At 40.6% G+C, this 144,179-nt stretch overlaps 3 protein-coding genes across 3 annotated transcripts; 1 reads left to right on the top strand and 2 right to left on the bottom strand.

Annotated features, from left to right (window-relative positions):
* Nucleotides 1-16,093: 16,093 nt before the first annotated feature.
* Epdr1 (ependymin related 1) lies at nt 16,094-45,398 on the bottom strand. Its single transcript, XM_052728121.1, has 3 exons — nt 44,936-45,398; nt 18,867-19,075; nt 16,094-17,777 (listed from the first exon to the last, which is right to left on the bottom strand). Exons 1-3 carry the CDS (start codon nt 45,211-45,213, stop codon nt 17,581-17,583), a joined length of 684 nt encoding a protein of 227 aa, XP_052584081.1. The 5' UTR covers nt 45,214-45,398; the 3' UTR covers nt 16,094-17,580.
* A 3,389-nt stretch (nt 45,399-48,787) lies between these two features.
* On the top strand, nt 48,788-59,270 carry Sfrp4 (secreted frizzled related protein 4). Its single transcript, XM_052728120.1, has 6 exons — nt 48,788-49,785; nt 50,968-51,048; nt 51,133-51,198; nt 53,152-53,350; nt 56,040-56,103; nt 58,425-59,270. The coding sequence occupies exons 1-6, from the start codon at nt 49,341-49,343 to the stop codon at nt 58,614-58,616; spliced, it is 1,047 nt and encodes a 348-aa protein (XP_052584080.1). The 5' UTR covers nt 48,788-49,340; the 3' UTR covers nt 58,617-59,270.
* Nucleotides 59,271-84,182: 24,912 nt separating this feature from the next.
* On the bottom strand, nt 84,183-126,522 carry Nme8 (NME/NM23 family member 8). Its single transcript, XM_052729487.1, has 15 exons — nt 126,490-126,522; nt 126,355-126,412; nt 126,077-126,183; nt 124,055-124,126; nt 120,218-120,334; nt 119,520-119,586; nt 118,045-118,118; nt 110,742-110,834; nt 108,428-108,624; nt 107,244-107,419; nt 96,028-96,172; nt 95,208-95,315; nt 94,316-94,467; nt 85,347-85,491; nt 84,183-84,417 (listed from the first exon to the last, which is right to left on the bottom strand). The coding sequence occupies exons 1-15, from the start codon at nt 126,520-126,522 to the stop codon at nt 84,183-84,185; spliced, it is 1,779 nt and encodes a 592-aa protein (XP_052585447.1).
* Nucleotides 126,523-144,179: the final 17,657 nt, after the last annotated feature.

Raw genomic sequence — 144,179 nt, 5'->3', positions numbered from 1 at the left:
TGGTGAGACAAAGTGGAAAGCTGACGCTGAGGCAGAGGGTATTGGCTTACTGAGCTGGTGGCACGCAGGCCTGCAGGTGCTTACTGTCAGCCAGGTGAGTGGGGTTCCTGGGCTTACCTGGTTTATAATGCATAGGCCTGGTGTCTGAAGGAACAGTCCCAGAGCTCAGCAGAGTCTCCTTCAGGATGGCAGAACCTGTATCACTCCAGGTTCTGGTGAATTCACCAAATCAATATCCAAGGTTTTCTGGAAGATTTGAAAGGACACAAAATAGAAAAGAAAGATTGATTTTGAACTTGTCTAAGAAATTACTGTTGTTCTTTTTTTAGTTTCAGGAGGTTCTTTTGTGGTTTGTAGTCTATACAAACAGATAAAAATACCCATGTCATCAAGCTGTGTGTGAGGGTTCTTTAGTTAGGGTTACTATTCCTGTGGTGAAATACTATGAACAAAGCAATTTAAGGAGAAAGGAGTTTATTTAAGCTTACACTTCCAGGTTACAGTCCATCTTCAAAGGAAGTCAGGACAGGAGCTCAAACAGTGCAGAAACCTGAAGGCAGGAGCTGATGCAGAAGCCACGGAAGGGTGCCGCTTAGGCTGGCTCACATGGCTTGCTCAGCCTGCTTTTCTGTAGACCCCAGGACCACCGGCCCAGGGATGGCACCACCCACAATGAGCTGGGCCCTCCCCCATCAATCACTAATTAAGAAAATGCCCTACAGCCAGATCTTATGGAGGCATTTTCTCAATTGAGGTTCCTTCCTTTCAGATAACTCTAGCTTGTGTCAAGTTGACAAAAAACTATCCAGCACAGAGGTCGAAATAAACTACATCTGTAAAGTGTAGCACTGTGGTCAGTATTTGCCACCACAGCTTTCAAAGAAATCATATTTTCAGAGCTCAGATTGACCTTACCATAGTGACCTTCAGATGCATTAAGTTTCTGGCTTCTTCCTACGCTATCTCAGGAAGGGTGATGCCCCTTGCCCACATGGACGTAAGCAGAGGGGATTGTAAGCCTGAGTCAGGGTCCCTTGGGGAAGATGAATGGAAACCTCATAAAACAAACTCTAAGCATGTGTTTTACATAATAGTGGCAATCAGAAGGTCAGACAGTCAGCTGTTTCCACAGATGGCTGGGTTCATTACCCCACCATTGTTCAAGACCTTTCATGGATGACTCATTCTCCTCTCTCCTATAGAAAATCTGTTTCAATCATCAAGATGATATGGATTTGCAACAACCTCTTCAAAATAGTCTGGGAGGTTCATGTAGCTATTCATGTGACCAAACTCATGCATAATTTATTTTACAAGCAAACAGAAAAAGGCAACCATAGTGCAAGGAGGTATCTGCATAAGGTTGGTAGCTGGAACCACACAGAATGATGAGTTTAAACAAGGCAGTAGTTTGGAAATCTGAGAAGATCACTTAGAGAGAGAATGGAAAGCAACAGGTAAGGAGAACGTGGCATTGAAAGGAACTGGGATGTGGGGAAAGAAATGGTGTTTTTAACAAATCACCACCATGAACCTGAAGAAGTCAGAGAGATCAGGGGCTCTCAGGATGAGCTGACATCAATGTGGATGAGACAGAGAAGTCTTCCATGGTTTCCATTTCCCCAACCCTAAGATTAAATCTGTCACAGTGCCAAGTGGCTTGCAGCCAAGCCTCATCTATAGTATTTTGTTGTTGTTGTTCTCTGACATGCAACTCTGGCTTTCTTTAAGTTCCTGTAACACCCTGGTACTTCTCCTACCACAAGACCTGTGTGCCTATGTCCCTCTGCTTGGAATACTCTTTACCTTAAGTTCACTTTATTCATCTTTCTAGTTGTAGGTAAAGCACTATATCCAATCCTCACCCAGTGATCTAGACCAGATCAGTATCCTTGTGTGTAAACTTTTTTTACAATTTTATTCTGTCTTAATATCAACCTCAATTTGTTTTTTCTATTCAAGAATTTATTTTAATGGTAAATTATTTTTTTTATGATGGCAAAACAATCTGATGTGTAATCTTCTATGCCAGAGCCTCCATCCACCTTTAAAACACTGAGGTGCCTTGCATGTCCACTGCTGCCACAGAAGATCTTGAAATTCAGAATGAAGGACTGATCTTCGTTTAAAGTTTGCACAGTACACTCAGTCAAGGGGACCCATGGTACCTTTGTTGAAAGGTTAACAATTGGACTTTAAAAAGCCATCCAGATAATTCAAATTCCATTTAAAAATTTAGAGATTTTTAGAGCAGTCAAAAGACAGATTTTGCCCCACCAAAATCAGTTTGTAATTATATATTCATTGTGTTGTCTGATAAGAATGTCTCAGTCACAGGAATGTAAAATTTATGAGAGTAGGACTCAAGTACTTTTTAGCACAGCTGTTTGGATTTCAACTTTAGTTTGTGACAAGTTGACCAAAAACTAGCCAGTACACAGACCATGAATGGTGCTTTTCAGTTTAACTTTTTTGTTTGTTTTTTGAGACGGCATCTCATGTAGATCAGGATGGCCTTGAACTCCTAATCCTCTTGTTGCCACTACTCAAGTGCTGGGATCGCACATGTGAACCACCACACTCAGTTTAACCTTCTGTGGAAATCATATTCCTGTGTAGACAACGCCCAAGTGATTTTGAAACTTTTCTGTTCCATCTTATTCTTCTTACATTGCTTCACCTTTGCTGTTTAGTTATGAGAACTCTGTATTGATTGGGTCAATAGGCACGAAGGAGTGGAAAGCTTCAGTCACATAATTCATAGTTCAGATAACCTAAGAATGACAGAGTCTATCATGTTTGCTGCATCTTTCTCACCTAGGGTCTCTGAACCCTGGTTAGGGAGTGAAGAAAGGACAGACACATAGACACACATACACTGAAACTGGGCTCATGAGGGTTCCCTAGCCGCTTAAGGCTCCACACAAGCATGGAACTTCAGCGTGTTTATTAGGTAGAGCACAAAGGGAGGTGTTAGCTGCTCTTGGTAGGAGATCTCTGCAGGTGAGCCTTCTCAGGATGTAAATATCCCTAAGAAGGAAGCTGCAGTGTCTAGTCTTTGCACACACACACACACACACACACACACACACACACACACACACACACACACACTGATCATGTTCATAAACACACATGCTGGAACCCCCAAGGGAAGCTTTGCCATTCCTCTTGAGCCTGGCCCATGTGGGTAGCAGCTTTGCCAATTTACCATGGGCCTGTTCTCAACAGGCCTTGCTTACGTGAAAATACATATCACTCAGGCTTTCACTGACTCAACAATTCCTCTGCTTCCTACAGATATTTGCAATAGATGCAGATTCCTGCCATAAATGACAATCAATATAACCATTCTGTTTAAAGTAACTTTGTTTAAAAAACTTAGGGAAAAAAATTTTTTTTTCCATTTGTCTCTAGAAGAATGTTCGATACAAGTTTATTTAGTAAAGTCAGAAATTAATGGTATAAATTTAAATGGTCGACATTTTGAAATAATACTAAATTCTTCTATTGAAAGCATAAGAGCTATATCTAATGAATGGATAATTTAGATCAGTAAACCATAGAACAAGAAGAGAAGATCTGAAAGTGCAGGCCTAACAACCCAGAATAGTGTAAAGCGAGAGTGTGGTCTCCTGGAGACTCAGACAGATGGGGACTGATGCGGAAGGATCCTGCTGAAGTGGCATCACTTTGCCTGAAGACAAGAGGGTTTTAGCAGATGGAGACCGATTTACATAGGGTTTAGTTAAAGAGTCTGAAACCCAGGATTTGACAGTGCTAATCTAACTGTATCCAGGAGAGAGAAATATGGAGTCTGGCAGCCATAGAGAGGACATTGGAGACAGATATAAGATTAAAGTCACATATTGTTGTGTTGGTCACAATTCAAGGAGTATCCAGATTCTACTTCATTCTCTCTGTCAAAGATACATAGAAAAATAAAGTTTATAAGGTCAAGCCAAGCAACACATTTCCATTGCTTGCTAGAGCTTTGGCCCCAGATATTTCTGTAGAACACTGGGGCTAGACTGAGTAGAGGCAGGAAGGGCCAAAGCAGCTGCCTGCCAGAGCAGGCTAAATTACCAAGTCTGTCCATTTCACCCCCCCAACTCAAGTGACTCATCTCAGAAATAGTCTACTCGTAACACTGAGTAGATTCACAGACAGCTGAGGAAAAAGAGATGGGGAGTTGAGAAAGCTTTTGATTTGGTGCCTAATGCTGCATCTCCCAGATCCTGGCTGATTCAGAGCAATAGCCACCTGCAGGAAGAGGAACACCCCAAACAGAAAATATTTGGCTAGGCCTATGGGTCAGGCAGAATTCAGTAACCTCAGAATTATCCCTCTAGCCTGTGGACACCCACCAAGGCAGGAATATCCATTGGCTCACTTCGATCTGCCAGCTGACCTGCTCCTGGCAATCAGCATACCTCAGCCTGTCCTCCATTGCTCCCATCCGTATCCATAAAAGTCTGTCCATCCTAACCACATGCAGGCATCATCACTCTAATGGGCCCTGCTATTTTTTTTTTACAATACTTATTAAAGACAGAGAAAATAAATTAGTTTCAGCTTCAATCTTAGCAGCCATCAATGAGCACTTGTTTGTGTGAATTCCTGTACTCTAGTTTTATGATAGTTATTTTACTTAATCTCAACAACTACCTATAAAACAGATACTATTATTATCATGCCCATCTAGTAGAAGACTGAAATATGTATCACATGTTCTGATTTATAATAACAATTGAAAATTTTTAACTATGATTTTATTTACTAGGTATATATTATTAGTGTATAATTTAGAAATTACATCTACTAGATGAAGAAAACACTGAATGAATGCATCAAAACAGAGTTATCTACAGCTGATTTTAAATGAGTTGAAAATAAAGCTGGGTTCTTCAATTTCACCTGTTTGATTGTCAGATGTGCCAGCAGATTTCTGTTACGGTAACATTTTCTTATATTTCCCAAACTTCAGAGTCAAATACCCATTAAATCACAGTAAAGTATAAAGCCATAAGGAAATAGTCCATAGGTCCATCATAAGTAGAGTTTTCTGCAGTACCCTTCAGCAATTTACCAACTTGTGCAAGAGTTATCTCTAGGTAGCATCATGGAGCCGAATTCAGCAAAGTCATTATCATTTCATTCCCAGGCCTTGCAAAGCAACAACACAAGCAGGACAAAGGTAGGGAGAAAGGTAGCCTTTCCACTATTACCACTTCCACCAGAAGCCAGAAATTGTCTCCCTTACTGGGAGAGAGTTGCATTTGGGAGCAATGTGAAATCCTCCTGTTTCATCCCTCAATAGTACCTGTCTTTCTGAATGAACTCATGGTAAACAGTTTCTAGTAGCAGTCAAGAGTGGAATAAAAGAGCTTCAAGGAAATCTCCAAACAAGGATAGTTTTCAGGCCAAATAAGTATTCATTCATTCAAGCATTACTGACCCCTCTGAGTTCAGTCATTATGTGTTTCTCTGAAAAATAACTGAGGCTAACAATTACAGAAGTTCAAGAGCATGGTGCCTTCATTCTGATAATAGCATTACTGGAATTTTGTGATGTGGCAGAGAAGCACAAAGGGAAACAGTCAAGTGCAGAAGAAGCCAAATGAATGAGAGGATATTGCTTTGTAACAATCTGTTCTAGCAAGAGTTGGTTCAGTCTCTGAAGCCAGCTTTAGCCATTTACAAGGACATTTCTCTATAACCTAGCTGCCTTTCATGGGGTCTTACCTTTTAACTGTTCCATAACCTCAACGCTGATGCATGGAGAAACAAACTTCCATCACAAGTGACCATTTGGTGGACACATTCAAACTGTATCCAAGCCATATACGTCCCTTCTAAGTTCAAGGCTGTCTTCTTGAAAGAGGGGATATAATCAAAGATGCGTTCCTGGTCTCACAAAGCCAGCATTGTGGTGAGGAAAGAAAGGAGATAATGCATCCAGCTTTAAAAAGCCGGAGTGGCAAAATCCACCTGGAGAATGAAAAGAAGTAATGGAGTAGACTGAGCAATTAGCCCTTTAGATAGAATGGTCAAGAAAGGCCTTTCTGAAGAAAAACCATGAAATTGAGGCCAGGCAGAAGATCCAGCAAGAAACATTCAACACAGAGGGAAAAGTCACAGCCAAGGCTTTGATTGCAATGAGTTCATCTTGTTTGAGAAACTATATATGCCTAAATAGAAAACCTTGGAGTAACATCTTCAGTCTTTGGGTCCAGAAGAGCTAAGGACAATGTGACCAGGTCCCATATCAGTAGAAGCAATGGGTGTAGACTTCAGTCTAAGGCCCACCTGAAGTTGAGGGTGTTCTGCAGAAAACTCACAAAATCTGACTTACATTTTAGTAGTGTCCTTTTGGTTAACCTGCAGAAATAGATGATAGGGCAGTAAGGAGAAAAGCAAGAGAGTGAGAAGACTGTTCCTGAGGCCCAGGGACCAATGGCCACTTGCACAGGTAGCCACTTTGGAGTGGGGAGAAAAACATTAAATATGATTAAGTAGTCAGCAAGACATGTTGATGGAAATGCTAGAGAAAGTAAAGGGGCAAACTAGTTCAAAGAAAGCCACCATAGGTTTAGTCACAATACATTTATCTCATATTCAAAGAACTAGATAATGATAAATGGATACAATCTTCTGTAACACGAATTGTTAGAGGGTCTTATTAATAAAATCAAACCTGATCCAGGTATTGGGGTGAATACTGGAGGATCAGAGAAGCAGAACAAGCCACAGCCACCTCACCTCGCCATTCCTCAGCTGATCCTATTTCCTCAGACTGGAAGCCACTGAGTCTTCATCTAGAATGAATCTCAGCTGAACTGCTGCTAGAAGCCTAAAACCTTAACCAGCTCTAGTTCCTGGTTTTCATGCCTTATATACCTTTCTGCTTTCTGTCATCACTTCCTGAGATTAAAGGCGTGAGTCACCATGCCTGGCTGTTTCCAGTGTGGCTTTGAACTCACAGAGATCCAGAGGGATCTCTGCCTCTGGAATGCTAGGATTAAAGGTGTGAGTGCCACCATTTTCTAGCCTCTATATCTAGTGGCTGTTCTGTTCTCTGACCCCAGATAAGTTTATTAGGGTGCACAATATTTTGGGGAACACTACCACCACATTTCCCCTTTTTTTCTAAAATTTAAAAAAGCTTGTAACTAATACAAGAAAAACTATATCCAATAAGTATATACAATATATACAGTCAAGAATTACATTAACGATGTCTAGTCCATTAACATTTGACAGAATCAGATGGAAAAACTCCATTAATATATAACAATGTCCAGTCCATTAACATTTGATAAACTCAGACAAAAAAATTTCATTACTTATCCTATTTAAAACAAGTAGTTCCTTTTTAAAAGTAGATTCAGTAATTGACCTTTTTATCTGATCATATCCATATTCTCTTTTTCTTTTCATAATAGATTGAATAATCTACCTTTTGTCATTTTTATATCTTCCCCTTTTTCTTTTTAGAGTAGATTCAATGATCTACCCATTTATCCTATTATTTCTTTATCTTTTTTCTCAGAGTAGAGTCAATGATCTACCTCATATTTATATTCTCTTTTTTCTTTTTCTTTTTTTTCAAACAAAAACTCCAAATCTAATCTCCTTGTTCAGCTTTTTTCCTGACCATTAATAATTAACAAGTTGTAACCAACCATCATAAACAATGACAATTATCCATAAGTCATTGAACAACCAAAAAACTACCCACCCCACCTCTTGGGAATGTGGGAGTTGTTTTCTTAAAATTACTTTCTGCTTTCTGGGGTGAAGGCATCTTTACGGAATCCTGAAAAGAAATTTTTTGGGTTAATTGTCAAGTCCTATATCATTTGTCCAGTTGTGGAATAATGAGAAAGTGCAGGGCTTGTTTCAAGTCCTTGTTCAAGTAGTCTGTCAGGCTGGATCATCTCAGCTAGCCATCTCAAAACTATCCTGAGTAGTTTGTAGTCCAAAGTCGATCTTTCTGTGATGTTAATCCGCTTAATGGCTTTACCATGGTCCATGTGGAATTATTTTTGTGGGGCCCCAGCATCCTTTTGAAGATTTCAAAGTTGCTGTTAGGCGTGGTCATGGTTCCCTACAGATTTTGTGTGTGTGTGTGTGTGTGTGTGTGTATGTGTGCCTCCTCTGTGGTTTGGAGCTATCACAGTCTGATAAATGTATGTCTCTCGGAACCATGAATGTTCTTCCCTAGAAGAGAAAATCTTCCCAGAAATTTCTCCCCACCATTTGTCTTGCCAAACTTTTCCAAATTGACCTTTGCCGATGCTTTCTTGTAACACAATGGTCCTGGCAATTCTTCTCTTAACAAGCAGCCGTAAGCCCTTTGTCCCAGGTAGCAGCATCACCACAGTCACCAACATGATGAGAAGCAGCCAGGAACTCAAAGCAGCAGCCGCTGCCTACATGGTCCCACTGCCATCGTTTGTGGCTCAACCCCAGCCGAAACTTCTCCCTAGCAAGCTTCCTAGGCCGGCCTCAAACTCGGGATCCTCCTGCCTCTGCCTCCTTCAGTAAATCCAACCAGTGTGCCACCACAACTGGCAACATGTAGTTCGGGTCTCAGCTGGGGCCCTGCAAGACCACAGGTAAGTAGTTTTTTCGAGAATTTGTACCCGACAAATTGGGTGCCAGATGTAACACAAATCTTAGAAGGTCTTATTAATAAAATCAAACCTGACCCAGGTATTGGGGTGAATACTGGAGGATCAGAGAAGCAGAACAAGCCACAGCCTATCTATCAGGTGTGTGTGTGTGTGTGTGTGTGTGTGTGTGTGTGTGTGTGTGTGTGTGTGTGTGTGTTTACTGCTATGGGTGCAAAATGAAGCTATGATACAGTGAATAACTTTTGCTCCCATTTCAGTTAGTATGTGAGAGGTCATTTGGTATCATTCTAATTCCTCAGCTACTCTGACAGTTATTTGCTAGTTCTAATGCAAGGCAGGTCATAGTCTTCAGGACAGACTTGATTTTCAAGGACATATCCCCTTTCTTTAATGTTTCTTTAATTTCTCATTGCTATTTTTACAGGTGAGTAATGGATAAAGACTTGCTAGTTGAATGGAATGAGCAAAACCAGCATACTCTAAAAAAGAAAGAGCACAAAGAAATGCTGGGAGCTAATAAGGAGGGTTGAGTTTTGGACTAGTGTTTGGTCTGGTTGAGGAATGTCACCAAAACCCCTCCCCTGCATCCTTCCTTGATTCTAGTTGTAGCTGTGGATAAGCTGGCTAAACTCAAATGTTGAGGATTTCTGTTACTGATGGCAAAGCTCATCTAATGCATCTGGATGGACTCTGCCTCTGGGTGGTGGAAACAAGGGTGGGAAATCACAGAATAAACATGGTGTAATTTAGGTCATCTGGGTCCTTAAAGGAGCTGTGAGGAAACCAGAGGGGTGTGAAAGCAAAAATAAAGGAATTATGTCTTATTGGAAAACACTTAAGAAAACTATTTCTCATGTATTTGCATCAAAAGTTTATCTCTTTTTTTTTTTAGTGAATTTTTAGAATGCACTGTTGATGCTCAGTGTTGACAATTCTTGTTCTGATGACTTTTAGAGCATTTTTTAGTTAGTGGTATACAGCTATTTTGTCCCAGTGACTTGAAAAGTGTCCTATTTTTTCTCTGAGGCAGTTGAGGCTTTGCTACTGTTTCCAGTATAATAATAATGCTGGCTAATTTGTATACAGCCCTTACTAATCACCAGGTGCAAGTATTCATTCAGTCCAAGAGTCTCATTAGGCATATGGTGCCCATTCATAGTAAAGAACTATGAAGTGAGATGAAGTCTCTTCTTCAATGTCACTGAGACAGGAAGGAATATAGCCATTCTCACAGTTCAGGCTATATTGACTTCTGAGAGACCCAACGACTTTGGGCCTTACCTGATGAGGATGAAAGTTAAAACAAAGTGTGTAGGAAAGCTTGCTCATTCTTCTATGGTCTGGAAGAGTTCTGCACAGGGTACCACTGCTCCACTGTTCACTGGGAGCAATTTGAAGGAGAGGAAATGAGACAAAGGCATAACTTAGAGTCGCGCACGGGCCTCCAGTAGGCCACTGTGTTCCGGTCACAGTAACAGCTCTGCTGTTTCCTGGGCTTCTGTTCTGAGAGCACTGTGTTAAATGACTCATTTATTCTTCACAGCGGCCCTAATTATCCCTTATTATAAGACCACTGAGACTCAGAAAGATTTACAGACTTGCTCAATTCCCGCAGCTGGTAATACCTTCCACTGAACTCACTCTGTCTGCAAATCATTATTGGCTTCCTCTGCTCTCAAGAGGACACCCGTGTCTACCATGCAGGAGTCTGCTCCCCCATGCTTCTGCCCTTCATGCCTGTTAATAGCTTATGCAGAATGGTGCTTATGGCTTCAGAGGGATTGCACTCTATCACCTCAGAGATTTGCCATGGACTCTCTGCCTGAATCTCATTTCCCACTTCCCATTCAGGGTAGCCATTACTCAGAATTCAGTGTCTCCTGAGGAGCAGTGACGGTCACCCCATAATTTGTTCTTACAGTCCAGAGTCCCCAGATTCTTTTACCATTTCATTTTACAGCCTTGTCCAGTGAAACATTTGGTCTCACCCTCTACACTGGAAGCTCCATGCTGTTAACCTCTGAAAGAGCATGGAACCTGGCTCCAGGTGGGTGATCAACAGTGCATCAGGAGGAATGAAAGGTTCCATTTTCCTTTACGTATTTTTCCCATTCTTATCACTATTCCCATTTTTAAGCCTGAAAATTCTGAAGTTTCTGCTCATAACACCGTCAGTCTGATTTAGTTTTAGTTGATTAACACAGTTTTTGTCTCTATCCTTTCCTAGCAAGAAAGGACATGCCTGTGTGTTGAAATCCTTGGTGACTACATGATTCCATGCTGCCATGGAATGAAAGAAAAAGCAGAGAAGACAGAGATGTCTTTCTACAATCCTCCTTAATTTTATTCTTTTGTTACTCAGAAGCAACTGAAATGTCTTTAAACATGGTCCCTCTTTAGTCCCTGGGAAGCCACACATCATGTGCTAGGGATCTGAAAGATCACACACACACACACACACACACACACACACACACACACACACACACACGCTCTGAACTTTTTCAAAAATTGAAAAGGATTACCATCTGTAGCTTGAGTTTTCCTGCCTGGCCCACAGTCAGGACAAATCTCTATCACCTGCCAGTCCCACAGCTGCTCAGACCCAACCAAGTAAACACAGAGACTTATATTGGTTACAAACTGTATGGCCATGGCAGGCTTCTTGCTAACTGTTCTTACAGCTTAAATTAATCCATTTCTATAAATCTATACCTTGCCACATGGCTCGTGGCTTACTGGCATCTTTACATGCTGTTTGTCATCGTGGCGACTGGCAGTGTCTCTCTGACTCAGCCTTCCACTTCCCAGCTTTATTTTCCTCCTTGTCCCGCCTATACTTCCTGCCTGACTACTGGCCAATCAGTAATTTATTTATTGACCAATCAGAGCAACATATTTGCCATACAGAACATCCCACAGCAACCATCAGAGTAAAACAAATGCAGGTCCTGCCCCCAGAACAGCTATACGCTAGATGTGGGCATTTGTCCATGGCACTAAAGCTTGTAGGGTCTAAAGTGAGGACAAATCATTTATTGGATGGATTATTATTGTTTTTGAAGATTTAGTCAAGAAACAAATGTTAAGTGAATAGTCAAGGGCCTGATCGGTGGCAAGCAGTCACAGACGCCAATCCTCTTCTTCCCTTTGCCCTTATCACAGGGGATTTTGAAAGAGGCAGACTTCAGAGGATCCTTCAACTCCTGGAAATCACATCTAAGTTGGTTATATCCATGAAGGATCTTATTTTTAGAGAAAATATATTTCCCAGGGTTGTCTTAACTAAGCACCAAACATCTAACCATCAGTAATGGACTAACTTAAAGTTCAGGAGGTTGATCCTCTAACATTAAGGAGTTGGCAGGGCTGGTTTCTTATATGTGCTCAGATGGAGAATCTATTTTAAGCTTCTTTCATAGACTCTAGAAGGAGACTAGATGGGATTCTCCATGTGACTTGTCTGTACATGTCCACCTCTTCACCTAACTTTCCCCTTTACATATCAATTCTACTGGATCAGGGTCCACCATGATGACTTCATCTGAGTCACCTAAAAATACTCTATTTCTAAAGAAGTTCTCATTTACACAGTTCTGGGATCAGAACTTTAGCATATCTTCTGAGGGTAAATGATTCAAGTCATAACATAGCCATAGCTATTAGATTTTTATAAGGAATCTATAATAGCTATAAATTTTCTTAAGGGCTTATCTTACCCACACCCTAAGCCATCAAGCCTGGAGGTTTTAAGATATGCCAGGGTATGTCTTGACTGTCAAATTATAGAGAAACCCCACAGTAATTCTGATGACTTTATTCAGGCACATGCTACCAGTTGATTATATCTTACCCAATATGCTTGGGACAAAAATTTTATGAATTTTAGATTTTTTTCCCTGATTTTAGGATATGTAAATAACATGTTTTAGGAATGTGACTCAAGTCCAAACATATATTTTTATATACCTTTCATATGTAGGTTAAAGATAATCATTTACATTGTTAGTACATTTATATCTTCGATATGACCTGCCACATAAGGACAGTATGAAATTTTCTATTTGTATATGTTGGTACTCAAAAATTTCAAATTTGGGGGCACTTTAGATTTAGGGTTTTTAGGTTAGGATGTTCAACCTGTATCAGAGAAGAAAGCACAGAAAGCCTTTTTCTACTCCATAGTCTACCTTAGTGGAGCATTTCCTTGAGAAATGATTGATGAGGTAGGGCCCAACCTAACATGGGGAGTGCCATCCCTGTGAAAGCAGTCTTGGGAAGTATAAGAATGATAACTGAATGTGAGCCTGGAGAACAGGCCCAAAAGCAGCACTCCTCTTAGGTCTCTGCCTGAATTCCTGCCCTGACTTCCACCATGATGAATGGTGATGTGCAAGTGTAAGCAAAATAAACCCTTTCCTCCCCAGGTTGTTTTTGGCTATTGTGTTCATAGCAGCAGCAGAAAGAAAAATAGGACACTTTGATTCCTATGTATTGAAAATACCATAAAAACAAACTTTAGTGGTTACAATGGATAATATAAAAGCCATTTAAAAATTAGTGGACTGAAAGTATGGGAGCATGATTCTGGGAACCTATATGATTTTTTTCTTAAAGATTTTTCCTTCTTCATTAAAGAACAACCTACACTGTGATATATGGTCCTTAGACATGGAAATGATTCTGAACTGCTAGCAGAAGAAGCATGTGGGTCATGGTTTAGGGAAGATCTTTCAGTTTGACCTACTCTATGGCACCATACCTTAAAAGAGGGGTACCTGAATTAAAATTTTCCAATGTGCTACTTTCCTAAGATCTGTGCTATCCTTATGATTGTCCACCAATGTGCACAACTCCTCTGGACTGAGAATTTATGATGCCAAATAGAATGTGCCCTTCTTCATCTCCTTTTGATTTCTTTGCTGTTTGGGACATAGGTATAGTTTGGGTTGTAATCAAAGACTTAAGTTCACATCAGGACTTCTACACTCACACTGTTGGCACTGTTGAGGTGAGCAAAGTCACTGATGCAAGTGATAGCAGAAGTATTGGGATCCATCTGAATTCCTCTGTAGAGCTATAGTTCACTTGTCATGGGGTATATGTTAGTGTCAGGGGTCTGTTTGTGGTAGGTATGTCCTGGCTGACTTTATGTCAACTTGGTATAAGCTAGAGTCATTTTGGAGTAGAGATCCTCAATTGGGCAAGACTGTGGTTTATTGTCTTGATTGATAGTTGATGTGGAAAGGCTCAGATCACTATAGGTAATGCCACTCCTGGGCTAGTGGCCTTGGATGATGTAAGAAACCAGACTGAGCAAGCCATGAGAAGCAAGCCAATAAGCACTCCTTCATGGCCTTTTTATCAGCTATTGCCTCCAGGTTCACGCCTCGAGTTCCTGTCCTGAATTCTCTCAATGATGCACTGTGATGTGGAACTGTAAGTTGAAGTAAACCCTTTCCTCCCCACTTTTGATCATAGTGTTTTATTACAGCAACAGAAACACTAACTAGTGCATGGTAGGGGAATGGGGAGAAGACAGTAGAAGGTGGCAAATGGATATTTTACCTGTAAGAAACTGAATAAAGCACATACCTATGTTGGGCTTGAACTGGTTTTCTGATTGCTTCCACAATGTTAATGTGTACAGTCACTACATTTCTTACAATCATATAAATCAGAATACACACACACACACACACACACACACACACACACACACACACACACACACACAGGCGTGCACGCACGCACGCACACACACACAGGTAGGTGCCTTGCACAGAACACAGGTGCATACACTCAAATGGCTTGAATGCTATGTGTGTTGCATTCACTGTAAATTATGCTTTAATTGATGGTACTAATCTACATCTTGCAACATTAAGTATGAAATAATTTGAAAGTCATGTGTCAATGTTTGCCCAAATAAAAAACAATATGTATTTAAAATTAAACCACTATAGAAATAAGCATCATTCTTCATGCATGAAACCCACAATGAGTTATCGGTTCAGTATTTTTCTGCACATGGTAGCTGGTAGCTGAGTTCATAATTCCACCTAAAGCAAACAAAAATATATTTCTATTATTACTACCCTAGCAATGTTTGTAAAAGAGATGGTTATTGACGCCAGGATGTCTATAAAATTCAATTTGATTTTAAAGTGGCATTTAAAAGTTATTCATAAATCTTTGGCTGAAGGGACTCATTCTCTCATCCAACTGAAACTGTGGAATTATTTTGACTAGAAATGAATGACAGATGCATTCTTTCTTCAGTTGAAGTACTTCTGTGGTTGAAGGAAGGCTAGATCTATGCATCTGCAGAAGCTGAAAACACCATGGGTGCTATGGGCAATACACAGGCAGGCACAGGGCCTGAACGGAGTCAAAGGGATGCTGAGGGTAGAGGTGGTAGAAGAATTCAGCAAGAGTTAAATGGGAGCTTTTGAGTGATGTGAACTTAGTGGAGTAGGGAATTGTGTGTGTCTCATGGAACATTTCCACAGAGACACAACTTTTGGCCCTCTTTAAATATTTGAACAATTTTTAGGTGTGCTCAGGTTCCAATTTTAAGAAGTCACATGTGGCAAAGTTTCCAATAAGGAAGTCATCTTCATAAGAGAATGACTGGAACCAGAATGACCAGGCAGGCACCAGAATGACCAGGCAGGTGCCAGAATGACCAGGTAGGCACCAGAATGATCAGGCAGGCACCAGAATGACCAGGCAGGTACCTTGACTTCCATAGTCCAGTGCAGAAAGCAGGTGATGGCTCTATGTCAGGGCTTTTTATTAGTTTCTGTGAAGGGCTTTAATTACTAGAATGGGTCAAATGAAAAAGGAAAACACATCCACTTTCTGTGTCCATTAATAAGATAGGTTTTACTTCCTGCTTTGAATGTAGATATGGCCTGGGATGTGACCAGAGTCTCAGGGCTGAGCAGAGATCTGTGGTTTGGACTGGACAAAGGTTATTCTGTGGGTGGGGATACAGGAAGTGGGCAAACACCGCCACAAATTCTTTGTAGGCTGGAACTCTTGGAATGCAGCTGTGCCATTCTCCGTGGTCCTTGGCTGGCCTTCTCTCTCCTTTGTGACGCCGGGAATCAGCACAGCTACTGTAGAGGGCAGGTGCTTGGTGCTGGTATATGACTATGAATGCATTACAGATAATGAGAACAGGCTAGTTCCCAGAAAACAGGCCAGAGAAAGGCTGGTAAGTGTAAATACTCCTCCCAAAGCCAAGGATGTCAAGAACTTAGACTTAGTGGTAGCTGAGGAGATGGATACAAGTGGTAGGTGTAAGAACTACACTCTGATGTTAGTTGGGGTCCTGATTAGTGATGAGGCCTGAGGGAGAAAAACAGATTAAGACTGGCTTTGAAGCTTCCTTCTGACCCACACAACTGAAAACTGGACTTTACGGAAGATGAAACTTAGGCTCTGAAGAGAGGATAACCAATCTGGTTTTTTATTATGGTAAGTATTTTATTTACTTATTACAGAAGAGTTTTAACTTCCTTATAATTGAGTTCATCCATATTTATTACAGAAACAAACACATCAAAGAACAGTTTGTGAGATGTCATTAAATTTGTTTAAATGTATAGATAAATTACAATATAGATTGTTTTCAGTATAAAGCAAGCATCACACATTTCTCTTGATAAATAAAGATGATACATGGCCAAATGAAACACGGACACAGTGATAGAAGACTCTATAATAGTAAGTTGTGTTACTGGAAGTCTCCATAGCAATCAGAAAACCCAACCCTGCTTAATAGATGAGGAAACTGAACACCAACAGAAGTGGTGAGCTCCACTCTACAAATATTGAGGGCACTGACTACGTGCCAGGCACTTGCTTGGTGCTGGAGATATTACAGTAAACAGAACATGGTACCCGTACTAAAGGGGCTCTTAGCCAGGACAGTGGAGGGCAGAAACCCTCACACAGCATAATGAGTATTGTGAGCAAGGCATGCCAAACTGCAAGGTGCAATGAATGCAGGTATGGGAGCAGTTTGCAGAGGTCACATGTGAGCTGACCTTGGAAGCATGAGCAGAAGTCATATTGACACAGCTGTAGTGAAATAGAGTTCCAGGGAAGTCAGGCAAAGGCTAGCCTAGTGCATTTAATACTTAAAGGAGTTAAGAGTAAAAGAGAATTCTAGTCCTGACTTAGAGGGCCTCCCAATTCAGTGCTGTTTTAGAATCCTGTCTATCCGCTAGAAAATGCATGAAAGTTCATCTCACTAATCTCACTCTAGCATAGAAAGCAGCACACACAAGGCTCTCACTTCATCTCATATGTAAACACTAAGATTATCTGAGCCTCCTACTTAAAACTTGCTTTTCCCTTCAGAGGAATCATTACTTCCTATTATAAACTTCCACCTCCTCGCAGAATATCTATGCCCATTGGGTCATGCAACAAAATTCAGGTCTAGAAGGAATCTTATAGGGTCATTCTACAGTAGCGAAAGGCAGGAGTGGGGTCAGTGGGAACTGTTGCCACTCTGGTGCAGACAAGCAAGGGACTTCCTTTGTAAGGAGAGAACTGAACTAAATCATTCTACATTTTATCATCATCTTCAGTTCTTAATGGCAATAGTAAAATGCCCATCCCTGCAGAGGCAAACTCCTTGTACCCACCCTCACCCCTTCCTACTCTACTGCATGGACTACACACCTGCACACAGAAAGGATGGCCCCAAACAGACATTAGAAGTGTGCAAAGTGTCCCTACCAGCCAGTTGAGACTGCCATGAGTTCTCCATTGAAAACGGAGCTGAGCAGCCAGAGTCAGATGTACAAGAAAACCCACATCAGGGTTTACCCTCCTAAAATTATTTTTATTTCCATTGAAGAGCTGCATCCATTTCCAGACAGAGTTACTAAGAGCCAAGATGGTCGCTTCTGTCCCGGCAAGTTCACCAGGAGCAGTCTTCACTCATCTTCTCTGGCTGTGCTGTCTGGCATGTACTTGGTGGGGTGAACACAGAGGGGTCCTTAATGCCTAGCTGCACATCAAAAAAACGTGTGGACAGGACCACGGTGTAATTCCTGATGAAGGTCTCCTGGACTGGATAACAATCCTTGGCTGTATAAACACCGATCCAGGTTTCATCTAAAGAGGAAAAAAGTTGACCTTTTCAGAGAGAAGATAGGCAAAATTGCTGTACTTTTTTTTTGTGGTAAAATATAACTTGCCTAAAATGCACCATTTAACTTTGTAAGGATGCATTTTGGAGACATTCACATTGTTTTACAATTATCACCACTTTGCAACTTTCCCAAACTAAAAACTCTTACTTGTTCAATAGTTTCCCATCTTCCTCTCCTCCAATGCTTTGCATCCAGCATGCTCCTGACTGTCTGATAGATAGATTTGGGTACTTCATACACACGATATTTATCATTTGTGACTGGCTTATTTCCCTTAACATAATGGCCTCAAGATTTATTTATTTTACTACCGATGCCAGAATTCAGACCCCTTCCTTTCAAAGGATGAAAATTACTCTACTGTAGGGATACATCACATTTTGTTTATCCACTTATCTGCTGATGGTATCTGGGTTGTTTCCAACAGTTTGATGCCAGGAATGAAGCCACTATAAACAGAGGTGTACAAATAACTGAGTCTCTGTAATCATTCTTTTGAGTATATATTCAGAGTTGTGTGTCTGGACCATATGACAATTTTATGCTTAATGTTTTGGTTAAATCCCATATGGTTTCTCACAGACTGAATGTCTACTCTTCATGTTGCAAAACAAGCTCAGAATTAAAAGGAATAGTTTTATATCAAAGCAGGCCTGTTTGTGTTTAGAATAACGGAGCAGGTCTGGACACTGCCGTGTTAGAAAGTCATGGTGGAAGGAAATGTTGGCAACTAATTCAGGAGGATTCTTGGAAAGAATTCCTTTCAGGTCACAGTCCTCATGGAGATCATAAAAAGTCTACAGTAAAGGGTGAGTCCATAAGATCCAAAGTGACAGAGACATGCAAGTGACACCAGGAGATGGAGGTGTTTCAAGACCCACTAAGAAAGCAGTTATACATAGTTGTAAAATACACAAGGGGGCTTACATGGGCTTTAAGACTCATCTAAACATGTAAGTTTCCCTAACAACTCCCTTCCTTAAGGGGCTTAAAGACAATATTCCCCAGCATACACCCTGAGATGAAATACATGAATCCTTTCCGTCCTTACAGGATCTGGCTGTCTTTCTGTCGGACCACTCCTGGACAGTGATCTGCTCCTGAGGCCCCCCAATGGAGTACTGATCTTCAAAGGTAGAATTCTGGGGAATGTCAAGAGGGTCCCAGGGTTCTTTCAAGGAGATCTTTGCACACTGTTTGGTAGCTTGTTCAATCTGAAACATCACTCCATCCTTATAGAGCAAAATGTATTCAAATAATCTGAAATGTGGATTAAAAGAAAACAGTTAAGAGCTTTTATGTTAAAATCATCATGTCTTTCATCAGCATAGAGCCCAAAGGCCTTTGATGTAAGTTATCATATAAATTACTTTAAAATGGTTGCAAATCATTTGTTCTTTACAGTAGACTTTATTCACGCCAAACAACCCAAGCATGGAAAAAATAAAATTTAGAATTAAACTTGATTGTTCATGAGGTGAATTCTTATCACTGAACAACTAAATGCTAGACCCCAGGCTTAGGCTACTGACATGAGGAGGACATGTGGGTTTCACAGCTGGCTTACGGTAGTTTGTTTAGATGGACAAAGGAAGACTTGCCTTTGGCTGGAATCCTGTAGCATTAGATCGAGGAATTACAGAAATATCCCTAAAGACAGAACTCACTGCAGGCATGGAGACAGAGCACCTGTACCCCACTGCCTGGATAACCTTCTTGAGTGACTTGCTCTGTTGACAGAAAACACTCTCTGTGTAGCCTGAGGAGCCTGGGGCAGCAAGGACAAAAGGCAAGGAACCTCCAGAGTAAATGACTCATAAAGCAAGCTTGCCAACATGGACTTGCGATCTCCTCTAATGACATCATGCGCTGGAGGTGCATGGTGAAAGGAAGGTATCCTGAGTCTAACATCTATGTCCAAGCCAGAAGTCTCTCAGGATACTCTATTGAACCTCTTAAAGCTAAGCAAGTTTGGTACTTCATAAAGCCTCTGGACCACGGTCAGTTCAAAACTCAGGCCACTGGTGCTGCTTAAGCAAATGGGAAGTGAAGCCACAACCTTAGAGAATGCTTTTCAAAAGTGAAAAGAGACTGCCAGCTATGGGCTGAGAGTAGAACTAAGTGGCAGTGCACCCGCCTGGCATGGGTTCAATCCCAGCACCACAAGGAAAATGGACAGCCAACCAGTGATGTCTGCTGAATGAGCCTGAGGCTCTGCAAAACATCTCATGGGGGACACAAGCTCTCTATTCAAAGTCTGTATATAAAATTCTTTTCTATACAACAAAGCATTATCAATAATGACATCTATTTTGTCAAAACAGTGTCACTATTAGTATTACACTTTGAGTTTCTATGGACTGGTATAGAAATATCATCATGACTTCATTTTATTATTTTTCCCCCTCCCCCCTTCATTTTATATATTACATATATCCTGCTGATTCTGGACCACATGTATCCCAGAAAAGCTATGAGCCAGCTTACAACGGTAAAACAAACAATGAATGAAAAGATTACATGCATTTAAAGGTAGGAGTCAATGTGAAAAGAAAATATGCATTTATAAGATACTGTTTATAAAGGGAGCTAATGTTGAGCTAGAGAGATGGTTCAGTGGTCAAAGTGTTTGTTATATGAGCATGAGGACTGGGGTTTGGACCCCCAGCATACAAATACAAATGGGCATGATAATGGATTCCTGAAACTCCAGCACTGAGTGATGCAGACAAGAGAGGTGGCTCTCTGAAGCTCATTGGCCAGCCAGCATAGCCAAGTCAATGAGTTTCAAGTTCCGTGACAGACCTGGTCTCAAAACTACGTGAAAACGGCTAAAGAAGGGCACCCAGAGTCTACCTCTGGCCTCTACATGTATGAACACACACACCCACATGCACACATGCACATACTTACACTAACAAATACATACACCACACATTTACCACACACCATACACATAAACATTGTTTTAAATGGAGCTAATCTCTTAGGATATGCATGTAGGGTCCACATAGAATGCTTAGCTTTTTGAAGTGTGGGGTTGGAACGCCAGTATTATTTCACAATCAGTTAAGTCTCCAACACAGTAGAGCCTAAACATTCATTGACTAAATTTAGAAATGCCAACAACAAATTTGAGAGCACAGTCCATGACTACATATAAGAACCTCTGTCCATAAGCAAATCCTAATCTATGGTGCTTTTAATGACAAGTTGGCCACCCAAGAAACACTCTGCTGTGCACCCTCAGAGATATACAGCTTCTCCCAGATGTTAGCATCATTCCATGCTTTTCTCAGGTCTGCAGTGTTCAAACAGCGGTAACTGTCTCCTGACGGACTTATATCCATGTGTATGGGGATGCCTTCTTTTTTTTTTTTTGGTTTTTCGAGACAGGGTTTCTCTGTGTAGCTTTGTGCCTTTCCTGGAACTCGCTTTGTAGACCAGGCTGGCCTTGAACTCATAGAGATTCGCCTGGCTCTGCCTTCCAAGTGCTGGGATTAAAGGCGTGCGCCACCACCGCCCGGCGATGGGGATGCCTTCTTTTTTTTTTTAATTTATTTTAATTTATTTTGCAATACAATTCAGTTCTACATATCGGTCACGGATTCCCTTGTTCTCCCCCCTCCTGCCCCCCTCACCTTCCCCCCAACGCCCCCCCCCATTCCCATCTCCTCCAGGGCAAAGCCTTCCCCACAGACTGAGGTCAACCTGGTAGACTCAGTCCAGGTAGGTCTAGTCCCCTCCTCCCAGGCCAAGCCAAACAATCCTGCATAGGCCCCAGGTTTCAAACAGCCAACTCATGCAATGAGCACAAGATCTGGTCCCACTGCCTGGATGCCTCCCAAACAGATCAAGCCAATCAACTGTCTCACCCATTCGGAGGGCCTGATCCAGTGTGGACCCCTCAGCCATTGGTTCATAGTTCATGTGTTTCCATTCATTTGGCTATTTGTCCCTGTGCTTTATCCAACCTTGGTCTCAACAATTCTCGCTCATATAAACCCTCCTCATTCTCGTTGATTGGACTCCCAGAGATCCACCCAGGGCCTAGTCATGGATCTCTGCATCCAGATCCCTCAGTAGTTGGATGAGGTTTCTAGCACAACAATTAGGGTGTTTGGCCAGGGGATGCCTTCTTAAGACCTCTGCCAACAACCCCCAAATCCACCGTCGCATCCATATTTCCCATAGAGACCTTGCCACCCTCGCCAGGACTTACTGGCCCACATGAGAACATGTACCTAGTGTGCCATATTCAGACTGCTCTGGAAGTGTAGAATGGGGACCGGATGCCTACTGGTCAGCGTCTCTATGTAACTGATCTGTCATGTGAACTCCTAAGCTGTGGAGGTGACTTCCACCATGTGAGACGAGAAAGACTGCAGAATAAAACAGCAGGAAGAATGATCGAGCAGGCAGCCTGAGGTCCCAAGAGGTACCTTATTTTCTGAGGGATTCAGAAACTCCCCTGGAGGGTTATGATTACCTTCCTTTGTTCTTACAAAGCTTCGTTTTTGACTGGTGATTTTGTGCTGTCCATGGCCAGTGCCCATTTCTCATAGAGTCAAGGAAAATGGGGGCTCCATGTAGAGTCCAAAACAAGAACTATATTTAGTCAGCTTTAGGTTGCATGACAAAGGTCATGTGAGAAAGAAAGGTCACTCTGGCTCACAGCTCCAGATATTTCAGTGGGGCTAGGGGACCTGCTGCTCTGGGAGCTGCGCTGAAGCAGGACATCATGGTAGGAGCATGTAGCACAGCAATTCATAGTTTAGAACAATGACTATTTCTATAGACTCGTGACAAATGGTTCCTCATGGGACATCCACACTGAACAACCTTGGAGTATACAGTCCCCTTATTGCATTTCTTTTCTGAATTTCTTGGATAGCTTCCTGGGGTGTCATTGAACTTGTGCCTCTAGTTTCTGTCACCCCACAAATGATATTGTATCTAAGGCTTAATGAGACTTTGGCTCAAGATGTTTGGAAAGAACACATCAGTGGTGAGGTGTGTGCATCCAGCGTTATCATGTCAGAAAAGAAGTGATCCAGTTGCTCACTGTCACTTTGTTAACTTTGATTACCAAGATATGTGATAACATAGATGTCTGCATGAGCAATTAGCCATCAATGTTGGATGATACTTTTGAGATGCAAGGAATATCCTTATCCAGTGTTGGTTTTAGACTTAATTGCTTTAAGTGGGTGCTTTAAAATTTATAGATGTATTTGTCTTATTTATTGCTCACATGCAGCTTGTTTGTGTGTGTGTGTGTGTGTGTGTGTGTGTGTGTGTGAGAGAGAGAGAGAGAGAGAGAGAGAGAGAGAGAGAGAGAGAGAGAGAGAGAGAGAGAGCTAGTTAATTTGTAAGTACAAGTGCATATTCCTACAGAAGTCAGAGGACAACTTGCTGGAATTGGTTCTCTCCTTCACCTTTTAGGTTCAAGTGTGAAAAAGCAAATGATTAGGCCTGGTGGCAAATGTCTTTATCTGCTGTAATATCTGGGTAACCTTCACCAGCAGTTTTAGATAAAAATCATTTCCCAAATCAACTATTTTATTAGGAGTTGGTATAATAAGACTAACGGCAGAATAAATGACACCTGCCTGTGTTGTCTAATCTGTGCAGGACAGCACTGCTCTCAAGGCTCTGTATACTAAGTGTATATGTACCGTCTCCTGTCTCCTGCTTAGTTGATAAGAATTCTTTCCAGCCAGTGTCTGCTCACACTGAACCTATCGACCTTTGAATGCTTGATGACTTTCCGAAGTAGTAGGGATCCCAGGCTCACTGTGGGCTCTCCTGGTCAGACTTGATGTGAAGCAATCTAGAAATCAGTGTGGGGCAATAGATGTCATTGCTGGGGTGGCCTTTCAGGTGTTAGAGCTTCTTACATTTATAAAATCATAAATACATATTGCTCATTCTAGTTGAAATATACAATTGTAGATTTTCATTATTACTTTTACATTTATCTATCTTTAAATAAAAAAATCATGTTTTGAAAATTATTAACAAAACTATAATAAAAATAAAAATGTGGGATAAAGTTGAAATTTCATCACAGGAATTTTGTCCTTAGACTGGAGTTTTTTGGGGGCTTGAAATCAATACTGTGCTAAAATGTGCACATGAATAAGCCGACTCCCTGTGTGGTTATGCTTCCAGATTAATAATCACTAGTTTCCTTTGTCCTAAATTTAGGAACGCTACACTCTTCTGTAGTGGGTAGCCAATCCAGCTTTGACCTAGAAGTGCCACCCCCACTGAGGCTTCGGTAACTGTCACGCCTACAAGGCAGAGCCGAGAGAGGACCCCTGAAGACCTGAGACTTGGATAGGCAGGCTCTCTTCATTCCTGGATCCTGGACACTGGAGGGAAACCACGCAGAGTTCTCCAGAGAACACCGCTGGACTGCGCTTCACCTTTCCTAGACCCTGTTACCTATCCCTTCACTTGTAAGTTAACCCACAAAATAAACCTCCCTTTTAGCTACGTGGAGTTGCCTTAATATTAAACCAATACTCTTCTCCTTTGGTTTAATTTTATTATTTAAACTTGATAAATGTCATGTTTTGAAACTCAAAATGCTCTAGAGAAGCATACTGGGGGAAATCTCTCTCCTACTCCAGTCTCTCCCCTTCTCATCCCTTACGGATAACACTTTTCATCAGCTTCCATCTTCCATTTTTCTGGTTCATTCCCATTCTTACATAGACAAAAGCACCACAACAAGTAACTCTGTTCTCTGCTGTTTAGGGGATGCAATGCCATCTGAAAGAGAACACCCAGGTCAGCAGGTAAGACCTTCTGTGGTTGTTTTAAACAGATTTCTCTCCCGTAGACTGTGCTGTTCTGTACTTTCAGCAACAACACATGAGTGTCCGCTTTCTTTACAGTCTTGCCAGCAGAGGATGCTGCCAGACTTGTATTTGTGCCTATCTGATAAGTCGGTTAGGGAATCAGAATCCCAAGGCTATGTTTTAGACCTTAAAAAAAAGTGCAATGTCCTTACAAAAGATGACAGAAACCTAAAGTGTAATGCTTGAGAAAACTTACACAGTGCATATTCTAGGAGCTCATACCCAGATCAAGGCATCACACTTCAGAAGGCAGGCTCCTCACCTTCCCAGACTCTACCCTTCTGATGAGTGGGTTGGTTTTTATTCATGCAGAGCAGTTGAACAGACTTTCACCTGCCAAAGCAACATCTCGCTTTATTTTCTTGTGAAAAACAACTATGTACTATCAAGTTTGGGGACTTTTTATCTCCAGTTTTCTGTTTGTCTGTTTATTTATTTGCCTTTTATGTCTAGGTTATAGATATTCTTGGCTATAGTTTTACAATGGAAAGAATTTTTACAATTAAAGTAAAATTTCTTTTATTGCTTCTGAATTTTTTCACCCCTAAAAAACTATCCCTGACCTCATGTTTATAAAAGGGATGACTTCGTGCTGTTTTCACTTCAAAACAAATTGCAGTTTATTTTTATGCATGGTATAATAGCTAAGAACTAATTTTATTATATTACAGTTGCTCCAACAGCACTGTTGAACAGCCCATCTTTCCTTGGTGATGTGAGATTTACCAGCATGTACTCAGTCTCCAACTGTACCTGGATCCATTCAGGACTCTTCTATACTGCTGGATTGCATGTCTGTTCACCAGAACCATATTTAGAAAAACTCAAAGTAGGTGTCAGCTACTGTTTTCTTCTTTGTCAGAGTTTTACTGGATATTTGGGATCTAACACTTTTCCAAATGAAGTCGAGAATTAACTGTTTAACTAATATCAACCAACCCTAAGCTTCTGGCATGTTTATCTTGCCTGAGTTAAATGTATAGCTTGTTGTTAAAAGAATAATATCCTTACCACGTAAAGTCACTCTATCCCTTCCAAATATGCATTCCCACTTTTGATTTTTATGATTTAGTAATACTAAAAAATTTTTTCCTAACAAGTTTCTCACTTTCTCACATTTCTTTTAATTCCTTTTTATCTTCTGTTTCTAGAATAAATGGAACCTTCCCTTCCTTGCCTTACCTGTTAGTTTATAGCAGATCATATATATATATATATATATAAAGATTACAGGCTTGTTTGTTTTTTTCCATACAGGGTTTCTCTGTGTAACAGCTCTGGCTGTCCTGAAACTTGCTTTGTAGACCAGACTGGCCTTGAACTCAAAGAGATTCACCTGCCTCTGCCTCCTGAGTGCAGGAGATTAAAAACATATGCAACCACTGCCCTACTAAGATTACAAGTTTTTATTGTTAAGTTTATACTCAGCCATCTTACTGAATTCTCTTATTGCTTAAATTCAGTTTTGATTTTTATTTTCAAAGCTGACTGCATCCATTTTCTTGAAAAATATGTCTCTTCATTTCTCTTTCCTAACTCTCATCCTCTAAGCATTTTCTCTGGTTATACTGGCTATAAAACCAACATCATTAAATAGAGTAGTAGTGATGGATGTCCTTCCTTGTCCTTAGCTGAGTGGGAGAAAGACTACAGCCCCAATACTAAAATGCATGAGTTGTTATTTATCATAGTAAGAAAGTGTCATTATTTCCTACAAAATACTTCCTGTCAATCATGTTTATTGAACTTGATCAACTGCCTTTCCAGCAGTCTAAGAATATTCTTACGCGCATCTTGTATTAAATGTGCTGAGATTTCCAAAAAAGAAACTATTTTTGCATCCCTCTGATAAATGTCTCTTGATTATGCTTTATTTTTTATGCACTATTGGACTCTATTTGCTAGTTAGAAATTTTTATCAACAGTAATACAATACTCATAATGGAAATCACAATGTTTTTAACAGATTTCCATTTATCATATATATATGTATGTATTAAGCTGGTTCTCAATTCACTGTCATTTGAATGATTCCCATAGTTCTGTTGATATCAATGATGATAACTACACTTTGGAGGCTATTAGTTTGTTTTATCTTCTTGTATTAAATACCTCTAATGGAAATGTAGAGGGATTGCTGGATCATAGAAATATCTTCTTTTATGGGATATTATTGCTTCCCCCAAATAGGTCTTAGAGTTTTGAACTGGAAGTGGAGGCTTACACATGTCTCTGCACCCAAGTGTGTGTTAGGTTACCCTATTATGAGGAAGGAGAAAACTCACTAATGTTTTACTTTGGTGTAAAGCTTTTGAACAAAGACACACCATTTGCTAGCCCTGGGTTGTCTGGTTACAATTTTAGTCTCCTCATTTCTAATATCTAAGTGTTCCAAAAATTTGAATTTCAGGGTGCTTTTATGAAGATATTGGAAACAATGGATATTAACTGGTTGTACAAATGTGAGCCATCATTGCGCTGATGGGAAAATATTGTCAGATTTGTGTATACTGTCACCAGCTAATATCTAACGAAGAAATCATTATCTAACCTGTACAGGTAAAATAACCTACAATGTGGCAAAAAAGGGGGGGTTTAATTGGTGTAGGTGAAATGGAGAGATGGAAAAACCATTCCTGACTGCTACGGCAAACACCTTCATAAGAACTACAATAGGCATTTCTTCACCTTCCCCTCATCTTCCTCTCAAACTGGAAGCTGAGGGAATCAAATAACTTATTCTTAGATGCCTTTTGGATTCTGGCCTTGCAGACCTTAGGGAAAGTCTCCAGAGAAAGGAATACTGGCTATTTCTCTCAGGAAAAAAAGAGGAGAGTGCCTTCCAATTATACTTGATGTACTTCCTGTCTTTGAATGTAGTTGGATACAGACCTGGTGCTTGTAAATCAATGTGCCAGCTGGCAACTCTGAGACAGCATTCTAGAAAGGGCATAGCAATAGACAGGAAAGCTTAGGGTTTTGAAGAAGCTTTTGCATGAAACTTAGGAATATGTATCATAAATATATCTCAAGGGTTCTGAACTGCAAATCTCTCCTGGTGTCAGCTTTCCTGACACCTGCTTATCATCACTATCAGGGTAGTTAGAAACTCTGCATCACAAACACTGTATATGGACCCTTATGAAAGTCACATGAGAGTCTTCCCTTGCAGAATAAGCAAGGCCCAAGCACTTGGGTAATCTTAGAATCTAAAATATTGAAGTCTAGCCTGAGAGTGAGTTAACCTAACTAGCTACTGCTTGAATATATAAAAAGGAAATTATTTTCTGGCTTCATTTGGGGTACTCAGGAGAAAGATGAAAGGCCTGAAGTGGAGCCTACAGATTGGCAAATTCAGCTGACTGACTGTCATTAGCATTTTTTATCTTTAAAAATATTAAAATATGTGTCTTTCGGCCGGGCGGTGGTGGCGCACGCCTTTAATCCCAGCACTTGGGAGGCAGAGCCAGGCGGATCTCTGTGAGTTCGAGGCCAGCCTGGGCTACCAAGTGAGTTCCAGGAAAAGGCGCAAAGCTACACAGAGAAACCCTGTCTCGAAAAACCAAAAAAAAAAAAAAAATATGTGTCTTTCAGTAGCTGCTCCCATCAGCTGCTGGAGGAAGCCTCTCTGACGATGACTGGGCTAGACCTTGATCTTATGAGTATGGCAGAATATCACTAGGAATGATTTCACTGACATTTTTCATTTTGTCAGTTGTGTTTGGTTCTTCCCTAGGCCTCTGAGCCATCCATCTTCCAGATCCTGGCCATCTAGGCAGTATTAGGCATGGTCTCCTTCTTGTGGTATAGGCCTCAGGTGAGACCAGTTGAGCACTTCCACAAGCTCTGAGACAGCAGCACATCTTGCAGGCAGGGTAGGTTGTGGGTCACAGATTTTGTGGCCGTGTTGGTGTTCCAGTCCCATTCCTGCAAGTCTAGCCTGGTTACAGAAGAAGGTTTGGTTCAGGCTCTTTATTCTCTTTTACTAGAAGTCCTCACCAGGGTCAACCTCATAGGTTTCAAGATGTTTCCACTGCACGAGATTTCCATACTGCCCCCTAAACGCCCACCTATTTCATTTGTTTCTCCCTGTACTATCTTCCTCCATCCCTCCCTCCCTGACCTGATATCTCCTGTTCTCCTGCCCTCTGTACCCAGTCTATCCACAAAATCTATTCTATTCCCCCTTCCCATGAAGATATATGCATCCAACATAAATCTCTCCTCTTTAACTTCTCTGGACCCACAGCCAAACATTAGGCAGCATACAAGGAGCCCTACAAAAGATGGAAAGGATGGATTGTAGAAGCCAGAGGTTTTGAGGACACCAGAAGAACACGGCCCACAGAATCAATTAAGCAGGGCTCACAGGGGCTCACAGAGACTAAAGTGGCAACCACAGAGACTGCATGGATCTGCACTAGGTCCTGTTGTGGGACATTTGTACACTGTGTGAAGATACACTGCTGTGACTGGTTTAATAAAGACCTGAAAGGCCAATAGATAGGCAAGAGGTATAGGTGAGACTTCCAGGCAGAGAAAGGAAGTGGGAGGAGTTAATCGAGGTGCAGAGGAGACACCGACAAGACATGAAGGGAGTTGGACGTACAGAATGAAAGGTAAAAAAAAAACCACAGCGTTTTCAGAAATGGGTTAATTTAAGTTAAAAGAGTTAGTTAGGAACAAGCCTAAGCTATAGGCTAAGCTTTCATAATTAATAATAAGTCTCCATGTTTGGGAGACTTATTATTTGGGAGCTGGCTGGTGGAATAGAAAAAGACTCCTTACAAGGTCCTCTGCATACATGCTATGGTTTAGCTTGAGGATTTTTGTTGGATTCCTTCCAATGGGAGTGGGAGTATCTCTGACTCTTTTGCCTGTTTATGAAATTTTTTTTTCCTCCTGAGTTGCTTCATTGAGCCTTAATATGAGGGTCTGTGCCTAGTCTTATTGCATCTTGTTATGCCAAGTTTGGTTGACATCACTGGGAGGTCTGTTTATTTCTAAAGGGAAATGGGGGAGCCATGGATCTTGGGGAGAGGGGATGTCAAAGGGAACTCGGAGAAGGGTAGGCTGTGGTCAGGATGTATTGTATGAGAGAAGAAAAAGTAAATAAATAAATAAATAAACAAAATTTTTAAATGTGTGTTTTAGATTAAAACTTAGTAGTGAATACCAGAATTAGGATTAGGCTCAAGGTCTGCTCATCTATCATCCTCTAAAGCTATGCCCTATTCCAGCCTCCACAAGGGAAGCAGTGATTCCCCATCTACTCAGAAGTATGTGACCATCTTAGATACACTAAATTACCAACAAGGGAGTGCATTCATATTATATTTTGATTACAAAAGAACTCTGGCCTTTATGGAAGATATTGGTCAAACCTTGGATATGTTTAACATGCAATATAATAGATTAGTAATCTTCTGACTCTCAGGAGGAAAGTCTGAGCTACAGCCACTTGCATTCTGGCATACATGAAGTGTGAGTTACACCCTACAGTAATTACAAGATACAAAAGAGAAAAACACTTGCAAAATTCACTGTGGACTCTCTGCCAATCACATATAAATATAACTACAAGAAAATTAGATTACTTAAGAATGCAGTCTGAGGTAAAGTTAAATCAAAGTATAAATTTATGTGTGTAATGTAAGAATCCATAGGTGACAGACCTTCAGTACTTGGACACTAGTTCAAAAGAGAAAAAACATGCTCAAGAAATTGAAGTGCTTTCTCTTCCAAAATTTTAGCTTGATGGATACTGGCAACATGTACGAATATTCTTTCATCTGGTGGGAGACAAAGCATTTTTTTCCTTGAGGCAATAGTTCAAGCTAGTTACAGACACTCAGAAGAATGGCCTCATTAGTCCTGAGAAGCCTACGCTGCCACGAGGCATGGTGTTTTCTATAGTTATGGCATGGGGTGGAGTAGGAAGGAGTTTGAGGCTAGGCTTGCAGTCAGCCCTGCACTTTTAAGTAGATAAGTGTCCTTTCCCATCAGGCTGAAGTAGAAAATCACACACAAACTTTAAGAGAATGTTTAATGAAACATTTTTTAAAAAAGTCAAGATAAAAATGCAGTGGTGTTAGTGTAAACCAATCCAGAGAAAAGAAAGAGGAAGCAAAAGATGAGGGAGGAAGAGGAGGAGGAGGAGATTTAGAGGGTATTATTTAAGTAACAGAAATTTAAAAATGAATAAATGGATGAAAACGTTAAAGACAATTTAATAAAATTAAAAATGCATGTAAGGAAATCAAAATATAAGTAGAGAGACTATTCAAAGAACAGGAGGGAAACAAGATTAAATCTCTAGAAATAGTAGATCGAGAGACAGGGAGGATAGCTCACTGTCTCTCATACTCAAGTCCTTAGGTTCAATCCAGAAAACTGCAAAATTTTAATTTGAAAGAGAAATGAGATTTAAAATTTTTATAGTGGAAGATATAACCTAGACATCAAATTCAAGAATAAAGTGGTAGATATAACCTAGACATCAAATTCAAGAATAAAGGGGGGAAAAACTTTCAAAATGTGGGCAGAGCAAAACATTAAACTAAACTCAGGGCTGGAGAGATGGCTCGTTGATGAAATGTTTGCTGTGCAAGAATGAGGACCAGGGTTCAATTCCCAGCACCTGCCCTAAAAAGCTGAGCCCAACAGAGTGTTTGTTTGTAATCCCAATGCTGGGGAACATAGGAGGATCCCTAAAACTTTCCACGTAGGCAACCTAGGTATATTGGAGAGATCCAAGTACAATGCCTCAAAAATAAGGAAGAAGAAAGGAAGGAAGGAAAGGAGTGAGGGAGAGAGGGAGGGAGGGAGGGAGGGAGGGAGGGAGGGAGGGAGGGAGAGAGAGAGGGAGGGAGGGAGGAAGGGAGGAAGGCAGGCAGGCGAGAGATCAAGGAAGAATCCCAATGTTGACCTCCACCTAGCTTCTATGTGTGTCTATCCACATGCATACACATACACGCACACCACAAATCTGAACTAAAGTTGATTTGTTATAAGACTTTGCTTCTAGAGCTGCATATGCCATAAAAATATTTTAGCAAAAACATAGCTTTTACCCTTTGAATATTATGTACCTATAACTACCAGTGTACAACAGCAACAAATAAATACTCTCAGACATTGACAATCTCTGACATAAGTGAACAACCACAGCACTCTCTGTGGAAAAAGTAATAGTAAATTCTTTAGCCGACTGAAACATGAATCAAGGCAGAGTTCAGATCCAGGGGAAAACAGGCATGGAAGACATTTCAATGAATAACAGAGAAGTCACATGGTTCATGCCTCTCTTCCCAACAGAAGACAACATGACTAGCCTCCTTAGACCTGAGAGCATACATACACTACAAAGAACCCTCTGTGTTATGCCCAGTGAAGGAGTTGACCTTTCAAAAGCTGGATTCAGTATGGTGAGAGAGGAAAGATGACAAACTATCAAAGCACTTTGAATTCTTTCCAACACACAAAGTGGGACTTAAATAAATACCTGCTTTGGTCAACAGGAACCATAGTGATATTAGAAAAACAAGACCCCAAATTTCCTTTTTAAACTCCTTAAGGAGAGTTAAGATCTCATAATAGTAGATTCTCTGGGGCCCAACCCAGAGCTGGGAAGAGGATCACTAACCATAATCAGAGTGTGTGACAGAATGGACAGATAGAGGGCAAAGATCTGAAATGGAAGAGCTCCCACGACCACAAAACATACAGCACAGCAGAGTCCAGTACCCAACAGGGCATCTCCATGGATGTCAAGGCTGAGGGCAGGTTCTTCCTTCGGAATTCTTTGCTCCTAAGGATGTGAGCCTGTAAGATCACTCCTGGTCCACTGTGTTCTTTCTTCTAAAATGGAACTTCTATCTTCTCACAATGGACTCCACACTTCCACCGGGACTCTGATAGCACTAGTGAAGCCCAACTTCTTCCTCAAAAGGTAAATTTGCCATTCTCTTCCTGAGTGCCACAATTCACCAGCATCTTGCTTGGGCGCTCTAGAAAGTAAAACTTGAGATACTAGGAGATTCAAGAGGCATCTCATCAAGATATGAAGTGAATGGTTCAGGAGCTGTGGAGTCCATGCAGATCACAACCATCCCTACAAGTATTTGCAAGGTCAGGTACATTATTAAGAAGAGTTATGCATCATTATCCATCCAAACTCACTTCAGGATAGTGAAGGTGATGTCATGTTAGGCAATCTTTTATATGAATCACCAAGTTGGCCATGTTCTGTCCACAGATTAGAATACTTTTCTTTATAAGATCAATCACTGAATTATTCACTGAAATGATCAATGTCCTTGTTAAACCAGTAGCCTTCCAGAGTCAATGGTGAGTTATAACCCTCCTCACCCTAGACAGCATCACACCACAGCAGTGTGACATCACCCTAGGTGTGCCATTCTGACCATCTATTTCTTGTTTATAGTATCACAAATCAGTACACATAATTAGACTCTTTATAGATATAATGTGGAAAGTTGGACACTTATATGCAGCTGGTGGGACTATCTATATGAACCAGCTTTTCTGAAAGTCAATTTAATAAATTGTTGAAAACTTTAAAAATGTGCAAATCCATTCCTATTATTTTCATATATAGGAACTTCCCAATATAAAATTTGAAATATTTAATATACATTGCATGAAAATATAAAGTTAAATATTTTACTGTCAATTATAATAGTTAAAAACAGAAGGTAAGGAAATGTGGTGGTCCCATGATAAGGGATTATCTAAGTAAATTATGTTCTGTCTTTAGCTAGTGGCTGATTATCATTTTTTAGCATAGGAAACATGAATAACGACTTTTTAAATTTAAAAATTGCATTGCATATTTTCATTTTACTTTTTTGTGACAGAGCTGGGGAATGAACACATGTAATGTAGACTTTCTAAACTGAAGTAGACCTTACCCTACATTTTCACTTTTAAAATGTGAATACAGGAATAGAAAAAACTGGGAAGCACATGTGTCAGGGGTTGTGAATTCTGTTGAAGTATTATGAATGAGTGAACTTCATTTTATTTGCTTTCACTGTTGTCTAGATTTTTTTCTGTCATGAACTTGTATAATGCAATAATACAAAAGTCATAAAACAATACATATCAAGTATATATTTATATCACATTTGTACTTGGCACATATTTATTGAAACTTACTCTTTGTCCAAAACTCCTTAGTACAGGGGATCCAATAGATATCAGGATAAACATGTACCCTCTCACTTCAGAGAAGACAGATATCACAAAGGCCAGGCACTTAACTGACAAGACAATTACAGAGCAGGACAGTAGCCTGAGGAAAGATGCATGTGAAGTGATGGAGAGGGCCTGGTGAGGAGGGTTGTGCTGGGTGGTTACAGAAGGCCTCGGTGAGGGTATGGCTGGCTGAATTCCGAAACAAGAAGGAGCCAGACCTCCAAGATGACAGAATCAGAGTAGTCAGCTTCAGTGAGCATGTACATGTACTACATCTGAAAAGCAGCCAATGGTGACATATTGTGCAATACAGGATGCATCCTGTGTGTGTTGTAAAAATCTCCTCAGATATTCAGGTGGCATAGTAGTAAATGTGCTACATGAGAAATTTTGGACAATTTCCATTATTGTCTTTCTGTTCATCTATTTTAGATATCCTTCTATCATAAGCATATAGAGTCACTATCACTCATTTCCTTACTGACTGGTTCAAATGATTTTAGTCCTAACTTAAGACTCTGGAGAGATAACAGAACCATGCAGAAATCCCTGACCTTCAGCTCAGACAAGGCTGATGAGAGAACAATAAAAATAATAAACAGTATTTTAGGTAATGGCAAATACCTTGACTGTGTAAGGCACTGAGGTAGGTATATGAGGACACTGAGAAAGGAGGCAAAACATTTGAGAGTGGAGTCATTCTAGAGTGAAAAGACTTTCTAGGTAAGTGGGAATTACCAATACAAGTTCCAAACAGATCAACCCACTGAGGCCATGGGCTGGCAATGAAAGCAAAGAGATAAGATGTGGAGGGCCAAGGAGTAGATCCCACACAGACACCTGTGAATAGGGGCATTGAATCAAAGGCACATGGGGTTGCAAAGCACAGCATTTATCTGAACACAATCACTTAGGTTACCATGCTTGAAAACAGACCAAAGAAGGCCAGAGAAAAAGTATGGGTATAATGGGATGATATTACAAAAAAACAGGTAAGAGACAGGAATGGTTGAGACTAGGATAATAGAGAAGGTGTGTTCAGATTTAGGGTATCTTTTGAAATTATAATCAATTGGATTTATATCATGACAGAAGAAAAGGATGACTACGTGGGTTTATGCTGACCAACCAGAGCTGCTGTACCTAAGATAGAGGGAGAAGTTTAGTTTATATGTGTTTCTTTGGTTTAGATTTAGTTTTGGTTAGTTTGATTATATGCAGAGGAAACACTTATTTTAGAGATGCTGAGTTCAGAATGACATAGATTCCAAAGGAAGACATCAACTAGGGAGCTGGATCCATGAGTAGAGATGTTGGGGGAGATCTCTGGACAGGAACTAAAAACCTGGGCAACCCTCATGAAGAGGTGACATTTAAAACCATGGCTTACATGACATCACCAAGACAGTTTAGACAAAAAATAAAGGGATGGAATGTCCAGCCTTCCATCTCTAACAGTATAGACAGCAAGAAGAGCAAAGCAGACTAAGGAGGTGAAATGAGGCACAGGAGGAGGCAGAGTCTGGTGAGATGGCTGGGTTGGGAAAGCGTTCACCCTGCAAGCATGAGAACCTGGGTTTGGAGCTCAACACCCACATAAAACCTGGCCATGGTGTCACACTAGGAACACAATGTGTTGAAAGCCAAGTAGAAGAGGCACATCTAAGAGGTGGGTGGGTGCTAAGTAGGAGAATCAGGGCTGATGAAAGAAGAGTTGAAAGGAGTTTGGAGCTCCTGGTCCTGCCCAGAGTATTCTCCATGGAGCTGTGTGACAACAGTTTGACTGGCAGGGTTTGAGAGAGCCTAGCAGGACCGAGATTGGACTTTGTGTGAGATATGTCTTAAAGAGAAGGGGGAGATGAGGTTTTAACTATTATTCTTTAAGAAACCTTTTTTCCTTAAAGATGAGTAAAATAAAAATTTGTGAAGGGAGGAAAGAGGAGCTTATAATGAATTAGGAAATACAAGACTATCGCATTTTTTTCCAGGAAAAATAAACTGCTAACTGATGGCATATTTTCAGATCTTTGGGCATGTGGCCCTTGACTACCTTCTTTATGGTCAGAATTATGAAGGAACAGCTCAAGGTTGTTGGAAAGATGTTTTCAGAAGAGTAGGGTGACCACCTCTGACTTCCATTCATAAGTTAGTCCTGATTTAGTCTCCTTTGCCTGACTATTCCTTTTACTCACTGCATATTTCTATTTCTCCATCCTTGAACTCCAAGGTCTCTAGATCCCCTTGAAGCAAACTCCAGTTCTTCCAAGAAAGTATCTTTTTTTTTTTTTTGAGAAAAACGTCAACATTGGAAATCAACATGGTTTATCCCATGAGACTCAAGAAGCCACAAACAGTCCATTTTTCTGAGTCAATAAAACAAAACACCATCTGTAGCCATCAGAGATAAAGAGGTGGAGCACAGGCCAAGGGAGAAGTCATACCCAAGCCTTAAAGTCAAGTCATGACTTCTTAAAATGAAAATCCAATGCATGCTGAACAGGGTTCATGGCAGTCTACCTCCCTAAGACAGACACTCTCTGTGGGCCTGCAATCATCATTGCAGGTTGATAAATTTAAGAGAAAACAAATATCCAGGGAAAATATAATTTGCCTTTCCTCTTCCTCTGCTTGGACAATACAGACTAATACCTTTGAAGAGGAGGCCCAAGAGTAGATTTCTGCAAGGCTGCTGTGGGGGACTGAGCCTCACTGTGGAGAGGGAACACCCTAGCTGCACAATTAGTCTTCAATGCATCTGAGGATGAGGTCTTCTTCATTCATTATGTGGGAAGGGAGCCACAAATTTGACAGGGCCAAGAGGAGAATGCACTGTGCTGTGTTGAATTGGAAATGGAAAGGGCCCATTGACATACCTTCATGGATAAAGACTGGAAATTTAGAGACAACGATTTAAATATGTGCATATCTGTGGATGAGTGCATGAGAGTGTGCCTGTGCATGTGTGTGCGTATGTGGGGTGTGTATCTATGTGTGAGTATGTTAAGACTCCTTGCTTTTTTTCCACTGAGCAAGCCTGGTAGCCCTGCTATCTGAGAGCAATGAGCACAACTAGACTACAGATTTGAACTTCCAAGTGTTTTCCTCCAGTATCAGTAACCAGGACTACTTGAGAACAGTTTATTCCAGGGAAAATACAGATGACTGTGGAATATCTTACTGTGCCTCAAAAGAATCAAAAATGTTCTAAAGAATATCAAAGCCAACTGGAAGAGGCTTCTCTGGCAAACTGGGAAAGCAAAACAAACAGGGAATACAATGAGATCTTTGAGTCTTACTGAAAGAAATAGTAAGTTTAGAGTTTGATGAAGAATTATAATGAACAAGATGCAAAAGTATCTTCCCAAAAAGTCACTTATCAATTATAAAGCAAAAAGGTGTCACTTCATGATGAAGCAATGCGACAGGTAACATTATGCAATGAGAATGATCATACAGGTGCAGTATAAACAGTGTTAGTTTTGAGACACCCCATGCCGAGTAACTTAAATGTAAATATGAGGCAACATAGGAACAGTGAACAAAACACCAGGACAGTCATCTTTAAACATACTAGCTTCGAGGAGACCTTGGGGGATTGTTCTAGACAGAAAGGGATCAGAGACTCAGTCCCTCGATGCTGTGCTGAAACTTAAACTGTATTATGTTGCTGTAAATAGTACACAAAAGTTAACCAACAAAACCTCAAGATACCTGCGTTTCAGATGGTTAAATTGAGCTAGTGTTGACTTTCTGATGGTCGTATTGAAGATACAGAGAAGGTTCTTGCCTGTAGGAAACACACAGTGGAGTGTCTGAAGATCATGAGCATATTTGGTTGCCAATGAACTCCCCAGTAGTTTAGGAATTAAAAGAAAAACCTTTCTGTACAATAAATATAAGTAGGAGATAATTTCAAAGTAAAGTGAGATAATGTGTTTGGGAAAGAATCAGTATCTTCATTCTCAAACACACAAGAATTGATCTTAAAGGAGCTTTCCTATAGATGATCCTGTTCAATTCTTATGATGATGGAGTAGCAGGGAAGAGAAGAGTCTTCTGAGCTCAGTGCCAAAGGACTGAATGGCCACTTTTTCTTTTGTTCCTGAGGACAAGCTTAAGTGAAAAGAAGGAGGAGAGAAAGAAGCTTAAATTCACACAAAAGGACAGGGTGGAGAAAATCTTTAGAATCTGTGCCAAGTTTTCCACAACATGGTAGAAGCAGTCAACTTGACGTAACAGAAGCACCAATATGCTTTCATGATATTGGCAATCCTACATCTCCTAAACAAAAATACTTAGAAACTAGCCATTATTGAAATTAAATGATTCACACGTCATGGCTGTCTAACATCATTCCCCCATAACCTCTAATACATCCAGTTAGTGTCATTTTACAGCAGAGAAGATAAAGGCTATTCTGTTCTCCAGGAACAACTAAGACAGACAGCCATGAATCAATCACAACTTGAATGAGAATCCATTTGCTACCCCTTCTGTGACATACTGACATACTTTTCACAACACTTATAAATAAAAATTTCTGATGGAACATATTAGATCAATCCCTGAACAGTCTATTAAAATATTGTATCGATGCATGTTCATTCAGTGCCTCTCTGCCCTCCATGTATATGTAGCTTCATTAATCCCAACACTGAAGCCACCATTTGTAAGCAACAGTATGTTATTGATGCCCTGCAGGATTCATTCACATCTACTTTGCTTCTCCTACCTAAAGATCACCATATTGACTGAATTATAAAAATAGCCTGCTTTTCCTTCAGCCTTTCCACTATAATCCCCATGAGTTTAATCCACTAATCAGAAGAAAAAGTTGGAACCAGAAAACAAAATAGTATCAATTACTAATATTTCCCATTCTTGGTTCAGGCTTGTCTTATCTGAAGCTCATAAAGTATTTTAATCTTTTCCATCATCTCAGGGAACAGAGATCCTGGAAAATCCTAGTCATTCCTCGGTAACTATCACTGTGATTTTCCGTAACTATCTGGATGGAGAAGAAGGCTCTTAAGAAGTTGATCCAATTCTAAATTTATGTCTCAACCTACTAGCAAATACAAAGAGACAACCATCCATATTTTCTTCAAATAACATCTGGTTGCTTGGCCATAATGTTGCTATTTGAAACCATTTTTTGAGTTTGTACCAACAAATCTACATTTAATGAATCTAAAATGTATTTATGCACTAAACATTCTTTTCTGCACCTGACTTAGTCCTTAGAGACAGGACTGTGAGAGAGAACTCAGCCAAAAACTTGGGAAGAAATGGAATGCAACTGCCTTCTGCAAGTCATACTATGAAACTATCATGCATGGTGGTATAAAGAAAGAAATGGGGATACACCATGAGGACCTGAAATCTAGGCCAGAAAGATTGGGCTGTGGCTTACAAGTACAGTGTACGTCTGAAACCTACTCATTAGTTATAAAGTTATGAAGGAAAGAGACTTCTTGACTCGGGCTTGAATGATGCCAACTTGTGTTCTGTTCAGAGTGGGAGGGACAACAGCAAGAACCAAGGAGGTATCACAACTGTGAAAATCAATGCACTGTTTCACCTTCAACCTCACCTGTAACTTAGTTGGAATTCGAGCTGCTTAGATAAAACACCATGACCAAATGCAACATGAGGAGGAAAGGATTTATTTCAGCTTACAGCTTGTAGTCCATCATCCAGGGAAGTCAGGACAGGAACTCAGGGCAGGAACATGGAAGCAAGAAGTGGAGCAGAGGCCATGGAATGAGTGCTGCTTTGTGGCTTGCTCCCCTATGGCTTGCTCATTCTGCTTTCTTGTTCTACCCAGGACTGCCTGCCGAGGGGTGGGCTGAGTCCTCCTCTATCAATAATTAAATGGAGAGACTGTCCCACAGACTTCCCCACAGGCCAATTCGGTGGTGGTGGGGGGAGCACATTTTATTAACTGGGGTTCCCTCTTCTCAAACGGCTTTAGCTTGTGTCAAGTTGAGAAAACGACAATTGATCTTTGTTAATTTGACACACCAACACACCACTATTCAACTACAACCTTTCTCATTTGTCCCAAGATGTCATGTTAAGCTTAACATCATAATATAAAATATTCCATTCCAACTTTTAAAAGTCCCATAGGCTTCAAAAATTTATGCAATTAAGAAGATTGGTCTCTTTAAAATATTTTAAAAACTCAAAGTTCCAAGCCTTCTAAAACACCTTGCCTCTAAAATTCCAAATTCTCTTGACTGTGGCCTCCTTTAAAAAAGAGGGGAGGGGGAATTATTTCAGAAAGTAGAGGCCAGGGCACAGTTACAACAGATTAAAGCAAAACCAAAGTCCAACAGCATAAAAAGTTCTGCGTGAACATGATTTCCGTGATTTCCTGGGCTCCTCCAAGGGCTCCATATCTCCACCTCTGCCATTGGCAGCGCACACAGCCTGTCTCATAGCTTCAGGCTACCTCCACTCAATAGCTGCTGCTGCTGCTGGCGGCCACGGCCATGGTACTTACATCTCCAAAATACTGCTGCAAGTGGGCTGCACCTTCACCAAGAGAATGTCTTCAAGGACTCTGACCCTGCCGCATGGTGGCAAGCCTCAATTTTTCTCCGTGATCCCTTTAATCCTAGAGCTTCTACTATAACTGGGACTGAACCTTCACCAGTGGCCTCTTCTGGCCTTTCACAGTGCCAAGCCTTAATGAACTGCTCTCCATAACCTCTTCATGCCTTCACAACCAGTAAAACCTGAGAAACTTTATACATTACCAAGTTAGGCGGCCAGCATGAGATAAAAACCTTGGCCCCCTCTGGACCACTGCTTCTGTGTGCAGAACTCAAGGAAACACTTCCCAGGAAAATTTACCTCAAAGATGCCAGTCTCTTCTTAATCACAGATGATTCTTCAGCCTCAGCTGACCAGTATCAATTGTAACAGCAAAGCAAAGGTTTCACTTCAGTTGTTATTAATTCAAAATACTCAACAGCCATAGAGTCTTTAAGGGACTCTCAAACTTTCTTCTAAAACCTGCATAAGCCAGGCCTCCATTGTCTATACTGCTCTCCATATTATGTTCTCAGTTCCCACACTAGCTCATTAAGCTCCAAGCATCTGATAGCACTTCTATCCCAAAGTTCAAATGCCACCACAATCCCCCCCCCAAAAAAAACCCAACAAACAAAAAAAAATATGGTCAGGTCTGTCCCAGCAATACCCTCCTCCTGGTGTAAATTTCTATCTTAGTTAAGGTTTCTCTTGCTGTTATAAAACAGCATGACCAAAAGCAACTTGGGGAGGAAAGGATTGTTGGATCTTACGTCTCCATATCACAGTCCATCATCCAAGTCAGGGTAGGAACTCCAGGAAGGGACCTGAAAGTAGGAACTCATGCAGTAGACATGAAAGAAATTGATTATCGGTTTGCTCCCCATGGTTTCCTCAACCCAACTTATTATACCACCCAAGATCACCTGCCCAGGCAGGGTGCTGCCCCCAGTGAGCTGGGCCCTCCCACATCAACCATCCGACAAGAAAATGATGCCTCACAGGTCAGTCGGGTGGGGGAACTTTCCCAGCTGAGTTCCCCTCTTCCCAAATGATATCAGCTTGTTTCAATCACCAGGCTTTTGTTCATATATTTGCTCCAACTCTTTGCTCATCACTTCCTGACCGTAATTTGGCTCCTCACATAGTTCTGAATACAAGGAGAGAATGATCTAGTCTATCTCTGTGGATTTGAGGTGACTGGTCTTCGTGCCAGCTATAAAACTTATTGAAATACAGTTTAGCCCTTGAGTCTGTATACTGAGTCAGTTCCCAGAGGGAGGATACTTGTGCGTGCTGCTAAATCAAGTGTGTAAGTTCCGAGGGGCTGGCAGTGGGTCTCTAACACATGGAGAACTAAATTCACCAAGATGATGACAGCAGGTGGCGAGCAAACCGGCTGTGATCACTCACTACACACCTTCTCTGTGCTATGAAATGAGACAATGTACTATGTGTTTTGTATATTTTACCTCATTGAATAGTCACAGCCTTCTAACAAATTAGTTGCTATAAGTATGCCCATTTTGCAACAGAATAAACTGAGTCCCATAAAGCTACAGTAATTTGCAAAATCTCACTTTCGGAAACGAGATCAGGCCTAAGGCTATCTGACTATATAGTCGAATTTCTTAAATAGTTAAAAATACTCCTTGAGTAAAAATGAACCCTCATCTTCTCCTGGTCACACTGCTTAGCATCAGCAGTGAACTCTGGTCATTCCAGCCCCTGTTCATCATGTCTACTCACCAACAGACAACCACTGCACAGTCTTCACAAATACACTTGAAGAGCAGCGTCCCACCCTCACTCTGCGTGGAGAGAGCAATCCCTGTTCCATGCCCCCAGTACAGTTGGTTCCAGGTGCCAATGGTGGCCACGTGCTTGACTCCTCCCTTTCCCTTCACACCCTGCGGTACCTCTGATGTCTTAGATATCACCCCCTCTCTATCACTTCCGTAATGCACCCACCTGTCCAGTGCTCCCTACAAGCCATTAAGAAACTCTTGAGTTTTTGCTTCTACACTCACTCACTGTTGCTCCAGCGACTGTGTACCTCCTCAGGATGAAATCTCGTTCACGCATCCAGTGATCTTTATGCCACCTAATGATGACATTCCATTGTTCAAACTCCTTCAGCATGACCTCTCACCACACCCCGTGCCTTCATCTCTCAGAGTGACTGGGCTGCTAGCCTCAAAATATACTTGGCCCTGCTTGTAAACTCCCAGAAGACAACATACTAAGCCCAGAGTATACATATAGTTATGCCCCCTGACAAAATAGTTTCTGTATGTCACCCTGGTGGATTCACTTAGGTTTGGGGGGGGACCATTAAACTGAGATATCACCTTCTCCAGGAAGCCCTGGTTACATGCCATCATAGCTGTATTCATCACACCTCTGCTAATCAACCCTTCATCTTACCACACAAGGATAATTAATTTATGAGACTCTACCCTCAGACTATTACCTCCTTTAAAATCAAGACCCACTCCATTGATAATTGACACCGTGTCTGCCGTGAACAAAAGCTTACTGGATGAAGAGTGGATGAAGGAATATGAACCTAGTACATTATAGATGTCAGAATCCATGCAGCTTTCTTAAGCCTCGATTGTGTGACAGAAGGAAAGTCTGTCAAGCTCCCTAGGTCTTAGTGTCTCTATGTGAAATGGAAATCATAAAATCTACCCTGTGATGTTGGGACGTCTAAACAAAATTATATAAAACATGCCAAGTTTCAGCACTAGTACACGATATAACACACTCAAATGATGGATATCATTATGTCCCTTGAGACCCAATGAAAAACATTCATTGTTCTTGAAAGTCTTTGCACATGCTCTGAATCTTCCATAAAGACACTGATGTGTCAGGTCTTCTGGGCATTGATGTAAAGCTGTCCCTATGTATCCAAGGAGGATTGGATCCAGAGTCTCTATGGATAGCAAAATCCATGGATGCTCCTGTCTTTGGTCTAAGAATTAAAAAAAAAAAATGCATGCAGCTTACAAATACCCTTCCAGATATTCTCGGTTGCTTACAATAATGAATATAAAATAAATGTTTCACAAGTCAGTCTTAAATTGTTTAAAGAACAATGATAAGAAAAATAGTATGTATATGCTCAGTACACATAATAGGATTTCACATATGTTCTGCCCACAATTGGTTGAATCCTCAAAAGTAGAATGCAGGAGTAAGGTGGGTCTCCTTCCTGCATTTGGTAATGTGTTCTTGTACTCTAAGTAGACAGTCTGAAAGGTTCTGCCTTTTCCATACTTTAGCCAAGAAGCCCAACACTTCAGTGGCAAATGCTTCTAGGTGAATATGGCTTTACCAACCTTTGTTTTGTGCTAGACACTAATGGTTCCCATTTACCACCAACGTTACTGCCCACTGCAGCCTTACACCGTGACCATTCATCATACCTCCCTGTGGCACAAATGCCATGAAGAGATGCCAGCATGACCACATGAAGTACACTGGGAGATGGCTGAGGCCAGGGACAGGGAGACAGGTGGTGATCCTAAATTAGAAATTGGGTCCTAAAGGGGCCAGAAAGAAGGTGACACCCCTGAAAAAGTGTATCCTCTGTCATCACAAAATGGAAAGTTACACTAACTGCCATGTGTTTTTGTGCATGTGTACATGTGTGAGCATGTGTGTGATAACATGCCCTCCCATTTTGCAAGTGGTGTGGTTATTAAAAATACGGAACAACTCAAAAAACTGACAAGAGACGAGGATAGGTAGCAGGAGGATTCAGGTGATAGTACTTGTGTCTAGCTGGAGTTCTAAGGTAGCAGTACACGTGCTCTAGTGGGAATTTTAACTAGTTTTCCAAAAGAAAAAAAATTCAAGGTTTAAACAAAAATGTTAATATTATAATGGGGTAATAAGTTTGTGTGTGACTTTTAAAAATCATTTCCCCACTCCTTTTACAGTGTTGTCCTATGAGCCACATGGCCAGGTAGTAGAGAGACCTGACTTGATAAGTTGTCCTCTGGCCTCCACACCACACACACACACACACACACACACACACACACACACACACACACACTCAAATTTTTTTTATTGTAAACAAAATTGTTAGAGAATATTTTGTGTCTCCCTTGTAGGTGACTTCTAGAAAAACAAACAAACAAAAAAAAAAAACAAAAAAACAAAAAAACAAAAAAAAAAAAAACGCGCCCTAGGCTGCAGGGGGTTCCAGGTGCCAAGAGCCTGACTCAGCAGTGACGACTTGGGGCTAACTTGGACTCAGAGCGTCTGGCTGTTCCATCCTGCCCTTGTTGAGTCCTTTTTTTTGCCTCCCTCTGCCTTGCTGGGCAGACCACGCCGCCCCCAAGAGCCCCTGTAAAGTTCTTGGGGGTGGGAGTGGGGTTTGGGGAGGGGCCAGGAGCGGCTGGAGGTCTAGCTGGGGTGCCAAGCACCTTGACCTGGCGTTCCCCTGGCCGCCTTCATGCCCTTCCGCGCCGCCTACCTCTTGCAGGGGATCAGCGCCTTCCTCTCGTCCAGCACCCGCACGCGCTGGTTGAGCCCATCGTAGGACAACAGGGCGCGGCTGTTGTGCCCGCTGCTCTGCTGGTACAGAACCTGGCGTCCCTCCCACTGCTGGGGCGCCTGGCAGGGCTGCGCGGTCCCCGGTGAGGCCGCTGTCCCCAGGCCGCACAGGCCGCACACAGCCCAAACCCAGAGGCCACCCAGCAGCCAGGCGCCCCGAGGCCCCCTGACCACCCGGCGGGGAGCATGCGCGTGCATTGCGATCCGCCGCCGGGGATCAGCCGAGCCCAAGAAGGGGCCGAGGCCGGGCGTGGGCGCGCCGCGCGTTCTCTCCACGCTGGGCCGAAGGTGAGCTCCTGAACGCGATGCTCCGACGCGCTGGCCTCTCCCGCTTTTCCCTTCTAGAGGCTCGGGACGCCGGCCTGGGAAAGCCGCGTGAATCGCCCAGGAGCTCTTTCTGCCCTAGCGGCTGCTTACTAAAGCTTATTTTCACTGCTCTCTGCTGCCAACAGGAAACGCAGCGGCAGTGATGCCACTCGCATCCTGAAGGGCATCGCGATTTAAAGAGTTTGGGGCGGAGAAGCGGGAATGTGCTGAGAAGGGACACCTTTCTCCAAAATGTGCAGCTTTCAACCCACAAACCCTCAGTAGGGCGGTTTTAAGGCGTCCAGGGGGGAAGCAAAGGTGCAGTAATTTCTCTGGCTGTTGTAACTTGTTTCTTGACAAAATTGTGACCTTGTTTTTTCCGTTTTTCTCTTTTGTTTTCAAACAAATTTAAAGTGTCATGATAGGTCCTGAAGAAATGACACTAATTACCGTTGTGGTCACTGGGCAATTCCCAGTCTCAGGCCTTTACACTGTCTCGAAGTCACAATTCAGTGAGACTTCTCTCTCTGTCCGTACATGGCAAAGCTTCAAGTCTAGAGGTTTGTGTATCTCGGGGTTTACATCTGTGTGAACAAATTGGGGTTGTGTTTAAGGAATGATAGGATTAATATTATACAATCAAGACAAGATGGGGAAGTTTTCTTTTAAAGACCCTTGCTTTAGAATTTGATTTACATTTGCACTTAATAGCACATGTGAAGGAGAGTGGGGCAGTAGGAAGTGGTTGGAGGCGTTCCTAAGTGAGGGCAAGTGAATGACAGGTCCAGTATTGGAGTTTAAGCATCAGAAGGGCATTCTGGAGCCAGGTCACTCAGGGCTTTAAAAGCTGGTAAGTGCTTTGTTATTAATATTGAGGACTGTGGGAGCCACCAGCCCATAAAAAGCCAGAGAGGAGCCTCATAAGGAATGTGCATTAGAAAGCTTGCTCCTCCCATGGCACAGGGAGAATATGCAGGTCCAGACAGAGTGGCAGGGTGTCAGGAAAGAAGCTGCTATGCATAATACAGGCCAGAGAACCTGGCTGAGTCAAGGAAATGGGGATGGATAGTGCGAAATGGAGCTTGGAAATAAAGAGCAAGATTTCATTTTGAGGCAGAGGTTTCTGATTGGGGTAAAAGGACATTCAGTTGGAGAAAGGAAGGAAGCTAAATTCTAGTTTGGTTAGTTGGCTTTGAGATGACTGTGGGATATCCATGTAGAGATAACCAAAGACAGTTCTGTATAACATGAGAATGTGGTACCAATTTTAAATTTGGAAGCCCAGAGCGTACACATAGTCACTGGACCCAGAAAGGAGGAGGGGGTTCATGGGATTTGAGGTGCCTGGGTAAATGGTTCCTGCCTCCCTCTGTCCAGGGGACATTCACCAAGAAACTCTCCAGTCCTAAGTTTCGAAAGTGCCAAGGTTGAGGAAACCTGGAGCAGAGTGGAGAGTTAGGAGTGAGAAGAGGGCTGAGGGCACAGTCCTGGAGAGCAGCAGGCATTTAGGAGGAAAGAGAAGTAAGCACAGGGGGACCAAAAGGGAGTCCCTCCAGAGAAGGACTCATCTAGAGGACAATGGCTTTAGTGCTAAAGCTAGAGTCACAGCCTTTTTGGAGGGCAGGGAGAGGGAGAACATTAGACTGTTTCCCGAGTCCCTCCACTGCTATACACAGTCTATAGAACACAGGGACAGACAGTAGGCCTGCTAGGGCTACAAACAGCATGGAAGACAGCTTCCCCAGGCTGAGGGTGATCTTTAGCTCTACCCCTCTGCCTCCCAAAACCTGTCTTAACCTTTTCCTTCTTTTCATGTTTTCTTTCAGTGTTGGGATGAACCTAGGGCCTCACCCATGCTAGGTAAGTGCTCTACCTCTGAGCTATATTCCTAGCCCTCTCTTTCTTAAAGACTAGGCAATCAGAGAATATCAGGGAAGCCCATGAAACTTTGAGGTGAGGTGGTGAGAGACCTGCATAGTTAAATATGCAACAAGTTTAAATTGGCTGCCTAAGAGTGAGCCCTCTCCAAGTGTGCCATCCCCTAACAGCTCAGAGGAAAGTGGCGGGAAGTTCTGTTCCTTCTCTCTTTTGCTCTCATTAGAAAGTTAATCTGAAGCCGGGCGGTGGTGGTGCACGCCTTTAATCCCAGCACTCGGGAGGCAGAGCCAGGCGGATCTCTGTGAGTTCGAGGCCAGCCTGGACTACCAAGCGAGTCCCAGGAAAGGCGCAAAGCTACACAGAGAAACCCTGTCTCGAAAAACCAAAAAAAAAAGAAAGTTACTCTGAAAATCTTTGTTGCTCAGTGAGGGGTTTAGACTTGGGATTTCACTACTGGAAAAGGCTTGAGATGTCATTTGGACCACGCCCTCTGCTTGATATTTTCCTAGCTTGGTTTGGCATCTTTGGAACTTGAGATCTATTCTGTAGGAAACCAGAATACCTATTTCGATTGGCCTGGAGGCACTCTGGGCAGCTTCCAAATAGTATCAGAACTCATAGGCAAATTAATGTCTTGAAAGTACTTGTCCCCATACCTTACCCAATAAAGAGGACAAAAGCAGTTGTGTTTTATTTTGTTTTGTTCCATTTTTGTCCAGCTGTTTTAATCCTCAGCCAGATTCACAACTAAGCTAACTTGTGGGTTTCAGCTTTGGAGAGGCAAAAGAGCTTCCTTAGTTCAACCATAACTTTTAAGATTAACATTCAGAGAACACGTTTTCTTATTGTTAATGATGACAGCAAATTTACAACAGAAGCCTTGCTATCTGACTGCCAGACATTTGATATAAACTTGCATCAGTAACACCTCTTTTCTGGGAATAGTGAGGCCAGTGTTGATTTTGCTGCCTCTTTCTAATGCAAAGAAGAGGAAAAGTGAACATGTACACTTGCCTTCCAAAGCTAGTGGATTCTTACTCAAGAAAAATAGTCTGTAATTTATCAAAGACCAGACTGTTGGATTGGGAAAAAAAAATCTTTCAGAATGTGGTGTCTCAAGTTGTCTTTGTTTCCTCCTGGCTTTTACTTATATTGGGCTCAGGAATTAGTGTTTAGAGAAAGGAAGGAATCAGAGAAACTTCTCTAACCCAAAGATGGTCTTGCACCCCTGGGCAGCTCTAAGTTCCTGGAGCAGGCACAAACCAAATGCCTGGTAAAACTTGAGCCAGAACTAAGCCCAGTGGCCACAAAACAACATCAGTAGCAACAACAGCAACAACAAACCCCACACAACCGGGGGCGGGTTGGGGGAGGCTTATATAAATTGTCCCTTGGTGCCGGTTCCAACACCTACTTCGCTGGGCTTTCTGGGCTCCACACTCCGCTCACTACTTGGCACCTCTCTCGCCCCCTACCGGAACGAAAAAGCAAATGTTTCTAAATTAAAGGGCGCAACCGGGTCACGTTGCTCCAACTCTGTACTTAGGGAAACTATAAGGCCGACTGACAAAGAGTGTTGTGTTCTCTCTCTTCAAACTCTTCCCTGCACGGCCTTGTATCGGACGTCCCAAATGACTGAACGCAAGGTGTTCCTTTTGTTGATCGGAAGAAAAAAGGACTAGCCACCCTAAAAAGGGAGGGACTTTGGGGGAGGAATGCAGGATTGCAGCCCTTGACTGCCCAGCGGCAGAGATGATGTCACCGCTTCTGCACGAGAGGCTGGGGGTGGAGCAGTGGAGCCCGGAGCGGACTCTGCGCTTGCAGCTGCCAAGGCTGCTGAGCCCACGTCAGGGGACGAGTCTGGATAAATAGGGTCCCGCAATGGCCGTGTCCGGCTGCGCTCCGAGCTGCGGAGTCCGAGACTGGAGCTTCCTGCGCGGGTCGGTGCTCTGGAGGCTGAGTGCTGGCGCTGCTGGTGCTCCGAGCGCTCAGGGGCAGTCTGCGCCCAGACCCCAGAACTCCCCATCAGTGCGGCCCGGCAGGAAAGTTCACCCGCTGCTCCTAGGTGAAGAGATAGCGGGAGCAGGGGGGCTAGAAGAGAAGGGTCCTTCCTGCCAGCAGCAGCGGGGGAGGACAGTGCCATGCTCCTCTCCATCCTGGTGGCTTTGTGCCTGTGGCTGCGCCTGGCGCTGGGCGTGCGCGGCGCGCCCTGCGAGGCTGTGCGCATCCCCATGTGCCGGCACATGCCCTGGAACATCACTCGGATGCCCAACCACCTGCACCACAGCACGCAGGAGAACGCCATCCTGGCCATCGAGCAGTACGAGGAGCTGGTGGATGTGAACTGCAGCTCTGTGCTGCGCTTCTTCCTCTGCGCCATGTACGCACCCATCTGTACCCTGGAGTTCTTGCACGACCCCATCAAGCCCTGCAAGTCTGTGTGCCAGCGCGCACGCGACGACTGCGAGCCTCTCATGAAGATGTACAACCACAGCTGGCCAGAGAGTCTGGCCTGCGACGAGCTGCCCGTCTATGACCGTGGAGTCTGCATCTCTCCCGAGGCCATAGTCACTGACCTTCCAGAAGGTAAGGCAAGAGGAGGTATCCCGGGAGGCCAAGAGAGTCCAGGGGCTGACACAATCACGTGAGAACCAGGTGGCCTCACGTACAGCTGACCAGCTCCGGTCCCATCACAGTTCACTGAGCCTTGAGGAAGGTGAAAGACAGGGAAGATTCTTCACAGGGATTTCTCAAGGGAGGGAGGGAATAACGTTGCTTGGGGGTAAACCATTTAAGTGTTTTATTTAAGGTAGATAGCAGAAACAATAGCCCTGGCAAACAGATACTGCTGTGGGTGTGGGTGGATGTTAAGCCTGCATCCTTCACCTTACCTAATGCTTGAATCAGCCCCACCAAGTGGTGGTTAATAGACTCTCATTTAGTGCTGATTGGAAGTTCTTTCTCAAAGAGCAATAGTAATTCTCACTCCTCTCCAACGGTAAAGTTTGTGAATGTAGTTGCCCTGGATATTGGATAAACTCCACTCTGTTCCTCTGTTGTGGTCACTGAGCCCAGTACTGTGTGGCATGTTGGCTAATCACTGTGTTACTTCCTGCTTTTCTCTTTCCTGCTATTTTACTGGTTTTGTTGGAAGGAGCACTCTGAATTCACTTCTTGAAATGAAACCTGAGAACAGTGTTGCATTATTTTACCGAGGCTTCTCCTAAGTCAGATCATCTGCTGTTTAAAGAGACCGGGTCCAGGATGTGATTCAAAGGGGCTGGTGTGATTTATGGAGTCTTGCTTTAAACTCCTCTCTTTCTAAGAATATTAGAAAAAAAATGTAAATTAGACAATTGTTTAAATCTCATAAATGCCTTGAAGTTATGCTTAGTAGTGCAGCTTCGCAGGGCAGTTAGAGGTGGCAATGTGGAAATAGTCTGGTTGTTCTGATGGGAGAACTGTTAACTTGTTAACTTGGAGCAACAATATCAAGATGGCTGGGGTGGGGGTAGGGATGAGATTGATCCAGATTGGTGTCAAGGATGTTCCTTCACATCAAGTTCTGTTTGAGTAAGCAAATTCTTGGCTCACAGACTTCTTTCTGGGGCGTTGTGAGAAAAGTAGGTGACAATTGCAGGCTATTTCTGCAGTGGTAATATTGTGTTGGATGTTTGTGTTGGCTTGTAGCCTCTGATGATTCCTTATTCAATATGGATGAGGGACACAGTCGTTGACTACACCCCCTTGGCCCTGTTTGTGTTCCAGATGTGAAGTGGATAGACATCACACCAGATATGATGATGCAGGAAAGGCCCTTTGATGCTGACTGTAAACGCCTGAGCCCTGGTGAGTTCTGTCCTCAGGTGCCCCTTGCTTTGGGCCAGAGTGACGTCTCTTCCCCACTTCCCATGTATTTTGTGTCTCTTTTAGATCGGTGTAAGTGCAAAAAGGTGAAGCCAACTTTGGCAACGTACCTGAGCAAAAACTACAGCTATGGTAAGTCTTCCGACGATGGCATTTGCTTTGGGGACTTGGCACAACAAGGCAGGGAAATCACATCAGCCTGGATGTACCAGTCAAGGAGAGGGGATGATGGATCTTGTTGCCTTTGTTGTTGTTAATTATATGGTTTCTGGAATTCTCAACAACAACTATAAAGCTTCTTGCTTTTCTGGATAAGTCAAAGAAAAAAACAAAACAAATCACACATGTAGAAATGGACTCAGTGAAAAGTGCTGTGCACGAACAGGCAGGGGCCACTGTTCTCTTCCTCAGTTGTCTCACTGCAGGAAGGGTGAGGGTTCAGATCAGGATTTGACTATCTGAAGACCAGAGGATGAAGACCTGACCATGTGTCTTTTTCCTCATCCACAGCTACAGATGCACACGTTAACCCTCCTCTCTTTTACTTGAACAAACCATTTAGTACTTCCTCCAAAGGAAAAAAAAAACAAACCAGTCATGGTATTTTAAAAGTTTTAAGTATTTTTAATTCTACTGTCATCATTTGGAATTAAATTTAAATGTGTTCTTTTAAAATACGTACTTGAGATCTGAGGCAATTCAGTTGCTTGCACCAGCACATACATGTATCCACCGACACGTCACACACCCACCACACACACACACTATATACACATAGTACATGAAAAGAAGAAAAAATAAAAACAAGTCAAGTGTCTATTTGGGCTATTTAATATTTTGTTGCATTTCTTAAATTATTTCTCCTAAAATATGAAGGACAAAAAAGTAACAGGAAAAGTATAGTTTCTTTATCAGCTTGGTTTTCATATTTTAACTGAAATAGTGTGTCAGTAAGAAGCTTTAGATTATTTACCACATAAGAAAGTAGGGAGGTACAGAACTCTGGAAAAATAACCTGCAGTTCAGCTGTCAGATTCGAGAGTCACAAATAACCAATGTGGGCAGTTCAACAACAGAGAATTTCATTTTCTCCCGAGTAGCTTTTGTTTCTTCTTGAAACGTGTTCCATGCAGATGTTGTCTTAATCTTGTCTGCTTTGTTCCTTGTCTGCCAAGATCCAGCCCATGGGTCTAACCAGAGGCTATCTAATCCTACCATGGAGTGCCATGGAGTGCCACCTCTGGAGTACCATGATTTGGAGCCACCTTGGCGATTGACTGTTCAGTTGATACACGTTTGGCTCTTCCTTAAGCCAGCTTACTAGGGTGGAATCCAAAACAGACCTGTGTTGGGCTGATCAGCAACTCCACTAGAAGTACTAAATAGCCAGGATCCAAAGACTCTGGAACTTAAAATTTGATCAGCGGTGGTGACCTGAACATCCTCCTGTAATAACAATCTCATCTCCACTCACCCTGGGCCTTCTCTGTCGGTTTGTGAAATTAATGAACTGAGAACAGCAGCTTTCAGGGATTTCTTGCAGTTGGAAAATATTAATGTTAGGTCTCAGGCTGTCTAAATATTCAGAAATGAGTTCAACTTGGACTGTAGGAGGATTTTTGGTGGTTAGATAAACGCCGGCATTCTGTGGGACCTGGCAGTTATGACTAATGATTTTTTTCTGTAAAAAGAAATTCAAACCTAAGATGGGTGGCTGAAGGAATACAAGCTTTACCTTGACTTCCAACTCTGATCCTATGACCATCCTCTAACTAGAGGGAAAGTAGAAACAGATAAAAATGTTTACGTGAAAGTTTGGGTGACCTGTAAATCCAGGCTAATGCTGGCCTTCTAATTCCCTTTTCAGTTTGCGATGTGAATCATGAATTCTCAGACAATGATGACAAAATAGAATGCTTTGCATTTAGCAGTGTGGGCTTTCTGACTGCACTGGGGCTGCTTGGACATGACCATAATTACAGGAGTAACACTATAAGAGAGGCTCTGGATCTGACCTTAAAACACTGTCTCTAGTTTTCCCCCAAAGGCTTCGATAACAACAGTTACTTGGGTTTTCAATTTCAGTTATCCATGCCAAAATCAAAGCCATCCAGAGGAGTGGCTGCAATGAAGTAACGACAGTGGTGGATGTGAAAGAGATCTTCAAGTCTTCCTCGCCCATACCTCAAACACAAGTCCCCCTCATCACAAATTCCTCCTGCCAGTGTCCACATATCCTGCCCCATCAAGATGTCCTCATCATGTGTTATGAGTGGCGTTCGAGGTAGGTTCCAGGGAGCAGAGGAATTGCATGTGGAGTGCAAATCTCATTAGCAGTCATGGTTTTACAGACCAAAGTAATACTAGTTGTCATTTAAAATGTATTGTAGTATATGTCTCCTCTGGGATGCTGTATTTCCTAAATAGTTTATTCATTATCTGAATTCTAAATTCTAAATTTCTAGTTAAGAGAATGAGGAAAATTTAGAAAAATATTTAAATAGAATCTTTAAAAACCTATTTCAGAATCCATTAGGTGATTTAAAATACATCAACAAGTAAATTTTTTTTTGAGTAAGAGCAGTTATTTTCAAGTCATTGTATCAGTCTCAGCATGAAGAGGTCTGAATTTTAAGGTACTGTGAAGTAGCTTAGAGGTTAACCAGTAGCCATCTTAGACTAAAGTTCTATGGGATTCCTAATCTATACTTTGAAGTACCTTTCATAGAAGATTGCACACACACAAACACACACAGAAACTTCAAGACAGTTTCTGAAACAGAGACTATATAATGTCAAATTCAGTCATTACAAAGCAAAGCACACACATACCTCTAGTGGGGATTGCTCATCTACTCACTTCTTTCCCTAGTCATTTTTTCATACATCAGTACATTTCCTGGAATATAGAATTGAATTTCTCAGCTCATTTCCTAGAACAGACCCCCAAACTTGCAGTAATGTTATCTAGGAAAAAATCACACAATTTTATATAACATTCCCCTTTTTCATTCTCTGGCATTCATGCTTATATGCCACTTCTTGATAAAGCCCAAGACTCCATTCCTCTAAACTTAAAAAGCAAACGCATCTTTTGAAAATGTCATCATTTCAAGGCCTGGTTTTGTATTACTTCAGTTGTTGATCCCCTCCCGTGGCGCTGCATGTTCTTACCTTTTGAACCATCCTTCTCCTTACAACTGACTCTTTCAAGATGTGGTCAATGCTTCTAGATTCATTATGTTTATATGTGCTATAGCAAAGCAGGGTTCATTTGGGGACACACTAGGTCATTAGTCTTTCAGTTCTTTCTGGGCAGATGAGTGGATTTTAGACTCATCCAGTGCAACTATTTTTTGGAGGACTGGGATTTATGTAAAGAAGATTTTGAAAGTAATTAGAGATCTATATTATGAAGAAACACAAAACTGGTGTACAGCTACTACTGTGTAGTTAAGAACAGACCTACAGATAAAACAAAGGAAATACTTTCCCTTATTTATCTCCAGTGCTGAAGATTGTTCCTAGGGCCTTGAGTGCTCAGTGAGCCAAGCTCTCTATGGCATAGTTAAGTCTTCAGCCCTCAGTTTACTTTTTATTTTAAGACAGTGTCATACAGGCAGACCTTGAGCTCCTTCTGTAGCCCAAGCAGACCTCAGACTTGCAACCTTCCTGCATCAGTCTCTGTTACAAATAGCAGGAAATATAGGCATGTGAGAAACAGACCCAGATAATGGAAATATTTTTGAAAATAATTAAAATAAATAAAAGAATATTTTATGATGGAAATGTAATAAAGCAATAGCATATGAATGTATTAGTTACAAATATATTTGTTTAGAAAAATAGCCTGTTTTTTTCACTGTATTAAGAAACAAATTTAAAACGGATTAAGTTGGTGAACATTTTAAAACCATGGTCAAAAAGGACAAAATTAGATGATTAGAAACATGACACTTGAAATGCAAAGTGCTTTATAAGCACAAAACCAATGCAAGAAATTGCAAAGGAAAATGTCAGTGAATGTTTTGACTGGATGATGTTATGTGCACAACAGTCACAAAAGCAAATAGAAAATGGTATGCCTCTGTAATGGATATGATGAACATGGAGATATTATTGTTTAAAATTACCATTTAAAGTGTTATGAACATAATGCATAAATGTATGCATAAATCCACATAGAAAATTTCCATAAGTGCAAACAGTAAATAAACATTAAAACTTACCTTTGTATTTCCCAAGCTCAAATAAACAGAAGGTTTTATACTTTTATTTAGTGTTTTAATGTTAGTGAACTAGATGAAAATGAAGCTATTTGTAAAATGATTGGTACTCTATTAAAAATGCCTTTTTAAAATTTATTTATTTTTACTTTATGTGTGTGGCTGTTTTGCCACCTGTATGTCTATGCATCATATGTGTGGCATTTCCATGGAGCACAGAAGAGGGCATTATATCCATTGGAACTGGAGTTAACAGCTGGTTGTTCACCTCAGTGTTGTGCTGGGAACCAAACTCAGATCCTCGGCAAGAGCAGCCAGTTCTCTTAACCATTGCACCAGTTCTCAAAACATAAAAGCAGAAAACCCCTTTTGGCCCAGAACCCGTCTAAAGGAAACAATAACCCAGTGCACACTATTCTGTTCAAGGATATTCAACACAATAAGAGTAATGAGAGTAGAGTATAGCTAAGTGGATATCCATAGTTGTACTATATATAGTTTATATTGTGTCTTCTAATCATCCCAGAAAACAAACATAACAATGAAAAGAAATGTAAAGTATAGTTTATATATGCAGTGTGATCAGAAAAACATATAGGAACAAGAAAAATCCATAAATTATTAATAGTAGATATATAGGTTATGGGGATAAGAGTTATTTGAAAACAAGTATTATCTTCTGTATTGGTAAATGTTTTACTTTTATAATCAAAATTTAATTACCAAGAAATTTACTTTTTTTTCTAGGATGATGCTTCTTGAAAACTGTTTAGTTGAAAAATGGAGAGATCAACTTAGTAGAAGGTCCATAGTAAGTATAATTAACAAAATGGTGGGCATGGGTAGAAATGACTGTAAGAAAATTCTACAAATTGGATATTTTCCCATAATGTCTTTCCCCCAAGCTCTCACAAGAGCCAGTAATGGCAAGAACACCTGCCTTTTGAATCTGCAGTTGAGAATCACATCTAATTTACTTGGAATTATTATCAGAAACTGTTATCCAATTTTACAGTTGATACAATTGTACTCAAATTTAAGGCACCAGTTATTTCCAGGTTAAATTAGGCATTGTTCTTGCTTTATTGTATTACAATTTAGTTAATACAGCAAATGGCATAAAAATTCAGTATTCATATAAAAATTAACATATATCTGTAGATATGCAAATACTTCTAAAACGCATACCACAACTAACCATACTATACTGCATTTAAAATAATGTAAGCTCTGTCTCTAAATAATCATAAGCAAAAGTAATTCATTTGTGGTCAAATGCATAATCTTAATGGTAATATCACTCCCATATTGATAATTATGTTAGAGTTAGAATATTCTCCCCACCCCAGATGAATATCATCTGCAATTAAAAATGCTAACTGGTTTGGAATTTTTAAAGCACCCTTGCTCCTCAAAATAAATTCAGTCATTGAGGAGAATTTATATTTTAGTTTCAAAACAGAAATCATTCCTGTCCAGTTTTTCAGTTTGGATGAATAAGAATTAATGTCGGGAGAAAACAGCTAAACACTGAGCATGCCTGTAAAACACAACCAAACGCTGCTGTGTTAGACCTGTGCTAAAACTCCCATCAGAGACTCGCGAGCTACTCAGCAAGTGTGTTCACTGTAATGAGATACAATATTCTAGAAAATTGTATTGCTGGTTCCCAAGACAAAAATATAATTGAAAAAATCAGTGGAGAAAGGAATTCAACCTCTGACCTCCCACACATATGTGCACATACACACCAAAATAAAAAAATACATACACACATACATACATACATACCACAACTTTGCTCTCAGGGAAGCTTGGTTATTCATAAGATAACTCATTCCCCAGTGGTCTGAGCACTTTAGTGAGTTACAGCAGCTCCCCTTTGAAGCATGATCCTAATTAGTCTTATCAATAAAACCCAAGAGTCAAATATCAGGGTAATAACCTGAAAGATCAGAGAAGCAGAGTAGCTAGGCCACTAGAGACTTCTTACCTCTGTGAATCCTCAGACAGAAAGGGGGTCTGTCTCCTGTCTCCACTCGCCTTATAGTCTTGTCTCCACCTCCCTAGTGCTGGGATTAAAGGCGTGCACCACCACTGCCTGGCTCTGTTTCTCTTTGAACCAGTCTAATGGTTCAATCTAGTGTATCCCAGAGTGGCCTTGAATGTCTGATCTCCATGCTTTCTTCTCCCAAGTGCTGGGATTAAAGGTGTGTGTGACCACTGCCTGATGGCTAGCTCCATCCTCTGATCTCCAGGCAAGCTTTATTTGTCAGAACACAAACAAAATATCATACAGCACCCTTTATCTGCCTCTCTGTACCTCATGTTTTGGTTTTTGTTTGTTTTTTCCTGCAGTTAATCACAGTTCAAAAATACAAAACAATAAAATAAGACATTTTGAGGGAGACCACATTTATTATAGTAAATGGATACAATAATTTTATTCTTGATATCATTATCTTTTGCTGTGCCTAACACGCTAGTTAAACCTTACCATAGGTACAGATATACAACAAAAGCCACAGCATCTAGACAGCACAGTGCTGTGCAAGGTCAGCATTATGCACATGGTGTCTTGGAAGATCCATCGAAGAAGGGGAACTACTAGTTTTTATTTCCTTTGGATGTAGGTAATTACTTCAATGTAGTGGATCACTGGCTTTGCAGGGAGACTACATAGATTGCTGCTTTTAGTGATGGTAACATTATGTTAGAATGCTTTGCTGTGTAGAGATACTGTATTCTGAGGCTGGCCATCAGAAGCACACAGGTGAGGGGCTTGAGCTCTAGAAACAGCTAGAGGACTTTGAATGCTGGCAAGAACTTTTAGTGGCCCTATGGACCTCTGCAAATAACCTCTGTGTACTTGTTTACTGGTTGTGACAATGGTGCCCAGAAGATCTGTGTGAGCTTCAAAGGAATGAGTTGAGTATTTAGACTTCTTTGCATACGGAGCACTTTGCAGTCACTGGAGGCATAAGTGCCCAGCATAGGGAATCGATAATCATTGTCGCAATATCACAGTGGAACTGCCCTAATGTGAAACCCCCTGGGTCAGTTCTCCTATCGGTTGAACAGCATAAAAGGGTGACAGGTATTTGATAGTTACATTTACAAATTGCCTCCCAGCAGTGGGAAGAGAGGCTCCGTGAACAGCAGAGAACAGTTCCGGACAAGAAGCGAACAGCTAGCCGCACCAGCCGCAGCAACCCCCCCAAGCCAAAGGGAAAGCCACCCGCCCCCAAAACTGCCAGCCCTAAGAAGAACATCCAAGCTAGAAGTGCCCCCAAGAAACCGAACCTGAAGAAAAGTACAAACTAATTACTTTCCACGATGGAGCCACACTTACAGGAAAAGGCGGTAGGTACTGCCTGGGACAGCCTACGGAAGGCCACGCACCACTTGCCTTAAGGGCTCACTGCAGTCCTCTTCATAGACACGTCTTGCGGCACTTTTTTTTTTTTTTATGATAGCTTCAGTTTTTTTCTTTAAGCCACACAGCCCTGTTGGTGGTCGGTCCTCTGGTGTGGACGGCACAAGAGGGAAAGCTGCTCTACAGGTTTTTGCGCTCAGAGGGGCCTGGGTGTTTACTCTGTATGACCGTCCTGTCCTATGATGGGAAATGTGCTTCTGTTTTGAGGGTTTGACCTAATATGTACATTGTAAGGTCCACGTAATATGTCAAACAAAACAGTCTTTTGACCAAAAAAAAAAAATTTCCTTTGACTTCTGTTAGGAAATTAGTGATCTATTAAGTGTGATTGAAAATACACTTTTGACAAAGGCAAGAGAATGATGCTTAAAATATCTTCATGTGTTGTCTGCAGAAAGATTTTTCTGATGAACGGGGTTTTGAGAAATTTTAGAGATACGGGAAATAGTCATGTGTGTTTGTCAGACTTTCAATGCTGTCTTTAGCTAGACACTTGGAAAACTCAGCTAACGATGACCAATAAAGAGGAGAGGCCGTCTGGCGATGCCTGTGTTCTCATCATCTGGTTGCCGCCACACCGTGCTGAAGATGCTCTGATCAAAACGCTTTTCACCAGTGTCCTGGGTGCTACACCACAAACAGTAATGCTTCTTTTCCCCCTTTATAACTCAGGCACCAAGTAGGACTGGGGCACTCATCTCACGCCCAGGACATCTTAATACTTCCAGTCGCAAATAGGGCAGGATATTCTCTGTGCATTTGCTGGTCCTCACAGCCCTGTCTGTGGAGCTGTGGTGGCTGGGATGCCCAACCTGGTTCATAGTGTGCTACACCATAGACACCACACTCACCGCTTTCTTGGTACTGGGAGCAGAGGCCACTTTACCACCCACTGCACATGGAATTAGCAGAACAATATGAAAGCTGAAGACTTAGATTTACCATTGTCTCTGCTTGTCAGAGGACAGGTAAGTCACATATCACATCATAGTCATTGAGACATAGACACTGAGACGAACTTAGCAGGGGCAAGAGGAGAAGCAGGTTCTATTAAGAAGTATTGAGTAGACATCGATTGCCTCCTGAAGGCTTAGCATTGCTTGCATTGTGATCCTAAGCTGAAGAAGCACAAGAGCATCAATAAAATACAAAGTATGTGATCCTGCTGTTGACCCATTAACTCTTAAGGAAATCCTGATAGGTGTTTCATATAGCATCTAAACTCTAAGATCTCTGGACAAGTCCTTAAGCACAGTTGATAGCTTATGCAGCCTGTTCACACAGAGGATTGATTGACAGAGGACAGTTAGAAATGGAACTCATCACACTGCAGAAAAGGAGGAAAAATACTTCAGTAAAGATATTTTAAGTACAGAACCCCTCCCCTGGGCTCCTTTACCAGAGGCCAGGCTGGCCCTAGGGACCTCAGGTAAGATATCACTCACTACCTGCTAACACCCCTTAAAGCCTGCCTAAAAACCCCAGACTGCACCGCAAGCCCTGTGCTCCATATTCAGGCAAATACCTTTGGTGGAAGACTTTCGCTTTACAGGAGGCCAGGGCAGATCTAGGGACCAAAGCATCCCCTCCTCTGGGTTCTATATCTTGGCCCACACCTCTGGCTTCTTTACCAGAGGTCAAACTGGTCCTAGAAATCCCAGGTAAGATATCTCCCACCATGCACTAACACTTCTTAAAGCCGGCCCAATAATCCCAGACTGCACCACCTCCTCTGGGCTCCATATTCTAGCAAACAATTCAAGTAAAAGACTTCTGCTTTACCTGAGGCCAGGCAGATACTAGGGACCCAAGGTAAAACACTGCCCATAGCCAGCTAACACTCCCTAAAGCTGGCCCAACAGCCTCCAAGGGCACCCCCTCCCTGGAGCTCCACATCCCAACACACAACCTTGGCAGAAAATTTCTTCTTTACGGGAGGCATGCTACTAGAAATCCCTGAGACCAAACAGGTGCCCAGAACCCCAGAGGCCACAAAGGTACTTGGAACTTCAGAGGCAATGTTGGCGCAAACCCCAAAGGTCCTGTAGGCCACAAAAATCATCCACCAGAGAACACCTCACTGGACCTGAAGAGTTGCTAGTCAGCAGAACTCCTAGCCACTTAGGCCAAAAGTCCAGAGAGGGAACAGAAACCAAGGAACAAAACACCCATTCAAAACAAAGACAAACTTGGGAACCAACACCTAGACCTATAACCATCCCAAACCTAGATGCCTAAACGCCAGTGTAAGAACACAATCAAGAATAGGAAGAGCAATATGGCACCACCAGAGCCTAGCCTATCCTACAACAGCAGGACCTGATCAATCCAACATAGGAGAAGCACAAGAAAAAGACCTTAAAACCAACTTTATGAAGATGATAGTTCCTTAAAGAGGAAATGAAAAAGTGTCCCCTAAAGAATGCCAAGAAAGCCAAGAAAAAAGCAAACTAACAGGTTAAGGAAACTGTTCAAGACCTGAAAATGGAAATAGAAGCAAAAAAAAAAAAAAAAACCCACAAACAGAGGGAATTCTGGAAATGGAAAAATCTGGATAAGCAAACAGGAACTACAGACATTGAAGACATGTTAGGAAAAATAGATTTGGTCAAAGAAAATGTTAAATCTAAAAAATTCCTTACACAAAACATCTAGGAAATCTGGGATACCATGAAAAGACCAAATGTAAGAATAATAGGAATAAAAGAAGAATCCTAACTCGAAGTCCCAGAAAATATGTTCAACAAAATCATATAAGAAAATCTTCCCAACCTAAAGAAGGACATGCCTATAAAGATACAAGAAGCTTACAGAACACCAAATAAATTGGACCAGGAAAAAAGTTCCCATACCATGTAAAACACTAAACACACAGAACAAAGAAAGATTAAAAGCTGCAAAGGAAAAAGACCAAGTAACATATAAAGGCAGCTCTATTAGAATTAATGCCTGACTTCTCAATGGAAACTCTAAAAATCAGAAGGATCTGAATAGGTGGCTTGCAGACTCTAAGAGACCACAGATGCCAGCCCAGACTACTATACACAGCAAAACTTTCAATCATCATAGATGAAGAAAACATGGTATTTCATGACAAAGTCAAATTTAAACAATATCCACCCACAAATCTAGCCCTACAAAAGGTACTAGAAGGAAAACTCCAACCCAAGGAGGTTAATTACACCCACAAAAGCACATGCAATAAATAACCTCATACCAGCAAAACCAAAAAAGGGGAAACACACACACACCACCACTGCCGCCACTGCTGCCACCACCACCACCACCACTACCACCACCACCACCACCAAAATAACAGGAATTACTAATAATTGTTCACTAACATCTCTCAACATCAATGGACTCAATTCCCCAATAAAAAGACACAGGCTAACAGTATAGATAGGAAAATATGATCCATCCTTTTGCTGCATACAAGAAACATACTTCAACACAAAAGAAAGACATTACCACAGAGTAAAGGATTGGAAAAAGATTTTCTAGTCAAATGGACCCAAGAAGAAAGCTGGTGTAGCTATTCTAATATCCAACAAAATACACTTCCAACTAAAATTAATCAAAAGAGATGGAGATGGTTATCATAAATTCATCAAAGGAAAAATCCACCAAGAAGATATTGTAATATTTAACATCTATGCTTCAAAAAATGCAAGGGCACCCACATTTGTGAAAGAAACATTCCTAAAGCTTAAATCATGTATCGAACCTCACACATTTGTTGTGGGAGACTTCAATAACCCACTTTCACCAATGGACAAGTCATCCAGACAGAAACTAAACAGAGAAATAATGGTGCTAACAGAGGTTATGACTCAAATGGATCTAACAGATATCTACAGAACATTTTACCCAAACACAAAAGAATATACCTTCTTCTCAGCACCTCATGGAACATTTTCCAAAACTGACCAAATTACTTGGTCACAAAGCAAGTTTCAACAGATACAAGGAAATTGAAATAACCTCCTGTACCTCATGAGACCACCATGGATTAAAGCTGGATTTCAACAACAGAAAGAACAGGAAGCCTGCAAACTCATGGAAACTGAACAGCTCACTTCTGAATCAACACTGGGTCAAGGAAGAAATAAAGAAAACAATTAAAAAGTTCCTAGAATTTGATGAAAATGAATGCACAACATACCCAAACTTATGGGACACAATGAAAGCAGTGCTAAGAAAATTTTGTATCACTAAGTGTCATCATAAAGAAATTAGAGAGATCTCATACTAGCAACTTAACAGCACACCTGAAAGCTCTAGAACAAAAAGAAGCAAACTCACCTAGGAGGAGTAGACAACAAGAAATAATCAAACTGAGGGCTGAAATCAATAAAATAAAAACAAAACAATACAAAGAATCAATGAAACAAAGAGCTGGTTCTTTGAGAAAATCAACAAGATAGGCAAACACTTATCCAAACTAAATAAAAGGCAGAGAGAGAATATTCAAATTTTAAAAATCAGAAAAGAAAAGGGGAATATAACAAAAGACACTGAGGAAATTCAGAGAATCATTAGATCATACTTCAAAAACCTGTGCTGCACAAAATTGGAAAATCTAAAAGAAATGAATCATTTTCTGGATAGATATCACTTACCAAAGTTAAATCAATATCAAGTAAACAACTTAAATAGACCTATAACTCCTAAGGAAATAGAAGCAGTCATTAAAAATCTCCCAGCCAAAAAAAAGTCCAGGGCCAGATAGTTTTAGCACAGAATTCTACCAAACTTTCAAGAAAGAGCTAATACCAATACTCTTCACATTGTTCCACAAAATAGAAACAGAAGGAACACTGCCAAATTCTTTTTAGGAGGCCACAGTCACCCTAATATGCAAAGCACACAAAGACTCACAGAAATATCCTTGAAAGTATTGGCACAGGAGACAACTTCCTGAACAGAACACTAATCACAAAGGCACTGAGATCAACAAGTAATTAATAATGGAACCTCATGAAACTGAAAAGCTTCTGTAAGGCAAAAATATACGGTCAAAAGGTCAAAACAGCAGCCTACAGAATGAGAAAAGATATTTACCAACCTCACAGCTGATAGGGGCTGATCTCCAAAATGTGTAAAGAATTCAAGAAACTACTCATCAACAAACCAAATAACCCAATTTAAAAATTAGATACTGATCTAAACAGAGAATTCTCAACAGAGAGATTTCAAATGACTGAGAAACACCTAAAGAATTGTTCAACATCTTTATCCATCAAGGAAATGCAGATCAAAATGACTCTGAGATTCCTTCTTATGCCTGTCAGAATGGCTAAAATAAAAAACACAAATGACAACTCATGCTGGAGAGGATGTGGAACAAGGTGAACACTCCTCCATTGCTGGTGGCATTGCAAACTTGTACGGCCACTTTGGAAATCAATATGGTGGTTTCTCAGAAAATTGGAAAGCAATCTACTTCAACACCCAACTGTACCACTCCTGGGTCATACAACCAATGGATGCTCCACCATACCCAAAGGACACTTGCTCAACTATGTTCAAAACAGCTTTATTTGTAATAGCCAGAAACTGGAAACTACCTAGATGTCCATCAATCAAAGAATAAATAAAAAAAATATGGTACATTTCTACAATGGAATATTACCCATCTGTTAAAAACAATGGCACCATGAAATTTGCCAGCAAATGGATGGATCTAGAAAAAAAATCATCCTGAGTGAGGTAACCTAGACCCAGAAAGACATCCCCCACCAGAACAAAGCTGTAGGCATTACCTGGCTCTGACAGCAGGTTACCTTTCTCTTCAGAACTGTAATACTTCCAAGTATTGCCTGGCTTCTAATGGCCAGGATACCTTTCCTTCCAGAGCTGTAACACCTACAGGTATAGCCTGGCTGCTGATGACCAGGATACCTTTCCCCAAGAGCTGTAACGTGTATATACTGCACTGTCAGGGATATTATTTTGCCCCAAAGAGAATTGGAGGCTTGATGTCCTGCTTTGGTCTTAACCAGGTTTTCTATACTCTCTACAATCAAACTAATGTCTATTCTTCTCAGCCTCACATAAGCTGACCAAGATCAGGCCTTCTCTCTAAGCCCCATGCCTCTAACTCTTCTCAATCACACCTACCCTACCAACAACTGTATTCAATGAAGACTGGCCACTAAGCTACATCATGAGCCTCTTCCTAAGAGGACAAAAACAAGTAGCAAGGCTCTGAGCCTCCATTTTTGTGGAGACTGTGCAAAAGGTAGGGCCACCCAAAGGAGCAACAATGGAAACACTCAGGACCCCAGAAAAGTCAGTGAGGGTACCAACCCACACCTCTGACTCTGCCTGTGACTCCATCCTCCTACTCCTAAGCCCCTGTAGTACCTTACAAAGTGCCTCTACAAGTAAGCAAAGCAAGCCCAAAACATTACCTTTGATTCCTAGAGTTCTCTATATAACAATAAAATGTACTTTTCTCTACAATTCTCCCAGCCCACCCCAAGCCTCTGAAAGGATTTTGCTACCAGAATCAGAAGAAATAGCTACACACACACACACATACACACACACACACACACACACACACACACACACACACACACACACACACACACACACACACCCCTCCTGGGCATCAACAAAGATGCCATAATGCTCTGGATGTCTATGTCTTTCCTGAAACTAGTATGTCAGTCTTGCTATGAGAAAACAAAGGAATCCCATGTCTTAACCTTGCCCAGTTTTCTCTGCTTGGAAATGACAGAAGACTGAACAACTAAAAACTGCTCAAGCTCAAATATTTTAGGCTGCTAAACAAAAATAAATAAGAGAGCACAGTAGATAAATATAAATCAATAAATATTTGCTCTAATCTACCCGGATAAAATCTCCCCCAAATGTATAATGCAGACTACTGAGGAAGTGCAGAGCCTGGTCACCCTTTATGACAGGCATAATTCCTGTTGAGGAAGGATCTCAGAAGACCTCTCCTCTCCTGTCCTAGTCCCCAAGGAAACTGGGAAAGAGAAAGGCTGGGCACTAGGTGTGGGCTAGCAACATACATGGGCCCAAAAGCCATCAATGACCACCCATTCATGGAATCCACTCAGGACCATGGTGCACTCTGATGACCAGTCAGCAAATCAAGAAAATAAATTCATTTTTCCTTATTGTTCACTTTCTTTCCCTAATTCCTGCAGACTTTCTGGCTTCTTAGAAGACTCTTACCTCTTACCATATTACCTCTTCCTGGTTGGTGGCTTAAACACTGAGAGAGCCACCACTTCCATTCAGGATGCAGAAGGATATGGTAGAGAAAATTCTGAGCACAGGAGTAGGTTTGGAACTGCGTTACTTCTGCAGGACTACTAGACCCAAAGCAGGGCATTTGGAAGACACGATCTTCCACAGTAAGAAGGGTGAAAGCCTTAGTTTCATTGTTGGTCAAAGTTCAAAGGTGAAGTATTTGTGTCATTGACCTCATTGTGTCATTGGGGTAGATATACCCCAACATACACACACTCCTAACCAGACTGTCAAACATATGCCCACACCCAGCATTTAAACACTTTGATCATGCTACTGACTGTGTGGGTTGTATCCCACCAATTTCCTTTGCAGTCATTGAAGGAAGAGCAGAAACAGTTCCCAGCAGTATGAGAGTGCTGTTGGCCTCCAAGAAAAGCCAATAGGAGAACAGTCTGAGCAGTAAATAGACATCGTGTCCTTTCTGAGCCCTGGAGACATTACAGTACAGCTGCCACTTAGTGGCCATCTGAAAGCTGTTTCCAGCATCTGGTTAGATAGTTTTAGTACCAGAATTCCCTGTAGGACCCTTAGAACAGTTAGCCAAATTTATTACAAAGCCCACCAGCCCTGGCATCCCACTTTTACATTACATCCCAGAATCGGGTACAGGAATCATCTGCTGTGGGAGAGCTAGTGAAGACCACACACTAGATCACTGAGAGTCTCTAAATACTACCCCAGTATTTCAGGTAGATTTGCCCTCAAAATCCCCAGGAGATGCTTAAGCAAGCAGCCCATTGTGACATGTGGTAGAGAAGTGGTCCACTCCTGAAAAAGAATGTAGTCTCTAAACTCTACTCTTTTTTGTCAGAGTTGTAGTCCAGAGGTCAAATGTACTCAAACACCTCAGTTAACCACTTCAGTTGGAGGGTCCAAGGCACATAGCCTAATCCCATAGCAAAAGAAACTCTGCCCTTAGCCTATGGTGATATTTTATCTGTGTCCCCCAATAAAGTTTATCTGAGGATCAGAGAAAAAAGCCAGCCACTATAGTAAACATAGAAGTCAGGCAGTCATAGCATACACCTTTAATCCTATCACTAGGGAGGCAGGGATCTGTCTGGATCTCTGTGAGTTCAAGGCCACACTGGGAACAGAGCCAGAGCCTTAAATTCCAACACTAGTTAACATAAAGGTCTGGAGGTCTGTACAGACAGACAGGAAGTGACAGAGCTGGGCAGGAAGAGGAAATGATGTAGCTGGGCAGAGAGAGGAAATGTGTTGGCAGAACAGAAAGGCATATAGATGTGGGTATACAGGAAGTAGGTCTCTTTGGAAGTTGCGGAGTTGGTGAGGTAAGGTTAGCTGTGACTTTTCCTATTCTTCTGATCTCTCAGGTTTTAAGCCCGATATCTGGCTCCGGGTTTTTTTATTTAATAAGACCTTTTAAGATTCATGTTACATTAGCCCTTCTTTGACCCATGTTCAGAAGGAAGCTGACGTAGTATGGCTTTCATGGTGAAGAGGTAAAGACCCAAGTGTGGAGTCCATCTAGCTCTCATGGTAAAGACCCAAGTGTGGACTCCATCTGGCTTTCATGGTGAAGACTCAGGTGTGGAGTTCATCTGGCTCTCATGGTGAAGACTCAGGTGTGGAGTTCATCTGGCTCTCATGGTGAAGACTCAGGTGTGGAGTTCATCTGGCTCTCATGGTGAAGACTCAAGTGTGGAGTTCATCTGGTTCTCATGATAAAGACCCAAGTGTGGAGTCCATTTGGCTCTCATGGTGAAGACCCAAGTGTGGAGTTCATCTGGCTCTCATGGTGAAGACCCAACAGTGGATCTGTCTGTAGATCACCAGGAGAAGGGAAGCACCAAGTTCTGGCTGCAGAGGTACAGAAAGTCCCCCAACATGGAAGCCCTGATAGAGGACAGCTCCCTAACACTCAGGAGAATGAAGCAGTAGGATTTTGGGTTTGAGGCTAGGCTGGGCTATATAGTGAGAACCTGTCTGTAAAAACAAAACAAAACAAAAGAGCAAACACAATATTCTCTAGAGAGAGAAAAATAATTAGCGTGACAGGGAGTTTAAAATCCATTCTTGTTGCAAGGAAAAGCTTATAGAAAGTGTGTGTGTTGGGGGTGTAAAAACATGCATGCAACAGAGGGCTGTAAAATCTCTATAGTTGGTTCTGGTTGCTGTCCTAGCAGTCAAACTGTAGAAACAAGAGGAATAAAAGTTTAAGGCCAGACTAGGCTTAATGGAGAGTTTCAGCACAGCCTAAGCTGCATATTAAGATCTTGTCTCACAACAACACAATGGTTTTCTGTAGTGGATAGCTGTTCTTGAAACACTGCCCTTAGAGATGTAGCAGGTAACTGTCCTAACTACCTAAGACCTTGAAGTCCCTGCCCCTGGGGCATGCCTCAGAGATACCCTTAAGACCTGAGACTCACATAGGCTGCTCTTCTGTCCCTGGTGGGACTTGGATGCTGGGACAGTCTCAGGTGGAAGAACTGTATAGGACCTTGTCTCACCTTTCCAGGACCCCACGACAATCCCTCTGTCTTGTGAGTTTTCCTTTCTTAATAAATCCCTTTGCCCTTTAAGCAGACTCCATGGATTTCTCACTTTAGTTTTCTTTTTCTCTGCCCCAGTATTCCCATTCATACACTCAAAGGAAATCATCTGTGCCCAAAGGCTAAGTAGTCAATGAGCAATCTCTGCGTCCCTAGAGCTCAGAATCTCTATGGAACACTGTAGGAGCAAGGGGGTGGGGAGTGGGCTACAAGCACTGCACCAGTCTAGTTATGATAGGAAGGGACTGAAGCTTCCAATTTTCCAATAAAGGCAACCAAAGAAGACCTGATTCATTGCAAAGGCTCAGCCAACAGATCTTCCCAAATGGATCCGGTGTGAGCCAGAAGGGCAAAAGAAGACTCTGGAAAAAGCTGCTTGAGATGCTAAGCCTGATACAGTTCTATTTACATAGCTGGTGAGAAGGGAAGAGGGCAATCAAAACATTTCGAAAGTTATAAAAATTCAAGTCAAAATCCAATGGTGAACTGGTGACATGAGACTTGTACTCATGGAAGACACGGGGGCTAATAACACAGAGCGGGCACAAGGGAGGGCACACAGCCTATGTGGCCTTTTTTTTTTTACAGTAATTAGATGAATTTTATTTATTAAAATATACAGTTGTGTATTACATAACACTATTTTAACCAAGAAATTTTGTATATCCAGTGATAGTCCCATAACATTACAGTGCATAGTGACTGTTCCAATTAGTGTAAGAACAGTTTAAGAGATTCTCATAGTACCTAAACCATCTAATCCCTGGGGTTTTCAGTCTTTTGCCAACTGAACTCCCTTCCCCCTAGCAGGAGTCCTCTCAAGGCCCTTTCCTAAGAGCAAGACCCAAGGCCAGCATAGATAGAACAGGGATCCCAAAAGCAATGTGGCTCCAAAGACAAGGTCACATTTCAGTCCTGCAACAACAATGAGGGGGTTTGCAGAATACAAGAAGCATGGGGGAGTGGGTTCACTTCCCCATTAGAAAGTGAGCAAGCTAGAAGCCACCTGACCCACAGACGATGTCTGCTCATATCAGCTCATGCTGTTGACCAGCCTGGTCATGGCTTCTCCTGGAGACATCCCTATTCCTCCCTCAGATAGTCTTCTATTCCTCAGGAACATTCTGCGCCTTTGGCTTTAACTCTAATTAGTTCAGCTTGAACCTATTGGGATGCCCAGAGCCCTCTCCCTCTCCTCTCCTTACACTGCACAGTCAGGTATGCTGAGGCTAATAGGGAGCACCTCAGGCTATTGCTAGTGACACAAGTGTCCTGCCCAGCATCCCCTGGCTTCACCCTGAAGATGATCAGTGTCCTGTCAATCAAGGTCTGCACACTAAGTTCAAGTCACTGCATGACGGACAAGCAGGTAAAGTGAAATCAAGCCTGCTGCTGGACTCCTTGAAATCCTTGACCTCCACTAAAATTGAGGCTGCATTTTCACTATGCCCTCTCTCCAGGGACTCCAATCCTGACACAGTGCTAAGCTTTAGCTTCTCTCCATGACTCCTTCAGTCCTGGGGTTTCCACTGTTACTGAGGCTGCATATTCACTAGTGGTCTCTCTTGGCCTCTCATAGTGCTGCCCTGCATGACCTGTTCAATCCTGCAGCTCTCCTGTCACCAAAACTCATACACATCACCAAATTTGACTGCCAGCTTGAGATGCAGCATTGATTGGTCCTCCCTAGACAACAGCTCTGTGCTGACCCTGAGGAAATACTTCCAGAATATTTCAACTCGGTGATGCTGCTCTCCTGTTAATCACACTGGGTTTTTCATCCCCAGGTAACCAGCAACAATCATCCCTGTAAAGCAGAGGTGTCGCCCCAATGGTGCTGGGCTCCTGCTAATCATAACTGATTCTTCAACCCCAGCAGATCAGAAACTGCTGTACCCACATGTGAAACAGGAAAATGCCCCTCAGTGAAGGTCGAGTCCCTGTGTCAGCAGTGGAGAGCAAGCTCATGCCAGAAAGGACTCTCCAGCCAGGAGAAAGCAGAGTAGGGTTTATAAAACTACAACTATGTCATAGCAGGGGCAGGCCAGGGAGATGGGAGTTTCAAAAGTTCCCCTTAACAAAGATTTTAAAAGTTTTGGTGGGCTAAAAGAATTTGTTTTATGTTGTAAAACAATGGATCTCTCAAAACTGCAGGTAGGCTGCACGAGAATGTTCTGCTCAGCAAGATGTGGTTTGCCCGGCTGCAGGTTGGGGGGCTGGGGGAAGAAGGGGGAGGAACAGACACAGAGGCCAGGGAGGGATGCTTCTTGCTACATTTCTCTTCCATGGATTACTCAGCTTGAATTTTTATTCCACCTATGACCACCTGTCCAGTGGTGACACAGCCCACAGTTGCCTGGGCCCTCTCACATCAATCATTATTCAAGACAAAGCCCCACAGATTTGCCTATAGGCCAATATGATGGAGGCCTCTTCTCCAATGGGGATCCCTCATTTCAGATGACTATAGCTTATTTAAAGTTTACAAAAACAAAACAAACAACAATAACAAAACAAAAGTTAGGGAAAAAAAAAACAAAACAAAAATCCCACACTAGGAGCTAGGGGAACTCTCCTCCACTGCTGGTGGGAATGCAAGCTTGTACAACCACTTTGGAAATCAATATGGCACTTTCTTAGAAAATTGGGAATCCATCTCCCCCAAGATCCAGCTATACCACTCTTGGGCATATAGCCAAGGAATGCTCAACCACACCACAAGAGCACTTGTTCAGCTATGTTCATATCAGCATTGTTTGTAATAGCCAGAACATGGAAACAACCTAGATGCCCTTCAACTGAAGAATGGATAAACAAAATGTGGTACATATACACAATGGAATACTACTCAGCAGAGAAAAACAATGACATCATGAGGTTTGCAGACAAATGGATGGATCTACAAAAAATCATCCTGAGTGAGGTAACCCAGACTCAGAAAGACAAACATGATATGTACTCACTCATAGCAGGATACTAGATGTGGAACAAGGATGATTGGACTGCTACTCACATCACCAGGGAGGCTGCCTGGAAAACAGGACCCCAAGAAAGACACGGGGATCGCCCAATGACAGAGATATGGAATGAGATCTACATGAACAGCCTGGACATGAGTGGGGGTAGTGAAGGGCGAGGGTCGAGGGAAAGAGAGCTTGGGGGAGCGGGAGATCCCAGCTGGATCAAGAACAGAGAGGGAGAACAAGGAATAGGAGACCATGGTGAATGAAGACCACATGAGAATAGGAAGAAGCAAAGTGCTAGAGAGGCCTACAGAAATCCACAAAGATACCCCCACAACAGACTGCTGGCAATGGTCGAGATACAGCCCGAACTGACCTACTCTGGTGATGGGATGGCCAAACACCCTAATTGTCATGCTAGAAACCTCATCCAACTACTGAGGGATCTGGATGCAGAGATCCATGGCTAGACCCCGGGTGGATCTCTGGGAGTCCAATTAGCGAGAAAGAGGAGGGTTTAGATGAGCGAGAATTGTTGAGACCAAGGTTGGATAAAGCACAGGGACAAATAGCCAAACGAATGGAAACACATGAACTATGAACCAATGGCTGAGGGGTCCCCAACTGGATCAGGCCCTCTGAATGGGTGAGACAGTTCATTGGCTTGATCTGTTTGGGAGGCACCCAGGCAGTGGGACCGGGTCCTGTGCTCATTGCATGAGTTGGCTGTTTGAAACCTGGGGCCTATGCAGGATCGCTTGGCTCGGGAGGCCTGGGAGGAGGGGACTGGACCTGCCTGGACTGAGTCTACCAGGTTGATCTCAGTCGGCGGGGAAGGCTTTGCCCTGGAGGAGGTGGGAATGGGGGGCGGGCTGGGGGGAAGTGAGGGGGGCAGGAGGGGGAGAACAAGGGAATCCGTGGCTGATATGTAGAACTGAATTGTATTGCAAATAAAAATAAAACAAAAATCCCACACTAATGGTACAAAAAGAAATGGTCTTTCTATGTGCTGCATATGAAGTCTTTGTACAGAAAGAGCCATGTAGATACGCAACTGAGCATAGCTTGCCATCTGCTGGCAAAATGTAATAGTAACTTTAGGGAAGCTGTCATATTTTCAAGGTTCTGGAGCACCTTTTAGGCAATTACAGTATGTCACATAGTGGGATCATTGTAGCAGCAACCTGAACATATCCAGGCTGTGGGAAACAGAGGTCACTGGAGCCCAGTGTGATGGAGTGTGTAAAGGAGGTGGTGAAGATGAGATTTTTTTTACTAGATTTGTTTCTCAGCACAATCCACAGACAGCCAATGGTTGGTTTGCATTTTTTGAAATACTTGGTGATCTGGAGGGGTGGTTCAGCAGTTAAAACCACCTGCTGCTTAGTGCAGAAGAAATGAGTTCTGTTCCTGACACTTGTGTTGAGAGGCTCACAGTGACCTGTCACACTAGCTTCAGGGTATCTGACACTTTCTGGGAACTCATCTGGGCCTCCTTGGGAACCCATGTACATTCACATACACATTAATAAAGCAAATATTTTATTTATTTATATTTATCTCTTTCAAGACAAGGTTTCTCTGTGCAGCCCTGGCTATCCTGGAACTTGCTCTGTAGGTCAGGTTGGCCTTGAACTCAGAGACGCACCTGCCTCTGCCTCCTGAGTGCTGGGATTAAAGGCATGCATCACCATACCTGGCTAAAACAAATTGTTTAGAATGCACATAGGGCTCTTTTCCATTTTAAGTTGATTTTTGTGCAGGGAAATAGATATGGGTTTAATTGCATCCTTCTACATGTAGACATACAGTTTTCCAGCACCATTTGTTGAAGATACAGTCTTTTGTCCAGTGTGCATTTTTGGCATCTTTGCCAAATATCATATAGCTTTAGTGATGCATACTCACTCTTGGGTTATATTGATCTACATGTCTGAATTCCAGTTCACTTCATCATTATGCTTAACCAGCAGTACTGAATTCTTGGAAAGGTTGATTAAAATGCTCTTCTTGCAAGTTCATATTTCTTACCATGTCACAAAAATTTATTCATTAACTTGTTCCATTATAAATGTTTGTCAATTGTTTATCTGTTGGATTTAGCAGCCTATGAGTGGAAGACACCCTTTGTCAGCTACATATCTGATAGAGGATTAATAATATACAAAGAAATCAATAAAGACTCAAAATGAACAACCCAACTAAAAAACAAGCTGCATTTAACTGGGTGTGATAGCAAATGCTTTAGTCCCAGCATTTGGGAGGCAGAGGCAGGCAGATCTCTGGGTTCAAGTCCATTCTTGTATACAGAGTGAGGTCCGAGGAAGCCAGGGCTACATAGAGAAACCCTGTCTTGAAAAACAACAAAAAGACTATAGGTCAGAATAGAGTGTAGTCAAAGGGGGAAAAAATGGCTAAGAAATATCTTTAAAATATGCTCAGAATCCTTAGCTGTTAGGGATAAGCAAATAAAACCTGTTTTGAGATCTCATCTCATTGTAGCCAGAGTCCTTTAGATTTAAAAAAAAATAGACCCCAAAATGCTAGCAAGGATGTGGTAAAAGGAGTATTGTCACTGACTGTCGGTGGGACTGCAAACTGGTCCAGCCATTCTGGATATCAGTATGGAGAATTCTCACCAAGCCAAAAGTAGATCTACCATATGACCCAGTGATATATAACCAAAGGACTCAGCATCCTATTTCACAGATACTTGCTCAGCCATGTTCATTTCCACTCTATTCACAATAGCTAGAAATTGGAAACAACCTAAATGTCCTCCGACTGATGGACTGAAAATGAAAATGTGATGCATATACACAATGAAATACTGTTCAGCTATAAAGAAAAATGAATCATGAAATTTGCAAGTAAATGGATGGATCTAGAAAATATTACACTGAATGAGGTAACCCAGACCCAGAAAGACAAACACCAGATGTTCTGTCTTATTTGAGTATTATCCTAGCTATGCTGGTTAGTTTTATGTCAACTTGACATAAGCTGCAATCATCTCAAAGGAGGGAACCTCAAATGGGAAATTGCCTGTATAAAATCAAGGTGTAAGAAGGCCTGTAGGGCATTTTCTTAACTAGTACATGAGGAGCATAGACTTTCCAATCAAGCCACGAGGCACGAACCAGTAAGCAGCACTCTTCTATGGTATCTACATCAGCTCCTGGCTCCAAGTTCAAGCCCAGTTTTAGTTCCCTGCTTTGGCTTCCCTCAGTGGACCATTATTTAGGATATATAAGGCATCTACAAGTTTTGGCCATGGTGTTTCAGCACAGTAATAGTAACCCTAACTAAGACACTGGCTATGAATCTTTAGTAGCATATAATCTGGAGTAATTGAAGAAATCAGGAAAGTAAAAAGGAACCAAGGGATAGTAGGACACAGTGGTATGATGGGGGAAAAGGAAGAGGGGGCATTTTAACTGGATGAGGGGAGGGAGAGTAATACAGAGGGGCAGGGAGAAATGGAAATAAATAACACTAGGGATGTTTGGGAAAGCCATAGGGAAAATTATTTTATGTTTACCTGAAAATACATATCTATAAATTAGTGTGTGCATATACATATAATATTTACATATATTTAAATAAAGTTATAACACTTGGAATGATAATGCTTCTCCCAAAAGCCATTGTCCATCTAGTAAAAACCTCTGTGCCAGATAAGAGAAAACATTCCTTCCTGTTGTGATCAGGGAAGTCCAAGAGACTCCCAAACAATATAGATTATTGTCATTACCCTTGGTTAGCTCCCAGAACTTGAAGGTAAGACCCTAATGCTGAAGAAACCACAAACCTCAGATATAGGACTTGAAGGAATTGAGCTGGAACTGACCTGAACGCCTCCTTCCTGAGGACTCTCACAGTATCTAAAGGTGCTGTATAAACTGTCAAGGGTGAAAACTAATCCACAGACCCATCTCTAAGCCTATGAACCACAACCATGACGAACATAGCAAGGCATGCCCAAGCACGTGATAGTAGTACTTATATCTTGGGGGTAACCAATAGCCAACTAGTTAAACTTAAATCTCACTCAATAGGTGGGAATTTATGCTTGCTACTACAAACCAAGTCAAGAACTTGGAGCTGGACAGGTCACAGTTCTTAGAGGAGAACCTACTATTGCCACTCTTCCAAGTCATTATACTTCCTAACTGCATGCTAAATACTTATACTTGTGCACATAGATAAGTGGACCTGTTACTCCTCACCAATGAATCTTCTTTTTGCAGAAGATGGAGACCATTGTAGAAAGCTACAACTGGTCAAAATTCAGAGAACAAGTAATGATGGGTGCCCAACACCAACTGATACATCTGAAACACAATCCCTACACCTAAGACTCCAGGAACATCTTGTAAAGGGATGGAATGCTTGTTAAGGGTCAAAGGACCAGCAACCTTTCTGGAAGATTGCCTTTTATATACAGCAAAGAATCTGTATCCATGAAATCACAATACAGTCACCTAAACTAGGTCTGAAAAATGACACCAACTGACATGCCAAAATATATGGGGTGGGGGGATCTCACAAGCCCTACCCTACGTGAAGAGCTATGTGCATTTAATGGCTTTTGGGAGAAGGGGATTCAGTGTTCTCCAGGAACAAGCACCCTGATATATTATCCAATCTCAAGTAGTCAGCTCCAAACACATATACATCAAAGCAATACCAAATACCAGCAGGTTGTAGGTTGTGTGTGTGTGTGTGTGTGTGTGTGTGTGTGTGTGTGTGTGTGTGTGTGTGTATACAAAAACTAAAGAAGAGGTCATGAATTTGAGATGGAATTGGGTTAACATGAGAGGCATTGGAGGCAGAAGAGGGAGTAATGAGAATGATGTACATACAATACTCATGTGATAGTCTAAAAAAATAAGTTAAAAATTCACTTGTAATTAAAAAAATGAGAAATGTTTTCCTTAACAATTCTCATGTAACTAGATTGTACATAATCAAGTGCCACTCACAAGCGTCACTCAGTTGTATCAAGCAGTGTTGGAGCACTATAGTTTTCAAGGGAGTAATCAATTACTAACATCAGATGGGACAGGTCATAGGACTTCCTAGCTCACTTGCCAGAGCACACTCTTAAGTGGACTGAGAAGGAGGTGACATCTAGTGGCTGGGAATTGCACATGAACCTGGGTGTGAGCTCAGGAGTCCTTCACTGCAAGACACATGCAGTTTGACCCGAGAGAGGAAAACTTCTACCTTCTTCTGTTCTTTTCTGTGAAGATAGTGTCAGCATCATACCTTCAGGGAGCTAGCAGCAGGGTCTGCACAGTCTCATAGTGAGATTGCAAATTAAACAAGTCTCCGACTGGGGAGATGGCTCAGGGGTTAAGTGCACCTGTTGCTCTTGCAGAGGACCAAGGTTTGGATCCCAGCACCTGCATACAACCACTTATAACTCCAGTTCCAGGGGACCTAACACCCTTTTCTGACCTCTGCAGGCACCAGGAATATACACGGTGCACATACAAGTATGTAGGCAAAATGCTCACAGACATGAAATAAAACAAGTATTTTAAAAATTGGGGTGAAAAAGTGTTTTTATCCACATTCCACCTTCTTAGACTTTCTGGCTGGTAGATTTATTGTCAGATCTGATATTGTCAATTCCAAATCTTGTAAGTCTTAGAAGCTTGCAGTATTCTGTCCCAAGTCACTCCTCTGAAGGCTGCATACACACTAGACTTCTTTCTAGCTCGTGTTTCTCCTCACCTTCTGTCGTTTCTTGCCTTTATATAATCCATCTATGCCCTTGCTGAAAAATAGACATATGAACCTGTTTTGAGGGGTGTTATGGTTTTTATTGTTACCATGCATAACCATGCAAGTTTTCATCTTGACATGTCTTTTTCTTGGAGGAATTTTGGTTACTGCTTTTCATAGAAGGCTGTGCTTCATGGTTTTCTGTTGATGAAAATTTCCTCATTACCATCTCAAACTTCTGTGTAAAGAAAAAATACATACTTCATAAGATAAATAGCAATGTTATAGACTAATTTTAGAGCAGTTTTTTTTTTTTTTTTGGTTATAAGATTGGAGGTCTTTCAGACCCCTTCATTTTGGTCGACTCTCCCTCCCCACTCCATCTCCACTATCCTCCCATCCTCTTTCAATTTAAAAATTTCAAACCCCAGTGTTACCCCCTCTGCTTGCATATTACCTAGAATCTGATCTACTATCCTATCTCTCTTAAGGCACCCCTTTCCAGTGGTCTTTTCCCAACTCCTATCACCTACAGGAACTCTAAATTGAATACACAAAATAATGAAATAAAGCTGAAATGCACATATGGGAGAGAACATGCATTTGTTTTTCTCGCCTGGGTTACCTCACTCAGTGCAGTTTTTTTTTCCAGTTTCACCCATTTGTTTGCAATTTTCATATTTGTTAACAGCTGGATAAAAATTCTGCTGTGTATACATACCACATTGCCATTATCCATTCACCAGTTGATGGAAATCTACAGATTCCATTTCCTGGCTACTTAGAATAAAGCAGCAATAAGTATAAATGAGCAAGTGTCTGGGCAGTAGGATAGACAGTCCTTTGGTATATGCTTAGGAGTGGAATAATTGCATCTTATGGTGGTTCTATTTCAACCTTTTTGAGGAATCTCCACACTGTTTTTCATAGTGGCTGGACCAGTTTGTCTTCCTGTCAAGAGTGAATGAGGGTTCCTCTTTTCCCACATCATTGCCAGCATTTGCTAAGATTTATTTTATTGATAATAACCTTTCTGACTGGGGTGAAATTAAATTTCAAAGTAGATTTAATTTAAAAATGGATGCATCTATTTAACATTTTTAAAAGTGCAAACTAGCCATTCATATTTCTTCTTCTGAGAATTCTTTGAACAAATCTGTAGCTTGTTTTTTTATTAGGTAGTTCACTTACTTGATTTTTTTTTGAGGTTTGTGTATGCCCTAGATATTAATCCTTGTAGCAACCATTCTTTCAAACTATTTTTTGGATTGCCAGCCCCCGAATAATGACAGGGAAACTTCTTATTAATTATAAAAACTTGGCCTTTAGCTTAGGCTTGTCCCCATCTAGCTCTTATAACTCAAATTAAGCTGATTTTACTAATCTACATTCGGCCATGTAGCTTTTACCTTTCCTCAGTATGATATGTCCAACTTATTTCAAGTCTGCTGGCAAAATCTCCATGCCTAGATTCCCCTTGAGTTTCTTTCTTTCTCTGGGAGTCCCGCCTATCCTCTCCTGCCTAGCTATTGACCATTTGCTCTTTATTAAACCAACCAGAAGGCACCTTAGGCAGAGATACATCTTTACAGTCTAAACAAATACTTGGCAACAAATTCTCAGTCAGATGTACAGCTAGTGAAGATTTCCTCACTTTTATCTCCTCACTTATTGTTTCCTTTGTTGCATAGAAGCCTTTTTATTTCATGAAATATCATTTGTTAGTTGTTGGTTTTATTTCACGAGTACCAAGAGGCCTAGTTAGAAGATTCCTTACTCTGCCTATACATTGTAGTGTGCTCTATATCCCTTCTTCTAGCAGTTTCAGTCTTAGGTTTTACATTGAGATCTTTCATCCACTTGGATTTGATTTTTGTGCAGAATGAGAGTTAAGACTCAAGTTTCATTCACCTCCATGTAGACCTTCAATTTACCCAACATCATTTGTTGAAAAGATTCTCTTTCCTCCAGTGTGTATTTATGTGTGTGTGTGTGTGTGTGTGTGTGTGTGTGTGTGTGTGTGTGTGTGTCTGGTTTTTTGTGCAAGTACCATGCAATTGTTTCTTTTATTAATAGAGCTGTGGAGTACAACTTAAGATCAGATATATAATAATGCCTAAAACATTGTTCTTTTGACTCAAGATTACTTTGGCTATCTGGGGATCTTTAGTATTTCCATGTGAGTTTAAGATTGTTATTTCTATTCTATGATAACTAGTATGGAGACTTTTATTGGGATTTCAATGAATATATACATCGTTTGGGGCAAGATGGCCATTTTTCACAGTATCATTTATATTCATCTATGAGTATGAGAGGTCTTTCCATCTTTTAGTATCTTCCTTAATTTCTTATTTCTCAGTTTTAAAGTTTTCATCATAGAGATCTTTTACTAACTTGATTAGATTTACCATAAGGTATTTTTTGATCTATTGTAAATGATATTGTTTCCTTGATTTCCTTATCATTGAGTTTACCATTGGTATATAGAAAAGCCACATCTAGTAATTTTGTATACTGCAGCTTTGCTGAGTTTCTCAATTCTAGGAGTTTTCTTTATCTCTGAGATAAAGCCAACCTGACCATGGTTTGATCTTTTTGTATTTGTGTCTGTATTTCATTTTCATGTACTGTCTTGTGTGTTCATCAGGGACATTGACATGTAACTCTCCTTTGTTGTGTCTTCACATAGTTTGGGCACAACAGTTAAGACTGGCTTTGTAAAAGGAGCTTGGAAGTTTTCTTTCTGTTTTTATTTTTTGGAATTTTTGAGGAGTGGTTGTAATTCTTGAACCCTTGTGTGTGTGTTTATTAGAACCCTTTATTCTTTTGAGTTCCATGTCTTGAGTTTTGTCTGAGTTATGCTTGTTAGAGACCATTACTATAAGATTGGTAGTTTGTTGGGGGACATATTTTCTAGTATTTTCATATTGCTTATGTTTTTGCCATGGGATCTAGGCATTTGGAATTAGGTTGTTGGTTGCATCTTTGATGAGTTTTTATCCTGTTGGACCTGGGATGGGGTGGTGACTTGATTGTTAAGGGTCTCTGCAAAAAATGGAGGGATTTGTTAGGATTGTTTTTAATCTGTAGATCACTTTGGTTAATAGCTTCATTCTAATAATAGTAGTTTTTTGAGTTCATGAACATAGGATACCTTCCCACTTATCTATGTACTTTTTTTTGATTGGTGAAAGTTTACTTTGTATTTATCAGTTTGTCAGTGTTCTCTAAAAGCCAGTTTCAACAACAGCAACACAATACCTCTCCATATTTACAGATTACTTTTGTACTTAAATGTTTTTTAAGACATTGACACTTTTGCTTCAGTAAGTCAAGACACTTATACTTTCTGTTTAAACTGAGTGCACACATCAGCCAGTGGTGAAAATTTAGGACTTCTTTTATGAGCATATATACTGCTCTGGGTATCTGTAAAATTTATAAATTCCACAATACATACTAGCACTTTTGCATGCTATGGTTTCCTAAAGACATTTTCCTTTAAACTCTCTCTGACCTCAGACAGTCTACTATATGCATTTTAGCCCTAATTTTCAGCCACAAATAACTGTGGATTTCTTAGTTAGTGAGCAATATTTCCAAGCAATGCTCCTACTTTTCCAGTTGACTGGTTTTCAGCTTAGGTGAAATATACATGCAATTATTATTCAGCTGGAATCTGGAAAAGCAAAAGCAGGCAAACAAAATAATTTGTAAAATCTGCTCTTTTGTCTTTGGAACCAGAGACTAGGGTCTGACACTGGGAACTCAGCCTAGCGTCTTCCCACGGTCATCCTCTTGAGAAGTCAATATAAGCGAAAATACCACAGCATTCTAGACCATCTTATGTTGCCCTTATATTGAATCATAATTTTCTAGCTTCCTGAAAATCTTTACTTCCAAGATTCATGAAAAATAGCTTTCTGACCATTTCTGGTAATGTTCTTCTTAAGTCCCATGAGCAGGACAGGCACATGCTCCAACATTTTGTTGATATCACTGCATTCAGGATATTCTAAACCTCCCTAGCTCCTATAACTTGATTTATCTTCAATTGTGGATATCATCTACCCAATATGACCAACACAGAAAACATGGTGTTTTCTAAATGACTTCTCTCTTTTGAATCTTCTGTCTGAGAATTATTATCTTACTTACTCAGTGGCTGAAGCCAGAAGACTGTCTTTTCTCATTTCTTTGGTACTGCAGCAGCCAATTATCAGATCCCCCAAGTGCACTGCAGCCTTTTAAGAATCATTTTATCATCCACCCATCCTAAACTCACTGTTCCCAAGTTAGTTCAGGCTTCTGTAATACTTTACATCAATTATTGCCAAGTGTCCTGCCTGGGTAACTTGTGTCTCACTTCTTCCCGCTCTACTTCCTATAAGCATATGCTAAAATCACCGTTGTTTACTTCAAAAGGCCTAGGACACATGGCATTTCCTATCTTCTGTTCTTACTGTCATAAACACATTCAGAATAAAGAATTATGTGTACCTAGCTCTGGAGCATCCAGCAAGAGTTGAAAAAATGAATCTTGAATGTCTAAAAGAGACTCATAATACTACCCCCATAGTAATTTACATAGCCATAGCACAGAAGGCACAGCAATGCAGCATCCAACAGAAGATCTTTACACACAAGCATCAAGAGAGTTTGTGTGTGTGTGTGTGTGTGTGTGTGTGTGTGTGTGTGTGTGTGTACTTAGAAACTTAAAAAAAAACTGAATTCTCTTTCTTGCCTCTTTATCTCTGACTTTGAAATTCCAGCCTACATTTCTGGGTATATTTCAATATTATCTTGCCTGGTTCCTACCCATGGAATATGTATACCTCACAGTCCTGCACTGAATTATACACTAAATGGAAATCTCCAGATCAGAAATAATGCTGCTCCTGGCACAAAAGGAGGGCAAATACAGTTGTTAGGAGAAAGACTCACTCTCAACAGAAGCTATAAGCTGAGTGTAGGTCTGCTAAGAAGTCTTGCTTCTGCCATTTACTCACTTTTCATTCCATTGGATTTGCATTTGCCTGTAAGAGCATACTTAATTCAACCATAGCTTAAGCCATATATAAAATTCAGATTTCCAAAACATGAACATCCATGCCTTGATTTATAGAATTACTTTTATACATAATACTTTGATTCAGTGTTCAAATGGCCAAATAGAACATGGAACAGTGTGCTGGATAGTTTTATCTTAACTTGACACAAGCTAAAGTCATTTGAGAGGAGGGAACCTCAATTAAGAAAATGTCTCCATAAGATCAGACTTAGGCAAGTATGTAGGGCATTTTCTTAATTAGTAATTGATGGAGGAGGGCCCAGCCATTGTGGGTGGTGCCATGACCAGGATGGTGATCCAGGTTCTGTAAGAAAGCAGACTGAGAAAGCCATGAGGAGCAAGCCATTAAGCAGCACCCCTCTATGGCCTCTGCATCAGCTCCTGCCTCCAGGTTCCTGCCCTATTTGAGTTCCTGTCTTAACTTCCTTCAGTGATGGACTATGATGTGGAAGTGTAAGCCAAATAAACCCTTTCCTCTCCAAGTTGCTTTGGTCATGGTGTTTCATCACAGCAATAGAAACCCTAACTAAGACAAATAGTATGCTGTTCCATCCTGGAGGGGCGTTCCTGGAAGGTTTTCTTTACTTCACAGTTTCCTCACTTTCTTGTAGACACTGAATCTCTACATGGCCCAGGAATGTGATGACAACATTCCACACATTGATTTGTTATTGGAAATCCACAGCTAGAGACCTTAGGGTTATCATCCTTAAGGCTAGATTTAAGACCTGCTTAACAAGAAAAAAAAAATGCCTGGTACTGGAAACCTAGCTAACTGGTCAGTGCTAGAGAAGTCATGGTTATTGAAAGAGAATCTATAATCATTAATTTACTAAATCAGCATAATCCCTAACAACAGTTCTATAAACATTTGTCTTTATACCCACAGATAAGTGTAGTCTTCACCTCTCATCAAGGAAAGTTTTCTTTGCAATAAATGGGTATAAAACAAAGTGTTAAATGGTCTTATTAATAAAAACCCAGAGGTAAATATTAGGGTAAAAAGCTGAGAGATCAGAAAAGCAGAAAGAAGCCAGCCACATTCTTATCCGCTTGGAGATCTTCTGTCAAAGAGACCTACTTCCTGTATACCCACACCTATATGCCTTTCTGTTCTGCCATCTCATTTCCTCTCTGCCCAGCTACATCACTCCCTCTTTCTGCCCAGTTCTGTCACTTCCTGTCTGTCTGTACAGACCTCCAGACCTTTAAGATTAACTAGTGTTGGAATTTAAGGTATGTACCACCACGCCCGGCTCTGTTCCCAGTGTGGCCTTGAACTCACAGAGATCCAGACAGATCCCTGCCTCCCGAATGGTAGGATTAAAGGTGTGTGCTACCAATGCCTGACTTCTATGTTTACTGTAGTGGCTGGCTTTTTCCTCTGATCCTCAGATAAACTTTATTGGGGACACAGATAAAATATCACCACAGATGGGGACTAATACAGAAAACCACAACCAATCAAAATGCAGAATTATGGAGCCTAGACCCAATGGGTACATCTACTAAACACTCTTTGAACCTAAGGCTTAGGAAACATTGTGAAAGAGGAAGCAGAGGATCAGGAAGTTTGCTGTGAGGTTGTGTCTCACATCAATTGGTTGTCCAGTGCCAAATGATCAGCCCTAAAAACATACATACAAGCAATATTATATGGACTAAACAGCTTACATTTAGGAATATATATGTATATACAAATATGCATGCAATAACAGTAGAAAAGGAGGCCATAAATTTGAAGGAGAGTGGGAGTAGGTATATGGGATGGTTTGGAGGGAGGAAAGGGAAGTTGTAATTATATTATAATCTCAAAAATAAAATTAAAAAGAAAACAAAAGTCATTGAAGTATACACTTTATAGTACATACTCTAGTGTTCTCCGTCCTCCTCATTTCCCTCTGTGAACACATTATTGATGGCGGTTTCTGCTTCAGATACATTAGACGCCCCATGGACAGCGTTTCTCAAAATATCTATTCCATATCTGGCTCGGAGGGAATCTGGGGAGAGTAGTTTTGCTTCTTCTGGGTCTACTGGACCCATCATTCGTCTCCATTCTGCAACAGCATTCCACTTGGTCAGAACCATGATTACAGACATGCCCCTGCAAATAACAATTCTTTTAGAAGGCCAGCTCCTTCAAGGATTGAACACAGGGCTAAGGAAAAAATGCTTCTGGTCCATCCAGAACATTTTTTTCCTAACAATATGATTCTGTGCTTCCTATGTTTTCTCCTTTTTCAAGAAGTTTTGTGTTATTTGAGTGCTGTAGTTTAATTCTAAAGAATGAATGTGAATGGATTTATAGTTTTACTACTTTGGGGACCACACAAACATTGTCATGGATCCAGGACTTTTGCTTCATGTTCCCCCTTCAGCCTCTAGTTCTTTAGGGGTTGCCTCCATTGCAGAAAAGCATCTTGCACAGACCACCCTCCTTCCCTAGATGTCCTGGTGCAAAGATGTCTTACCTCAGCTCAATGCAAAGCCACCTGTATGGCTAGTCTAATTGGTCAGCAGAAACTTTGGTCATCTGTAGAGCACTCTGAGCTCTCCCTCCTGCCCTTCTGCCTCTCTTTCCTGCCTCATCCTCACACAATCCTCTAAATACATAGCCTGAATCATGAACTCTCCCCAGGAAATGTAACCTACAACAAATGCATCTGGAGCGTTACTTTCATAGTGTTCATGGTGCAGGTTCTCAGTCATTTTCCCTTCCTGTGAAGTGGTTTCCTCTTCATTTTACAGAAAAGGAGATTTAAGCATAGTTATGAATTGGCTAATGAAGAACCTAAACCCTGACAGCCTCTACATGTAGTGTGAAGAACTAAAGAACAGGAGGAGGGAGGGACAGAAAGGAAAGGAAGAAGGGAAGAAATTGTAAAAATAAATAAACTTTAAAAGTTAACAAGGTGTCTTTTCATGAGGCAGATTAGACAGAAAGTTGTTAAAAAATAATTTGTGTTTCCCACAGTTTCTAGAGTGTACAATTACCACTTCTACAATACAAACAACCACATTTCAGAAACTTACCAAGATAAGACTTCTAAGACATTTTTATAAAAGTCTTTTCCTGTTATTTTGAAATAAACTTTGTTTGCATGCTCTGGAGTCAAGTGCATTTCCTTCAGCATGGTCAACTCAAATTCTGCCTCTTTAATGGCCTTCAGGATCTCCACTAAGGAAACAAACATTAGTTAACATTGTAGATCATTCACTCCATGTTCATGGTATATTCAAGATCAAAATACCAGAGGAAAATAATAATTCAACTTGCATCTTGTAGTTTATATATATACAAAATTGTGTTCAATTAAAAGCACCAAATTAACAGCCAGAAGACCTTCAGAATTTTAGCATGAATGTCTTGCTTTGATCAACTGATGTAGAATCAAAGGGAAAAGGAGATTTGCTGGCATGCTGCTAAGCATGAAGAGATATTTTCATCCTTAGGTCCCAAATGCCCAAGAATGTCTTACATGATCTGTACTGGGGAATAGCCAAGGTGAAAATTCTTGTCTGAAGTGGAAAGGTGTGCTGAGTGCATTAATAGACTGAATCCTGCAAGAATCTCATCAACAGCCTGAGCATTGAAGTCACATTGCATTCTCCAGACCAAGGGGAACCAACCAAAAGACTTGGAGCTTTCTAGTAAAGGAAGAAGGGTGCGGAAAGACAGGATTCAGGAGAAAGAGGGAAGGGGAAGGGAAAGAAAGACACAGCTGAAGGAAGTGTACTTGACTCCAGAGCATGCAAAGGAAATAGGAAAAAAAGGATTTATTTTATTTACTCCAAATAAAAAACACTCAGAGATGCTGGGCTGGGAGGAAAGGTGAGTGAGATCTAATCTATAGAAAACCTGAAGAATGCTGGGCTTTTCTTGCTGGCAAGGAGATAGCTAGGATCTACCTCAGGAGACCCTCTGAGAAGAAATGTGAGATTCCAAAGCATACAACAGAAATGGGCCAATCTTATAAGTTTATCATAAGAAAATGATATTATAAAGAGTCATGTGTATGGTGCTAAGCCACAGTCCAAGAAACAATTATCTCTGGACTCTCAGGGATTCTTAGTTTTAGAACTGTCGATTTTTGTGATAGGCCTGAACAGAGCAAGCTACTATCACAAAGCAGTGTGTCTTAGTTGGTATCTCTACTGCTACGGTAAAACACCACGATTGTAAACAACTTGGGGAGGAAAGGGGTTACTTCATCTTGTACTTCCACATCACAGTCTATCACTGAAAGAAGTTAGGGCAGGAATTCAAGAGGCATAAAATGAAGCAGAAACCATGATGATGTGCTTCTTACTGGCCTGCTCCCCATGGCTTGCTCAGTCTTGTTACAGTTCTTACAAAACTTAGGACCATCTTCCCAGGAGTGGCACTTCCCACAACAAGTTAGGCCCTCCCATGTCAATCATCAATCATCAATCAAGAAAATGTCCTCCAGATTTGTTTGCAGTCCAATCCATTGAGGTTACTTTTCTCAATTCAGGTTCTTTATTCTTAAATGAATCTAGCTTGTTCAAGTTGAGAACACATGTCAGTACAATTAACCACTTGCCAACTTGACCCACAAACACATCACTATCCAACCACAACCTTCCTGGTCCACAAACACATCACAATCCAACTAACACATCACTATCCAACCACAACTTTCCTGGTTCCTTCTGTCCTCCAGATATCATGTTAACATTAATATCACAATGTCAAACATCACAACTCTTAAAACACCCGGTCTTCAAAAACTCAGTCTTTAAAAAGCATCCAGAGTCCCAGACTTCAAACCTCTCTAAAATATCCTGTCTCTCTAAGACTTTAAAGTCTCTCTAAACTCCAAAGTCTCTTTAAAAGTTCAAAGTCAACTGTGAGCACCTGTCAAAATAAAAAACATGAGGTAAATACTTTCTTACTCCAAAAGGGAAGCATCTATTCAGTCACAGTCAAATCAAAGCAAAACAAAGTTTCAAGGTGTGGAAGTCTCAGTGTTTGATGCCTAAGACCTATTCACAATCCTCTGGGATCTAAAGAGACCCATGCCTTCAAATTTGCTGTTTGCAGCACAGGACAGCTTGTCTCGTAGGCTCAGACCCACCCCACACCAAACATGCTGCTGTCCTTGGTGGTTGTCCCATGGTACTGTCATCTCCAGAATCCTGAGGTCTCTGCAGCAACTGAGCTTCACCTTCACCAATAGCTTCTGGGCTCTTTCAGGGACTCTGACCTTGCCACGTGGTGCCAAACCTCAACTTCTCTCGGTCATCCCTTTAATCCTCAGGCTTCTACTACAACTGAGGCTGCACTTCACTAGTGGACTCTCACTATGTCCAGCCGCAACTCTTCTTCATGACTCCTTTCATGCCTTCAAAATCAGTAATACCTGGGAGACTCTTATACATTACCAAGTTCAGCTGCCAATACAAGTTTCAGTCTTGGCCACCATTGGATCATGACCCTGCAGAAACACCTCTCAGAAGATTTTACCTCAGCGATACTGGTCTCTTCTTAATCACTGCTAATTTCGTAGCACCAGCTAACTAGCACTAGTTGTCCCAGTAAAGCAAAGGTTTTACTTTAGTGGTATCGGTCTCTAATCAATTACAGATGATGCTTCAGCTACAGCTGACCAGACACCACTGATTCTTAACAAAATATCATACAAACAGTCACAGCATGGTCTTTGCTTTCCCCTGACACTTCACAGGCCAGACCTCCGTCATCCACATTGCTCTCAACATTCTTATCTGCCAAGATGCCACAGAATGGACCATTAAGCTCTGACCTCTTGATCGTTTCTCCAGCCCAAAGTTCTAAGGACCTTTCACAATCCTCCCCCAAATATGGTGGGTTCTGTCAAACCAATAGTCCATTCTCTGGTACCAATTTCTGTCTTAGTTAGGGTTGATTTTACTGTTATAAAAACACATTAAGACACAGCCAGTCCCCAGGAACCTCCAACCCTCTCTACCCCAGTTGCTGACCAGCAGGGAAAACTCCTGTGACCAGGTTCCGCCACCAAACCCCCCCATCAGACCCTGCAATCTACAAGACCCATGCCCTACCCCAATACTCATCTATCTGAAACCCCAGTAACTTCCTGAGACAAGAAATCCACCAGCTCTCATTGGACCAAGAGGTGAGTGACTCCTCTCCCACCCAGAAAGTTCTTCCTGTAGGACCCAGGCCCTGGGACACAGCCAGTCCCCAAGAACCCCCACCCCTGTCTGCCCCAGGTGTTGGCCAGCAGGGAAAACTCCTGTGACCAGGTTCCCCCACCAAAACCTCTCATTGGACCCTGCAATCTACAAGACCCATTCCCTACCCCAATATCCATCTGCCTGAGACCCCAGTAACTTCTTGAGACAAGGAATTCACCACCTCTCATTGGACCAAGAGTGGCTTCCTGAGACACAGAATCTGCCGGCTCTAGCTAGACCAAGAGAGGCTTCCCGAGACACAGAATCCATCAACTCTGACTGGACCAAAAGCCCTGATAAGACCAAGAGTGGCTCCCTGAGTCACAGAATCAGCTAGCTTGAATTGAGCCAAAAGCAGCTCCCTGAAAATACAGAATCTGCCAGCTCCAGTTAGACCAGGAGCTAAGATTGGACCCAGAGGGGCCCACTGAGACACAGACACAACAAGCACAGAGTGAACCAATAGCAGCTTGCTCAGACACAGACACCTCTTGCACCTATTAGAGGAAGAGATGAGCAGATATCAGTGCAAAAATACATACAACAACATAAAGAGCAATATGGTATCACTAAAACCTAGTGGTTCTACAACAGCAAGACCTGAACATCACAATATAGAAGAAGCAGAAGAAAGCAACCTTAAAAATAGCTTCATGGAGGTGTTAGAGGCTGTCGGGAGCCATCCCCAGTGGTGGATGGGTCCTATAGAGGATGTAAGGAGTCAGCAGGAGAAGGAAGCGAGCCAGGCCATGGTGGTCAAGAGAATCTTGCAGCCTCACTGACTAGCAGCCAGTGTTTTTGTTTTGTTTTGTTTTTATACAGGATTTAGTTAGCAGGGATACATTCATGATGTTCCAAAACATAGATCATATCATTTTTGGTTTTGGACAAGTGTTTCACTTCCTTTTGCTCATCTTTTTGTCATCATTAATAAACTATAACAGAACAGAGTTATCATTTCCAATCATTTCCCCTCAAGTTTTGACATCATTAATAAACAGAGTTATCATTCTTACTCATTAACCCCATGACCCAATACAAGAATCAATGAAACAAAAAAGTTGGTTCTTTGAGAAAATCAACAAGATAGACAAGCCCTTATCCAGACTAACCAAAAGGCAGAGAGAGAGAGCATCCAAATTAACAAAATAAGAAATAAAAGGGGAGATATAACAACTGACAATGAGGAAATCCAGAGAATCATCAGGTCATACTTCAAAAACCTGTAATCCACAAAATTGGAAAATCTAAAAGAAATGGACAATTTTCTGGATAGGTGCCACACACCAAAGTTAAATCAAGACCAGATAAACAATTTAAATAGACCAGTAATTCCTAAGGAAATAGAAACAGTCATTAAAAGTCTCCCAACCAAAAAAACCCAGGACCAGACAATTTCAGTGCAGAATTCTACCAAATTTTCAAAGAAGAGTTACTACCAATACTCTTCAAACTCTTCTACACAATACAAACAGAAAGAACGTTACCAAACTTCTTTCATGAGGCTACAGTTACTGTGATTCCCAAGCCACATAAAGATGCAACAAAGAAAGAATTATAGACCAATCTCCCTCATGAACATTGATGCAAAAATACTCAATAAAATACTGGCAAACTGACTCCAAGAACACATCAAAAACATTATCCACCATGATCAAGTAGGCTTCATCCTAGAGATGCAAGGATGTTTCAATATACAAAAGTCTGTCAATGTAATATACCATATAAACAAACTGAAAGAAAACAACCACATTATCATTTCATTAGATGCTGAAAAGGCCTTTGACAAAATCCAACACCCCTTCATGTTAAAGGTCTTGAGGAGATCTGGAATACAGAGAGCATAACTAAACATAATAAAGGCAATTTACAGCAAGCCAACAGCCAACATCAAATTAAATGAAGAGAAACTCAAAGCGATTCCACTAAAATCAGGAACAAGACAGGCTGTCTGCCCTCCCCATATTTATTCAATATACTTGAAGTTCTAGCTAGAGCAATAAGACAACAAAAGGAGATCAATAGGATACAAATTGGAAAAAAAGAAGGCAAACTTTCACTATTTGCAGATGATATGATAGTTTACATAAGTGACCCCAAAAATTCTACCAGGGAACTACTATAGCTAATAAACACCCTCAGTAATGTGGCAGGATATAAGATTAACTCAAAAAATTCAGTAGCCCTCCTATATACAAATGATAAATGGGCTGAGAAAGAAATAAGAGAATCATCAATCTTTATAATAGCCACAAATAATATAAAATACCTTGGGGTAACTCTAACTAAGCAAATGAAACATCTGTATGACAAGAACTTTAAGTCTCTGAAGAAAGAAATTGAAGAAGATATCAGAAAATGGAAAGATCTCCCATGCTCATGGATAGGCAGGATTAACATAGTAAAAATAGCAATCTTACAAAAAGCAATCTACAGATTCAATGCAATCCCCATCAAAATCTCAACACAATTCTTCACAGACCTGGAAAGTATAATACTCAACTTCATTTGAAAAAACAGAAAACCCAGGATAGCTAAAAGAATATTGTACAATAAAGCCACCTCTGGAGGCATCACCATCGCTGACATCAAGCTCTACTGTAGAGCTATAGTAATAAAAAACAGCTTGGTATTGGCATAAAAACAGACATGTGGACCAATGGAATCAAATTGAAGACCCTGACATTAACCCACATACCTATGAACACCTGATTTTCAACTAAGAAGCCAAAACTATACAATGAAAAAAATAAATCATCTTCAACAAATGGTGCTGGTATGACTGGATATCAGCATGAAGAAGATTGTAAATAGATCCATATCTATCCCCATGCACAAAACTCAAATCCAAGTGGATCAAAGACCTCCATATAAAATGAGTTACATTGAACCTAATAGAATAGAAAGTAGGAAATAGTCTTGAATGCACTGGCACAGGAGACCACTTCTTAATTATAACAACAGTAGCACAGACACTCAGAACAACAATTAATAAATGGGGCCTCCTGAAACTGAGAAGATTCTGTAAGGCAAGTGACACAGTAAATAAGACAAAATGACAGCCTACAGAATGGGAAAATATTTTCACCAACCCCACATCTGACAAGGGCTGATCTCCAAAATATATAAAGAACTCAAGAAACTAGACATCAAAATAACAAACAACCCAATTAAAAAATGGGCTTTAGAGTTAAACAGAGAATTCTCAAAGGAAGAATTTCAAATGGCCAAAAGACATTTAAGGAATTGCTCAGCATCCTTAATTATCAGGGAGATGAAAATCAAAACGACACTGAGATACCATCTTACACCTATCAGAATGGATAAGATAAAAAACAATGATGACAGCTTATGTTGGAGAGGATGTGGAGAAGGAGGAACACTCCTCCACTGTTGGTGGGAGTGCAAACTGGTACAACCACTTTGGAAATTAGTATGGTGGCTTCTCAGAAAATTGGGAATCAATCTGTCTCAAGACCCAGCTATACCACCCTTGGGCATATACCCAAGGAATTCTCAATCATACCACAAGGATACATGCTCAACTATGTTCATAGCAGCATTATTCTTAATAGCCAGCACCTGGAAACAGCCTAGATGCCCCTCAACTGAAGAATGGATTAAGAAAATGTGGTACATATATACAATGGAGTCCTACTCAGCATAGAAAAACAATGACACCATGAAATTTGCAAGCAAATGGATGGAACTAGAAAGTATCATCCTGAGTGAGGTAACTGAGACTTAGAAGGAAAAACATGGTATGTACCCACTCATAAGTGGATACTAGTTATAAAGCAAAGGATAACCAGACAACAACCAACAACTCCAGAGAAGCTAGCTAACAGGGAAGACCCAAAGAGGGATGCATGGACTTCTCTGGGAAGGTGAAATAGATGAGCTCTCCTGAGTAAACTGGGGATGTGGGGAGGTCAATGGAGGGTAGGGGATAGGGGATGAGAACATAAGGGAATGGGATGGTTGAGCTGGAACAGGGAGGGAGGGGGAAAGCAATGAAAGAAATACCATGATAGAGAGAGACATCATGGGGATAGAGAGAAACCTGGTGCTAGGGAAGTAGCCAGGAATCCCCAAGGATGACCCAGCTTGGACTACTAGAAATAGTGGAGAGGGTGCCTGAACTGAACTGGCTTGCCCCAGAGATCAGACCAGTGAATACCCTGTCATTACAGAGCTTTTTTCCAATGACTGATGGAAGCAGAAGCAGAGATCCACAGCCAGATACTAGACAGAGCTCCAGGAGTCCAGTCAAAGAGAGAGAAGAGGGATTCTATGAGCAAGTGCATCAGGATCATGATGGGAAACACGCAGGAAACACCAAGCCAAACTATTGGGAACTCACAAAAGTTGGATCAATGGCTGTGGAGCCTGAATGGGACTGGACTAGGCCCTCTGCATGGCCTAGGCTGTTGTGTAGCTTGACCTGCTTGGGAGGCCCCCTGGCGGTAGGATCAGAATCAATCTCTAGTGCATGAGCAGGCTTTTTGGAGCCCACTACCTATGATGGGACACCTCGTGCAGCCTTGAAGCAGGGGGAAGGGCTTGGACTTGCCTCTACTGAATGTGCCTTCCCATGGGAGGCCATCCCTTCTTGTGGGTGGAAATGGGGAGTGGGCTGGGAGGGGGAGGAGGGAAGAGGGGGATCTTTGATTGGTGTGTAAAATGATTGAAAGAATTTTCTTATAAAAAAACAAAAAAACACAATGATTGAAAATAACTTGGGGGTGAAAAGATTTATTTCATCATATACTTTCTGCATCACAGTCCATCATTGAAGGAAGTTAGGGCAGGGACTCAAGAGGCAGGTTTGAAGTAGAAGCCCTAGAAGAACATTGTTTACTCACTTGTTCCCAATAGCTGACTCATCCTCTTTCTTATGCAATCCATAACCCTCTGCCTAGAGGTGGCAACACTCACAGTGAACTAGTCCCACTTACCTCAATACTTAATCAAGAAAGTGGCTCTTCGTGCATGAGCCATCTTTCCTGGCCTAGTTCCAGACCCACAGCCCAAGAACCACCTTTCCTAGTTAAGTCCTTGAGCCCTCTTTGTGCCAGGGCCACCTTACCTGGTAAAATCCCTTCTTCCCATTAGCACCCCTCAAACCCTCTGCCATCTGCAAACCAACAATCCTAGTTCCAGACCTGTGTCTTTGAAGCCTTTTTATATGTGAAACCCCTTTGCCTGGCCTAGCTCTACAGCCATGGTTTGGGAGCCAGCTTTCCTGATCCAGTTAAATAGCTCATCAACCGGCTTTACCTGGCCTAACTCTGGTCACACATCTCCTGTACTGGTCCAATCTAAGGAAAGCTAGACTATCATATCAGATACACAACCAAAGAAAGAATTCCACGTGCCTGGGTTAGATCACAAAAACAACACAAATGGCCAAAACAGTATGTCCCCCATCAGACCCACTAGTCCTGCAGAAGAACACAGGAGGCAGAATTTAAAAGAACAATCATAAACTTCACCAAATAACGTAATGAATTTAAAGAAGATATGAATAAACACTTCAATTAAGTCTATATTGATAAGAATGAGTACTTGAGTAATGTCCAAGAAAATATAAATACACAACTGAATGAAAGAATAGAGATAAGTCAGGATTTGAAGACTGAATTCAATAAAGAAAAACATTGAAAGGAACACAAGCCAAAATAACAATAAAATTGAAAAACTTAATATCTCAATTAGAAAATTAAGGGGGAAAAGCTTCTTGTAGAATAAACCAAGTAGAAGATAAAATGTCAAGACTTGATGATATAGTAGATGCTTACATCTTTGTTCTTGAGTCACGTGAGGCTTGATCAATGCCAGTGTGGCCTGAGGAGGGAAGAACTCCTCTATTTCTTTCTCTGCTGCCACCTTTGAACTGCTTCCATAGAACTGGTTGATAGGAAAATTTCCTGTGGCAAACTGTACACAGAGGCTTTGAAAAAGAGGCCAAGTCAAAAATTGAATGTAATATAGCAATCTAATGTAATAGAACACTACTCATTTAATTTGCTTTAAAAAATATCATGCAACAGATCTCATTCCATATCTAGGTACTGTGCAAAAGGAAGTAATTAGTCAGTGACTTGGACGTACTATATCCTTTCAGGGAGGTAGCAGACATTAGAAAGGAAATACATAAACATTTAAATCCCATTGTTAATGGGTATTACCAAGGAAAACTAGAAGAACAGGACCCCTGAAGTGAAAAGAGACCTAGACTAGAATCCTGGCTAGCTACATGACCTCACTTGGTAAAATTTAAGTTCTCTGTATAGTGGTGTTAAGGTTAATCTTGGTTTTTCTCATCAAAATTTCAAAACTCTTAGGATCAACTAAAGACATTGCAGCTATGACTACAGCTTTAATAAGGGTCATTTGTCACAAGCTGTGGTTATGGTAGATATTTCTTTCAGTAAGTGAGATGAACCATTAGCTGGGTTCTTAGTTTCCAGGCCCACATCAAACATCCCACCTTCTCTTGCAAAACTATAGTTATTTTCGAGCTTACATTAAACCAGGTCTGTACAATAAGAAGTCAATTACTCCACCAGATACAGGAGCTTTCATGAGCAGCCCTCTCAAACTAACACTGCACTTCCTGTATCTTAGATTTGAAGAGAAATTAAACTGCATTGCATGAAAAAGATTTGGGAGCCATGGTGTGAGCAATACCTCTCTGGATCAGATGCATAAGCTTCCTCAACAGTTTTTGGTCCCATTAACTGTTTCCAATGTTCCACACTGTTTTCCCTCAATAGAACAAGGGCATAAGATGGACTGCTGTTAGAAAAAAAAGAAAAACCAAAGGTTAATGAAAGAATGTCTCAGTAGCTAATGACATACAGAGAACACAAGTGTGAGTGTTGTTAAACTGACTGCAGCATGTCAAACAATCTATAAGGAGTCCAACATTAACATATGTTGGAATCCACACAAAAGCATACTTACATGAACTGGGAAGAAAGACAGGAGAGGGAAGGGTAGGACCCCAGTTCTTTAGAATGGTTTCTTCCAGGCTGTCATGCTCTGGTTGGTTGATGTAACCCTGCTGGGTCTTTGCTTCAGCTGCATTTCAGTTACTCCTCTAGAAACCAGGCAACTTTCTAGCATCTCATTTCTTCTCCAGGATGTATGATATTGAAGGTTATCAAAGCCCCCAAAAGAGTAATTAGACTGCCCAAAGAGTCAAACAGTTCTCAGTTTGGACTTGGCAATGCTGTCCACTCTGGAATTCTGCATCCAACTCAACTGGAAACTGATATGTGTCTGTGTCCATGGGACTTATTATTTACCCTAACAATGTTCCAGGAATGGAGAGGAAACAGATATTTAAGCAGAGAATGAGTACAGTAACAAGACTGACAAAGACATAGACCAGAAACTTGTTTACAGAATTTAGAAGTATGCCAAATCAATAAAAAGGTAGCTTAAGAAAAGGTTGAAATGAGTAGAAATAGATCACAACTCTTTCTAACTCTGAACATTGCTTTACCTGCACGTGAATGCTATAAGTTTGTTAAAATACTCTTCGTTCTCATAGTTCTTGCACACTGTTCTGGCTTCTTCCTCTGATAATGACATTTGTCTCTGCAACAGTATGGTGAACCCTTCATTCTGAATAATGTTCAAAACGTTATCTAAATAAAAACAGGCATGACAAAGTAAGTTTCAAACTCGCAGATCCCTCGCTATAAACACAACTCATGGCGCAGCATTGTGAGGTGTCTTGTGTGTCTAATTACCTTGGGAAATGTAAAAGTTTACAAAAACAGCTTCTTAGGTTTCAAGATGAATGACACTATTGTTTTCCTTTGGTTTTTCAAGACAGGAATTCTCTGTATAATAGCCCTGGCTGTCTTGGAACACACTTTGTAGACCAGGCTGGCCTCGAACTCACAGAGATCTGCCTGCCTCTTCCTCCCAAGTGCTAGGATTAAAGGTGTGTGTCACTACTGCCTGGCAGAATGGCATTTCTTAATATATCAGTTATAATGTTGCTTCAAATTTTCCTAGCACATAGTAGTTACTCACAAATACTTACACAAAGAAGCCTCAGGAAGTAATTTCTTTTGCTTCACATGTATCATATATATGCAGATATGTGGTGACTTGAGTGAAAATGGCCTCCATAGGTTCATATACTTAAATGTTTGGTCCTAAGTTTGTGGAACAGTTTGTGAAGGTTTAGGAGCTGTGTCCTTGTTGGAGGAGGTGTGTGTTTTGAGGTTTAAAAGTACATGCCATTGCCAGTTAGTTCTCTCTCTGCCTCCAACTTGAGGATTAAATGTAAGCTCTTAGGGATTGCTCTAAGACCATACTTGCCATCATAAGACATGATGCTGGGATCTGTAGACACCACTGGATAAACCAAAAATACAATGCTTAACTCAGAGCCCAATCGGTATTATGCCTGCTTGATTAATTTTTACAATCAGATTCAAAGAGTATCAAACTAAGGAAGGCACACACAAGAACAGCCAACTACCACTCCAGGTAAGCATAGTTTCATTAGTTGCAATAGCATGATGGATTGCCACTATCAACTGCCAATCATATAAACCTAAAAAGGATCAAAAATTGAGACTAGAATCAAACCAAGGACCAGAAGAGTAGGATGTCTGAGAAATAGTTTCAATTTTCTTTCCCCACTTTATCACCATCCCAGCAACTTTAAGCAGCACTAAGGTCCCTGAGCCATGACAGCAATCTGTTACTATCTTAGCTTCTATTGAAATTCATAAAGGAAAGAAAACCGACTTTGTTTAAGCAAAAACATTTTATATACTCTTCAAAAAGATGAGCTTTCTAGCACTGACTAGAGTATATTTGCTTTCTTTAGAAAAATGGAAAGAATGTATCAGTTGTCCAGTAATGGGAGTCAGGAGCTGAAATGCAGTCCAAACCAAGGTATCTGATGTGGCAGAGAAATCATGTTAAACACTGTTGAGAGAGAGAGGGAGGGAGGGAGGGAGGGAGGGAGGGAGAGAGAGAGAGAGAGAGAGAGAGAGAGAGAGAGAGAGAGAGAGAGAGAGAGAGAGAGAGAGAGATTTGAATTTGGGGCGCCTAGGAGACCTGGCAGAGCACACATGGAAGGAGGAAGGAGTCGGAAAGTTGAGAAGCTTTCAGACACAATGAACAATCTGTTGAGGAGGTGTCAATGCAGGGGAGCAAAGAAGCAAGGACCAGCTAAGAGTGCTAAGATCCCATGGAGGTTTTTGCATTTGTGAGTGTGTCACTGAATTATGTTTATTGACGTGTTGGACTATATCCCTGTAGTAACTAGGAAGCTTCACTCTTGGGGGAGAAAGCAATGTTGGAAGAGAACAAGGGGCATCTGCAGATGGACACTCTGTGATAAGCAGAGATGGCATACATGGAATAAGAAAGGGCTAGGGATCTGCAGGGTCATATACAGCCAAGAGTTATCTCTTTTAGACAAGGGTGATGCTTTTTCATTTATATAGTAATAAGGCATAAATAAACGAAAACTCCCTCAGCTTTCTACCACTAGCACTATTCAGATCTGCAGGTCTTGAGAATCTCTTTCTCTTACTGCAGAGGAAATAAGGTCTTCTCTCCAAGACTAATCCTCACACCTCTGCTACAGAAGTCATTTCTGCTTGGATCTATTCATCGTCAGTCCTTCAGTTAATTTAGTCACACGGCACAATTCAAATACAAAAGACTCAAAAGTGTAGCTCTAAGATGGATGATATGATGGGGAGCAAGTGATCCTGGTGACACATGCCACAGTTCTAACCTCACAGCATTAATCTTCTCAGAATAGTCCTACTACCTAGAAGAGTATTATTGGCCAAATACCAAGCTGCTGAGTGTGTCTTGAACATATGCATATTTTATTGCTTTTCCATAATCAAACCATAAGAATAATTTACATAGCATTTACACTGCATTACATATTGCAAGTCATATAGAGATCATCTGATATACACAGTGGCATGGATGTACATCACAAGCAAAGGGTACCCCACTATGTATGGGGTTGAATATCCTGGGATTGAGCATTCAGAGCCACTCTGTAGCCAAGCCCTGAAAGCACTAAGGGAGGAGTGACCTCAGGAAATAACATTTAACCACTGCCTGAGCAAAACAAATAAATAAATGAGGTGGACTTCTGAGTGTTGAATTGTGTGGTATGAAGATCACATCATATCTTTAAAAAGATACTCTAAAATATATTCAGGCTACATTTAGTGCTGCCTTGATTTTTGTTAAATTATATTTTTTGAGGTTATTGAATAATTACATTTCCTTGTTTAGGGTTTGGGGGAGGTATTTTTGGTTGGTTGGGTATTTTGATTTGTTGTTGTTGTTTAGAGAGAAAGCAAAAGAAAATGAAGTTGGATGAGGAGGGAGGTAGGGATGATCTGGGAAAGGTTGGGGGAAAGGAAAGCATATGATCAAAATACATGTGTGAAAAAAATTAAGCCAATAAAAATTAAAACCTCAAAGAAAATGAAATACTTAGGTGATTTTTCTGGGTTTATGTTGTCTTCTGTCTTTCAGATGAAATCTAACAATTGAACATCAAAGGTCAAGACAAAACCAAAACCAAATGCACTGGAGACAGTACTGGGACTGACTATCAGGACCAAAGTGAGGTCTACTTAGGCTTTGGGAATGAACAACTCTTTCCTCACAAGTTCTGTCAGATGAAAACCTAAAATCACACTATGTTTCGGTGGAGTGTTCAATATGCATACACATAATACTGGTGGGAACAGACAAAAAGCCTTTGAAAATGACATGCTTGCTTTTAGCGTTATTCCATCTCAAGTAAGAAAATATAAACTGTTGGTCATTTTACTATTGTTTTATATGTAATCTGTAGACCAATCACTAAAAGAAATATATAAATTATACATACATTTTTATGGTTAAATTAACACGAGTCACTTAAAAAGCATGCAAATTTTAAAAGAAAGGAGGAAGGAGGAAACAGAGAATTCCAAATTGATAACGACATTTAATTTAAATACCATAAACACAGCAATTAAAAGACAGATGCTCAGACTTAATTTGGTTCTAGGACTATATTCTGTGCTAATTACTGGTAAAGAGACCACATGATAATGGAAATGGTTGACAAGCTTAGGTACAAAATGTAGAGAAGGAGCTGAGATGTCTTCAAGGAAATAAAAAGAAACAACAACAACAAAAAAATGCTGCTACCATTTATGTTACTGTACTTGCCCCTGCCACTCCCATCCTTAAGGGACTCTTCCTCAGATCCTCAGCTGTGCCACTCTCCTCCAAGCATGACATGGCCATTACTGTCTCAGAATCAGAGCACTGTGGTCACCATTAAGGCTGGAATAGGGGAAGTCTCATAAAGCTCCGGAGACCCAGGAGGTCCACAAGATACAAGATCCCGCTCTTAACAGGTTCTATTACAAATAGTTAACAAATTCGGGGAAGGGAGATTCTACCTTGGTATAGACACACATGCGTTGCCTCTTCTCCTGTAACTAATGTCAATAAAAGCCACTGATGCACCAAGTTAGACTTGGGTGTAATCATTTATTCTGTCTGTAATTGGTCTCTTTACTAGGGACAAAGGGAAATAGAATGCTTAGGAGACATCATGCAACACAGGTGTATATCTTAGGTACAGCTTAGGTGTATATCTTAGGTACAGCTGAGCCCTATGTATCATTTCCTACATGTATACAAATAAGAGATTAGCAGATACTAATTATAAAGTAAAACAAATGTTTTAGGGGGAAGTTTCTGAGACAGTTTCACTCTATAGCCCATGCTGGCCTTGAACTCATGATAATCTTCCTGCCTCAGGTTCCAAACTGCTGAGATTTCTTGAGTTAGCTACACCACCCAGCTAAAATAGAACAAAATGTTTAACAATTTATTAACAGTGGTATAAATGTTATTTATAAGTGATTTATCTCTGAATATATCTGTGTGCAATGCTCACTAAAACACTCCAACTGGTATCTGAGATGGCCACTGAAAGACTAGATGGCAGGCAATACTGAAAAACTGAGTGCATCAAAGTATGCCCAAGAGAAAAATCAATCATTGTGAAACACAACCAGAAAATTCCCCAACACAAGTTTTTTACAGGAAACTAGTTTATCATAGACGTATCCAGTCTAGGGAGAGGGCAATCAAGCAGTTGTAGCATATTTTGACCTCCTTGTCTCACATAAGGAAAGATTATGTCTAAGAAAGGCTTTGAATTGTTCAGTCAGGGCACTCAGGTCCAATAGAATCTTAGTTTTCATTAGAAGGTGAACAAGCACTCCTCCTGCCGACTTTAGTAACAGTAAAGAAATCGAAGTAATTTTTAAAAAGGAGGAAGGAAGTCTGAAAAGGAAAAACCAGGCACTGAAGCAAACTGATACACATGTGATTTAGAAGCATCAAAGGATCAGCAGAATTGCTAGTTGGGCCACAAGCCAAGATGAATCAATGAGTTGATGATACATTAATAAGAACGCTCCAAACTGAAATGTGAAACAAATGAAGTAGCAGAGGATAGTGTAGAAGAACGGTTGGACAATTATAAAGTGACCCAAACCCATAATGGCTGTACCAGAAATAAAGAACCAGAAGAAAGAACTAGAACAAAAAAAAAATGAGAAAATTATAATAGCTAAGAATTATGTTTAATTAATGATTGCAAGCTGGAGAACACAGAATATGATAAATTCCAAAATACTTATAACTATGCATACTGTCTTCCAACTGTAGAAAAATAAACATAACAAGAAGACCTTGAGGCAGGACCTAGAATAACTCACCTACAGAACAGGATAAGAATTACACTGTTATTCCCTTGGATACTGTGACAGTAAGAAAGTAGAGACTATCTAAAGTTCCGAAAATAATCTACTAGCCTAGGATCCTGGGTTTGGTGAAATTAGGCATCAAAAGTAAAGTACAAATAAAACAGTCTCATGTTGTAGGATATTTGTTTACACTGTGGGAAGATGTGTCATTGTGAATGGTTTAATAAAAAGATGCACAGCCAATAGCTAGGCAGGAGAGGTTAGGTAGGACTCTTGTCAGAGAGAGAGGAACTCAGAGGGTCAGAATCTAGGCATGTGGGAGACACCAGCAAGACACTGAGAAAGTTGGATACATTATAAAAGAAAGGTACAAAGCCCCATGGCAAAATATAGATTAATAGAAGCAGGTTAATTAAGTTATAACAGTTAGTTGGGAACAAGTCTAAGCTAAAGGCTGGGTTGGTGGCCAACAAGAAAGTCTGACTTTATTCTTAGACATACAAACACAGACAACAGGTCTCATGAGTAGATAGGAATTGGAAGGAATGTTTAAGGAGAAGGAAAATATTGTATTAGGAATTTAAGGACATCTACACTGAAAAGGAGAGACATATGAGAGTAAAAGTGATGGTGCAATAACAGCTGTTAGTTTTCAGGTTCTTGATTCAGTGTTGGCATTCAGTGCAGAGTACTTATGGTCAAGAGGTGAATAAAATGAATTGCTGCCAGGTTAGAAGGGGCAGAACCACTGGGGATTCTCTAATAACTGAACTACCCATCAAAAGTATAGTATTATATCAAGGATGGATAAATGGCTGAGCAGGTAAGAACACTTGCTGCTCTTGCAGAGAGCCAGGGTTCAGTTCCTATTACCCACATGTTGAGTTATGATTGTCTATAATCATGAAACTCTAGCAACCAGAAAGTCTGGTGTCCTCTTCTGGCATTCATGGACACCAGGCATGCACATTGTGCACAAACAGATGGGCAAACAAAAAAACTCATATGCATAAATTACAAATAAATTTAAATTTTAAAAAATGGGCATAGCTGAAAGTTTTCCTGTGATGGATGATGTGGTTCGTTCCATAAGCTGTGGATATGTGTTGCTCTGGTTGATAAATAAAGCCATTTGGCCAATGGTGAGGCAGAATAAGGTTAGGAGGGACATTCTAACTAGAGAGGAGGAAGGAGAAAGTGAGAACAGAGGAGACACACCAGCCAGCTGCCCAAGGAGCAACACATAATGGATGCAAGTAACACCACAGAACACATGGCAAAACATAGATTAATAGAAATGAGTTAAGATAGAAGAGCTAGCCAGCAAGAGGCCTGTCATAGACTATACAGTTTGTAGATAATATAAGCCTCTGTGTGTTTATTTGGGTCTGAGCGGCTGTCAACTTGGTGTTCTCGAATTTCCATAAGGCCTAAAAGAGTGTAAAAAGGAATTCTAAACACACATAAATGGAGCTAAAAACAGCTTTCTAGTTGTGTCTCTCAGGCAAGCTGGGATTACAGTATGACAGGTTCACAGAGGTGGGTGGGCTTGACCTGCAGCATGCCATATTACTGCCATGATACACAGAGGCATCTCCAAGTCATGCTGTATGCTGCATGATGGATTTAGCTTTTGCTAGTACAGACAAAGAAAAGAAAAGGTTTCTGGGCTACATGCTGCTTTAAAGTGGAGACATAGACCCACTGCTTCTGAAAGCTGATGGTACATATGGCCCAGAGTTGGAGGTCAATTACCTCTGCCATGTTGAAAAGCTGAAATGGGCAGAGTCAGCAGCCAAGGCTTTTTGTCCTGGCCACACAGTTTAGCAGTTTAAAGTCTCTTCTGACCAGAAAAGAATTATAGATTCAGAATAAGACAGATTCAGAGGAGATAAACCCTAAACAGTTTACAATGTATGCAAAAATGTACATAGGCTTAAAAGAGAGGGGAAAAGGAATATAGACAGTTATATAAAGAAATAGAAAAAATTTAAAAATAAAGTCTTTAAAGAGAAAGTAAAAGTTTTTTTTTTTTTAAAAAAAAAGCCATGTAAAGATGGATATCACACAGAGAGTCTGGATCATATTGTCTTTAGGATTTTTAACTGCAGAGAGACAATTGAGTATAAAAACTGCTGAGTTAAATCACTATGTATATTTTAAAGGTATCTCAATTTCAAAATTTATGTCTAAGTATATATTGCTTTGGAAAAGAGGTTCTGCTTTTGTTTCCACAGAAGATGAGAACCTATGGATTGCTTCTAGGTTAATATGGTTTAACCAGCCAAGACCCCCTGAAAGGTCTCCAATGACACCATGGCCCAGATGATCCAACATCCAGAATGGCTTCAAGGCAACTGGCTCAGACAATGCAGCCTCACATACTATTCCAGTCAGGACTTGACCATAATTCTTAATTTTCTCAGGATTCCCATAAGAATACAGTGCCCTTTATCAGCAGGAAGTAGCCTAGAAAACTATGCCCACATTCCAAAAAAATGGATCATGGATGTTTGTCGTTGTTTAGATTGTTGGTTGCAAATTGTTATTGGTCATAGTCAATATCTTTTTAAAAGAAGAAAGGGGAATATGATATGGAAATATATGGTAGAGATATGAAAAGATAAAAGGATGGATCATTGAACTTACTTTTAAAGAGCAATTTGTTTAAAATGTTTTACATTGGTATAGATTTTAATTTATTGATACAAATTTAAAGTTAATTTTGTTATACTGTATGTATATTTCTACTCTTGTTTAAGGTATTATGTTTGTGTAGCTCATTTAAATTGTAATGGATAATTAAGAAATCCTCTATGATAATCAAACTTATAGTCATGTTAGTTAAGTTTTCTAGGTATACATAGATATATTTCAGTTAGGTAGATAATCTTCAAACACTTCAAAGACCTACAGAATATGGCATTTAAAATGTTTTAAAAACATAGACTTTCCTGGACAATGAGACATGTCTGTTCCTGGCAGCAACAATTTACTTCAGAGAGAAAGGTGGGCATCAAAGACACTCCATATGGAGTTTATCTTCTTCTTGGCAAAAATAGCCATTTGGGCAAGAAATTGTTCTTTCCTGGACTGCTTGACAAAATGTTGCATTGACTGGACATTCAGGACCCATAGGAAGGTGACCACTGAACTTTGCAAGGAAAAATGGTCTTTTAGGTTCCTGCTTTGCAGAAGAAACTGCTAGACATTCTATAGGACACAGAGAGAAGTTACTGAGAGAATAGGCCTATGGGCTGAAGATGGATGTCCCAACACTGCAGAGGAACTTTGGATGACTATCCAGGCAGGCTGCTGTCTCTGTAATTTCCAGAGTTTTGGAAGTTGCTTACAATGTTCTTCCTGTTTACTTAGGTAATATTATATCCTTCTGAGGTCTTGATGTAGTGAAGACTAGATGGTTATAATTATGGTTTTCCTTGGTTATGATAAGAGATAAGGTAGATATGAAACTACCTTGGACTCACAAATATAGGTTAAATAAAATATTTCCTTTAAATTTGCCAAATATAAAGAGACTAGATATTGCAACTGTAATTGCTGATGGATAACTGTTTTGTTATATATAATTTTACTATGTTAAAGTTAAAACTTCCCTTTTTAATTAAACAGAAAAGGGGAAATGCTGTGGGATAATGCTTTTGTACACTGGTTTAATAAAATGCTGATTGGCCAGTAGCCAGGCAGGACGTATAGGTGGGATAAGCAGACAAGGAGAATTCTAGAAAGAGGAAGGCTGAGTCAGGTGACACCAGCCCACCATCCAGGGAGCAGCATGTAATGGCACACAGGTAAAGCCACAGAACATGTGGCGACATATAGATTAACAGAAATGGGCTGACTTTAAGTGTAAGAGCTAGTCAGTAGTAAGCCTGAGCTAATAGCTGAGCAGTTTTAATTAATATAAGCCTCTGTGTATTTACTTGGGTCTGAGTGGTTGTGGACCAGGCAGGACCAGGAAAACTTCCAGCTACACAAACTGAAAAGACAGCAAAGAGCTCAGACCTGGCAGGGTGTGCACAAGAAAGAGAAGCACAGCGACTTTCAGGCCTGAGACTCCATGTGGACCTAATCTGCAAGTGGATAAATGACAGCATGCATTTCTCTCCACACCTGGACTGTTCGAAACCAGGAATGAAACTTCATACACACTATGAACGTTAATCCAGGTATAGTAACAATATTGTGGCATTAATTACAACATACCGTAATAATACAAGATGGTTACAACAAGAAAAGTGGGGCAGAAGCACAACTCTGCACATGGGAGCTACAGGGTAGGTTAGTGGTTTGCTAAAAGTTTTTCCAAAGCTTTAAATCTATTAATTTAAAAAAGCAACATGGTCATGATAAAAAATCCAAAAGGAAAAAAAATACAAAAAAATAGTAAAACCTCTGAAACAGAAAATCCCAGGCACAGATGACATCTCTAACAAATCTCAGAAAACATTTAGGAAATATCTGAAGTAAATAATGTTCTGCCTCTTCCAGAAAACATGGGAGAAAAGACTTTCCTTTCTCTCATTTTGTAAGTTCCACATTGTTTTGACACCCAAACCAGATTACCATAAAAGAAACCACAAATATCTCCCATGTATGCAGACACAAAAGTGCTTAAGAACACACAAGAAGCAAGCAGGGTATGCAAAGCTTGTTCAGTCTTCAAAAATTAATCTATTATATTATCAAATATAGAAAAATACATAGTTGCAGTAGACAAATAATAAATTGTCTACAACATGACAACACTCATTTACAATAAGACATACTATCTACTCAATCCCCAGCAGTGCAAAATAAAATAAAAATAAAAGCATTAACAACAAAAAAATAAAATTCACCTTAAGCCACTTACTATGTAGAAATTTCCTTAATCAATAGCAGACAATGAACTGAATGTTACAAAAACTGAACCTTTTGCTTAGGATATGGTGTCTCACTACTCCTTTTCAACATTAGCTCCTAATCAGCATCACACAAACACTTCAGCTTGTACAAGGAATAAAAGCAAAAGAAACCAAGGCACATGAATGGAAAGAAAGAGTGTGCATGTCCCCCAAGGCAGATGACATGATGGCATTTTAAATGATTCTCAGTCCTGTTCAGGGCATTTGACAATCAATGTCTAGAGATATTCACATTGTTACAATTTAGCTTGGAAAAGATGCCCCTGATACCTAGAGGCAAAGAGCGATGGTAAGCATTTGACAATGTAGCATGTGATGACCTATGTACCCACACACTCAAAAAGAAAATTACCTGCCCCAAATATAAATAGAGCTAGGGTTACAATACAGTATTCTATGATGATATCTCTAATACTGTGTCAAAGCTTTTATACAAATGTTTCAAGACATTAGGCATAAAAAAATGAATAAATGAATGAATGGTATTATCTAGGACCTCTATTCTCACTTTGGGGCATTTGCTATGCTGCGTAACAATGGATCAGGGTTTAAAATGTCCAGCAATTAGGGATGCGGCTGTAGCTCATTATTAGAGAGCTTAACTACAAATATGAGAGCCTGAGCACCACCACCCCCAGTACTGAAAAACAAAGAGGCAAATAAAAACTAACATTCAGAATACCAGGCACTTTGTGTATGCTTGCTCATCTTAGTCTTTTGATTTTTACAAATGAAATAGACCTGGTACAATATCTTACTCAGGTCACACTACTGATCAGCTTTTCCCAGAGCTCTATCCTGAGCTGAGGCAGTGCAGACTTGAGGTAGTTGTCCTGGCTCCTAGTATCCTTCACGGCCCTAACAGTGGTGAGACAGACTCTAACAAGTCACAGATTAGAAAATACTTTGTAAGCTCTTCAGCTAAAAATGTTTTATCCATTATAATGGATTAAGTGATAACAACATTCAAATCCTACCCACCAAGTTCTTATTTTGTGCTTCATGCCTACCTTTACTTTCCTCATAGACATCTGGTCGCAGTAATGCCAGGGTCCTTTGTATATTCTTGCTTTTCATGGTTTTGAAATTAGGGAATAAGATGTCAATCAATTGAGAAACCTTAGACGCATCATCCTCAACATCGCAAAACTCAGATATGTGTTGTCGTTCCAAGTAGTCTTGCAAACTGTTGAAATCCAAAATATAACCTAAGATTATTGTAACTTAAGGTATAAACTTGTATGAAACTGTGTATGTTAATGAATTAGAGCTTAATAACACATACAAAACTTCTTTCTGCCCATACATTATCACTCTGAAAGTAACTCCCACTGCTTCCAAAGCCCTTTAGCATCCACTGAATCCCCTTTTATGTTGTTCTGTCCTGCTTAAAACTTTAAACTAAATGACATCATAACCTTGCTCAGAGGTAGAACACTTGGGTAGCATGCAGAAGGCTTTAGGTTCTAGACCCAACAATACAATAGCAAAACAAATTCTAGAATTACCTGCTACCTAAGAAATATGAAGTGACCAGAAACCACAAGAAAAACTCACATTTTCGAAAGCAAGGAGGAAACATCTTGTGACTCCCTGACAGAAGCTGCAACAGCACTGGGACATGGAACAGCAGAGGACCTAGCCACAGAGCCTTCTACTCACAAAACTCATTCAGGCCCATCGCAAAACTGATGGATCCAACTACACCTCTTAGTCTTCAGCAGAATAAAGGTCATGGGCAGCAACACATAAAAACAGCATTCTGAAAACTGCTTTCTCATTTTGAAATATCTAGAAATTTATTATCAAAATATACATTTATTTTGTTACCATCAATTTCATACCAGTAAGAGTCTTAAGTAAAAGAGAGAGTCTGGAAGATGGAAGAAAGTGTGCAGTGTTGGAGGATGGGCAGGGTTGACTAAGACAATGCATGGTTCCAGTATCCCCTCTAGGCCTGAGACAATGAGGCCAGATGACGTGCCCGGCTTAGAAGGGTCAGCAGGGAGAGCTTTTTCCTTTCTAACTTTCTTGGCATAAACATTCAGGGAAATCCCCCATTTTCTGAATATATAGTATTCTAGGTTGACTGAAAGGAAACTTGTAGTATCTACATAAGAATATCAGGTTTTGAGACATTTGGGCATTATGCTCCATCAGCTAAGGACACATTATAGTGTCTGGCCTTAGCTACCTGTCCCGTTTCTTCTTTGACACCATAGGTGCAAACTTAACATGAGTCTCTTCCGGATACTCAAATGGTTCTTCATCTTCTGCATCAGACTGAGGTAGAGTTTCTTCCTGGATAACCTCCTCTTCTTCTCCTTGAGATGTAATGAGCACACAGCTTAGGCCGCTTGTTACAAAAGATACAAAGTCTTCAAAGTCGGGCTATAAAAGAAGATGAGAAACTGTTTCCCTCTGGCTCCCAATGCAGGGGCATTAAAGTGGTGGCCACTGTGAAAAAGCAGTGAAATCTTCCCTTTCATGGTCATTAGCAATGTTATGTCACCCTTATAAACCTTCTGTTTGCAGGAACATTTTTGCACAATACACATTGACAGCCAGCAGAAAATGATTTTAAATCGTGTACACAGCTACTTCCCAACACTAGAATGTTGCTAATTCATCTGAAAGGTTAGTTAAAACACCTTCGGCTGCCTATATACTCTTGGAAATGAACTCTTTCTCTGGAGCATGATCCAGGGGCCCAAACCTTAAAGAAAATCAATTCTCTCCCCACAGTTATCATTGCTAATAGCTCCCTAGCTAAGGGTGGGACTTTGTGCCCACTTCCCTATTGCTACGCTAGGATTTTGTCTGGCTTCAGCTTGAATAGGTCCTATGCATGGTGTCACAAACAAATTTGATGGCTTTTTTGTTTTGTTTTGTCTTTTTGTTGTTTTTGTTTTTGTTTTGAGACAAGACTTCTCTATGTAGTTTTGGTGCCTGTCCTGGATCTCACTTTGTAGACCAGGCTGGCCTTGAACTCACAGAGATAGACCTGCCTCAGCCTCTTGAGTGCTGGGGTTAAAGGTTTATGCCACCACTGCCTGGCTTTTTTTTAAATGAGGACACAAGTTAGGTGGGTAGGGTAGAGGAGGCAAACCTAGAAGGAGTTGGGAAAAAGGAGAGAAATGAATAAATATATTGTCCAAAATCCTCAAAGAACGTATACAGACACACATGTGCACACACACACACACACACACACACACACACACACACACACACACATACACACATGGTGGGGGAAGAAAGATGGGGGGGGGATATGGGTGAGATCTTTTGGTGCACAATCCCAGAGTCTAATTCAGTAACTGTCATGGTTGATCCAAAATGTCCCCCAATGGCCATGTGTTAATAAAGGCTTGATCACCAACATGTGATTGCATCTGCAAGCAATGAAACACTTAGGTAGATGGCTGTTCAGTTACTAGGTATTTTCCTGAAGCAGTTATCAGGGTTCTGATAGCCTTTCAATCATTCTTTATCTTGTGGCTTCATGAAGTGAGCAGCTTTCTTTCACCGTGATTTCCTGAATAGGATGCTCTGCCTCCCCACAGACACTAAAGGTATGGGTCCAGACCATTACGGAATGAAACGTCTTCAGTCATGAGCCAAAATGAAACTTTCTTCCTTTTCAGTTGACTTTCTCAGGTATATTTGTCACAGTGATAGAAATCTGACTGACATAATAGCTTCTGAGTGACATTCCTAAGATGTTTTTTTTTCTTAAAAGTACCCAAGTGCTGGTGACACAGTTGGCCAAATTCTTTATTTTTTATATGTGGAAACTAGGGCCAAGAGAGATAGCTGGAGTGGTACATCAGTTACGAAAGTGCTGACCAGTAGAGATTTCTGTATGAGTAAGGCACTCAGGACTCTCTAACAATCTTCCTGGATATGGCTATTGAGCACCTAAAATGTGGATCAATTTCTAAATGTCATATAGTTTAAATGAATTTAAATTCAAATAGCCACATGTACTTACTGCCCATCACAATGGCAGAGTGTCTTTAGATCTCCCTTTTAAAGTCACACCCCCCTCTTCTTTAAATTTTTTTTTAAAACACTGCCTTTACCACATTCTTCCAGGAAGAAGACAACTTGCTTGAGTATATATAGACTTAGATGTGGACAAGGAGTGGGTTACAGCATCCCTAGGTACCAGATAAAAAGGAGTACTTTCAGCCAAGTCTGAAAATTGATGGGAGATGACTGGCTTTTCACTCCCAGAGAACATAGCAGAAAGAAGTCTTCAACAAAACAAATGATTTGATTTTGCCTGGGTGCTACTGTTTCCACTGGAGATGTTCCCAGACACACCATCATTGACATCATCAAGATGTGGACATTGTCAAGGCACCAAAAGTTTATTCAGTTGGTTATACTTACTAATTATCTATTCTGTAATGTAAACTTATAGCAAACACTGTAATTGAATATATATGTGCATGTATAAATATGTAAATGAATACACAGTGTTTTTTTAAAAGTCTTCTTACCTGGTCTGCATTACGACTATAGAATTCCCTCACTAGCTCTTCAGGGAGAAACATGTTGTCCTTTGCTTCTATGATAAATCCTTCTTTGACAATCTTTAATTCAGGTAAGGTCAGAAGTAAACATGACACAAGAAAACATATAAAATAAATTAGGGCTGTTTACTTCAGGACTTAATAACTACCTAGTTTTAATCTGTTCAGGTAAAGACCCCAAGAAAACCTACATTTGAAGTGGCTCAGAAATGCATAAAGGGGTTCCTTTGATACTCCCTAGATATCCATGTTTTTAAAACTTCAATAGAAGATTTCAAAATATTTATATTACAGTGGACTACCTCAAAATTTGAAAGACTAACATAAAAGGATGGGGAAAATAGGAACATAATTCTAAGAAAATACACACACACTCCATATAATCTTTCTGAATTATTCATAAAATTGAAATTTAAAAATACTTCTCAACTATGTTCAAAACTATTTTAGCTTCTTTTGTTTCCCTGTTTTCATTTTGAAGGCTAACTCAATTGAAACACTAGATCCCATGATATATTGTCTCAAGGAAACATACCTTACTAGTAAAGGCATCCACAGACTGAGAGTCAAATGATTAGAAACAATCTATCAAGCAAACAGTAATTGAAAACTACCTGACATAGCAATCCTGATAGCTGATAGGGTATATATAAAGCAAAAAATAGTAAGAATAGATTTCTTAAAGACATTACATATTTAAGAAGGTGATGATTTGGCAAGAATATATGCCAATAACAAATATACATGCACTGAATGTTCAGCCTCAAATATTATGGAACAAACACTAATGGAGTTCAAAGGTCAGTTTGATCATGATATAGGTGATTTCAGCACCCCACTCTCAATTTCAGATTCATCATTCAAACTGAAAATCAACAATGAAACCTCAAAGCAAACAGATATGCAACAGTGGGGCAAACAGACAAGGAGAATTCTGGGAAGAGAAAGAGCAGAGTCAGGAGTCGCCAGTGAGACACAGAGGAAGCAAGATGTGAAGGCAGAACTGAGAAAAGGTACGAAGCCAGGTGGCTAAATATAGATAAGAATTATGGGTTAATTTAAGTGTAAGAGCTAGTCAGTAATAAGCCTAAGCTAAGGGCTAAGCAGTTATAATTAATATAAGCTTCTGAGTGATTATTTTATAAGAAGCTGAGGGACTGTGCAGCTGGGCGGGACACAGAAAAACTTCCAACTACAATTGGCATACCAACGTGGGCTCTTGAATTTCCACAAAGCCTAAAAGAGTTTAAAAAGGGCTTCTAAACACACAATAATGGAGTTAAAAACAGCTTTCTACTTCATGTCTTATGCAGGCTGAGATATAGAGATGCCAAGGTACAGAGATGCCATGGCTTGTGGACTTGAACTACAGTATGGTGAGTTCATGGTATGCGGGCTGAAACATAGCACGGCGGATTCCCACCATGGTAAACAGAGGCATCTACAAGTCTCACTGTATGCTGCATAGTGGATTTAGCTTTTGCTAATTCAAAAACAAACAAAACAATAACAACAACAAAAAAGGTTTCTGGGCTACATGCTGCTTTAATGGAGGCATAGACCTGAGAGTTGGTGGTACACATGACTCCCAGAGCTGATGGCAAATGTACCCCTGCCATATTGAAAAGCTGAGGTGGGTAGAGTCAACAGCCAAGGCTGCCACTTCTAACCATTCTTCAGTTTAAAGCAATAGATTCACAATAAGACAGATTCAGATGGGATAAACCCTAAACAGTTTACAGTGTGTAAAAATGTATGTAGGCTTGGAAGAGAGAGGAAAAGGAATATAGACATTTATATAAAGAAATAGAAAGTTTTAAAAAAGAAAGTCTTTAAAGAGAAAGTAAAAATAATATAAAAAATAAGCCACGTAAAGATGGAAATCACACAGAGTCTGGATTATATTGTCTTTAGGATTTTTAACTGCAGAGAGACATTGGATTGTAAAGGCTACTCAGTTAAACAAATATGTGTATTTTAAAGGTATCTTGACTTCAAAATTTATGTCTAAGGATATATTGCTTTGGAAAAGAGGTTCTGCTTTTGTTTCCACAGAAGATGAGAACCTATGAATTGCTTCCAGGCTAATATGGTTTGAACAACCAAGACCCCCTGAAAGGTCTCCAATGACACCATGGCTCAGATGATCCAACATCCAGAATGGCTTCAAGGCAACTGGCTCAGACAATGCAGCCTCACATACTATTCCAGTCAGGACTTCACTGAAATTCTTAATTTTCTCAGGCAATCATAAGATTGCCAGCACCCTCAACCAGCAAGAGGCAGTATGAGAAGCTATGCCCAAATTCCCAAAATATTGTTAATAAATGTTTATTTTTATTTAAAGGAGGTTGATTATAAATGCAATCTCTTTCTAAAGAAGAAAAGAGGATAGTATAGATATGATAGGATGAAAGGGTAGATTACTGAACCTACTTTTAAAGAGCAACAACTTGTTTAAAGATGTTTTATATTGCTATGGATTTTAGTTTATTGATACAAATTTTAAGTTAATTTTATTATACTGTATATATATTTCTACTCTTGTTTAAGATATTGTGTTTATGTAACTCATTTCAATTGTAATGTATAATTAGAAATACAGATTAACAATTAGTCATCCATGATAATCAAACTTGTAGTCATATTAGTTGTTATCTAGATATACATAGATATATTTCAGTTAGGTAGGTAATCTTGAAACACTTCAAAGACCTACAGAATATGGCATTTACAATGTTTTAAAAACTTAAACTTTCTGGACAATGAGACACGTCTGCTCCTGGCAGCACCAAATTACTTCGAGGAAAGATGATGGGCACCAAAGACACTCCTTATGGAGTTTATCTCCTTCATGGCAAAAGTTAGCCATTTGGACAAGAAACTGTTCTTGCCTGGACTGCTTGACAAAATGTTGTATCAACTGGACATACAGGAGTCACCAGCCAGACACATAGGAAGCAAGATTTGAAGGCAGAACTGAGAAAAGGTACCAAGCCAGATGGCTACATATAGATGAGAATTATGGGTTAATTTAAATGTAAGAGCTAGTCTGTAATAAACCTGAGCTAATGGCTAAGCAGTTATAATTAATATAAGCCTCTGCGTGCTTACTTGGGGGGATGCAAGTGGGAGAGATCTGTCCTGGTCGGGACACAGGAAAACTTCCAGCTACACATGGTCCCATAAAATTTAAAACCCATGATAAGAAAAATATGGTAACTACATAAATTCATTGACACTAAACAATACACCCTTGAATGTTAATGACTCACTGAGTCAACCAAATAGGAAATTTGAAAAATTCCTGGAAATAAATGATGGTGAAAGCACAAAGTCCCAACATCTTTGGGATATAGCTAGGACAAGTGTAGGAGGAAACTTTATAGTTATGAATGTTTACAATACAAGTATCTGGGGAAGAGAGAAAAAGAAATATCTAAGAATTCTCAAAAAAATAACTTACAGTTGGACCTCAAGCACAATCTATATGAGAGTAAGAAATAGTAAGGATCAGGATAGATATCATTAAATTGGAGACTACAACAACAATATATAGAATGAATCAAACAAAGACTCATTTCTCTGATAAAATAAGATGGGAAACCAAGATAACTAGGAGAGAGAAGACCTAAATTAGTAAATAAGAGATGGAAAAGAGGAATTTACTACAGATGCCACTGAAATACAGAAAAGCATTAGTGAGTTCTTTGAAAATTTATATTTCAAAAAAGTGGAAAATTGAGAAGAAATGAATAACTTCCTAGATATGTATTACCTACAAAAATTCAATCAGGAAAATATGAACAACTTAGATGAATCTATAAATCAGTAAGATTGAAGTAGTAATACAAAAACTGCTCAACAAATACAAGTTCAGGTCCAGATGAATTCCGCCAAACCTTTAAAGAAGAGCAAATACTAATGCGCCTTAAACTGACCCATAACAGAGAAATGGAAAGAATAGTATCAGTAAATTCACACTCTCTGGAGCCAGCATTGCCCAGATTCTAAAGCAGGATAAGGACACAACAAAGAAACAAACCTAGAGATCAACTTACCCAGGGAATATAAACATGAAAATTCTCAAAGTCTTGCAAACTTGTAATTAGAACTTTTCCTGTGTCCTGGCTGGCCAAAGGTTGGGACAAATCTCTCCCATTTGTGTCCCCCAAGTAAACACACAGAGTCTTACATTAATTATAACTTCTCGGCCATTAGCTCACATTTATTACTGACTAGCTCTCACATTTAAATTAACCCATAATTCTTATTTATGTTTAGCCATGTGGTTTGGTACCTTTTCTCAGTTCTGCCTGTCATCTTGTTTCCTCTGTGTCTGACTGGTGACTCCTGACCTTTTCCTCTTCCCAGCATCCACCTAGGCTCCTTGACCTGCCTATACTTCCTGCTTGGCTACTGGCCAGTCAGCGTTTCACTAAACCAGTGTTCAAGAGCATTATCCCACAGCACAGACTATATTAAAAAATACATTAAGAAGTTCATACATCATGACCAAGTTGATTTCACTGCAGGATGCAATGTTTATTCTACAGACTTGTGTACAATACAATAAGTGTAATTCAGCATATAAATAGAACAAAGGACAGAAAAAACATGATCATTTCAATCAGAGTGAAGAAGGCTTTGACAAGCTGAATATCCTCTCATCAGAAAATTCCTGAAGAGACTAGAGATAGGAGCACATCCAAGCATAGTAAGGGCTATCTATGAAGAATCTGCAGCCAACACTATGCTAGCCACAGAAACAATGAAAGCATTGCCTCTAAACTTCGGAATAACACAAGAATATCCACTATCTCTACTCTTATTTAATTTAGTGCTAGACATCTATAGCTAGAAATCTTAGGTCCAGCAAGAAGGCATGAGAAAAAAACAAAAGGAATTCAAATATGGAGGAAGAAGACATGTCATCCCCATTTGTAAATGGCATGACCTTATACTTAATCTTGCAGACTCTATTAAAAAAAATTAGAGCTAACAAACTCCAGCAAAGTAGCCGGGTGCAAAAAATCAACATAAAAATATCACTAGCATTTCTATACATTGATAACAAACCTGCCCCTCCCCACCAAAAAAAACCAGAGAAAACCTTGTTAAAACAAAAAGAAAACACCTAGGACTAAAACCTAACCATACAGGTGAAACAATATCAATACAAGGAACACCTTAAGACACTAAATAAAAAAGCTAGAAAGAAGACACTAGTCACTTTGACTTTTTGTTTTGTTTTGTTTTTGTTTTTGTTTTTCGAGACAGGGTTTCTCTGTGTAGCTTTGCGCCGTTCCTGGATCTTGCTCTGTAGACCAGGCTGGCCTCGAACTCACAGAGATCCGCCTGCCTCTGCCTCCCGAGTGCTGGGATTAAAGGCGTGCGCCACCACCGCCCAGCCACTTTGACTTTTTATAGGAAATATTTGTCTATCTGCATTAGAATCAATTACACATGCATGTAAGGAACTGTGAAAATTGTATCTTATAAATATTTCCATATAAGGCATACTATAAATTAAATTAATGTAAAAATATACTTTGGGTCTAAAAGCAAGTATTGAATGGTTTCTTAAATTGTCATGCATTGAAAAGTGCCATTTGTTTATAAAATACAAGAAAAAAGCAAGTTAATGTGAGTTTATAACAATGTTGTATCACTAATAGCTAAAGAAAAAGAACATTTATAACAGTATTATATAGCATCTAAAATCTTGAAAGTTTCTGTAGGGTGGTAGTAAGGCAGTTAATTCAAGAAAGATACAGGAGGAAATGAGGTCCTTTGCCAGTACCTGTGTCAGAGGAGCAGCAGGTGGCAATTGAAGTTCATGGTATCAGTCCACCAGGAGGAAACTCTCTGATGGGTCAACCCTGGTTAGGCAAGGCCACAAGACTACAGACTCCAGAATGTCTTTTGCTTCTGCTGTGCCTTTACATGTTTGCTGTGGCTATCTTTCTCTGGGACCTGGCATGAAATGGTTGTGGAGAGATCCCCACTGCTTGTAATGTAGTGTGTTTATCCCATGGAAACATCTCATTCTACTGGACATTTTAATCTGTGGATTGTCATGAAGATGATTCCTCCCTAAGCTGTACTGCCTAATTGATAACAATGATAGCTAATACAGAGTTTTGATGAATGAAAGTAAATACAAGGAAATATTATACATCTAGGGCCTATAAGTTTTACCTAAGGAGCTACATAGATCACAGTTCAGGTTAATGATTAAGGAAAACAATTGAGTCCCCAGGAGCCAGGCTGGCTCTAATTCTCTTAATACTAGAAAATGCAGTCACAGGTTTTGGTGTACGTCACTAGGTGAAACAAAGCTTCAAAATAACTTCAGCTTAGACCAGATGCTTTGATAATAGTTTTAAGATGAATAACCCCAGAAAACAATCTAAAGTTCACAAGGACACATAGCTGAGTTGTCTGATTCATTAGGCTAGGGTTGAAAATACAAAGCAGCCCGATTGCTGCTAGCTGGCATACATTTTTTTCTATGTCTGGTTGATAATCAAAAGTGATGAATAATTCCTTGTACCCATTCCTGATATCAATTTTCTGATATAAGAAACTATTGATGAATTGTTATGTACACTGAAGATTCAAAGTTCAGCTGACTAACTTTTTTATGTATAAAAGTTTAGGTTTGTGACTCCTTTAAAATTCCTTATGATTACCTGTCAAGATAGATAATAATGCGATTAATCCTTTCATTGTAACCACAATGGCTGAGGAAAAGTGCTCCTTGCTTGCTCATGTTCTATTAATCTGTAACAAGTTATTTAGATGTACCACATATGGGTTATTGGGGTGACTCTTTTTAATCATGTAAGTGAGACAAAAACATGTTTTACCTATATTCATTATAATTATTCACTTGAAAAATGAAATGTAACCACATTGTGATTCATGTATTGCCTGAAAGATTTTGTGAAGGTATTTAAGCTGTAGAGGGAAAGAAAAAAAAGAGAACAACAGAGAAGAATAAAGAAGGAAACCATCAAGAGAGTATGTGGGTTTTTTTTTCCCTAACCTCCACAGATAGAAAAGTCTAGTACACACTGACACTGTGGATTTCCCTTTGATCCCTGTGCTGCCTGGAGGCTGGTCCCCCAGGCAGCAATAGTCTTTGTAAGACAGAATAAGCAAACTCTTTTAGAGGGAGCTAGGAAGAGCAATTCAGTGTTTTCTATTTTATCATAAGGTATTATTTTGTAATTAATTTAAACAACTTTCGGTAAGTATTACTTACTTTTTCCTTAATTTCTATATGTTTTCTCCTGAGTACAGCATCAGGTTTGATAATAGCCATATTGTAAGGTTCCCCTAAGAGTAAAACCAAATGTTAATCTTCTTGGCTCAGAACCAGGATAATGAAAGATCTGGCAATTAGAAATATGAATTGATAATGTCTGGATTACTAAGGAGACATGATATGAGTATATGGGTACTATAGTTTTGATACAATTCTTATACATTAGAATCACATCTGTGGTTCCTATCAGTCAGTATTAACAGTGAGTAAAGCTTCAATCATGCACTTTGCAGATACAAATCACAAATCAACAGAGCTACCACGTAAAAAATGGACTCTTACCACAAACTTCCTGTACTGGTTGTCTTAGTTACCTTTCCTGTTACTATGGTAAAATACCAGGCAGAAGTGACTTTCAGCAGAAAGGGTTTATTCTGGCTCACAGATCAAGAAAATTGTCCCCCATGGTGGGGAAGCCAAGATGGCGAAATGTTGAGGCCACTGGTCATATCACACCTCCAGTCGACAAGAAAAGAGTGATGAATGAAGCCTGCCACTGAGCTATTGGTTCCCTTTTATGTTCTTCAAGGTTCAACACTGGTAATGGTAATGGTACCATCTACAAGTGGGCAGGTCTTCCCACCTCAGATAACCTGAATAAGGTGATCCTGGACTGACACCCACAGACACTTCTGTTCTGGGTGACTCTAGATTCTGTCAAACTGACAGTTAACACTACCCATCACATCAGATCACTGAGTGTAAGTTATTCTTTGCCTTTACAACTCCATAGAGAATGAACACACACACTCAAGTGTATATGTGCTCATGAGTATAACACAAGCACATGAGTATTTGCACACACATGTACACAGTCAAACAGATGCACACACAAACACATAGAGCTGTGGTTTTCAACCTTCCTAATGCTGTGACCTTTTAATACAGTTCTTTCATGTTGTGGTGAGCCCCAATTTAATTATTTTTGTTGCTACTCCATAACTGTAATTTTCCTACTGTTATGAATTGTAGTGTAAATATCTGTGTTCTCTGATGGTCTTAGGAAACCCCCATGAAAGGGTTGTTTGACCCCCAAAGGGGTCACAACCCACAGGTTGAGAAACACTGACATGGAGACTCCAGAAAAGGCATGACATTTTCAACTGAGATTAAATCAAAAATACTGAATTCAAAGAAGAAATTATTTTTGCAAGGCTTGGAAGGTGAAAGATGAACTGGAAACTGGATCCCAGATCAGTTGCAGAAGATAGGAACACATGCTCCTGGGTAAGCAATGAAGGGTCTTTAATCAGAAATCAAAGGCATAAGGTAAGGGGAACCAAAGATGTGAGCCATTATGCAGAGGAACAGTCCTGCACTGCCTCTCAATGATACGGCAGCTCTTCATTGCTACCATAACATAGTAAAGGGGCACATGTGCAGAAAAGACACTGGACTCCCTTGTGACTTACCAACACTTTCATACTGTCCTTCCCCCAGCTCTTCTTCAGATTCATCTACTAGTGGAATTTCCACATACTGTGAAAGAGAAATGGAAGTAGAACAGCCCCTTTAGTGTGATAGTCAAAGAATGCCAGAAATTTTATTTATAATAAATAAAAAGCCAGGGGGAATAAAAGGTAGAACACAAAAGCGCCTATGATTTGCAGTGGCAACATGCTTCCCGAGGAAGCAGTATTATGTCAGCCCCTAGCTAGAGATAGAGCACTATAGTTCACATAAAGTGCCCCTGAAGAGCCATGTGTGAGAGGCTGAAGCCCACGTCTGTGATGTTAGTGTGAGGTGGTGGACAATTTTAAAGTAAGGCCTCGTTGGAGCAACATGGTTCATTTGAGACACGCCCTTGAAGGATCTCTTCCTCTCCTCTTTCTTTTTCATTTCTTGGCTCCCATGAGTTGAGCAACTTGTTCCACTACCAACTGCCTGCCACGATGTGCTGTCTTGCCACAGCCCTAAAGCAACAGGAAGGAAGGACAATGAAGTCACAGGAGCCTAGCCATACCTCTCCTCTTTATAAGCCAACTGTCTTGGGTATTTTATCACAGTGAGATAAAGTGGCCTGCCATATATAGCTAGGGAAAATGCTGTAAGGAAACATAAAATAGGATGCATTTCAAAAGTTATAATAGCTATTCATCAATAGTATTACCTGAGAACGAGCCATTTCACCTGCTATAACTTTCCTCTCTTCTTCTATCAAGCCAATGACCTTTCTATTGATAAGAGGTGCATTTGCACCCCGAATCTTTGCAACAATTTTACCATTCTACAAGAGAAAGGAAAGTATAAAGAAACTTTCATTTTCATAGGAAGTCCATAATTAACATTTACTCTGGACTAAGTTCCCTCCCCTTGATCCCATTTCCCACCACCATCCTTTAGATACTGTTATCAGCCATTTGAAAGTGGTACTGATGAGACAGTCCACTTTGATGGTAACATCAGCAATTAGAGTTCCACACTTTGTCTGTCCTCTATAAAAGGCATGGTTGCATTCCCACCTCCTTGCAGCATCCTTACACTACCACCCAGGTCTGTAACCCCACCACCTACAGCACATCACCGCCCTACACGTGCACTCACAGAATACCTGCCTCATTCATCCTTGCTTTAAATGTGAGGGATTCTAGACAGGGCCTTCAGTTTGATCTAATGATGTTCTAATTTCCTTTATGTGGCCATGCACACTGACCAAAGGCAATTTGGGGAGGAAAATGTTTATCTGTGCTATGCTTCTCTACCACACTTCATCATTGAGGGAAATCAGGGCAAGAACTTGAAGTAGAACCCATGGAAGAACTCAGCTTGCCAGCTTGTCCTCAAGCTTTCTTATACAGCTAAGGACTGCATGCTTAAGGATGGTGCCACTTGCAGGGGGCTGGGCCCTTCTACATCCATTAATAATCAAGCCGAGCATCCACAGACATGCTCACAGCCCAATCTGACTTAGGCAACTCCTCAATTAAGACTCTCCTGATAGACGAATGTTGTGTCAGGTTGACAATGAAAACTAAGATAGATGCCATACCCCTTCGCATTGAGCCACAGCAGCTGGAAAAACAGTAGCCAGCCCCTGCAGCTCAACCTGCCCTGCACCCACTGCCCTCAATGTAAGAAGGGATTCCACTGGGCTAAGGGGTGGTAGAAGAGCTCAGGGAACTCAGCTTTAAGCAATTGCTCCACTCTCTCTGGCTCTGTAATTCCCACAACTGGTCCCGCACTTTTGTCTGTCTTTTACCTTATATACACTAAGCATCTATTTATGGACATAGAACCAGGCATGATGGCATGGAATGAGAGGCCTTGTATCCAACCCTATTAAATAACCAACAAGAAACCAGAAGACCCACAAAAGCACCGACACGTGGAATAGCAACCCCACTGGTACCATTAAGGGAGGCTTAGAGCACCCAGAGCATCTACAAGAACTTGTTTGGTCAGGGAGATCTGCTGTGGGATGGTCTGTATGTCAAGTGTGTTGCTGATTGGTCAATAAATAAATCACTGATTGGCCAGTGGCTAGGCAGGAAGTATAGGCGGGACAAGGAGGAGAATAAAGCTGGGAAGTGGAAGGCTGAGTCAGAGAGACACTGCCAGCCGCCATGATGAGAAACAGCATGTGAAGATGCCGGTAAGCCACGAGCCATGTGGCAAGGTATAGATTAATGGAAATGGATTAATTTAAGCTGTAAGAACAGTTAGCAAGAAGCCTGCCACGGCCATACAGTTTGTAACCAATATAAGTCTCTGTGTTTACTTGGTTGGGTCTGAGCGGCTGTGGGACTGGCAGGTGAGAGAGATTTGTCCTGACTGTGGGCCAGGCAGGAAAACTCAAGCTACAGAGATCAGCTGAGATATTGCTCAATATTGGGAAGTGTTTCTTGCTTTAAGATATGAAAGAAGATATGAGATCATGAAGGGGGGGAAGTAAAAGAGAGGAAATATACTATGCAGAAAGAATAACAGATGCAAGGGCATGGGCCCTGTAGGAGACATGGCAAGGGAAGAGGCCCTTTGGGAAAGTGGGGCTGAACCCAGTATGCATGGTCTCAATACCCAGAGAAACCCAGACCGTATGGAGCCTTGGGCACCTTGGAAGGAGAAGACATCCCTCTCTCAGTCAAAAACCACTAGAATGCTGGACTACAGATTGTGCTCACAATTAACATTCTTTTTTTTAAAAGATTTATTTTATTTTGTGCATGTCCTCATGCATGAGTGCGTGTGTGTGTGCGCGTGCGCGTGTGCATGTGTGTGTGTGTGTGTGTGTGTGTGTGTGTACACATGAGGTCAGCCTGGAGCTGGAGTTACAGGTGATTGTGAGACACTGTTGTGGGTGATGTGCACCTTAACTGCTAAGCCATCCCTCTAGCCCCACAATTAAAATTCCAATTGTGAAGGTTATTTTTCCGGCTTTGTGGAAGGCATTGGAGGGAGCAAGAGAAGATGTCTGTCTGCAATTCAGGTGTTCATCTAAGGATTCTCAGTCCAATACCAGCCTGACAATTCTCTTGAACAGAACTGTTCTGGCTGAAACTTGCTAGAAGGAAGTTTTTGCTGAGAAAACCTGACTAATTAAAGAGGTCGGGATGGGAGTGTTTAAATAACAAATGGTCAGCTGGAGGGCAGTTTTGTAGGTAGGGAATGTTATTCTTCCCTAAGTGGTTGTTGATCTGGTGTGTTCAGGAAAAAAGTGCCCAGAACATGAATACAGTGCTTAGTGGATGAAGTATGCTGGGAGGAAAGATCCTTGATGGAAAAGAGACTAGGAATTCACAAGCCAGGGCAGAGTGAGGTGTCAACCTAGATAATGAAACCCAGAGGGGACACGGGAACCCGGGTTTGAAAATCAGACTTTGAACCAATGTCAAACTGTGACATTAGCAGCAGAATTTACTCTAAGATCTGAAGTAATAGAACTGATGTGGGAAACTAGATAATTAATCAAATGTAGTGGATTCTAACAAACAAAGGAAAATAAAGTAACTGAAGTATGAGTGATAGGAAGAAAGAGAGACGTCTACTTTGTTCATGGTCTGACAAAAATCCGAAAAAAAAAAGTCACCACTTCTAGGCTTCAGGAAGAATGTTCCAAAGCAGCAAGCCTTCCCTCTGTGAAGTTCCTCATCCTGATTCCTTAAACTGCAAATAGGCTTGGTGGCATCAAAACCATCACTCTAAACAAAGACCATATTGCTTCAAAAGCTGAAAATACTATACATCAAGAGCTATACATTCAACATAATGCAAGAACATGATATATTTTTATTCGACTAAATCAGTAATTCATTTGCTTGAAATAGTTACAAGAGCATTATTTAACAGAATCGAGAGCTTGTATACAAGAAGTGCTATTAATAATTATTTCTACTATTGAAAACTAAGTACCCTCACCAGAAGGTTGACCGAGTGGTGTTTGCCTCTGCTGAAGGTTCTCTTCATGACCACGGAATTGAGGGCTTAACTGTAGACTGGTTTTAGGAAATAACGTTTATCACATTGTTTTCTGACTATTGCAGTTGTGTGTCCAATGCAAAATACAGGTCAAGTACTGACAAGTGTAAAGGGGAAATAAGATCACCCCCCCCCCCATAGAAAGCAATGAGAACAACTTGGGAATAAACTTTCTACACTATTTCTAAACATTTGTAAACACAGAGATGGGAGCAAAATGCAATAGCGAGAGTGATTAGGCAAATGCTTTCACACAAATCCATGAATACTTAGAATCAGTTCTCTCCTGCAGCTCATCTGAGAACGGTTCCTCACTCCAGTAAATGCCGACTTGTCTTTTTTCTAATCAGCTCAGTATGTGATAGTCTTAACAAGCTCCCCAAAGGCAAATTATTAAATTTATTATCAGGCAAACAGAGATAAGGCAAACACTGTGCAATTATCAGCACCAGCAAACAGCCCCATGGTAATTTTCCCTGCTACCTGCTCCATCACAGGAATCTGATAATGAGATGATGAATGCTATACTTACAAGACTAAAGAGGAACACAGGCTCACATTTATCTCTAAATGGCTGCAGAGTCACAATGCTGTCAGCTTCAGCCTGAAGGATGAATTATTTTATACAATAATGTAAACATTTTATACAACAATGAGAAAGCAATATCCACACTATTCTGGATCTTACGTTCAAATGGTATAGAGATATACACAATTTTCTGGAACAGCAACATTTTCTGGTTTTGTAATAGTTGCATTAAGGACCAAACTGCACGCATTAGTAACTCAAGCCTGTGTTATTTTGGTGCCTGCAGTCAAACTCACCTCTGTTTTTACCTTCCTTACTGCCTGGTATTACTGCCATAACTCTTCCAATCCAGCCCAAGTGTCCTTGATCCAAAGAATGTCTCTTACTCCCTCCTGACAGGTCACTTCTGGCTCCATATTGTACTTGACTGTCTCTCACCCAAGGCAGACTGTCTCGTTCAGCACTGTACCACAGGCAGGTGTGGGGCTGCCTCACTTGCTTTGTTAAGAAAGTAATGATTTTCCAACTACATGTAACTCCAGCTCCAGGGGATCCAACAGCCCTGGCCTCTTGGTACACTCACACTCAACATACATGCACCCATACACAGACACCACCTCACATACAGAGAGAAAGACACAGACATACATACACACAGACACAGACACAGACAGACAGACAGACAGACAGACACACACACACACACACACACACACACATGCACAAAATTAAAAATTATAAAGAAAAGAAGGACAGAATGCTTCTGCAGAAGGGGATGGCCAGTTGAAACCATGTGAGGTCAGGAAGCAAACTGACTCCAAGGGTGTCTTTGAAGGTCTACGTAGTTTAGAGATCTGGAGTACATTGTTTTGGCAGTTTATAGCTGGCTGACTTAGGTATGCATCTGTCTAATAGAAATATATTTTAGGTTCTCTGGTAGTCATGTAAAAGAAACAGATGAATATAAAGTAGTAAAATACTTTCCTTAACTCAATATATTATCAGTTCAACATGTATTCAATGTAAAAAGTATTAATAATGTCTCATGTCATTTTCCATAATAAATTTTAAAATGTATTATTTCATAAAAATTCGTATTTAAAGCATATTTAGTGATTAATATTCAATAAATAATTAATCAATAATTGACCTCTAATAAAAAGTAGCATATAGCATATGTCATATAGCATATTACATTTCACAATAATTTAATTTGGTAGTATCAGTTTTTAAATTTTTAAAATTTATTTGTGTGTGTGTGTGTGTGTGAGAGAGAGAGAGAGAATCAGACAGACAGACAGAGAAAGAGAGAGATTCTGTCTCTACTTTCATTGGAGTCCCAGAGATCAAACCCATGTCATCAGGCCTGCCAGCGAGTGCCTTTATCCACTGAACTATCTCAACAGACTTCAGTTTTTAAGATTAGATTAATCAAAATTGAAAACGCATTTCTGTAACTAGTCTAGATAGATTTCAAGTGTCCTGTTTTACATTAAGGCATATTGAACAACAAGATTCTAACCAATTGTTAACTGGATATAGAGAAATTGAATAACCAATACAATTGGGTTAAATGAATTTGACTATGATATTTAATCTCATCAATTTTTATAACTAATAGGTGAAAAGAGAAATTATTTCCTTTGAAGCATTTGTGCATAGATAAGTATCTCGGGATCTACTCCATGACATCCAGTACACAGCTCCCCATCATCTTAACGTCAGGGACATATATTAACCATGTCATGAGGTAAAAGAAATATCAACAGATACATGTCCATTTTTATATTTTTCTAAGGTTTGCAGTCATGATGGTTTATCTCAGTCAGCATCCCAGGAATTAGGTAAAATCATACTAATTCTCAAACTAGTAGAACTAAATACATAGTAAAACTGCCAAGCAAGCATTGTTTGTTTAGAATGAAGATTGACAGGTTGCTTAAGTTAAGACAATACTTGAAGCACTTGGGAATCCATAAGCCCTAATGTAACAGTAAACAAGTTGAATGAAAACGAAAAGCTTACAACCGCGAAGTGAAGAATCTCATCTTCATTCAGTTCATTTTTCAGTTTTCTGAATAACGCTTGCACGGCTTTGCAAGGTCCACACCAGGCTTGGTAAACATCAATCACTAGAAGATGGCGACATTTATCAAAAGGCAGAGTCAAAGGAGCTAGAGGCTGGGACATTCCCATCCCAGGTGAGGAGGAAGGCAGCTTTGAAACACAAGAGTTGAATTCTGCAAGGTGTCCCCGGTGCTTGGGGACAAAGCTTGGATGCGGACAGCAGAGAGCCCCGGTACCTGTTAAGCCTTTGTTCAGCAACATCTCATCCCACAGGTTCTGACTATTGATGACTGACTGTGAAAAGCAAAACACTGTAAGACAGGGCAAGTGTCATTGCACCAGACACAGACCTGCTGGCAGGACAGACCCACCTGTAGCTGGATTTCACGCTTTTTGCTTGCCATTTATCTACTTCTGTGTGAAAAAGGGAAAGAAACATGAAACATGAAGGAATTTCAACACTATTATCTTTGTATACCCAAACAACATCTTCATATACGGACCAGTTTCCCTTTAGAAAATACTGGCCTGCTCAGACTGGCCTCTAGAGAGGAGTCAATGTCATAGGCAGACTAGTGCATGCTGGGAACGGATTCTTCTAACAAACAAAAGAATGTTAAGAATGTTAGGGGGTTCTATTTAAAGAGATAGTCTACGTGCGCTGTGTATGTGCTATATGTGTGTGTGTTTTAACATTGTAAAGTCATACTGTGTGTGTTGTATTGTGTGTTTTAATATTGTAAAGTTATACTATGTGTTATATTTATTTTTTTAAATATTGTGATGTTCTCTTACACCTTCAGTGGAACATGTTCATTGGCTATGTGCATATACTCTTCAGAGCTGCTCACTCCAAGGTTATTGAGTTTTTAGAATAAAATCACAAATGTTCGCTAAAGCACAGCATGAATTTTCCTTGGGTGTTAACACCAAGGATGGGTAGTAGGCGTTAAGGTGAAAGAAAAGAATAGCCTCTAAGACTACTTCCCAACAAACTTGCTATATATCATAGCAAAACGGGCCCTCTCAGCTAGACTGGGACCTTAAAGAACATTTAAATTGGCCCTATGACTGGGGTTTATGGCCCTTGGCAGCGTGAGCTCCTGAAGTTCAGTACCTAGACTGCTGAGTCAGGCCCAGACTGAGGGTGGCAGAGCTCCTGCTGCGCCTTCTTCCGCAGCAGGTCCAGCTAAAGGAGGGGATGAGGGATACCTGGTATCACCCCCTGGAAAATGAAGAGCAAAGACACCAACGTTCAGCCCTCGAGGCCTGGTCTGCCCTTCCCTTCCTGTGGCGGAGGCTCGAGGCTCCTGCTCACAGCAGGTAGAACTGGGCACCAACCCAAGAGCAGTTGGCGCCTAAAAACCCTTCACCACTCCTGCGACAGCCCTGGAAACACGATTTCCATCTTCTCAAGACCCCTCCTTCTGCTGCTTCCTGCTGAGTTGCTGAGTTGCTGTATCTGAGCCTGTCCTAGGTGTCCCCTGACACACACACACACACCCCACCCCACATGCCTCAGCATTTCTGGTTTCCAGGGAGGCTTCTCAAGCGGACCTGACCATCTCTCTCCTGGACTTTGGAGCCTTTGTGATTGGCCACGCCTTGCAGTAAAGGATACAAATTCCTCAAACTGGAGCAAAAGATGCAGTCCCTTCCTGCTATTCTGACTCTCCACCTTTCTTGAATCTACCCTGGCGTTCCCGCCTTCCCCCCTTCCCCTCTAGGAATTAGGCTCACAGAACTGTTTGAACTATTTCAATTTTTAGACTTACAAATATGTTGCCAAAATGATGTTCAGGATTCCCACGCACCCTTCCCTCAGCTCCAAGATTAGGGCTAAAAGCCACAATGCAATCACCAGAAAAACAAGGTCCATCAATCCAGCAATCACTTACTATGTATGCTTTATCTCAAGTCTGCAGTTTCTCTACCAATGCAGCTTTCTTTGGATCAGGATCCAGTCCAGAGCCCATGTACTGTCAAGGAAGCATGTATAAACTACTTATTCCAATATTCCCAGCAACAGAAGAACAGTGAATAAAACATGGCATGCCTGCATTGTTAAGTGTTACACCGATGTGTATGTAGGGCTACATACTGCTATTGGTATCTACAGGTGCTGACACGAAAAATTACCAAGTTAAGTTTTTAAATGAAAAGGGAAGACAGCAGAGTGCCGAGAATAATGACATTTATGTGTAACCCATCTATATATCCCCAAACCTTGCCTATTTCTTTAGAAAAGTGTGTTATTTATTTGTGCACTTATTCTCTCAATACAGTCAGAATATGGTTAGTGTAAAATGTAACCACGTGTGTTTAACAGGAATACAGTTTTCATCTGAGGTTGCAGCAGGTAGTAAGTGACAGGTCAAAAAAGTTATTCCATGTGTCTGCTGCATTTGGATACTGACACAGAAAATTATACTATTACTTTTCAATCAAACACATTAACTCTAAAGAAATAAAGCAACAGCAATGTAAATGATGCAGAAAGAGAAGGTGATACTGAAGGGTGCTTACCTTGAAAGGTGGTTAAAGGTAGCAGACCTGGTGTACACACTGAAAATATATTATCTGTCTCTGGTGCAGTCATTCTTGCATTTCTATTCTTTACATATTCAGTATTTTATGTGAATGTATGGTTTTTTTGAAAAGCAGTGAAAGGCATACCTATGAAATGTTTATCTTGATATTATCTCCAGTTCTTTTTGATTGTCCATGAGCTCTTTTCCAGATTCATTTCAATTTCAGGAAAGTGGACTTTATCTGTTTTTTCATCTACATTAACATGTCACTTCACTTACTTTTCCAGGATCTCTTTTTTTTCCCCTAAGTTAATAACCTCCCCCCACCGAAACATCATGGTGTAAGCCTTTTCTTTACTAGATAACTCAATTTTCTTCAAAAGATATTTTTTTTTCTATCTTTGGGGAAATAGCACAAACCTTGAAACTGAAGGACTCCGAGTAAAATATAAGCTTTACATTTCCCTTGCAGGCTGACCTGAGAGCATTTCTACACACTCCTTCCAATACTACTTTTTCCCAAGCTCACGTGACTGTCATAGCTGTGTGTTTTTGAGATCCACACTGTAAAGAACTGAAGCAAGAACTTTGTTAAGGAGTGAGCATGTGTATTTGCACCTTCCCTATTTCCTTTGGTTGTTTCCTCTTGAGACAAAACCTGATGACAGTGTAGGATTTCCAAAGATGTAAAATGTGAGAGGAGGGCCATAGCCCAGCAGAGCGCTTGTCACACATGCATAAAGCCCAGGCTGCATCTCGGTGCAACCAAAAATCAGACGTACCAGTTATTGAGCTAGCTGAAAGTGAATTTTCTAACAAAACTTTCTCTTTTTTTTGTATTACTTTATTTATAATTCCAGCATCATAGATATGGAGAGAACACACATAGATCCAAACTTTTAAATGTAAGAAATTTTGAATTTTATAATGAACTTCAACAATGCAAAACCATATAACACTTTCTTGAAAAACCAAAAAAAAAAAAAAAAAAAGGAATAACTCCATAAGGGTATATTCAAAGTCTGTTTTCTAAAACCAATATTCATTATAAAATAATACTTAAGTAGAAACACATGGAAGTTCATGAGATGTAAGACTCATTTCTATTTTTTCAACAATTCTTCAAAATTGTTCCATTATAAATGGAACACACACTAGACAATATTCTACTAAGACAGAAGTTCATGGATCCCTAATTCCTAAAATACTAAAAATAGTAAGAGCTTAGAGAATATTCTGTTTGCTAATGCTATTAAACTTATTCAATAAAATCCTGATCTTTTCACCTGAATGTATTCTTCCTGAAGTCCTTATATGAATTTTCACTTTTTTAGGTTTATAAAAACATTTTGTTGTTTATTGTCTCTAGTTGAATGAAGTTCACAACTAAAAACATGTAGTTGCAACTTCTCAGGATGTCCATCAGGTGGCAGTATGCACTTCTGTGGCTATGACAAGCTGCGCTGGAGGAAATCGCACAACAATCTCTGATCACATGCTGCCTCCAGAGCTCTGAAGGTTCTCTGCCTGTAATACACTGAGGATCGACCACAACCTGGGACATCAAAGATATGAAGAGCTCTTGGCTCCTACACCAGAGCTTTGCATCGATTATCCTGTCGTGGATCATCTTACCTCCCTGTAATAAAACGACACCAGTTGGAGGAAGCAGGGCATTCCAACAATTAACCTTCCCAGGTGACACTGAACCCTGTGGTCCCAGGTTCTGTTTGTTTGCTTGCTTGCTTGTTGGAGAGAGAGTCTCACTGCATCCTCCAGGTTAGTCTCTTCTTAGCACAGTCTCTTTGTGTCATTTCTCTCTTCAAAATATGCAATAAACTGCACACTCAGTGTTTAAATATATTATTATGCAGGCTGGTTTATTTAGAAATGCTTTTCTTCTATTCGATCCAACTGCTCTTAGCTCACCTTTCTGCAGTGCGTTGCATGTTCCTAAAGCAGGAATCACCAAACACATGTTCACTTTCTTGGTCACAATTTCTAGAAACTCACCACCAATTAAAGTAGCTTAAGGTAACCCTTATTGGGTGTCCTTCAAAAGCAATTATATTCAATTGTTTCTCATGCCTATAGAACCACAATTCTTTAAGCTGGCTTCTACAGCCCTGGAAGAATTGAGCTAGTAACTTGAATGGAATGTATTGAGAATGCATTTTTGAGTGTGAAAAGATTATTATCCTGAATCTATGCCATTGCTGTTGATGAGTTCTCAGGAAGTGCAAAGAACTTCTCATCTTATAGTTGTGGAAACTGAGACCCCAAACTGATGAGACAATAGCCCAAGTAATAGACCAGGTGTGTCTTCCCTCACATGTCACCTCCTGCCTTTCTAGTTGAGAAGAAACGCTGCTGAGATGCATAGTACATTGTCTCCTCTCAGGGTCCCCACAACTGTGACTTTATTTTATTTATTTTTAATTTTGGTAAAGAAACCAGCTCCTTCATGTTCCAGCCTTCTTTTTTAATTTTTTATTTTTATTCCATGTGTACGGGAGTTTCAAGAGTTTCAAGTGTATGCATGTCTGCGTACTCAAAGCACATACTGCCCACAGAAGCCAGAATTCCCTGAAACTGGAGTTACAGATGGTTCCTGGCCACCATGTGGGGGCTGAAAATCAAGCCCAGGTCCTCTAGAAGAGTAGCAGTGCTCTTAACCACTGAGCCATCTCTTCAATGGATGGCCTATCCTTCTTAGTCACACTGGAAATTATGCAATTCTAGTAGCTTCACAGATCATATAACAGCTGACCAAATAAGAATGGCCAATCAGAAATGTTGTTTATTTCCTAGACATGTTGATATCGTCATGCTTCTCCCACATCCTCTCCTTTATTCACCCCCTTTGGGAACCAGAAGGCAGAAGGAGTTCTGTCCTTATATCAATAGCTATATTGGCTTTTGTTTGAGAGACAAATCTTTGTGTGCTCAACCACTGAAATTGCATATTTTGCTTGGTAGATGAGCATTTTCTAGTCTAGCCCGATTAGTTCACTTGTATAGAAAAGTGCATTCTCATTCCAGCAAACCTAAAATTAAAAAAAATTCATCATTTTGCTGCTTAGTAAACCTTCCCCCCTACACACATACAAAATATTTGAATATGTATCTAAAAATAAGGGCCTATATTTCATAATAACACTTTTCTGCATGTGACGTGAAAGCCAAATAAAAATTGTTTGAAGTCTAGTAGTTTATTTTTCTCAGGGTAAAAGAAGTGTAGATGAAGACAGTTTAAGAAAGATGATCCACAGCCAAAACATCATCAAAAGTCAGCCTCTTAGTGACTCCTTTTCCCTGAGGTCTCCTGGTTTCAGTATCTATATCCTTGATTAATTACAAAGGAAAATGTCAATTAAATATGATGTGGTAGGGCCCGGGATAGGTGTTGTCCATAGATACTGTAGAAATAGAGGCTGGGGGAGGCTTTCTGAAGGAAGCCAAGGGTGTTTCCGTGGTTTCTGGAAGGTAAGGAGGGCTCATCACATTTCCCTGAAGAGGACATGCATGTCCTGAAAATGACATGAATGTTGAATCACTTCACTGGAAGGCCAGGCCATGGGGTGCAGCCAGGTAAGCAGAGTGCTTGTCTCCAAGAGGGTGGGAGCTCCTCTGAGGAAGCTAGAATAAACGCCAATAGAAGTGAACCCAGTGAAGGATTACACAGTGATGTAATGATTTCTGTAGTTTAAAAATCTACTCTGGCGAGGAACCAGAGAATGTGTTGGAAGAGAACGGGCAGAAATGAAGAAAACACAGCCAGGGAAGGCAGAGGAGCAATCAATTGAGAAAGATTGCTTGCTGTGAGGTAACAAGGAAAGGAAGCAGAAAGCATGGGTACTACCAGAGGATGGGGAGCACTTGATAGGTGTCTGGTGTGGCCCCCAGCTGCCGCAATGCTGGGGTGCCATTCCAATTCCAGATTGTTCCAATAAGGCAAGCTACTGGAATTTTGCCTTTGTTTCCCAAAGTACATATAATTATGTTTATATATTGTAGGTAGTTTATTAAACATGCAAAAGATTATGTTTTTTTAAAAAAACAATGTGTATAGCTTAATTTAAGATACCTTATTGCCAATAAATGCTAATGTTTCCTTGTAACATGAATTTTATGGGAGTATCCAGCCACTTTCTGATTGGGTTTAAGGTCTGATCTGTGAAATGGGACCTGTGAAAGATCTGACATTGTTGAAGGAACAAGTGACTAGATAACCCTAGGGAAAAACCCAATTCTATCATTATGCTAAATGAACATCAAATTAAAATGACCCCAAATGACTTATTGCTATACCTGCACATCAGAGCATATTTTAACCCTTATGGGAGAAGCATTTCCTTGCATTAGATGGCAGTTAACTCAGAAAGCCTCAACTGGTCAATGTACAGACAGTAAGGGACTGTGGAATGCTCAGCTCTAAATGGGACATTAGTGTCACACCCCTATCCCAAGTCTCAGATGTCTTTGTAGAAGAGGAACATATTGTAAGAGCTGGAGGCATTTGATAACATCAAAGAAATGGCATTTTCCATCCACAATAGTACAGATGCCATGTGCACTCATAATGATCATGACAGCATGCACAAGACCTATACAAACTCCAGCCAGACAAAAATCTTAGCATAGAGTGGGGGGAAGTGAACAAGAAATCCCATCAGTAACTGACAGCTGGTATTTTTGGCTTTTGGGTGAGGAGGGTCAGTTTTCTTTAATGATGAGACCTCTTGTAAGATGACCACACACCAGAGCTAACCATGCTCCCAATACTATATGGGCAACACAATTGGGAAAGGAGGAGGAGGAGGGGGAGGGGAAGGGGAGGGTGGTGGGGAAGGGGAAAAGAAGGGAGAGGAGGGGAAAAGAAGAAGGAGGAGGAGAAGAAGGAAAAAGGGAAGAAGGAGAAGAAGAAATTTGAAAGTTGTGGAAAGGATGGACAGGATAGGAGGGTGGGAAGGCTAATTAATAGTGGAGATTGTAGGAATGGATGTTTTCAGAATACATGTATGGAGCGCTCAAAGAATTAATAAAATTATTGGCAGGGGGTACTGACCACAAAGGAGTAGACAGATCCATAGAGCAGAATAAAGCACTTAGAAAAGCTAATGGTATCTGGAATATTAGAACAATTGCACAGACAGCTCATTCGAGATTGCTAAAACCTTCAATTTGGGAAAAAAGGAAACATATTTAAGCATGTAACTCCAATTAGATGATTAGATTATGTAATTTATTACTGAGAAATTCTCCATATAGGAAAGATTAAATAAAAACAAACATTTGGCCAGATGGTGATCTGATTAAATGAGTGAATACTTCATCTTATCTGATTTTCAAGTTCAAAATATTTATGGGTTTCTTAAAATATTTAATTTTTTGTGAAGAGATATGCTTTTATTCCACACTTGCAGGATGTAATAGCATCAGTGTTTACAAAGTATAGTATTATTAATTTTTAATTAAGAATGTAATTGAATGCTTGTTTTTAAAATATTGGCTTAATCTTTGTGTAAGAAAATTGCTCAAATGTCTGGATAAGTTTTTTTAAACTTACTTCAATGCTGAAAATACTTCTTCACATGAGACTATGACTTTCAAAGAAACGGAGGAAAGGCTGTCTGTGTTCACCCTATCACAATATAGAAGATATTCCATGTCAGGAGATTGTCCTGTGTTCTTTCAGTATCTAGAGCTCAATTGATTTCTCTACCCAATTAATCAGGGTACTTTATAGCTAGTGAATCATGGTGTGTGTAGGGGATCAGAACATTTTGGAATTTTTTTAACACAATAAAAAAACTAGTTTTTTAAAAATTATTCATCCCATTTGCTTGCTTGTGTGCATGTGCATTCACAGTAGTGCCAAGGTCCTCTGTAGCCACGTCAGTCAGAGGACAACTTGCAGCATTTGGTTTTTCCCTTCCACCATGTGCATTCCAGGGATCAAACTCAAGTCAGGCATGGTGGCAAGGACCTTTGTCCACTGAGCCATCTCACCAGCCTGAATATTTATTATTGAAAGCATTTTTACTTGTCTGCGTTTGAGATAGTTCATAAGTTTATCTCATCCCTCTTATGCTGCTGGAGTAGAATACCACACACATACCGGTTAATTTGTGAAGAAAATAAACTTATTTTCTGCAGTTTGGGAGTCTTGCTAAATCAATATCAAGGTGTCAGCAGAGGGCTAGTGGCTTTCCTATGGTAACTACATGGTTGATAAGGGAGAGTGTTGGGGACACAGAGGTCTTTGCACTCATAGAGAAACACTATGAGAACCAGGAATGTTAGTCATGCAGGGGGGTCTCCTTAATAGAGGAGATACAAACCAAGTAGCTGCATTCCACCCAGAAAGCTGAGAGTGGGGGCTGTTAAGGTCACGACTTGATGACCTTTTGGCTAGCTATGGAGGCAGACCTCACCCACCTTTTGCTATAGAGGAAGACCTCATCCAAATTTCCCAGAATGATTATTCCAGAATCTTCTCTTGCTAGACCATTATCCACCCTTCAGGGAGATGTCACATGCACTTTATGGCCTGCTGACCGCTATGCTATCTGTCAGAGACCTCACTAGCTTCTAGGTCTTTTAGCTATAGAACCCACTCTCATGGTCACATGTACTGTGTAAAGAGTCTCTATGTAGTCACACCTTAAGCTTTATTGTGACTCTGGATATTGTGGGAAATTTGTTTACGCTGTGTGAGTATGTGCCTTTGCCAAGGTGCCTTCTGATTGGTTTAATAAAGAAATGAATAGCCAATAGCTAGGCAGGAGGGACTAGAAGGGACTTCTGGGCTAAGAGCAACTCGTGATGAATCTAGGTGCACAAAACAGTCACCAGTCAGATATGGAGGAAGCAGAGTGGGCAGAGATGAGGGGACTGAGCCACGTGGTAGAATGTAGGTTAACATAAATGGGTTAATTTAAGTTATAAGAACTAGTTAAGAACAAGCCTAATCTAAGGCTGAGCATTCATAAATAGTAAGAAGTCTCTGTTTCGTTATTTGGGAGCTGGCTGTCAGTACAGAGAAAGACTCACTACACCTGGAATTGGACTGATTGTGCTGGTTGTTGCCTGGAAACCTTTCCCCAAATTGTACTGCTTTAAATATGCTGACAATGAGTCACCTGATATTAGACTCCCTGAAGTCGGATCCAGGTTAACGAAGTCAATCTGCTCTGGGTTTTCACTCTTATCTCTTTGTAGGGTTCGCTTCCCTGTATGACACCTGCAAGGACCCCCTCAGGAGAGCACGAGCAATCATAGGCCCACAGGCCTGAGGGGAAAGGGGTTAAACCTAGCCTTTTCTGGAGAACCATCCCAGGTAACACAAGGCCACGCTTGAAAAATAGCAGAAGTCCATTCACCAAAGGTGGCATCCTCAGGAACTTGTTACATCTCAACACTGTCACATTGGAGGTGGACTTTAGACCAATACATGGAACTTAAAAGGACACATTAAAACTACAGAATATCCAAGGTCCATTTTCATTATTAACTTATGATTGACTAACACTAAGGAACAGATTAAAGACGAGTGATATTGTGTAATTAGGGGTCTGTGATTTGTTAAAGGGTACATACAGGTGAATACCCTAACTGTCATCATAGAACTTTTCTCCAGTGACTGATGGAAGTGGATGCAGAGATCCACAGCCAATCACTAGACAGAGCTCCAGGAGTCCAGTCAAAGAGAGAGAAGAGGGATTCTATGAGCAAGTGCATCAGGATCATGATGGGGAAACCTGCAGAAACAACCAAACCAAACTAGAGGGAACTCATGAAAGTTGGATCAAAGGCTGTGGAGCCTGAATAGGACTGGACTAGGCCCTCTGCATGGTGAGACAGTTGTGTAGTTTGATCTGCTTGGGGGGGCCCCCTGGCGGTAGGATCAGAATCCATCTCTGGTGCATGAGCAGGCTTTGTGGAGCCAACTACCTATAATAGGACACCTTGTGCAGCCTTAAGGCATGGGGAAGGGCTTGGACTTGCCTCTGCTGAATGTGCCTCTCCATGGGAGGCCTTGCCTTCTTGTGGGAGGGAGTGGGGGTAGGGGGTTGGGAGGGGAGGCTGGTGGGGGTGGGAGGAGGGAAGAGGGGATCTTTGATTGGTGTGTAAAATAAATGAAAAAGTTTTCTTAATGAAAAAAAAAAAGAATATTCCTCAGATGGTTTAAAAGCAAAATCTGCTTCATCAATGCTCTTAGCTTTTGTTTATCTGAATTTTTAACATGAAGGATATTTTTCTCAAATATGGACTAAGTTAAAGCTGGTGGGATTTGGTGTTTGTTTTTCCTAGCAAATTGGAAGAACTCTCTGGCCTGGTCTTCACAGTTTCTGTGGCTGTGTGTTGTCAGTGTGGCTTCCCTGTCTCTAGTCCCTTTTATTTGGTTGTTTTTATGATCTTTGTCGTTAAGACTTCTGCAGCTTTTCTAGCATATGCTACAGAATTGATTTGTTTCTTCTGCTAGGGTTTAGAGTGCACACTGATGCCTTATATCTTGTTTGAAATAAACATTTTGAATGGTAAAAAAAAATGGTGCAATGGTGCATACAACTCTGTTATCATTACTAGAGAGTGATGATAATTAATTTAATTTGGATATTTATCACCTGGTTTTGCTGGAAACAAGGATGAAGAGGGTTTGGGGTAAGGTGCACAACTGAAATGTGTCTGTATAACCAGCTCCTGACGAGAGACACTGGGTAGCTTTGCACACGTACAGTGTTCGAAGAGCTTGAGACAAGTATGTTTTCTGTTACCCAGAAATGGAAGAACAAAGATGCCAAGAAGGACATTACTTATAATGAATATAATTAAAGGTATTACGTATTTCTCATGTTTCAGATAAGCAAGCAAAATTAATGACATTTATTTATTTATTTATTTATTTATTTTATATGTATGCGTGTTTTGTCTGCGTGTATGTCTGTACACTACATGCATGCTTAAGTGCCCAGGGAGGCCAGAAGAAGGTGTTGGATATCCTTGAAATGGAGTTAAAGATGGCTGTGAGCTGCCATGTGGGTGCTGGGCATTCAACCCTGGTCCTAAAGAAAAGCATTCAGTGCTCTTAACCAGAGAGCTTTTTCTCCAGCCGCCTAACTTTCTTTCCTTAACTTTGTAGATTGGTTTATATGCCCAGAGAATTTGACGAAAGCATCTATACAAAACTGAAAATGCCAGGCTGAAGTGGCAGACTACATGCAGTCAGCATGTGGGGGCAGTAGAAAACACAGCCCAGCAGAGTACATAGTTTGAGGATGAGGGCATCCAGGAACATCAATATTTAGGAACAGGTAGAATCCATGAAAGTTATGAAAGGAAACTACAAGAAATCACCAAAACCAGCAAGAGGAGCAAATGTCAGCAGTCAAAGAACGATGCATTAAGGCTGAAAACTTCAAAAATGGGCCAGTCTTCAGTGTAGTCATTTATAACATGATCCAAGCAGCCTGAGCAACAAGGTCACTGAGTTGATATGATCTCAGCTGCAGCTGAGTCACATGGGAAAACTGCCCAAGAAGTGAATGTAAAAGTAAGAAATGGAGCCAGAACCAATAGTGCTTCCTAGACTCTAAGGAGTGAAGGATGGAAGAGAAGAGTCCATTGCCAAGGAAAGGAGGTGGTGGATGGCTTGTATAGTGTTAATAAGGTGGCATCAGTTTGACTATTTAAATGCTGATTTAGCAGTCACTGGAAGAGAGGCTGGTGAACTGGAAGACAGATGAGAGGGCATAGATGGAGGGGACGGCCTCAGGTGAGAGGAAGAGCATTTCTTCCAGCAAGATCCAAAACAGCAGCAAAGAAACCCAAAATCTCTCTGCAGTCTATTTTCTCCATTGTATTCATTTCTAGTATATTTATGTAAATTGTTTCTATTAAAGACACCTTGACAGATCCTTGTGGTGGACAAATTCTACCAATAAAAAAATCCTGTGTATAAAGGCTATATTATATCTAGTCCAGTCTATAACCCCCATTATTTAAAAATGAAAATGCAAGATAAAAAGATTAAGGCATCCACATTATGCTCAGATAAATACCAAATAAAAAGAACATATTATACATGCAATTGTTAGATGAAATACTCCCAGACATCAATGAATATAGCTATGCATGACTGTCAATTTATAATTTCATCCTCCCATGCTCCTATCTTCTATATTCCGATGTGTATATGTTTATATATTCTCTGCTGCATATGTTTTATATATATATATATATATATATATATATATATATATACACACACACACACACACACACACACACACACACACACACACACACACATATATACTCTCTGTACACACATCATTTATCAGGTGAATTCACTAAATTTTTACGTTTGTGTCATTTCAGTAAGAACACAAATATTACTAATAGAAAGTGACCTGTTGAGTTTTGCCCAGGTAGAAGTTAAGATGCCGGGGGATGGGGGGGATTTCTTTCTTTTGTTCATAGGGAACAATGTCAACAAATCAGTCAACTTCCATGCATTTATGGCTGCTTTTTGATAGTCTTCTGCCCAGGAAATGTTTCCTAGGAAGTCTCCATGAGGCCATATGGATTAACCGTGGTCTCTATTGGCTTGGCCAAATTTCCTGACTTCCCGTCCCACCAATGTTTTTGCTGCAGATTAAAATGTGTTTTAGTTGATGACTTCTGTGGAGGTTAAATGATTGAAATTTATAATCCCTGCTTATGGTGAATATTCAGTATAATATTCAGTTGTTAACTATTTCTCTGCAGAGATATTACTTTAGACAATTTTTCCTTGTGTTTCTGTATAGAATTATATTCCTTTTAAAACTTGCAAAAGCATCATTTAACAAAAGTCTCTATCATCAATTAGTAAAAGTAGAATAGGGGGTAAAGCAACAGAGGGCCACTGCTGATGTCCTGTTCCACTGAGTCATTGGTCACTAAATGAGAAAACAAAATTTGACTACAGCCTTTGATTTTAGGTCATCTTAACACCATTATGTCATCTGAGACAAATCACTCTTTCCACAGAATAAGAAAGGTCATGAATACCCGTGACATATTGTTCTGTATTAAATTGTTGTGCTCCGCACAGAGATAGAGTAACAGAGTTGAATTTGTTCTCTGGCCTAACACGATAGAAAAAAATAATGAAATGCAAGAAATAATGGTTTTAAAGACATTAACTAGACATAAGCAAAGAAGGGAGGTGATCAACAGGCAATAGGAACCAAATGAGATGAGTTCCTCCCTCCGTACTCCCCCCAGTGAATTCCTTCCTCTGTACTCCTCCCCCTGCACTCCTCCCCCTCCAATTCTCCTCCTTTCCCTCCTCCCCCTGAAGTTCCACTTCTGCTGTTCCCAGCAAATTGAGGAAAGGAGAATGCAGAAGTACAGCAGGAACTCTGTTCAGTGTTCACGGAGTTGGGAGTGGAACATGATCCCACCCGGCATGTTGAAGTACTTAACTACTTAACGTGGTGAGTGTTGGGTGGAGAACTCAAAATCCACTGGCTGAGTACTGGGGAATTAATCACTGAGGTTGAACACAGCTGTGAACCTGCTTAATGAATCTTAGAACTCCTAAAAGGACCAAACAACATCACAGGAAAAAAAAACCCACAAAATTATAAAAGCACCAAACAGTCAATATCCAGCCAGGTAGAATTTCCACTAGACGCCATTGAATTTAAAAAAAAAAAAGATAGATACAGGGCTGGAAGGAGGACTCAGCAGTTAAGAACACTTACAGCTTTACCAGAGGACTAGAGTTCAGATCTCTTATCAGGAAGTTCACAAATGTCTGGGACTCCAGCTCCAGTGGATCTGACATTCCCTTCTGACCTTCATGGGCCATGCCTCCACATGCCATATGCCACACATGCCCATATCTTCCATAAACACACACACAAAATCCTTTAAAAAATTATAGATGCATGACTAAGCAGGAAAGGAGCATAATGAGGAGCAAAGTCAATCAAGAGAAGCTAATTCAGAAGTGACATTGATTCTGAGACAGCAGACAAGGTCATTCCTGTAGTTTGGATCTTAAATGTCTCCCCAAAGCCCACCTGTTAAAGTCTTGACCTCCAGCTAGTGTTACTGGAACCTTTCAAAGAAAGCTGTCAGGTTACTGACATGTACTGAAGGTTGTCAGTGAACTGAAGATCACACTATCCCTTCAGCAGGATAGTGGACACCACCCCCTTAGCATCCCCTTCACAGTTCCTGCACAAATAGAATGTAAGCTGCCTCTTGGATTTGTGAACATGCAGAGCTGGCTGGGAGTAACCACTACATTTTCTTCACTGAATTCTTTAGGTGGAAACTGCCTTGAGTCTGAACATTATGTATTGCCACTAAAGTACTTGTTGGTGTTACAGGCTTGAGCTAGAGTAAGAAAATAGAGGGAAGTAAAAGGAGAAAAGTAGACTGGTAGTGAGAAAGCCTTTCTAAAAACAAGAAGGTAGTGAAGGGAAATCTTTAAGAAGATGTAATAAGATCACAATACAGGAGACCGAATCCCTGTAATATATTCCATCTGAGCCGCAAGAGCTACAAAATGAGCTCATATAGGAATTCTAAAGCAGTATATTTTTGTTGAATATTCAATGATTTACCTAGTCATATGGAAATTATTCACCATTTATGACATCACACTTTTAGATTCTAGAATTGTCATAGTTCTAGAATTGTCATAGTTCCTGCCCTCTCTCCATCCCACTTTTCTCTGTTGCATTTATTTGCCTAAAGTAACAATAACCTAAGATTTTGTAATTTTAAAATGCTTCCAGGTACTTACATAATTTTCACCTCACAAGAATATCCCATGACAAAACATGTGTGTAATTGGCCTCAACTTCTAGATTCCAAAACACAAATACGGTACTCAGAAACATATTGATTGTGTAGCCTGAAATAGGGCTACTTACCCTAGCCTTTGACTGAATTCTGAAGCCCTGTATGTCAACAAAGATACCACTACAGAGGGTCAAGAGACCTTATTTGTCTTTGTAGGTAATGTACTTCATTTTATTTTATTATTTTATGTGTGGGGTGTTTAGCCTGCATGTATGTCTGCATACCTCTGTGTGTTTGGTCTCTTTAGAGGCTAGAAAGGATGTCAGATGCCTTTAAATTGGACTTACAGATAGTTGTAAGACAACATGTGGGTGCTGGCAATCAAATGGGATCTTCTGGAAGAGAAGCCAAGGCAGATCAATCTCTAAAGTCCTGCAGGTCTTTTCTTACTGGTGTAATTATTCCTTTCAAAAACTTTTTCTAGAAAATTCTGTCTTTAGTTTCAACTGATCATGATATCCATAGAGGCTTGCTCCCTTCAAATTGAGCAACTAGACTTTAATAATTGGACTTTGAATGAAACCAGATTTTACTCTGTAGTCCATATGTTTTATCTATCAAATACATTGCCTATGACATTTGCTTTCATCTGTCCCTCTGAGCACTGGGTAAAGAAAACTAAGACTCTGTGTGTGTGTTGACAGAGACTGTGTCATTCACGAGGCCATCCTTTGTCCATTGCCACAGGCTAGCCTTAGAAAACACTGAGGCTGCTGTGGTTTTAAAAATTCCTGTGCCAAGTCCAGTATTCATGAAGAGGAATCCCATCAAGACACATAAGAGAGGAAAATTAAAAGTAAAGATAAGGCTCCTGTAAGGTACTAGACTGTCCTGACTATGGCCTAGGAAAGCAGATTTAGATTATCCCAAATTCCATTTTCCAACATGGTAACAGTTTGATGAACTTTTGTAGTAACATGATGAAGAAAGTAATAAATGAAGGCACCCTTTCAATACATTGGTGGAACCTAAGTAGGTAGGTTGATGGCCAAGTGAAGAAACCTCTGTTATAGGTCCCAGATACTACCTAGATACTCTTAGTCTTTTGGCTGTTGGAAACTAAGGTTTTGTTAAGTTAATACATTTCACTAACTTTTGTCTGTTACTCATAGATACTGTGTCCAAAACAAAGGTGGGCAAGTGTTCTATAACAGTGTCCAATAGGATTGAAACATTTATCCTATAGGAAGCTCCTTAAGCAGGAAAGTAAGCAACTTGAAATAGCTTCAGGAAGTCCCTGAAACTGACCAGATTTACAAGGCCCCTCCCTGCCAGAGTAAGCAGAAAAAGCTGGAAATCCCCAGGGAAGCTGAGTGGCAAAGAAGACTCTCGAGAGGAGAAAAGCTGCAAAGAAGACTCTGAATCCAGGTCAGCTGCCTGGAAGAGGTTTAGATCAGAGTCACTTGGAAAGAAACTCTCCAGTCTATTGAGTTGCCTTTAGTCTGTGCAATGTGATTCAGGTTCCTTAGCTTTCGTGAGCCCTGGCCCATGCTGGGGTGGACCTTGGTGATGCAGCTGGCCTTGAGTCGTTTCTGATCCTGTAAGTCACCCCAATAAAACTCATTGGTTCACTAAGCTGGACTTGGTGGTGTCCATATTTTGTTCAGTCATGGAATCCCTATCAGGGGTGAGTAGATGTGTGTTGCATCTCCTGGTGAAAGATTTTATCACACAACAGCAAGTAATGCTATTTAGTGGCTAAAGATAGTCCAAGATAAATTGTAATTGGGATCTGGATATGCAACATTCCAACCTCTCCATAGTAATCAAAATTCTAATCAGTTAATCGACCATGCAGAAGGTTCAGTTGAAGGTGTAATTTCTTTCTGAGAACTTTAGTTCACAGGAGAAAAGCAGACGATGTACAGAACTGAGGAGCATGGTGGAGTGTATCCACTGTTACGGCTACATAGAGAACAGTTTCAAAGTAGGTGGAAAAATCCTCTGTCTCTCTATATCTATCTCTCCCTCTCGCTAAGTCTTGGACACAGAAGTCCTAAGAAAGAAAAATCAAATGAAACTAAATTTGTAAAAACCAACAACACTGAAATAGAATGTTTTTGATAGCTAATAACCATACTGGACATGGCTGAAGAGACAAGCTTGAATACATCAACAGAGACTCTAAAATTGGCTTAAACAAGTAAGTCCAGAGCCATAGCCCTTCTCTCTCTCTCACACATACATTAACTCAAAATAGACCACAGACCAAAAGGTAAAACACAGAAATAGAACCTCAAAAGTGAGCACAAGAGAGAGGCCAGCAACCCTAGATTGATTGTTTCTGAAAACAAGAGGAAATAACTGATAAGCTAGGATTCATTAAACTAAAAAAACACATCTACTTTGAAAGAGAATAAAAAGACAAGTAGACTGGGAGAAAATGTTTATACTTGATATAATTGATTAAGTATCCATATCTGCAATATATGAAGTTTTTTTTTTTTTTTTTTTTTTTTTTTTTTGGTTTTTCGAGACAGGGTTTCTCTGTGTAGCTTTGCGACTTTCCTGGAACTCACTTGGCAGCCCAGGCTGGCCTCAAACTCACAGAGATCTGCCTGGCTCTGCCTCCCAAGTGCTGGGATTAAAGGCGTGCACAACCACCGCCCGACAATAAAAATATTTTTAAATGAACCCAAAATTTAAACACATACTTCATAAAA

This window comes from Peromyscus californicus, unplaced genomic scaffold (assembly GCF_007827085.1).
Source record: "Peromyscus californicus insignis strain IS unplaced genomic scaffold, ASM782708v3 Scaffold_8__1_contigs__length_139910024, whole genome shotgun sequence".
Lineage (NCBI taxonomy): Eukaryota > Metazoa > Chordata > Mammalia > Rodentia > Cricetidae > Peromyscus > Peromyscus californicus.
The sequence above is the reverse complement of the archived record's forward strand: the minus strand, read 5'-3'. Positions and strand labels throughout refer to the sequence as shown.

Bases quoted from the DNA above. Each gene is read 5' to 3' on its own strand.
- Sfrp4 (XM_052728120.1), top strand. From the start codon at position 49,341: ATGCTCCTCTCCATCCTGGTGGCTTTGTGCCTGTGGCTGCGCCTGGCG. The intron at 53,351-56,039 runs GTAGGTTCCAGG...TTTTTTTTCTAG, and splicing joins TGTTATGAGTGGCGTTCGAG to GATGATGCTTCTTGAAAACT. The intron at 56,104-58,424 runs GTAAGTATAATT...ATTGCCTCCCAG, and splicing joins AACTTAGTAGAAGGTCCATA to CAGTGGGAAGAGAGGCTCCG.
- Epdr1 (XM_052728121.1), bottom strand. From the start codon at position 45,213: ATGCACGCGCATGCTCCCCGCCGGGTGGTCAGGGGGCCTCGGGGCGCC. The intron at 19,076-44,935 runs GTAGGCGGCGCG...TCCACATTTCAG, and splicing joins GCGCTGATCCCCTGCAAGAG to ATTATTTGAATACATTTTGC. The intron at 17,778-18,866 runs GTAAGGACGGAA...TTTCCTCTTTAG, and splicing joins CAGAAAGACAGCCAGATCCT to ATGAAACCTGGATCGGTGTT.
- Nme8 (XM_052729487.1), bottom strand. From the start codon at position 126,522: ATGGCAAGCAAAAAGCGTGAAATCCAGCTACAG. The intron at 119,587-120,217 runs GTAATACTATTG...TCTCTTTCACAG, and splicing joins GTGAAATGGCTCGTTCTCAG to TATGTGGAAATTCCACTAGT. The intron at 94,468-95,207 runs GTATTGCTCACA...TCTTTTTCAAAG, and splicing joins TATGCATCTGATCCAGAGAG to CCTCTGTGTACAGTTTGCCA.